Source organism: Nesoenas mayeri, assembly GCF_963082525.1.
Source record: "Nesoenas mayeri genome assembly, chromosome: Z".
Lineage (NCBI taxonomy): Eukaryota > Metazoa > Chordata > Aves > Columbiformes > Columbidae > Nesoenas > Nesoenas mayeri.
Window position 1 is genome coordinate 51,261,836 of NC_137542.1, and position 131,474 is coordinate 51,393,309.

At 40.1% G+C, this 131,474-nt stretch overlaps 3 protein-coding genes across 8 annotated transcripts; 1 reads left to right on the forward strand and 2 right to left on the reverse strand.

Moving 5' to 3' along the window:
• Positions 1 to 36,637: 36,637 nt before the first annotated feature.
• On the reverse strand, positions 36,638 to 72,671 carry GPBP1 (GC-rich promoter binding protein 1). Of its 5 annotated transcripts, none has more exons than XM_080362113.1 (13): positions 72,490 to 72,671; positions 70,594 to 71,641; positions 69,785 to 69,852; positions 54,567 to 54,686; positions 50,813 to 50,936; positions 50,107 to 50,330; positions 49,392 to 49,458; positions 47,648 to 47,832; positions 46,715 to 46,855; positions 46,076 to 46,240; positions 43,221 to 43,318; positions 40,651 to 40,753; positions 36,638 to 39,552 (listed from the first exon to the last, which is right to left on the reverse strand). In XM_080362113.1, the coding sequence occupies exons 4-13, from the start codon at positions 54,627 to 54,629 to the stop codon at positions 39,394 to 39,396; spliced, it is 1,329 nt and encodes a 442-aa protein (XP_080218239.1). In that variant the 5' UTR covers positions 54,630 to 54,686; positions 69,785 to 69,852; positions 70,594 to 71,641; positions 72,490 to 72,671; the 3' UTR covers positions 36,638 to 39,393. The 5 variants fall into 5 exon arrangements, with proteins under 5 accessions (XP_080218239.1, XP_080218236.1, XP_080218237.1 ...); XM_080362110.1 differs by having other exon boundaries at positions 43,221 to 43,405; positions 72,490 to 72,668; XM_080362111.1 differs by lacking the exon at positions 72,490 to 72,671 and adding an exon at positions 71,741 to 72,481 and having other exon boundaries at positions 43,221 to 43,405.
• A 14,263-nt stretch (positions 72,672 to 86,934) lies between these two features.
• Positions 86,935 to 112,255, forward strand: MIER3 (MIER family member 3). Of its 2 annotated transcripts, none has more exons than XM_080362481.1 (13): positions 86,935 to 87,072; positions 87,822 to 87,846; positions 90,001 to 90,146; positions 92,086 to 92,220; positions 93,673 to 93,793; positions 95,947 to 96,032; positions 96,233 to 96,305; positions 99,991 to 100,142; positions 100,597 to 100,678; positions 105,681 to 105,775; positions 107,664 to 107,791; positions 107,973 to 108,118; positions 108,201 to 112,255. In XM_080362481.1, exons 1-13 carry the CDS (start codon positions 87,064 to 87,066, stop codon positions 108,656 to 108,658), a joined length of 1,656 nt encoding a protein of 551 aa, XP_080218607.1. In that variant the 5' UTR covers positions 86,935 to 87,063; the 3' UTR covers positions 108,659 to 112,255. The 2 variants fall into 2 exon arrangements, with proteins under 2 accessions (XP_080218607.1, XP_080218608.1); XM_080362482.1 differs by having other exon boundaries at positions 105,684 to 105,775.
• Positions 112,256 to 118,755: 6,500 nt separating this feature from the next.
• Positions 118,756 to 127,167, reverse strand: SETD9 (SET domain containing 9; the record flags this gene model as incomplete). The annotated part of the gene is made up of 6 exons (XM_080362599.1): positions 127,080 to 127,167; positions 125,973 to 126,337; positions 124,092 to 124,215; positions 122,871 to 122,986; positions 121,550 to 121,655; positions 118,756 to 118,843 (listed from the first exon to the last, which is right to left on the reverse strand). The coding sequence occupies exons 1-6, from the start codon at positions 127,163 to 127,165 to the stop codon at positions 118,756 to 118,758; spliced, it is 885 nt and encodes a 294-aa protein (XP_080218725.1). The 5' UTR covers positions 127,166 to 127,167.
• Between the last annotated feature and the right edge of the window lie 4,307 nt (positions 127,168 to 131,474).

A 131,474-nucleotide genomic window follows, 5' to 3' on the forward strand; every position in this document is an offset into this window, starting at 1 on the left:
GGGCAAGTGCTAATGGTTTTAACTACAGGAGGGGAGATTCAGATTAGACATGAGGAAGAAATTGTTTACAATGAGGGTGGTGAAACACTGGCATAGGTTGCCCAGAGAGGTGGTAGATGCCCGATCCCTAGAGACATTGAGGCCAGGCTGGATGGGGCTCTGAGCAACCTCACAGTATCACAGTATGTTTGGGATTGGAAGGGACCTCAAAACATCATCTAGTCCAATCCCCCTGCTGGAGCAGGAACGCCTAGGTGAGGTCGCATAGGAACATGTCCAGCTGGGTCTTGAATGTCTCCAGAGAAGGAGAGTCCACAACCCCCCTGGGCAGCCTGTTCCAGTGTTCTGTCACCCTCACTGAGAAGAAGTTTTTTCTCAAATTTAAGTGGAACCTCTTGTGTTCCAGCTTGATCCCATTACCCCTTGTCCTATCATTGTTTGCCACCGAGAAGAGCCTGGCTCCATCCTCATGGCACTCACCCTTTATATATTTATAAACATTAATAAGGTCACCCCTCAGTCTCCTCTTCTCCAAACTAAAGAGACTCAGCTCCCTCAGCCTTTCCTCATAAGGGAGGTGCTCCACTCCCTTAATCATCTTTGTTGCCCTACGCTGGACCCTCTCCAGCAGTTCCCTGTCCTTCTTGAACTAAGGGGCCCAGAAGTAGACACAATATTCCAGATATGGTCTCACCAGGGCAGAGTAGAGGGGAAGGAGGACCTCTCTTGATCTACTAACCACCCCCCTTCTAATACACCCCAGGATGCCATTGGCTTTCCTGGCCACAAGGGCACAGTGCTGGCTCATGGTCATCCTGTTGTGCACCAGGACCCCCAGGTCCCTTTCCCCTACACTGCTCTCTAATATGTAATCTCCCAATCTATACTGCAACCTGAGGTTGTTCCTGCCCAGATGCAGGACTCTACACTTTCCCTTGTTAAATTTCATTAGGTTATTCCCCGCCCAACTCTCCAGTTTGTTGTTGAAGATGTCCTTGTTCATTGCATGGAGGTTGGACTAGATAAGCTTTGAAGATCCCTTCTACCCCAAACTATTATATGATGCTATGACTTCTGTATAGAGTGTTGACTAACCTATAACTGTAAGACCAGTAAGTTCATTTCTAAGGACAGCATGTCCTGGTACACTGGGTTTCATGCTGAGGTCTCTTCTACTGATTAGAGCATTATGCAGTAATATATTTTTCATATCTGCATTCAGTGGCCAAAATTTTGTCCCTATTTACACTTTGGGTTAAGTAAATCTTCCAAGTTGTAAGCATACAGCTATGTAATTTCCAGAATCAATTTGTATGCTACAGATCTTCTAAGTGCTGTATCTTCCATTTATTTAAAACACACTGTCCTTCTGACCAGCAGAATATGTATTTTGTAGATTTCAAAACAGCATTTTTCAAAATATGTTGAGGGAAAAACATACAGAAGATTTTTTTCACTAACATTTATTCACAGAAGTGTGATAGCAATGTGTTTATTCACAATGTATTACTGTGATTTAATAGTATTTCACAATTAAAAAGAAACCCAGCAAGAATTTATTTAATCTTTTCAGTTTGAAAATGTTCTGCTTTAATGAAGAGTTTTTTGGTATTTTAAAGATATAGTTTTGGACAGCTTTAGCTCTGTTCTCAAAGTTCATGTGAATCGACTGCTATTTTGCAGGAAATGATCTGCTGGGCCCTAGTTTGTCCTCCTTTTTTCTACTTAGAAATAAAGCCAGTTATTTCCAAGAACTATCCGGATTTGCTTCAGTGCTTACTATAATAGCTATCTCTAACCATGTTTAATGGTAGTTTTACCATAAAGCATTAGTAAGGGTAAGTTTATACTCCATAGTTATCAAGTGCAAATGGCACTGAGGCACTGGAGGTCCCCTAGATGCCAGCTCAGGGGAGGCTGTGTATTCTGTTCCTGGAGCAAACTGTGTGTTAGAGGGCATGCCACCAGACATAATTTTTATTGACACAGTCCAAGCCTCAGATCTTCTTTTAGCTGATTGTGAGAAAGCCAGTCTGCTCCCTGGAAGGGACTTCAGGGGTGAATATCAGAGGATAATTATCCTCACCAGCGGACACATAATAGCCTGGGCACAGCCAGGTTTTCCCCATTACTTCTGCATATTTGCTTCACACACAGTCTACACATGGAGAATTTAATCAAAACTTCCATGTAGATATAGCCTGAGAGGGAGCAACTGTTGAAAAATATCTGTACCTATTAAATAGGAGCTTTTGTTCAAAGCAGACTACTTTCATTTTTTGCAGATTAAATTATCTCAAAATCTATCACAAACCTTCTTGACCCTTTGCTTCCCACAGATGACAGCATATTATAGGACTTAAGTGAGAATGTATAGCTAATCTGCTTTGGAAAGATGTATGCAGTATTACCCTTAGAAATATGAGAGACATCTAGACCATTTGCTTCCTAGAATATTTAGGATAGATTATGAATAATACTTTTTGGTAGTCAGTTGAAATACATCAGCTATCATTCTGCTTTCTTAAAAGAGAAAACATATGAAACGTGTGTGGTTCAAAATTTTTTATGAAATCAATTTATCTGAAAACTACATATCTTGCTGAGCGAAAGCATAAAGAGGAAAATTTGGTACAGTTCCAATTATTGTCTATCAAACAGAGATGTCTTTTGCTCTTTGCTGTAGTCTAAGTACTGAAGAGATGGATAGTCATAGCTGTGGAGCGCTTTCTACATTATCATATCTATAGATATGTAAATACAAAAAATTGCAATTCAGTTACTGCTTTTCATGTATTATTAAAGACATAATAGGATGCAATAGAATGGAAGGTACTCAACTCCTCTATAGAAACAGAAATATAACAGGTATTCTGCCTGCTTAAATCAGTGTTTGTTTTTCAAAGGTACATAAAAAGAGCAGAATCGCTTGCCCTTCAAGTTGAATTACGTGGTAATCTGGCTGCATGGGTGAAAACTGTGGAGGAAACTCTGTGTCCGGTAACATTCATTTTGTCTACAGTCACCTAAAATGTAGATGTCCAGCCTAACAGGGTTAGCCAGGTTTCCTCCACAGTTAGTGAAAAGAGATATGGACCTCCAAATACTGGTTTCGTCTATGTATCTTAAGAGGAAATAATTAACTTAGAGAATTGGCTTTGTGTACTGGCAACAAAGTGAAGCTAAGATGATCTGCATAAGCTAAAATCCTCACTTTCAGTTGATTCCTGCTTGTTGTGCCATCATTTCTGTGATTTCCTCGCCTCTTGGTTCTTCCAGAATCACCAGGCACGCATGTCCTTTTGGAGTACTTAAAGCCTACCAGGCATCAGTTTAGGCTTTGTCAGCACATTCAGGTATGCTGTGCAGAGGACATGCATGCCGTATAAAAATCTCTCAGCTCTGTTATCTGCACAGAATGGCTTTCAGAGCTTTGTACCTTGTGCCACTCCTGTAGCAATGGAGAGACTTCCATTGGCTTCATCTGTTGAAAAACTATTCTGGATGAGAAGGAAAACCTGAGAGTTATCCTGTGCCCTAACAAAGGGGAACATCTGGCCTATAAACATATGCATTGCATTTTTATAACTACATTATCAAATTTACTTTAAAGTATAAGGATTATAAGGATACATTGAAAGCTTCTTCACCTGCCCATCACAATCCTTCTAAGTGTTATTACCTCACGTTCCAAGGACTGGAGGAGTACATATGATTTAGGGAAGGTTGGAAGTTTGAAAAACATCAAAGTGACAGAATCCTTTTCTTTTGCATAGAAACACTATTGATTCTGTAAGGGCAGGGGTCAGGGTGGGGGGAGAGGGGTGGAACACAAAGCATTAACATGACCAGTCAGCAGTTTAAAAGCTAAGTTCTGCTTTAGAAAGTTCAAAATGAAGAAGTGATTATTCAGACATCATCTTTAAATGAGATCTTAATCTATCCTAAAACAGATGGTCCACAGTTAATGTTTCTTGTATCTAAAATATTTCATTTAGTATCACAAAACAACTTTCAACAGCTGCTGAAAACAAATACTAATTATAGCAGGAAGATATAACCATTCACTGTGCCCCAAAATCATAAATAAGTCAACATTCACATTCAGAGATGACAGCAACAGTCACAATAAATGGTACCCTGTTTTGTGTGTGTGTGTGTGTTTTTAAACTGAACAGATTTCGCCATCTGTGCTTAATCATTCTGGGATCATTGCCATTATTTTATTCAAGATTTGCTGTCCGGTTTTAATAAATTAATGAGGTGTTAGGAAAATCCTTATGTGAATGGAAAGAATGCATCACCACTGTTTACAGAGCAATCCCAATATTCTATCAGCTGCCATTCTTCTCAGAAGACATCATAGATAACTACTATCACGCTGTGTGCATAATTACTTTACTAACCCTCCCCCAGAAAACCATACATGCTTGTGAGACTAAATCCTTACGCTCCTCATTTCAGCTTTCCCAGATTCCACTCTGACTGGAGTCCTCCATAGTGGATGTCTGTTTTAGACAGTCTTTCTTGAATTTTCGGGCAAAACCAGTTAAATTTGTTTGAGAATGAAATCAGGAAGGGAAAAGAAGATATCACTGGAAGTCTATGAATTCTTCTTAAAACACACCCAGGATCAGAGTCAATAATGAGACAGGGACAAGGAATGGAGGATTAACCTTAGTCGTTTCAAATGTCTTTGCCATTTCCATAAAAACCTGTCCAGATTAGGGCAGCTTAACACACCAGGGGCTTGCTGTGTATGCTTCGGCTGCCCAGAGCTCCAGCTGGTGTCCATGACCAGGTGACAGGTGAGCCTCTCTGCAGCCTTGGGCATCACCTGGGCTGGCTGGTGACTCAAGCTCTCCAGCATGGAGGGGCAGGTGCTAAGCACTACAGATGGCAGCCACCAATGGACCACCTTGCTCATCCTCCTGTGGCTTGGAAGAGGCAGGGTTTGGACCAGTCAGTAGAAGAAGTAGGAAGCCCATCAGATTAGAGGCAGGAGACCTGACCGGGACAGGGACTCTGTCCTAGCTTGCTTGTTAGGCGTATCCAAAACCAACATAAATAAGGCTGTCCTAGAAAAAGGAGTCTCATATGCTTTTCAGCATCAGTGAGGCTTCCAAGTAGCTCTGGTCTCAGTACCAGAGAAGGCAAAATGCTTGATTCAGAAGCAGAATACATTGTCTTGTTGTTAGAGACGATGTAATGCATATGCATTACAACATACAACGTACATAGGCTGCTCAAAACACTATCATTTTGGCATTCCTTACATAATAAATATTTGTCCTTGCAACCCGAATATCTCCTAATATCTCCATAGTTTTTGTGTCAGTGCACTATTATATATAAATAAACCAGAAAATCAGTCAGTCTGTGAATATTTAAGCAGTAATACATGAGGTCAGTTGCATTCCCTGGAGAATGGATGATGAGGTAAGAGAAGAGAAACTGGGAACTACTAGCAAATCATTAATTACCTGAGAAATACATTGGGATTATGTTGTCTTTTCTCTAGCAGGGTGCTTGTGAACATTAACTCTGGGGATTTGGTTGCAATTTGTAAAGCATGGACAGAGGAGAATGAGCCCTTGTCCTAAGCATGGTGCTACAAGAGCACAGGCACTTTCTCTATTAAGGAAAAGTAGCAAAAGGGATTAGACCTTCTTGTTTGAAAAATGTTGGTGTGTCATTCAGTCAGATCACCTATGAAAAGAACTGAACATCCCCACTGAAGGAGCAGTTTGAAAAGTTTTGCTGTGGCTGGCTTAATTTGATATAAACCCCTGAATCAACTAAATTAATATCATCTGTCAGACATTTGTCATTGTGTTCTGCTCTTTATTTGCTCTTTTTATGCCTGAGTCTAAATATTGTACCAGCTAGGGTATTCCTTATGTCAAACATCTTTGCTTTGCACCTTAATTTAGTCTGAGGTAAAAGATGTCAAATCAATATCTTGTTTAATGCCATGGGTTTGATTTGTGTAATCTGACAGGGAAAATAAAAGTCCTTTTTTTTTCAAGTTAGTGGTGCAGAGCCGTTAAACCAAATTCTTGGACTGTCCTAATGATTCATTATTGCAATGGTAATAAATGCATCATCTATGCTGGATCTAAAAGGAAATATATTTTATACAGTGCTCAAAATGATCCCATCTGGTCCAGTATGCCATAACAGGACTAGAAATTTATTTATACACATACATGCATAGAGAAAACAGATGTTATGCTATCATTTCTAGATTTCTAGCTATTCTGTACATAGCTATGATTTAGAACGAAATAAAAATAAGCAAATATCAAAAAAAAAAAAATCAAGAATATGAGTGGAAAGGGTATGCAATCCCAAAAAAATTTGCCAGTGTGATCCATGGTGGTAAAGCCTGGATGCTGCCAATGAGAGCTTTGCTTTTGCAGGAAAAGGATCCAGGTACCACTCAAGACAGGTGAAAGTCATGTGTGCCAGCAGAGGTATGTAACACTCCCCTCACCATGCTGCTGCATGGGCATGAAGCCCAAATTACTTTCTCACTGAAACAAGGCACGGCACATAGCTAAGTAGATCTTGTATTCTCTAGATAAAAACAACAATAATATATCTTTAGCCTTGAATAAGAGGAAATACAGCAATCTTATCTGATCCCCTGGCAGCCCTTATCTCAGAGACTGCCACACAACCCTATGATGCCTGCCCACTGCTGTAACAAGGGCTTTCTGCAGTAGGCTCCAACAACAGTGTTTTGCTTTGCTGCAAGGAAAGGCTGCAACCTTCCTTGGCTCATATCATGATGGAAAAGATAGTGCTGGTCGAAATGAAAGCTTTGCATGAGTCCCCGTGCTGATAGCAGGCAGCGCAGCTGTGTTTTACCCAAGCAGCTGAAGGAGCACTCCCATAGCAACCGTGTGTTCTCTCCATTTGTTACACACAGCAGAAACCACAGGCAGCTTTAGTGATAAGTTGTTCTCTGTTACTGCAACATCAGGTAACTGCTTCAATCAAAAGTAGGCAGACTTCCCTGCAGGTTTGATCATAACCAGATGAAAAAACAATAAGTAGTTTTAGCTCATATCCCGTAAGACATAGTCCTTTTAGAGGCAAGTGCAAATTCATGCGTTTTCTGTGTAATTTTGCTATCCACCAGAGCAACACATAGAGTTATGCTAAAGGGAAATATTTACATGCTCCAGAAGCTGAGTAAGTGTATTACTCAAGACTGACCTTCTACAAATTCACATGAAGCATGACAAAATACTGAACTCCGCAAAACTATTGCTGGACCAAGTTAACACATAGTAATTTACTGGGCAAGAGTCAGCATATACCCAAACACGCTCTTGTATTTACAAAATAATGAGTTATGTATCAATAGTTTCACAGTTAGTCAAAAAAGCTGGCAGGAAAAACGCTGAAGAGGAAGCAATATTTTAGGAGTAAAGAAGCATCATGATGACGTGAAAACTTTTGAGACCTGAGTGTGACTTTGTAGGGGAAATTAAACAATTAGCTACATTCAGCTACAGAAGTCAAAACAGCCCTAGTACTAGAAGGATAAATAGATAGAACCTAAAACTAATTGAAATCAGAAGTAAAATATAGATTAAGGAAAACTCTTATACAGGGAGCAAAAGGAAGACAGGGTTATGGGTATGAAACTCAAAATTGTCTCAAATAAAGTGGAAGCAGAACTCAAAGACTTTGTGCACTCTTGATTAAAGCAATCAAACAAACTCTATCTCAAAACTTCTAGACTTCTCCGCTACCAAATCTCAGATTTGGTAGCAAATATTTTCCATAAACTTAAATAATCAATGGAGGCACAATATAAGTGGATAACAGGAAATTAATGTCCTTATTTAAAGAATAGGGAGACAAAGTGAAATAGCGAAAATTACCTACGTTAGCCAAACCTCAATGATAGAGAAATTAGGAAAGGCATCTAAGGAAAGACAGAGTTAAACGGAAACTGGAGAACTCAAGTGTATCAAAGGCAAAGCCAGGCCAACTTATCATTTTTCCTTAGGAAGAAAAACAAACTTCTTAAAGTCAAGCAAAGGAAACAAACTTTGGTAAATACCAGCTAGCACCTCATGAAAGATTACTTGCTCAATCAGAGAAGGAATTATTGCAAGAACTGTTAAGAAGGCATGCAGACAGCTACCACAGAGCTGACAGTAAGCTGTGCTGTAAGGAGAACCATCCCTCTGGACTGACAGTCCACTCACATCTGTCTTAGGGCACCCATTCTATTCCTTATTCTCATTAATGGCCTTGGGGTAGAGATATAAGAGCCCACTGGCTAAATCTATCAATATGAACCTGAGGAGTAGGAAGAAAAAGCAGCAGAATAGACTTTGAGAAGTAGGAGGTCTCAAAGTGTGATTAACCAAAGCACTGAGCCTCCCACATCAAAACTGACCCATCAAGCTCAGCATTTTCTTGACCTCACAGCACTAGAATGCCTTCCTCTTTCATGAAGCAAGAAAATGCCCCAAAGATGGCTCCCAGCCAAACAACTGGAATCAAGGAATATGAGGATACATTACCAAACACAGGAAGAGAGGGGCAGACACAGAAAGTGTCAGCAAAGTGCTCAAAATTATCCCCACTTTGCAAAGGCAAGTCCCCTTCTGCAAACCAATTTGAGTTTTCTGGACTGATCAGTAAGTGTGTAGAAAAGGATGCATGGCTGACAGATAATCTCTCTGCATTTCTAACACTTTCACCAAGGTCATCCACCAAGGACTTCTAAGGAAACTCAGCAGCCGTAACATTGGAGGCAAACAGCTTATGCCATGGAGGGATGTAACATGCAGCATTCTTCAAGGGTATGCACTGGTATGCACTCAATAAATCCAGAGAGATTTGGAAACAGCAATGTGGTAGCAGAGTTTGCTGATGCTTATTTATTCAGGGTACTTAAAAAGAGCAATCTTCAACAATTTCAGGAGAACCTCATCAGACTGAATGACTGGATAATGACACACAGATTAAATTCAGGACAGATAATCATAAAGTCAGCCCCAAAGAAAAAAAAAAATTCCTAATTTCAGACATCAGATGGTGGTTTCCAAGTTGACCATTACCACTCGAGAGCAAAATTTTGAGGTTATGACCAATCGTTCCAAAATACATCTGCTTAGTGCTCAGTAGCACTCAAAAGAGCAAACTGTATATTAAGAATTATTGGAAAAGAAACAGAGAATAAAAGCAAGAATATCATTATGTTCCTGAACAAGTCCAGGCTTTATCCACAAATTGGATATTGCGTGCAGTTCCACTACTATCATCTTCAGCAGGAGATAACAGAACTGTGAAGCATTCAAAAAAGGAACAAAGGTGATCAAAGGTGTGGGTTGTTTCCCACAAAACCCAAAAATTTTGCTGGTTATTGTTTCAGATTCCTCAGTCTGAAAAAGAAACAACGGAGGAAGAAAATTATAGGGGTTCACAAAAGCATGACAGCCTACAGAGACAGAGGCACAACATCTGGCAAGCAACTCAGAAAAGGCCATGGGAGCTGGCTGTCCAGGAAGGGCATTGTAGCATCAATCATAGGAGGAGTAATTTAACCAAACAAGGTCTGCAGGGAAAGATAATGTCTCATTAAATCAAACATTACAGTTGGGAAAGAGATGACAAATTTTTGGGCATGCCCATGCTTCTTCAGGTTATTTGGTATCTACTAGACTATGCATCTGGCAACAAAATATCTCTTTCAACACTGGTATTGAAATGTGTTAAACATTTCCATTTTTGTAATGACTTGATCGCTTTTTGTTCACATAGCACAAGACATGTCAGTTGTTGCACTGTCCTCAAGTGTCTATGTGCTGGCTGAAGCCTCAACAATTTAGCTGAGGTGGGAATAGGAGCACTGAGAAAGATGCCTCTGCATACAGAGCATCAGTTCCTTAGAAAAGCTTCCTCTCCCATTCCCACAATGATTACTGTCTTTTCAGTGTGTTGATACATCACTCCATACACCACAACATGCAGAATCACAAAAAAGAAAAACACTGCAGTTGCTAACAGACAAAACCAAAGACATACATGTACATTTGTAGCACAGTTTATCCTTTTGTCTACTTTATATGCCTCATGCAAACACAAAAGCTACCTACTCCCGCATGTTCTGGGGCCTTATTCAAAAACACAGCTCCAGATATATGCAAGCTGCAAACATGCTGATCCCTCAACTTGAGACTCATTATGCTTTTAACAGCATGCTGTTATTTTTTCCTAGGGCACAACATACACATAGAAAGGATTCCCCTGCACAGCCCTCTCTAGCTGACTGCATAAGAAACTAAAGCCTATAGTTCAACATTTTATACCTCTACAGCACCCATCTTAGTGTGAGCACTGGTCAGCACAGGAAAACCTCAGCCACTTCTCACTGAGTTGTAGTTCATTATTTAGAGATTTTTTAATTATTTTATTTTTTCTAAAAAAAAAAAAAAAAAAAAGGAAGAGTGCTTCCCTCTGTGACAGGAGTGCTCAGTAGGATGAAGATAGCAGAGCAGCTGTACATTCTTGTTTTTTCTTGTGGATAACCTGTATGTGTAAGTCTATGTATCTGTTCATGCTGCTGTGTTACAGACTAATAAGGAAGCAACGCAGCAATCCATAAGAAAGTACTGCAGCTGAGCTCTCATCTGAATCATATGCTATGATGGTATCTTCTCTGATTTATAGTCCAGCACATTCAATTCTTATTATGCTCTGCATTTTCCCTCCTCTGTATTAGTCCAGTGGAACAAGAGCTTTTTATCTTACCATGTCTCCCCTAGCCCTTTCAGAAGAGAAATCTTTAACATAATAGAAAGACAGAGTACCTGTTAAATGTGAGGCTACTGAGTAGAAGTTGTTTGTTCTCATTATTATTATTTCATTATTGGAAATTATATACATTTGCCATCTATTACCTCAATGATCTATAGAGCATGTCAGTAGAGTTCTGCCCACATTGGCATCACCTGTGGTTGCCCTGGACGTCTTTTTCAGAGACAGCAGCAGCAAGACAAGGAAACAAGAACACCCTGATAGAATTAGTGAAATTGCCAGAAAGCACAGCCAGGGACACAGTCATTAAAATGCTGTAGAATTAATTTCAGTCTGGAAATTATCCATGACCTAAATGCCTTTTATAGATTACCAATGCTAATGAATTTTTGCCTAATGGTACATTAAAAGCAATTTTCCTTCATTTTTAATTAATTGTTGAAAGCAAACAAATATCCAAACATTTGATAGCATAGCCTCAGTTTTGTAAACCAAGGTGTACATTTAATTTTGCTCACATCAGTAGATCTTTTAACTTCATACACACAAAAAGCCCAGGAAACCAATTACATTCATCTGCACTTGCAAAATCACAGCCAAGGATCATCATCAACCTCTTCTCCTCACGAAGAGAAATGTGTCCTTTCTTTTTGTTCCAGAGGGCTTGTGGTGGAAACTACTTAATCTCTTTATTGTGAGGTCAAGGTGGGGGAATGGGGCTTAGGAAGGAATGTGTGGAAAGAAGGAGAAAAATAATAAAGTAAACATTTCACAACAATCTCCAATGAAAGTTACCACAAGACATGCCAGCACTGCCAGATGGATTGGGCAAGTATGAATTTCAACAGATTTTCCTCAAAGATGTGGTCCTAGCTTGAAAAGCTATTCCATAAAAGTTGATTGTTTATGGTTTGCATTTATTATATCTCAGCAGCTTCAGCCTAGATATGCTCAATGTAATAGAAAGACCACAATTACTTCCCAGGAGGCACAGGAATGACACAAGATACGAATTTATCATATCCTGCCTTAAAACAATTCCTGAACTTTTATTACTTTTCTTCCTTTCGCATGCTAATTAGAAATTCAGTTTTATTCTGTGAGGTTAAGCGGCTGTTGTGCACATGACTGCATATCAGCGAAGTGCAGGGGTTTTTATGCACATTATATACAAGCAGCTATACAGCCCTGGCCCAAGACATGAAACTTCAAACAATTAAAGAAAGAGTGTGTTGCAGTGAAGTAGAAATCAATCATTATATATAGAGATTTAGAAAATATACGCCTTGCCAAGGCTTCCTGGGACTGCAGCCCAGCAAATGAAAGCATATACAATAAAGTGTTATCTGAACCAGAATTAACCGCAGTAAGTTTCTGAGAGCAAATATTTACTAGTTGCATCTGAAGAGCTGATGCATCCTTGAGACTTGCAAGCCTTTATTCTGGCTTCTTACCACTAATTAAATATGTCAAAACCGAGTCCTTTCAGGAGAACAAATACAAACATAGGTCTATAAAAGAAGCCACAGGCCTGTTGCTTTAGACTTTAATAATGAAGGGGAATAGCTTGGCTGCCTGGGAACATATTTCATGACAATACCTAATGTAAGTTGAATGTTGGGCTGTGCGCAGTTATTGGCCTCTGCTCAGTTGAAACTGCTTTTGCTACCATTTATTACGATAAAGCAACAATCACAACACCAAAGTCCTCAGATATCCCTGAACACAGTTTCCCATCCATTCAGCTCAGGCTGCAAGTGCAGCACAGGAGTCTCACAGGTCCCTCTACCCCTTCTATGAGACGTTCATTAGCCAAGCATCAGGGCCAAGTCTTTTTTATGTACCATCTGCCCTGGACAAGAAGCTCCCACACAGTGTTTACCACCACTACTCCATGTTTCCATTCCATTTCTCTCTTCCACAGACAAAAGCAATATGCATGCCTTCAGCATGAAAAGCTCAAGGCAGCCAAGCATGGCAAGGCAGAGAGGAAAACAGAGCAAAACTCATGAGGAGATCCCTGCAATTTCAGCTTGGGCAGAATTACAGCCCCCGGGCCTCCACCTGAGCAGTGAACTTCCAAATCATGCTCAAACTGCCAGAGAAAACTATTAAGGCTGAAAAGTCAGTATATGCAAACTAGACATCACCAGAATTAGATTTGTATTTGCAGTAGAGGTGAGACATCGACATTTTTTCCTAGCCAAGACAAGTCTGATGCTTTGGAATTGCTTCTCAGCTTGATTTGAGGTAAAAAGCTGACATTCCAAAAATTACTATTGCCTTAGGAATTATTTTCTTTTAGTGTTTTCAGAACATTTTGTTTTGATTTTGCCCTTTTCATTTTACGAATTCTTTCATATAAACTAAATCTCTGGGGGAAAATATTGGTTTGCACGATAGATAGATAGATAGATAGATAGATAGATAGATAGATGAATAAATGAATAAATAGTGCAAGTTTTATTTTTAAATGAAAAGGAAAACAAAAGGACAAATCTGGACAAGTCTTTATCCAGCTCTATTTGATTGGATAGTGCTGTTAAAGCAGCTTTTTCCCTACAAATTGTTTTGCTCAGTTGGCATTTCTGATTCTCCTCATGGAGGACATACCTTCATGTCTTACCTAGAGCCCACTGTTCAAACTGCACTCAGACAACATAGTTGTTTTCATAATTATTGCTCTCCTGTTAAGCTTTACCATTGAGTTCCTCAGGCACACTGCCCCTTCCCAGGCTTCCCAGGAGTATCCTGGACCCTCTGCCTGACCTTGACACATTGTGACCCCATCTTCTCCATGACACTCAACATATTCTTGCTGCAGTTACATCTTTTCCTTTAGCACCATTTTGTAGCCGCTGCTTCGTTTCTCTTCGCTTATCACAAGGGTATTTTTATTTCCCATTCCACGCTAACCATCACTTGCTGCATTTGCTGTCCTCAACCACTCGTGCCTCTTCCCATCTGATATTCTCTGCCTGTGACTCACAAGCAGCTGTTGGCAAAACCTTCTTCATGCTACGCTGTCCCCCTTCAAGAATGCATACCCAGGTCAACTTGAGACAGTCTCCTGACACACATAATTTCAGTTCCTGTAGTTAAAGTTTGTCAAAATAATAATAAACTATAACATCTTCTAAAAGAAAGCATTAAGCAGCCTTAACAAACAATGTAATTTTTGCTGCCAAAGGAGGAGACAGGCTTTCTACAACATGAACCTGACTCCCCTTCTTAGAGGATGTTTTCTCATCTTTTACCTCTCTTCCCACACCTGCCTGTTGCGCTTCTTCCCATTCTTTTAGAGTCTCTTGTTCCTTCCCACAATTTAGGCAAATGCTACCAAGTCACCTAACGTCCTGTCACAGGGGTTAGGTGGTTTGTAGTATAGCGGTTGATGTCGGAAACATCCCAGAAGTAGCACATGCCGACCAAGGTGAATAGGAGCTGCAACTCACATCAGAGGCACTCAGTTTCCCATGGCTGATGCCACTCCAGCTTTAGCAATGCCCAAAGAAACTCTGAGGGTCCCTTTCTGCCAGGCAACAGAAGAGCCCAGAGCAAGAGGGAAGCCTGCCAATGTGATCTTTTTAGATTTCAATAGTCTTTGATACTGTCTCTCACGGTATTCTCCTGGACTAGATGTCCAGCATCCAACTGGGTAAAGACAGAGTACAGTGGGTGAGCAATTGGCTGATAGGCCAGGCTCAAAGGGCTCTAGTAAATGGAGTTGTGTCGGGCTGGCAACCAGTCACTGGCGGGGTTCCACAGGGATCCAACTCGGGGCCAGCACTCATCAATGTCTTTATAAATTACTTAGACTCAGGATTTGAGGGATTGTTTAGCAAGTTTGCTGATAACACAAAACTAGGGGGAACTGTTGACACTCTAGAGGGCAGAGAGGCCCTCCAGAAGGAACTGAACTAATCGGAGAAGTGGCTAATCACCAACCACGTGAACTTCAAAAAGAGCAAGTGCTGTATTTTGCACCTGGGACACAGCAACCTTGGCTGTACACACAGACTGGGGACAAGATGCTGGAAAGCAGCTCCGTGGAAAAGGATCTGGGGCTTCTGGTCAACAACAACTTGAACACAAGCCAACAGTGTGCCCTGGCAGCCAAGAGGACAACCATGTCCTGGGTGCATCAAGCGCAGCATTGCCAGCCAGGCGAGGGAGATGATTGTTCCACTCTGATCTGCACTGGTGCGGCCTCACCTGGAGCACTGTGTGCAGTGCTGGCTGCCACAGGATAGAAAAGATATTAAGCTGCTAGAGAATGTCCAGAAGAAGTCTACAAAGTTGGTGAAGGGTTTGGAGATGAAGCCATATGAGGAGTGGCTAAAGTCACTTGGTTCATCACGGTCTACAGCTTCCTCACAAGAGGAGGAGGAGGGACAGGCACTCCCTGGTGACCAATGACAGGACCCGAGGGAATGGCAGGAAGATGTGCCAGGGGAGGTTTAGGTTGGACATTAGGAAAAGGTTCTTCCCCCATGGGGTGATGGAGCACTGGAACAGACTCCCCAGGGAGGCAGACACAGATTCACGCCTGAGAGTGTTCAAGAAGAGACTGGACAACACCCTCAGACATATGGTGTGAACTGTGGAGTTGTCATATGCAGGGACAGGAGCTGGACTCAATGATCCTAGTGGGTCCCTTCTAACTCAGGACATTCTATGATTCTAAGAGGACATCCCTGCCAGTGGCTGAGATGGAGAAGCAGAAGCCTGGAGAAGCAGAACGACATCTGGTGGAGTGGGACACCAGCAGACTTGCAGCCTATCCATATCACAAGTCACTTGAGGAGTGGCTGACAGACACCTGCCAGAACATGATGACAGTACACAAGGATTAGTAGGAAGCTCTGCGATCTAACAAGGGCTAAGGCACTGTCAGTTGCCATTGTCTGGGAACACAGTAGCACACACAACTCCACGCAGTGGGTGACCTGACGCTAGCTAGGAGACAAGACTGCTCCGGCGGCTCTAAAACCTGCTCTTGTTATGTTCATTAAAACATGTCCTTCGGGGTGGTAGATAAGAAAAATTACTACTATGGGCTATTAGTTGCTATCTGATTTAATTAAAGAGCTACATAGTTGTGTGCTGATAAATATGCAGACAATGCTAAGCATCCACAGAAGTTGCTCATTCCCACAACTTTTTTCCACCTTAGATGGGTATTAGAAACACCTTTGAATCAAACAGTTCATCATCTCTAAACTTGGCGTCATGGACTGGGTCAACAATTGCAAAATAGAAGTGTGCCAAGTAATTTTGAGACCCTGATATATCTGCCAAAAACCTGGAACTTGGAAAGAGTCTGTTCACCTGGAGTCAGGTTTGAAAGCAATTTCCAGTGTACAGTTTTGCAGTAAGGGCCATCTAGTAGTGACAGAAGTTATTGTTGTGAAAGTAAGGAATCAGATATGGTGCATTAAGATGAAAATGTAAATAAGACAGCATAAGCAGTGTGTACAAGGAAAAAAAATAATGAGAGTAGAGGCTCGGGAGTGTGCAAGATTTAAAGCAGGATCGACACTCTGCATTAAGCCCAGTATGCACCTGAACAAGGACAAAATAGACAAGAGCACAGGTGGCATGTACAAAACAAGATAACTTTTTGTCATGATTTGACCCCCACTGGCAATTAGGACCATGCAGCCTCTTGTTAATCCCCACTCAAGTGGGATGGGGGATAGAATCAAAAGGAAAAAAACAAAAATGAAAACAAATGAACAAAAATTAAAACAAAACAAAAACAAACAAACAAACCCTAAGTCATGAGTTGAGAAAGAACAGTTTAAGAGGACAGTAAAGGAAGATAAAATAGTAGTAGTAGTAATAAAAATAATAGAATAATAGAATATACAAAACACGAAAAAGGTGGTGCACAATGTAATTGCTCACCAACCAAAGCACCAATAGCCTATCCATTCCTGAGCAGCAGTAGCTGATGTACTTCAGTTTATGTACTGAGCATGGTGACATGTGGTAAGGAATACCCTCTGGCCAGCCTGGGTTGGCTGTCCTGTCTTTGCTTCCTCCCAGCTTCTTGTGCACTCGGTAGAGCATGGAAAGCTGAAAAGACTTTGGCTACTCAGCAACAACAAACACAACCACTTTCTTCTCATAGTAAATCAAAACAACACCACTATACCAGCTTCTAGAAATAAAATTAACACTATCCCAGCTGAAACTAGGACACCATTTCCAGAGCTCGCAGGACAATGTTCTCCTTTATGGTACACTAGGCTCAAGAATAGCAGGACTCAGATTCTGCATCCATAAAAGAGCGTGTTGCTAGTACTGTGTCCTGCATGTTCTCCAACCTGCCAAGCACAGCACTAGGGTCAGTCATGGATGCTGGGAGGCTTGAGTAGGACAGGAGAGAGACAAACCGCCCCCTGGCACTCAGCAGCAGACTGAACTAGCAACTAACGAGGAAGCTATGGAAAACCAAAGGCTGAATAAAATCTAGCAAATATAGAAGTAGTCTGGATTCATTCCGCAGGCTGATAGCAAGTTCTCACCTGCATTTTCTCACTCTTCACAAACACAAGTGTTGCATTTAAGAAGTTGCTCTATGCTGTCCTTCTGTCCTCCACCTTCCTACTACTTACTTTTCCTAACCACCATATTTGCATGAATTGCAAGAGGCTCTGGCTGATTTAGAGTAAAAGCAGAACGTATCAAAATAGTCAAACTGTCTTTACTTTGTTTAATGTTTTTAACTACTTCATTGTGTAATATTAAAAATTCTGGGTTCAAGCCCATTAGCTTATAACAGCAGAAAACAAACAAGTAATGAACTTTATCAGGATCAGATGCATTTTAAAGACCATTTCATTTCCATCAAACATGCAGCTTCCAAACAACATGCTATTTGTACACACTTTGTGTGCTTCCTTGTGGCTCAGTCAGTTTCAGATCGTGTTGGTGTTGTATGAGATGTTACACTTACAGGTCATGGTAACATGAAAACACATGGACGAGCCTTAGCTGCAGAGCTACACCAACAATCTCTTTTCTTTTTTTAAAAAAAAAAAAAGGTCAGAGAGACATTTTACAAGGTGAGGCATGCAAATCAAATATGTTTGGGTTTGGTGTTGGTTTTGTTGTTGTTGTTGTTGTTGTTGTTTGGAGTTTTGTTTTTAGTGAGCTGAATCAGTTCACTGGGGGCTCAAAAAAATCTGAGCCAATTCAAGGGGATCTAGAGCAAGGATGACCACATAGCTAGCAGGCAACTGCCCAGAAGTAAAACCCTTTCCTGACAGCAATGACCTGGTGGATTGCTCAGCCAGTGCCGTGAAACTCCAGTTTGTATCTTAACACCAGATGAACAGAGATAAAGATCACCAGAGAATTGGTGAAAAACAAGTGGCTTTCTTCCTAACAGTGCTGTCTGGCTGATCCAGGAGAATGCTTAATCACACACCATCAGGAGTTGCCAGGCAGAAGGATCAGCACAAAGCTAGGATTTTCCTGAGCAGTATTTAGCACGGGTAACTTCACAACAACCACTATCACAAAACAGAGGCATGCAGCAATACGCTTGCCTCTCAGCAAAATATAATTTTTGGGAAATAATGATGAAAGGAAAAAAACAAATTGACAGTAAGTTTTTGAAGGTGTCTGTGATGTGCCTGATTATCAGCATCAGATTGCAAATCCTTCTGATATTTTTTAACACATTGTTTAAATTGGGGCTATTTTCCTGTTTTCTAGTATAAAAAGCTTGGTATAAAAACAACAGGAACCACGATGGCACAGCCAGTTTTAGATATGCACAACAGGATGTGTTTGTGGAAAAATTACACTATGAATTCTCAAATTAACAGAAAAAAAGGTCACTTTGTAACGGCAATTGAATTTACCTTTATAGTTTTATAAGGTGAAGTTCTCCTTCCCCAGCTCCTATTGCAGAAATTAGGACTCACTGAGTCTTTGAGAAGGATCTCATGATATGACATTAAACTTTTTTAATCCAAAATCTGAAAATTATCCTTTTATTGACATGTGAGACTTGACCTTAGCTCTTGACAGTCCAAGTGTGCTTTGCAACTGAACGTTATAAGTCACATAAAGAGCCTTTTTGGAACATCATTTTCCTCCTTGTGAACAGTAAAAGCATAATTTGGTAGCAAGAGTCTTACAGTATGTAAGTGTTCACACGAATGTGCAAGCTTGGAAAACGAATGTAGCAAAAACCCTACTTTGAGCAAAAACTCTTCAGAGTCATCCTGCAGATAGTATACAAGACTCAGCGTAGATAGTATTTTATAAAGAATCCAATGCACTTCTTAAAATTCACTTACATAAAAAAGAAAAACAAAATGAGCAGAGCTCTCCCCCATTCCCACCGTCCCAAGAAGGATGACAGAAAAAGAAAAGATAACATGAAGTTTCCTGTGGAGATTTGCTCATTTATATAAAGCTAATGGAGGGAGGATCCATTTCTCAGATCCTGCTCTCACATTCTCTAGCTCCTGCAGTAAGAACCAAACTGACATCCATAAATAAACAAATGCACACATGACCAGGCAGGACTAGAGAAGGACTAATCAGTACATGTCCCCGGCTCACATGAGCTGGCCTAATGCTGTCCTTCAAACCAAGCTTACTTTAGACTCCTGCTTCCAGTTCCTGCCATCCCTTCCAACTCTATGCCTGGGCTGGAAATTAGAGTAATTTTCCTTTGTAGCCAAATTTTTTTCAAGAAGGAAAGTAGCAGGGCAAGAATCAAACTTGAGCATCCTGAAGCACTATCTCCAGGATTATTTAATTTAAATTAAAACAAACAAACAAACAAACAAACAAAAAAAAACCTGGGCTGTATGGGTTGTTTGAATGCAGGAAGATTATTAATGATCTTTGAACTCCCAGGTTGTCTTGGGGAATGGGACCCCCAACCAGATTTCAATCTCCTTTCAATCATCTCCTCATCCCCCCTTAGGAAAACAGGTGTCATATGACACAAGACTGTCCAAAAGGAAGTAAACTGGGAGCAAAAGCTAAAGAGACTCACAGGAGTTACTACAGCTGAATTTGAGAATTCAGTTTTTACAAACACCAATATATCCTTGCACACTTTTACTCTTTGGTCCCTAAAGTATCTCCAAATAATTTTCATCACAGAATGCACTGCTGTCTCTCCTTTTTATTTGCCCTCACACTGTATTACAATATTGCTATGTACTAATAATGGCTTTCATATCAAGCAAACTATTTTAAGAATCTCAGACCTTGAAATAGTGGCAGGATGCCACGACCGTAAAAATCAGTCCCCTCCTTCCAAAAAGCAGTAATGTTAATTACAAGCATCACAGAGTCTAAAAATATCATTAAGTCAACTCGGCACAGAAAACTAAAGGTGTTGTTATGAATCCAAACCTCACCAAATCTACCCATAAGAACAACTTCACCCTTGGACTAGCTCCACCGGATTACCCTGCTTCACTCAGCAGTCAGGAAGAGAACTATGGATGCAAGAAAAATGGCACCATAGTGATAAATCCTTGGGACATTACCTCAGCTTCCAAAATTTTGTACCTAGAAGCTTTCCTGAATCTGAGTTTGTGTATCCAGTCTCTATCCATTAATTTGCCCAAGGCTCAGCTGTTACTTGCTTTGCTTCAATCCACCATTGGGTTTTCTGGTTGCTTTCCCATTGCTATCACAGAAGACAGAGGGCAAAGCTGGATTCTCATGGCTTCACAGAATAAAATGAAGCGTGGGTAAGCATAGTGGAGACACAGCTAACCTGCATGGATGTGAACGAAACCAGCAGAGTTATATTTGCTAGCTTGTTTCATGTTCTTTGAATATTTAGGACTTACTTTGGCATTTTGTTGCTTCACTTTCATGTGGGTAAGAAACCTGGCAGGAGAAGAAAGAGACAGCAACTCTCATCTTGCTCTGAGACTTGGTTGGGTTTTGTGGTTCCAGGTGAAGCTTGAACAAAGGGAAGAGAGCCCCAAATCATGCATTCCATGCACTTCAGACATCACTGCTCACTTTTATCCTTATCAGTCTTGAAACAAGATTATTCAGACCTGGTCAAAGAGGATGAGAACTCTTCTTCTTCAGTTTTTACTTGGAAGAAAGGGGTGGAGAAGGGGAGAAATACCCCCTCCCACAGTTCTGACCCTGGATCCCTGTGTTGCTACAAACTGCTGTTGTCACCTAATTTAATTGTATTGCAGTTAAAACGAGCACATGTTGGTAAACATAGCGGCAATGGAAAAGCAGCATCCTGTTTATATTTCATTGCAGGATGATTCATTTATGGTTCTTCAGCAAGGCAGAGGCTGTAATCATACAAAAGGTCAGCAGTTTCTGCTAGGGCTTTTGCATTTAGTCAGATAGTGTTTAGGTTTAAAAAAAATCCACTGTTGATATAATCCTGCTGAACAGTCTTCATCTTTCCTGGAAATCAAGAGTTTGACGTAGATGAAACTTCTTTAATTTAAGGTATGGAAAACACTCTCCATGTTGCAAAAGGAAGTTGATTGTCTTTGAGTACAACAAATGTAAACCGCCTGCAAAACACATCTTACAGTGGATGCTGGAAATGCAGCATCTCTCACAGATCCCCTAAACCAGCATTGCCAGACTTGCAAAGTGAAGCAACAAGAAATCACTTTGTTAAATGAGGCTGGGGGAAGCTGTGTTGTTATTTGAATAAATAATTACAGAAGAGAAAATAATCTAAAGTGCTTGCCCTTCTATTATACAGCAGAGGGCATGCAGGATCAGCCATTTAATGTCAGCATCAAGATACCAAACACGACATCCAGCACCATAGGAGCTAATCAGTTTCTGATGAGCCTAGAGTTTCTTCCTGACTAGAGTTTGTCTGAAATCTCATATTCCACCCAGTCACTGAGCTTTATCTTTCACTTGCATTGTTTACAGCTTCTCATGGCATGGTTTCTCTGAGAATCAAAGTCGCAGCCAACACCGCACGTGCAGGCAGTGCATATACCCAGTCTCCACAGGAACACACTTTATGAAAACTGTACACACACTTGCACATAAAGTATTGATTTAGAACTTGACATCAGCTCTTAAATATAGCAAATCACCCCAAGGTGTATCCTCTTCAAACACTAAACTTAGCTTGCCTATATCAGAATACACAGGAGGAACAACCTTTCCCAGCTGTTGGAAGAGTCTGACCTTACAGTGCTACGTGATTTATATTACAATCAAATAAACATGGCCTCTGAAGAAGGTTAGAGCTACTTACTGCTTTCCAAATACTCCTTCACATATGAACTTTCAAGCCAAAGATGTCCTTAAATCAGTAACTACTTCAACAAACCCTCGAGAAGCTGGGATGTAATTATTACAGCATTAGCTCCCGATTAAGGACTTGCTTGAAAAAGGTCTCATTAATTTGCATGCACATCTGACTGTGATGGAAGGGAGCCAGCAGAGAGGTACACAGGTCATTGGTTCCCCTACACAGTGCTCAGACCATCAACTACATGTCTAGTAGAAGAATTGCCACCTGTTTGTTTTTCAACTCTCTACGTTAACCCCTAAAAACTAAGATGTCTCCTTTTCTTGCTGATCTAATTGATACTAACAGTTCCATGCAAGTCTATCCAGATCGTGAAGACATTCACAGTGATTCAGAGAAGTCTGACCTTTTTCCAAAGAGTGCCTAACAGGAGACAGGGAGGCCAGCACAGCTGGGGAAATAATGTGCCACCTGTTTTCCACTCTGTTCCTCTGCTATATGAAATAAAGTGATGTTAGAGCACTATTAAAAGTAACAATGTACAATTGTTGGCATTAAGGACTACTTAGAAAAAGGGGAAAATAGCTCAATTTCATGAGTATATTTTAATAAGCAGAAAGATTTAATCACAGTTTTACCTGGACTGTGGGAAAGGAGGTTTTTTAGCTTTATAAGACAGGGGTATACAACCAAATTATCACAGGGCAGTTGGCCAGAATTACACTGGAAACCAGAAGGAAGGTAGCTAAAACCACCACACTGCTTAAGCAAGATGAAGGCCACTGGAACAGGAATGACGGAAATAATAAATACATAGGACTACACAGGCCAATTTACTTGGCAATGTTCCCCAGCATCAGGTCATGCTACCACCAGTTCACATTACAGATGGAGCCCTGCTTGCAGAGAGGCCCAGGGGCCAGCAAAATTCTCCCTCTCCAGTTCCACCGCCCACCCCAGCACACGTGTGAGCAGCCACTTCAGCTCCAGTTTTGCACTCCTACATACAGCTGGTGGGAAGTACCCACAACCCCACTTTGAAAACAGCACATACCCTGTAGCTGACTTGGTTTTGAAGGAGCATTCTATGGAAAACTGAAGTTGTATGGGGATGTTAGGAAGACCCGTTTTCTTCACACTGTGGCACAGCAGAAATGCAGAGCTGAAGTGTTTGTCCTCCCAGTTACTTTTGCACTTCCTTCATTTACATAAAATCCAGTGTTTTATGTCAGACACTGGTGCTGCTTTCAAGCGAGTAGCACATCTCACACACAAAATGCTTCATATTCTTAATCCCAGCGAGCTGTGCTCTGAGTACATGGTTGCAAGCTGCTCAGAGGCAGCAGCTCTCCACTCTCCCAAGAGTTTTTGACATTACCAGGTCTTTAGGCACTACCACTAGCACACAAGCTTTTCACCTGCTGCTGATTCCAAATATTCATAAGCTTTTTCTCAAAACCCAGGAGGTTTTTGTTTTGTCTTGCTTTCCTAAGTATCCATTTGCTTGTTTGTGTTAGCAAAAAATATTCATATGTTCGTAGTTAAACTTTCAAGAACCTGAAGGAATCCAGGAGACACACACCTTTTTTTTCATCATCTCAAAGTGGCCACGTCTGCAACAGTGGCCACTACAATTCTACAATTCTTCTGGACAGGAGTCACGCAGTGCTTTCTAAAGGCCATTTGTCCTCCTCACTAAGGATTAATTCTCACACTCCTAACAACACAGTACTATCTGATCTATTGGATCATACTGGAGTACTGTCTTTCTAGACCCTGGAGAGCAGTTTCATCTGCAAAAGGACCACCTCTGACATGGACAAACACCAGCTATTCAGGCCTTCTAAAACTTTTCCTATAAAACTCTCATAAAGACAAAGAAAAGTGTGTTCCTCTGCCTTCTTACCTATTCTGCTTCCAGTTTGTTTCTCTTGCTTTGTTCTGCGTGGTTTTCTGCTGGTGATAAACACAGAGAACTGACAGCAGGGAACACGGGCAGCTGGTTATTTAGCACCCAGCAAGAAGCAAAGGCTAGGCAGGGCAGTCCTGTTCCTACAAATTGATATTAGGGACAAACCTTCCCCAGCACTGCTGTGGTTCTAGCAGAGCAGCAGTCAACACCCTGCAATGTCCCAGGTGGCTTTGTGGGCTTCTGGGCATGCACATGCTTTCACACTGCCCCTGCTGCAGCACTAACAGGGAACATCTCCATGCAGTGGGTTGGGCTGGCAGCTCTGAACATCGCCTCCCTTCTGCAGGGATGCAGCTCTATGGAGCAGAGCTCGGTGCCAGCATGTGATGCCTTTCGGCACTCAATAACATGGGTCACACAGGATGTACAACAGCTCAGCACGGTGCTGCAGAGCTTGTGGGGCCACACACAGCCCCATCACAGCCTCTTAAATTGCCTGCACCCATGCTGCAGCAGCACACAGCCCCAAGTGCCTGGCACCACCACAGCCCTGGAGGTGGCTCCGCAGTAGAAGGTGGGAGCTGCAGGCAGCCCAGGGTCACGTTACCTCAGCAGGCAATAGTAATCTTGATGAATTTACTCCCACTGTCTATCCTTGGAAATACGCAAAAACTGTCTGGACAGGGTCATAGGCAATCTGCTCCAGGTAGTCCTGCTTCAGCAGTGAGGTTGGACAGATGAGCTGCAGAAGTCCCTGCCAGCCTCTACCATTCTGTGACTCTGTGAGATCTTAAGATCTGTAAGTTCCTACTGAACACAGTTGTACAACTCTGGTTCATCTATTTATAAAATTAACACAAATTAGAATGTGACCAACTCAATCTAGTGCTCTTGTTGAGGATTGTAGAACCAGAGTATGAGACTTTAAAACTCATAAAATGCAAATCAACATGTCTAGATGAACACTGCCAGCTGGTGTTAGGTCCAAGAAAATATTTACTTTGTATGTAAATACAGTTTTAGTAAGAGTCCAGTAGGAACAGAAGTATTTTCTTGAGGAATAGGAAAGAAAAATCATTTAATCAAGCTGTCTCTGCATGGCTGCAAGTCAAATATTATTCTGGTGCATGGAAGCTGTGCAGTTTACATAACCTGCCTGTAGAAATACTAAAGAGATCCAGAAAGAAAAGTGATAATTGCTCAAGTCAATGTGAACAGGAAATGCTCAAAAATCAATAAGACATGAAGTGAGTTACTCTCATTGCTTAATAAACAGGGAAGAAAATGAAGCTTTAACACCTTTAGGTAATAAGTTACAGCAATATTGGTTAAAAAAAAAAAAAAAATCCCCTACTCTTTTATTGATGTGAACAGCACTGATGGTTAGGAAAGATTAAAATACATAACATCAACACAAAGCTAAATATTACAAAAGCATATTTGCATTCCATTTAGGAAAGATCTGATACACGAAAGCCAAGAGCTGTGGATTGCTGCTTTTGTTTCCCAAATGTAAACCCATGCACATTGTAAGGTCTTTAAAACCAACAAACAAACATGATGAGTTCATTGAACTAAGTGTTCGCTTTAACCCCAGAATCTATTAATCTGTATATATAAACACTGTGTAAGAAGTTCTCTGTGTTTCTTAATTACACTGTGGGTTTTAGACATATGGTAAATAACTTTTGAAAAGACGGCCTCTGATTTCCCTGCACAGTAAGCCAATTCACTGCTCAAACATTAATATGAATCACGTACTTCAGGGAAAAAATTTAAAAGTTGGCTTTCTTGAAATGTACTGAAAAGTGGAATGATTTGTCCTGCATTTGATGGGTGCACTTGGCAGGCGTGACCCCAGAAGTGACTTCTGGCCACAGCCTTGTGCCCCGCGATGCTCCTCACACCTGGAGAGAGTGGGGCAGAGGGACATTCCGGTCCCCTCACTCTGCAGATAACCGCCTGAAATGTTAGAGAGTGACTATGTGGTTTAGTATTTCCACAAAAATTATAGCAGCCAACTCTAGAAGCATATACTGAAGAGACATTTTGCAGAAGACCTGTAGGTATTATGCTGGCACTGGTGCCATATGCAGGTTATTAAACAGGCAGTGCAGGAAGGAAACAGCACGACTACTCCTAATCCATTCTTCCAAGTCTTCACTGGGACTTACTCAGTCCCTACCTACCACCCTTAAAAATAACGTGTGAGCACTCAAGCCCCAGTGGAGAGTTTATGTTTTGCCTCACCACGGCAGGGTTTTAAGCAGTAACAAACATAGGCACGCACTTGTTATGACTCCACAGAGACAGCCCCAGCCTGGAGAGAGTGTAAGGGCATGTTCTGCTTACACAAGGCCGCACGTGCTACAGACATGTGCTCCACTAAACCTCTTCATGTTTCTTCAAACCAGGCCCCTTCAGCAAATGCTGCAACTCTGCACGCTGCAGCCACTTACGTATCTTTGGATACCTGGACCTTAGTGTCTACAACAACAGTTATAAACTTCTGAGTAGTGTGTCCTTTAACAGGGAAGAGAGAAACAACAAAACATCCCACAGAAACCTAGATGATTCATAAAGAAACTAAGGACTGAAGCAGGATTTGTTCTTGCAGTCCCCATGTGGCTTAAAAAAATTACATGTATATACATACACACACAGATGCATTGGTTTTAAAGAGTTTTCCCTGGAATAAGAATTACAAATCAGCAACCCTGCAATGCATATTTTTGGGTTTTTAATAGGTTTCCATCTCCAACAAAAAGTTACAAAAGATTCAACAAAAAGAAACCTAAAGTCTTCAGCTGAAGAAAAGTACATTTCCTACTTATAACTCTTATCTCCAGAATGTACTGCATCCTACATCACACCACACAGTGACATTTATGAGATGGTTGCTCAGTTTTCCTATATTTTACCTTGCTCTGTTGTCCAGTTCCTCTAGAAAACAGAGAGTGGTGAGCACACCCAGTGTCTTTACTCAAACACCCACTGCCCTGGTAGCCCGATTCTTCACATTTTGGTCTGATTTTTGTATTCTCTTTTTACCTGTAGAGTGAGAACAAAATGTTTTTTCCTAGAAAAATAAAAGATTTGGGCCTGTGTTACAGGCAATGAAAATAATTTTATGGGACTGGAGCTCTTAGACTTTCTGCTGCTGCCCAGCTCTGACTTGAGCACAGCTACACAGCGATGCCACCTGCTTACAGCAGCGTGATGCACCGTGCACGCCCCGACTTGTGCAGCATCACTGTAACCATCGTCTGAAAGATGTAATCTGCTCTGCCTCCGGCATAATCATGAGAAAAGCTTAGGTTTGAAACCCTGCACGATATTGCTGCTGAGCAAAGGCCAGAACAGAAAGGCCTAAGCTCTTCTTATGGGGAAAAAAACAAGCAGTTGAAGAACTAGTGGAAGATGAGGGCAGAGGGTTTCTTTTAAATGACTGTTGGCAGGGGCTGTTTAGTTTTTTGGGTTCTTTCACTTTTGGTTTGGTTCTAAAGGAATGAAAAATCTGAGCCCTGATTTAGATGTTGAAGAAAGGGTTCACATGAGAGGAGTATCTGGACTATCAGCTTAACTCAAGTGGAGGGGTGGGCAGATGGGGGAATAATTCCTCCATGACGAAAGTAACAAGAATGAGACCTGTGGCTTTACTTCTCTCTTGGATGGACACCTCCTGCTGTTTTCCAAGGAGCTGGAGGCAGCAGCATGCAGCTTTATTTCACTTGGACTGATCCCAGGATAAAAGGCAGCCTCTCCTCCTTCATTTGCGGGCTCCATGAATCCCCTAAATCTTATCATAAAAGAGCTTTGTGCTGTCTCAACTGCATGACCTCCATTACACTTGTAGCCTTCGACTTTTATTTATAAAAATCCTTAAGCAGCTTTCTAGCCCCACGCATCTCCGTTCCCCACAGCAGCAGGATGTGCCCACAACCACAAACATGGGACCAAAGAAAAAGAGGTCATATAACCCAGGATGCAAACACCTGCAACTTCTCTTACCCAGTTAGCGTAACAATAGAAGGAACTAGTGAGAAGCATTGCATTCCTCCCTGAGCAAAAGAGGTAGAGTAGCATTTCACATTCCAGAGGTAGGCTGGCACGTTAATACCTCTTATTCCCTAGCTCCATTAGGTTTGGAGAGTTAAAATAAAATTGCTTTTCATTAAAAGTCCAAAACTCAGTTGTGAGGTTTTGTTTTCAACAACAGCGACTATCTGTTACTCCCACTGATGAACAGGAACAGGGTTGCTCTCCATTTTTGAAAAATGAGGTAATTACATGTCAATAGAGGTGTTCTGTGCTGGCCACACAGATTTCAAGATTTTGTCCAAAAGCTACAAAAAATGGTTTCAAGTGCTCATGGCTCATTTCCAACAAGCATGCGTCAGCATTAGAACTGCAGTGCAGGGGAGAGATAAAAACTCCTCATAAAAATCCAGTGAAAAAGAAAAACACTTTAAGTGAGTTGTAAGTTACAGACTGTAAAAAGCCATCTCATCCCAACTCTGATGAGAATCAGTCTAGCTGCAAGCACATAAATGAGAGCACGTCTCAACTATTTCTTTGCTGTCCTCTAGTGTCAGCTTTTTGTAATGAACAGAATCAGAATGAGCCTTTTTCTGTTATCCATTCGAACTGCTCTTTTTAAAGCAAGTTAATACCTGCCTTATTGGGAACACTGAACACTGATATAAAGACACCTCTGAAAAGAGGCCAAGCTTTCACCGAAAACCATCAGCCTTCCCCAGACATAACTGCAAAGTTTGAGACAGCATCACTGCAGCACATGAATGCAATCTGCCATCTTCTAATGTGAGGCTTACTCCATGGGGGAATCATGGCAGGACAGAGAACACAACTTATTTCGCACCCAGCTTTTCTTTAAACAAAAGTTCACGTGCATGCAGCATTTGCATAGCCAAGTAGAATTGGTTTTCCCTCTTTGATTTACAATATATCTACACATGGAGGCTATCCTGCTTAAGAATATCTCTAGCAAAGTTCCAACCCACAATAAGCAGCTACTTCAGTGGTTTCACAAATAGAGTAATACATTTTACCAAAGTACAGCAGTTCTATGAACAATGCAATTATTTCTGCATTTATGGGCTGGTGCAGTAAAGTATAAAAGAAAAAACCCCAAAAAACTCCACAAACCTCTGGAATACTTACACTAGTTTAGAAAAACAAAACCAGTAAAAGATTAACTAATAATAGTTCCAGACAACGTGTGAGCAGAGCAGGACTGAAGGCCAGAGCCAGCTGAAGGTCTCCAGCACCCTCTTCTGGTTCCTGGAGCCACAGCTGAAAAACTCCCTTTTGCTGAAGTGGCAGTGACAGACCCAGATAACACACACTAGATGCGAGCTAATGGCATGCCAGTGGTCTCCGCAGAACTTGAGTGGACAATACAGGACATCCTTTTGTTTTGAAAAATTCGGGAAGAAATTTCAGTCTCAGCATCTATTATTTGTGTTACTGTACTTGTTAAATGCTGTAAACCCAGAGCCAGAATCTTAATGTACTGGACAAAGTACAAATACTGGAGAAACCTACTTAGGAGATAACAGTGGGAGAGCAGAGACAATTCATGCGCAATATGGGCCAAGAGCCAGGCAGAAATCAGAGCAGCCGAAGTTGTCAAGGTTCCTCATTTTGCTTCATTTTGTTTTGGAAGGTTGGGAGGTGGTGGGGAGGAGGGGATGGTGCCAAATACCATCTCTAGGAAGGAATATAAGAATGGAAGAGAATTAAACATCACTGACCTTCAGAGACAAAATGGAAGAAAGTATAAGGATGCCCTTTTCAAATCTGACTGCACAGGTAACACGATCTATGGCAGATGTCATCCATCCTCTTTTAGTCAAGGGAGAAGTGACATATTGAGTGGGAGCATCCACATCACAGGGGGCTCAAAAGTGTGTTTAATGTAATTAGAGGCAGGAGGTAGATGAAAGGAGCCAGAGATGATCAAATATGGGAAAAGAACCTGTGCAGCATCATCTCAGGACAGGTGGGACAGCATGGTGCTCAGGCCAGAGATGACACTGCCGACTTGAGAGCTGGGCAGATGAGTCCCAGTGAAGAATCTTGAGCTACATGGGCAGGATAGATTATACCTTAGAGGTGTTATACAGAGAAGATCTGCAACAGCTAGAGACAGTTATGAGAACCCACAGTCAGAGATGGAGAGAGATGCAAGACAAGAAGTCAATAATTCGGAATGGAAATGAAGAGTGAAATTGCCAGAAGATACTGTTTAAAAGTAAGAAAATAGAAACCAGACCACTGATTGGGAAGTTGGTTCTCTTGTCTAAGCAATACTGCTTCCACATCACATGGAGCCATTCACTGTCTGTCACACAGGTATTTTAGGTCATTTGGTGTCAACAGCTCCAAGGTCCAGGACACACAACATTAAGCAGTTTTTTCCTCCTTGAGGATCAGATACTTCAAAAACAATAATCAGCAGCTCACCTCTGTTCTCCCCAGTCACACCATGGTCTTTTCTGGAGTCATTCAGAGTTCTCCCAAAGCCCAGACTTTCATTACTTTGTGCAGAGCCAAGGCACAGAAAGCACCCTTTAAGGACAACCATGCAGAGACATGGCCAAGCAGCTGTAAGGGGAAGGTCACCTGGCCTAGCCAAGGACTGGTGTTACCCTATGATGTTTCCAAAGTAAGCGAAAAATCAAATGACCTTTTCTGTCCCTGAGTGGTCAAGCTTTCTTGCATGATGGGGAGGATAATACCATCCAGGTGCCAATCACAGAAAAGCTTTGCAGGAAGACCGGGCTCATATTGAATAAGTTCCTGGGAATAAAAACTTCCTCAAGAGCAGAGAGGACAGACAGATGCCCAGGCAGTGAGGCTCAGAGATCCCCTCCCTGTGCTCCAAGCCACGCTGCTATTCCCCACATCATTAGTGACCAGGAAAACCGGCCATAAACATAAGCATTTAACCCGCCCCTACATTGATACATGACAATGACAATAACCAGCATATTGCTGCTACTGGGCAAGGTGAGCAAACATGGAATACCCTTCTTGGGCTCCCCTGCAGAACCCCCTGCACACCCAGTGGAGCAAGAGCGCGCCCCGCTCACCATCCACCCCTGAACATGCGATCCTCCCCCTCACCTCCCGGCAATGCCAACAACACTGCCCCATCACCCTGCAGCTCTGCCAACATTAGCACTGTTTCAAGGGTAATCAAAAAGCTTTATTCTTTGCTGAGGCTTGCTGCATATTTATGAAGTCTGTCCATCCTGGTTTGGCAAATCATAACACAGTTACCTCACATAGCAGATACAGGTTTTTATCATCTTTTCGTAACAATTAAAAGTGAAACTACTGCAGAACAGGTCTCCTCTGCTCAGCTCCCATGCATCCCCTGTCCACAAACCTCCTTCAGAAACAGCCCAGCAACACACTGCTCAGTCAGAACTATTGTCCTCCACACTTCTTCAGCTTGGTTCCACACTTACTCTTTGACAGGGCTTATGCACCGTTAAAGCACTCAGACACCACCTTACCAGCTTGCAAGTCTTTGCTGACCACTCCAGGTCAACCTACAGCTGTAAGCCACTTTCCATCAGCCCTCCTCCCTGCAGCTTCTCCTCCCCCAGGCACATTTCTGAGCCCCCTGCCCACATGGCACCCACTGGTCCTGCAGTCAGTACAGCAACAAGACCTCACTGGCCGTCCCCAGGACTCTCCCCCACAGGCCAGTTCGCTCCCCCAATCCCACAAGGCAGCTCAGGCCCACCTGGGCGTAATGAGCAGCTCCTGATCCACAGCTGCAGCACTGCAGGAGCCCCTGTATTCAGCAGAGCCAAGCTGCCCGTCCTTCATTTTACACAGCTGTTTCTGCTGAACACAGAGCTCCTCCACCACCCAGCCCCACGAGCCATGCCTCTACAGTCCTCTTCACCCTTTGTTCTTACTATTTCTTTAGAAATTGTCTTCCACTTGGTATTTGAGCAGTTTCTGCTCCAGCCTTCTCTCTCCACCCTTGCTCCTTGAAACCAGCTCTAGCTGCGGATGTTACCTGCCACTGGGCATCCAGGGGGAGAAGACAGTGAGTAAGTCCTGTGGGCGAAGGTGTCTTGGTTTACGTCCTGCTTCCTCAGCCCAAGTAGGGCAGCCGCTGGGCCTGTCATTTCGTTACTGACTTGCTATTTCTGCACCACAAAATCTGCTAAAAATTCAAAGGTTAGGCTATCTGCACTTCTGAAGTCTTAATAGCAGCCGGATAAAAACAAACAAACAAATGTTGTTAAGAAATGCAGATTTAATCTGCACTGTAGATGCCCAGTGTTGACCAATACATTAGTTAAGCCAGGCTGTGCATTCTTCCTTTGATTTCATTCCAGTCAGGTACCAGCCTCACCTCCATGACCTTCCCCATTCCCGCCCCACTCAAGCTGTGATGCACCCTGTATGTAAGGGCACTTCTACACCCCAGGTTACCTGCAGGATTCCCCCATTTTCACCCACAGGACTGTGCCTGCTCGTAAAATCCCTGGAGGATCTTACACAAGCTCCATCTTTTTTTCCAATTGCCTTTTTAAACTTAATTTTCCCATTCATACAACAGGAACTTATCCTAGAATAACATCAGTACCACCTTTATTAAGTGGCAAAGTATTCAAAGAAAACTGAAGTCAAGCACCTGTAAGATGAAAAATACAGAACCTGACTCAAGGCCAGGAAGTACAAGCCTGTGCAATGTTCAAGCCCCTGCAGGCACACATTATTTTTGAGCCCTTAACTGTATAAACACACGGCATTCACCTGGCAGGACACTTGCCTTACTCAGTATTTTTTTACCTACTTAGCATGCCATCCACACCGTGCACAAAATACAGAACTATTCGCCTCAAGTGTTGTCTCTGGTGCTCTTGTACTAGGCCCTTCACCAACACTAACTTCATATCCTTTTGGTTAGCCCACAGTATGGTCCAATTTCTCCAAGTAAATAAACTACCAAGATTAAGATAAAAGTATTCAGAAACATCCACTAAAATGAACATCTTGCTTGCTGATTGTTAAACCTGGCAGATCCTGATCAGCTTTATGTTCTCTCAACATAAAGCAAAAACACATGAAAGAAAAAGGACAAGAAATATGAGAACTACATCAAACCTCTACATGAACCATCTAAGATTTCCATACATTGTAACTACATAATGCAAAATCATTACGTGCAGTAAACGTTGGCTGTAATCTTCCAACACAAGACTAGCCACAAAGAGTCATGGAGGAACACTTCATTGGCACCAGGAGACACACATCACACTTTCAGCTATGTGATCTGGATGGAAACATAATGCAGAACCTTCATGTCAAAGTTACGAGCTTCTGCCCCCTCCTGTTTGCTCCCGTTTATTCTTGCCACTGAAATTTCTCTTCCATCTTTTGCCATTGAGCTTTCCTCAGATGTAGCTGCGGTCAGCCTGGCTGCTGGGCTCTGCCACCTGCAGCTGCATCTCCGATGACCTATTCAGCCAGGGAAAAGTGGTCCCACAAAGTCAAGTATTTGGCAGTTAAGTGACTAAGAACAGATCCTTCCAGTGGAAGCGTAAGAGAACCGTAACCACAGCCAGCATCACCAGTTTTTCCTGCAACACTGTGTTCATTTTTCAGCAGTTACATAAAAGACAAGACTACAAATGAAAATATGTTAATTTGTAGTTTAACTGGAACATTAAGCTATTTCCACATTGCATTTTCAAAATAACTAATTCATTAACCGCAACTAAGAAAACGTTTTTATTTTGTGCAAAGATTACTTGTGCATGCGCACTTCAGAGGCGGACACTGAAAAAAATCAGAGCAAAGAAAAATGTTCATGCGAGGACTTCACAAAGTATCTGTGTACTTTACATTCATTTTTGAGCTTGTTTTTGAAAGACCTTTCCAATGCAGACAGCTTTTGGTCATGAAGTGTTTATGGCTTGGCATAAAAAATGGCTTGGATCAGTAGGCTCCTTACAGTACATGTCAATTCCTTACAAGCCAGCTCATTCCAAACATTTTCCTTTCAAACAGTATGCCTTGTTACCTACAGCAATGTTACAAGATTAAAAAGCATAGAAGCCCTTAAGCCAGGCTAAAATTGAAGTTCTGTATATCCTGGGCAGGAAAGAACATGCTACTCATGGCAAGAGCCACCAATAACACCAGCAAGTACAAATGGCAAACACAGAAAGTTACTGCTAACAATTCTACTACATAATGTCCCCTTGTATTACATTCAAACTGTGTGTATTCACACGTATGCCAGATGACTCAAAGCTCTATTGTTTTTCACCTGTCCGTGATGCAGACACTTGAGCTCAGATAGGATTCTCCAGAACTTGCTAAAGATGGTTCCCTTCAGCAGTCTTGCAACAGGAAGCAATGGGAAATGAAAGATGCAAAGGTTAGAATAGTACACAGTGCCCAGACATCAAGCTACCACACAGAAGGAATAGGAATTGAAAGGAAGCCACTGTACCAAAGCCACCGTATTAGAATAAGCAGGATCAAAACTGCACATCACATACTGCTGTTGGCTATACTGAGTAAGAGATTGGAGGAAAAGCTACATCACCTTCCTTGACCCAAGTGTGAGAACGCTGAAGCAACAATGGATATTGTCTAGCTTCAGAGGTCAAGAGATCTCTGTTGGCACCTGATACAGAGAGAGCCATTTCAGAATCTATAGGCTTAGAAGATGGTGACTCAATAGCAATATTGCTATATTAATATTAATTGCTATTTAATATTAAATAGCACACAGTCATTTTGATAATCTAGCAAAACACAATAGCTCGGGCCACCACAGTGCTCCAAGTTAATCTTTCAAGTATTTGGATTGTCTTGCATTAGTTCTCAAGCCTGACTGCTTCCTGGCAGAGTGGAAAGGAGTTTGCTTTCCTTTCCTTCCCAAGCCGAAACTCTGTAGTGCCTTGCTTAGCGCCACCAGAATCAGTTATCTCCCCACATTGCCTACAGGGAACTGAAGTTCTCTCATACCAACCCAGGCTCCATGACCCTGATGTGCGGATGCTTCTATGGACCATCAGCAATCATACCAGTTGCCAAAATACTCCCACTTCAAAGCTGTATCTTTGATGCAGGGAGGATAGGAAAGTAAATTAGCATTTACCCTGCATGTATGGAACATCGTTTCTCTACAACAATCATGCTACTGCCAGGGGAATAAATAACTGCATACTAAAAAGGATGTCAAAGATGTATAGAGAATGAAGCCTAAATAGCAAGCATGTTCTCAGGTATCTGTGTAGGGATTTAATAAACACATGCCACTATAGACCCTGGAAGACCTCACATCTCCATCAGATGACCAGATCCGCACAAGAGAGGGCGATGGACACAGGCTTTGGTAGGCGCTGAATTCAGGAACAGAGCAGTACACTCCACTGCCCAACTGCTCAAAAGCATTAATTTTTCTTTAGTCTGTCCAGAGGTCCTTCCTAGATAGAAACACTCTAAGAGATAGACCCCAGAAGTTGCTTACAAGTCTGTGAGGGAGAGCAAATGCAGAAGAAAGTTTTCAATACACACCTGTGCTTCACACAGAGAGACTGTCTCGCAAATCGCAGACAGTGCTGGGCTAGCAAATGCATTGCCAGCTATGCCTAGAGAAGGCTGAAGAGAGATCCAGGGTATAAAAAAAGCCTCATTCAGTTTGCAATAATGCTCATTGATGACTATGAATAACAGCAGGAGGAAAGCTGAGCAGCTAGGCAGCACATTCATCATCTAAAGAACCAATAATTCTCAGTGCACAACAGCAATAATCCTTAACCAGACTAAAAGCTCTCTGCAGCTGAGTAAACTGCCTCAGCCACCGCCTAGCAGCAAACAGGAATCAGGGAAAAACAAACACATCCTTCACTAAACTCTCCTTCCAGTTTATAGTAGCCAGAGGTTTAAATATTTACTGAAGAACAGGTATTCTTTAAAGAACTACTAAAGTTAAAGTCCTCATGATAAATAAAGAATGTTTTTTCCCCTCACAGGCAATTGCATAGCAGAACAAAAATGCATTCCTTCACACTAACATTTCTCAAAGACTGGGATAACATGGAAAAACAAATCTATTTCAGAATCTTGATTGGGTCCAATATCCATTAATGGTCAACTGTACTGTAATTAAGACTCTTTTCAAGAAAGGTAACTAGTTTCGTTTACCAGTTAAGAGAGAAAAAGTCCCTGTACAATCCAGTGAGGAAGGCCTCTGGTGATTCTAGATGCAGTAATGGAGCCCCACTGCCCTACCATAAACACGGATACCCTTCATCCCACCAGCAGACACCACCATCCCTCATCACCAATAGATCAGAAATTCATTGCTCTTCCTCCCTTTTGAAGGATGGAAAGGGGAACCAGGAAGATACAGTTCTCTGCCACTAAAGAAAGGATGAGGAAGAGAAATGGCAGTGACTGCAAAACAGAACACTGCCATGTCTGCCTGCAGCCACCAGTGAATGCTGTCACTCAAATTAAGATCTTTCAGCCCAGCACTGACAAACTATCTCCATCAGACATTTTTTTAATATCCAAAGCTTGCAAGAACTTAATAAGGGAATGCAAGCTTAGTCCAACAACTTCTTAAGCCTTTAAGGCTAAAGAACACCTTGCTGGTGTTCAATGTGCTCAAGCAGAAAAACAAGAAAGGAAGTATCCTGGGAACAGATCACGGTTCAGGTACGACAGAGGAGAAAGGCCAACCAACTACTAAAATCGCCCTGGGAAAAAAAACAAAGTTGAAGATGGAAAATGTTGTAGTCACATGCTAGACTTTGTTCTGTTTCACACCCTCAAGTACTGAGCAAAAGGGAGGCACACAGCATAAAGCAAGCTTTCATACATTTTTATGGAAGTAAAATATGAAAAACAAACTTTGTTTCAAGTGACAATTCCCAGTGACTACAGTGTTTCTTAAGGTTGCAAAAAAGAGGATCGACACTCTACTTAGTTTTACCATAAGTAAATATAACACAGTGCAATCCAGTTCCTCTGTGGAAACACCAAAGCTTCCCCACTTCCATATCATGACGAAGGGCAAACTGAAGTAGCCGAGCTGCAGATAACCATTTCAGCTAAGGGCTGTGCAGATCTCTGACACATCTCCCAACTAGCAGAACAGATGACTGTATAGGATGAGAACTCAGTTCACCAGTATCAGCTGGTTAAGGCTACACATGCCCACAACATCAAATCACCATATCAAACACACCAGACTTCAGAAATGCAAACAGTGTAGTAGAAGGACAGAGTAATTACGTTGTGTGTACACAGCCAGGAGGGGCAACACAGCAGACAGAAGAGAAGCCGCCACACACTTACAGAGGAGAAGTTACAAAGGCTGTAAAGGTGTTTCATTTTACAAAGCAAAACCCCTGCTCAGTTCTTGTCACCTCCTTTGCCCACAGCTCATCATAGCCACTGCTTTTGTTACCAGCTTCAGGATACAAAATAGGGAAAAAAGTACCAACCATTGTTTCTGCTTTCTCTAATTTTCTCCACTAGAACCTGTGTATTTCCCAAGTCTATACACTTAGTGTAACACAATCCTTCTATAATTATAGTATCTTCCCAAAGTGTTAATTACAGAGGAGACACTTGTCACTAAACTGAATAAAGAGGTGTCTGTGTCTCAGAGAAATACCAAGGCAAAAAAGTTTTCACTTACTAATACAAATAGCATATTCACATAACACTAATTAGGACAGGCAGAAGACTCCGTCACTAGGACGTGAAAACTAAAAAGGGAATAAACCACACCAAGGTGTCAAAGTTAGTAAAAATAAACTGCAGCAAAGGGGAAAGAGAAAGGTGTGTAAGGCATACAGGTAGGAAAGATTTCAGTACTGACACAGCCAATTGCTCTTTAAAAAAAGAAACATTTTTATCCCCTTAAATTTATACCAGAAAATGGCATTTTTCAATACATTGTGCAAAATTAACTGCATCAACAGTTGCATGCCTATTCCAAGACAAAACCTGGTCTCTTGAATAGAAATCCCCATTAAAAAACAAACAAGCAAAAAAACCACAACCAACACAAACCCACACACCACCTTCAGCCCAAAACTGACAGATGCCACCTTATAAAACATGTTTTTTCCTAAAGAAGTTAAATATGGACAAAATCTCAGCTTTATAAGTATTTTTGCTTTAGAGTTCTAAATAGCGAATTACTTACTATGAGAAACAGTACAATTAAAAAATATCTTGAAGGCAGAATGTCTATATATAAATTACATTACAAATTCATGGGACAACACCAAGAGCAGTTCCACTTATGGATTAATGCTACATAGTTTGTACAACCCTGTAGAAAATATTAAAAGAACTGAATTGAACCAAATAAAACTACAAATAATAAAATATTGTTTTTAAAACCTGTGATCATAAATAAAAAGTTTGACACAAAGTAAGAAAACAGGTTCTTATTGCATAGATATACTGCTGCTGCTGTAAAAGCAAGATGTGGTGATGCAAATATTTTTACCTCATTCTGAAATGCAGTCACTGCTGCCAGTGTACATTTAACATAAATGCAAACAAAACTTACCAGATTTAAAAACAATACCCTCTATGCTATGCACTGAGACAATACTCTGTAAATCAGTTTATTTTCCATGTTGTGGACAAATCCAGGCAGTGTAATTATTTTTCTGCATGTGATTAGTAGAATCAAAGTGCGTATTTTCCCACAAGAAATGTGTTGACTGTGAGAATACTGGGTCTTGCAATACCCTATAAAGCTTTCAATTTAAAGGTTAGTTCTGGAAATTTGGAACTGTAACATCAGGGTCTTTTTCCATTAATAACAATGACTACACTACAAATGGCTAAAGAGCAGTTACGGGTGGAAGAAGTAGAACAATACAATAGCTCAATTAAAGAAGAGTTTTAGTGCACTTTGCTCATTTTAGCCAACATGCTACATTGATTGCCCTTTCTGCATACAAAGTGGACTCCAGGGTTTCCATTGTAAGAAATAAATTACTTGGCAAGCAAAACACTGTGTCAAGCTGCCCTTTTTTTCCTTATAGACCTGGACATTTTAAGACAGAAGCTTTGCAAGACATTACACAATTCTTTGTTTTTATTATTAAATGAGAAAGTCTGATTTGTTACATTTTCACATTGCTAGTCAGAAATGCTTCAGTGATGAAGAAAGTCAATGCTGGGTCAACTCAAGTCCTCATTCTACCACATTCGTTTACAAAGAAATCATAGCAATGTTCAACACACCCAACACAACATTCCTTGGTTTCTTCAGAGAAAAGTCCCATCATTCTTCCTCTAGTGGGTATGTTACTATGTATATTAGAATTTTTTTTTTGGACAATACATCCCCAAATTTTCATGAGATCAAAACAGGCTTCTACAGATGTTACGGAAGTCTTCACACATCATCATCATCTGACGTATCAGTGCTGCTTGTCTCAGAATCCTCATTCTCCAGAGCAGGTTTGAAAGTGCTGTTTTTCCAGGGGCTAAACTTAAAATCACAAATGAGGCCATTTTTCAAAACGCCATTTTTCCGAAGGCCATTTTTTTGTAACTGAAATGAGAAAACAGGATGTATTTAGAGAAAGAAAAAGCTAAACACAACAATCTGTTGCTACATTAGATCTGAAAAACTACTTTTTACTATATACACACAAAGTAAAACTCTCCTGAGAGCCTTCACTTCTGGGTCAGCCACCTCCATCCAAGCCTCTCCAACCGTGCTGAGCTCCTGCAGCCAACAGAAGCCCAGCCTCTTCTCACCCACATCCTCAGATACCTTGCCCCAGTGATCCCTCCTCCCACATGGTCTCTCCTGTGATGCAGTCCCTTGGTTCCACAGTGCTTCGAAAACATCTAGGCAAGGTCTGCAATAATGAGGGAGTCTAAAAGAGGAGCAGGGAGGAATGGGTATCCCCATCTGTCTACCTGCTAGAGCTGGAAAGTCAATGACACTGGTGAGAAAGCAAACAACTGATTCTACAAGAAAGGAATTATCGCATTTCCGCATGTAGCGCAGAAGATGCGCAATAAGCCAAGCATTTAAGAGCTGAATATTCCAAACACTCTAATTAATATACGTGTGGCTAGACTTGTGGAAATATCCAATGTTCAAATTTAACAATGCACAAGATTCTCCCTTCCAGATCCTTCTCAGTGACCTTATCAGGTATATAAAACACTCCTAATGTTAAAAAAAAAAAAAAAATATCAAGTCTAGATCGCATTTTCTGACTTTGTTACTAGTGAATTAAATGTCTTTCCATTTCCAAAAGAGAAAATTCAGATTTTGTAGAATCAAGGAACCTGCATAAAAACCTTGAAAGAATATTGCCTCTCCTCAGGCTAAGCTGCAGAAGTGGAAAACCTGTGCCATTCTCCTACCAGAAACGCTGAAACTACTCAGAAGCACTCCCTTACCTTCCCCTTGATATTTTGAGAATAGACCTTACCTACAATAAGCACTGGTCCCCTTTCTTTTTGATGCAACCCTTCTTCCAAAAGCATAATACTGAAATGGTACTGAAATGGCAACATCCCTGACCGTCAGAATTACTGTCCCTTACCATCAAAAGTACTGCGGATCCTCCTCAATGGTACGCATTTAGGGTAGCCAATTACAAGTTGATAATGAACATTAACTTGCCATTACCTGTTCACTAATGACTCGGAACTCCCTCATCTCATCCTCTGTTAGTGGAGCACAGGTTTCATCATTTTCACTGTCTTCCTGCCAGCCCATCTCCTTTAACAACCTTTAAATTAAAAATGACATCATTAAGGAATTTGCTATGCACACTCAAACATCTCAAGCTCTGCCTGCATATATGTGTAAAGATCTGTAACAAATGGATTAGTCTATATTTTTTAAACAAACTCTTACATAAAAGTAGTTAAAAGCCTTACAAAAAGTTGTATAAAGCATAGAAGTTGCAAAGCTCTTAGGTCCTTCACAGATGACCCTGTTTTACCACTACATGTTGGAAAAATGGCACCTTCAAAGAACACTGGGCCAGGTGGAAAAGTAGGGTATGTATTTCCTTTGCGTAACTGCTCTGGTGGAGCAGCAGTGTACCCTCTTAAAAACACTATGAAGAGACAAAGACTCGTGTTGAGGAATTCTGCAGTTTTTCCTGGATAACAGAGCAGCCATGGGGAATACTGGTGGTCACCCTCCATAGAAACCAATCCATGATGCAATGGTGTCACATAATTTCTTTTTTTCTAGCACATGCAAATATCAGAGCTACGATAGGCTTCTTTGCAACCGAGTCTCACCCATCAGCAGATGCTGATACTCCAGCACACACAGGCTACAACTAGGAGTGAGTTTTGGGATGAGGGGAGAAAAAGAAACAAGAGCAGAAAGAAAGTGATCTGATATGTGAAGATGCTGTGAAAACTGGGGTTATCTGAGGGTGAAGACACTGTGACGTTTAACAATGAAGACAGTAAGTTCTCTTGCTGCAAAGATTTGCCAAAAGGATTAGCACCTTCTTCAGGACAAATCATGCATCTGTTGACCTTAAATGTTAAAGGAGATTAAAGCTATTTCACAAAAAATAACGAAGTTTCTAAATTATATGCCAAAACTGACATGAGAAACTGACACTGGGAGCTGAAGAACTGTGAATATATTATATTCAAACAAGGAATTAAGATGAACTCACAGTTTATGCCACATGAGGGATACTTCCTTCAGCCAGATACCAGCAAAAATTGCCCTTCAACATAACCCTCCCCACAAAGAACTCTAGGTCCCACTACAATGGCTGTGCACTGGGCCAACCAGCAGCTGACCAATGACTGTTGTTAAAACCTTAATAAAAGCCTGGAACTATAGAAGGAGAAGGGGAAAAGAACACTGCTCTGCTTATAAAAAGTTAACAGGACATCAACAGAAATGGTAATTACATCCTCTGTAGTAGCTGGACCAAACTGGACAATGCATCAGCCAGGACCAATTAAATCCTCAGGAAGCAGCAGAAATAAAAAAGCAAGTAATCCAAAATTATCTTTTAAGAGAGTATGTGCATTTCTATAGACATACAGAAAAAGCCTCACAATGCCCAATGCAGTTCAATTTTACTAATATTTTTGGCAAACGTAATTCGAGTTCAAAAGTTTTACTACAAGCAAGATGTTAACAATATTATGTACAATAAACAGTTACAGAGCTCCTGCTAATGTAAATAAAATTCAGGGCAACAGCTAATTAACTTTTAAGCAACATTGTGTCTAAAGTTAGCAGGACAGATGCCCCTTTAACGTGACAGCAGGGTTATGGAATAGCTAAAAGTGTGAAATACCTAAAAAAAAATTAAACATCAGATTAGCACACTTGACACCAACAGGACAGCTGCATGTTAGAAACCTACCCAGCAGAATGGAAGCCCAAGACATAGTTTGTCCAAGATACGCCTATACTCTTACTAGGTATGCATGAGTTAAGCTGGTCACTTCAAGTCCACTTTACCACAAGAAGACTTACCATGACATCTGTCTACATGCATGCAAAGGTCACAGCCAAAGGGCTGGGACAGTATGGAGACACAGCATCTCTAAGATGCCACGAAGGAAAGACACTTGCCCAGAAACCCTATGAAGGCTACTCACACACATCTAATCTATCACTGTAGTTCTGCAGTTGCCAGACACAGTAATAATCTGACAGAGCTCACAACAAGTTCATCTCCAGACTAAGTTGTGATTTCCCAGCAGCATCATTCTCACGGCTACCAGTTGCTACTTCAGTTACTTTTGTGAGATACTGGAACTGTTTCAATCCTTTTTTTGAAGTTACTTTCTCTGTTTCCAGAGATATCACTGAATGCATCAGCTAATCAGCTACAGAAATAGTTACTTTAACAATGAGGAAAAACTTGCTAGAGTTTTATATAAAATGTATCATTTAAAGCCTTATTAATACAAACAGCAAAGACATGCACTGCTCCTCCTAGACATGCAGGCCAAAATCAGAGGGATGAATTCACTACAGTTTGCTTTACTTCTTTATAAGGAAATAAAATAAATTTTTAGTGAAGCAAATCTAAGTATATTCCATGTTAGATTAGTACATGTCTAAAAGTTAAAGTTTAACAGTACTTATTAAATATTCTATGTGTTCTCAGTTTTCACATTCTGACTTCTGAAACTAGCAAGAATTTATTATATGCTCACATACCATGAAGGAACATTCCTTGTATTATATAAAGTACATACCTATGCTCTGCTTCAAGTGAGCTTGAAAGAACATCTGCCTGAGGGAAAGCTGAAGATCGAATGATCTGTTGAGATGTAACTGAAGCATTGCCGTTCTCCTGCGGAATTTCATTTTCAAAGTTTAGGTTTATGTCTCTCTCGTGATGAGGACTGTTGCTGTTATGCAAGTTAAAAGACCCATCATCCTGTTAAAAATAATTATGTATTACAAAGGTAAAAGTCACTTCCATTTACAAGTAAATGTCTGCAAGTGCTTGAATTCAGTGATCCTGTTTAATATAAATTAAGTTTAAATGAAGACACTATGCTGCTTCAGGGGTAATTCTGTTCATACTTCTACAGTTTGCAACATCTGGATACTACAGAAATCTTAAGTTATGCCACTGATTAAGTAATGTAGAAAGTACCTCCCATACTCTGCCTCAAACATATCTTAAAATTCAAATTTAATTAAGCTGCCTTTCATACTTAGAGAAATAACAGGTTATCTGCTGAACTTACAAACAATGTTCCTAATCAATTACCAGAGCTATGTGTGTCAGCAGAAGCCCGAAAGTGTAAGAGTTCTCAAGTTCACTCAGTTTAAGGGGCAGGTCACAGCACCTATACCTCAATCAGCAAATTAGGCTGCTGCAAGTTCAGAAAGACTGGATACTGCTCTTTAAATTCAGACAATAGTTTCCCCTGTACGCATGCACTCACCACAAGCTTCTCAGGTTGTCATTAACAGCCACTGCACCTTAAAGCCATGAAATAAGAACTAGGAAGAAAGTTTATTTAGAAAGCAGGCTGTTGAGGTTCACTCTAAATATTAAAAGCTCTGCAATCCTACAAACCAGAGATATTTCTTTTTATTCTACTCATTCAGCAACCCATAATTCTTATTTACTAATGAGCCAAATAAACTCACAAGTCTTACCAACTGTAAAAACAAATATTAGAGTATTATCATTAACTAGTTAACACCCTTTTGACAACAAAAGTCCCTAAACTGGGGATACAACAGCATTTTCCGTGGCAGGAGGCAATCGCTCTATCAGCCCTTCTGCACTTGTAGGAAGCCATTCTACAGAATCCAGGATCAAAACCATCATCATCATTTCCCTCTCACTCACAGTGCTATCCACTTCCAGAAATTTTTAAATCCTCAGCAAGAATTTCTTAAGAACAACTATGTCAGTAAACACATATTCAGCTGTTAAATCACAGGCTTGAAGAATGCATCTCAGATTATCAAACAAAATTCATAAAAATATTAAATAATTCTAATATGTAGGGCAAAATAGCTTCTTCCAAGCATGATTCATCTGATGACCTCATTTGCCTTGTTATTTCAGAGGTGAAATCTGTTACTGAAGGTCTTAAAATTCCATCAACAGGATCGTGTTATAAAAAACTGTTGTGCAGTTATTTCCCTATACACCCAGTTGCACACCATGTCTTCTACTGATGATCATCGAAACGAACACTGGAAGTAGGATAACCATTAGATACATGATTCATTGAACAACTTTTCACACTTGTTAGTGACACAGCAATTACAGGGAAAAGGAAGCACGCACTTATCGACACCTACTCCAGACTACATCTTACATACACCTGGCCAAGGACATTACAAGTTCCACTACTAAAAGCCTTTTATTTTTTACATACACTTGCTTCTTAAAACTCAGCTAAAGTACAATGGGACAAACAAATGCATTTGATGTATGTATCACAAAGACATCACGAACTCAAGACAATTTCAGGAACAGAAACCCCTCCACCAAATTTGTGTACTATTTTCAGAATTTTGAAGCTCAAGACAGTGTTTCCAAATATCTTTTTAATCTTAAATCAGAATCTTTGTGTATTTCTTAAACACACATGAACACCAACCCCCAACACCCATCTCAAGATGCTCAGCCACAGAACACCTAATGGAGAGATGCAGACCTTTCTTAACCCATACATAGAGCTAAGTTGTACAGTGTCATAACGGCCTGGAATAGGATCAGAAAAGTCATCTTACTTTTATGAGCAATGCACACAGGCACTGTTTCTTTTTCAAAGTCTCTGAATCCAAATAAACATTCATCAAGACATGTCATCTATCTGTCTGATTCATAATTTATGGTGGGTTTTGGTTTTGTTAAAACACTTCAAGCCACTCATTTACAGTAAACAGGATTGTAATCACCTCATCCTGAATAACACAATACTTATCATTTGGCCTATGCACAATAGCTACACTTATGACTTGTTGGTGGCTGGTAGCACTGAACCAAATATTCTTTGGTGCCAGCCAAGTACTGCACAAACAGACCCAGACTGAAAGAAACCTGACACATATTATGTACAGAGAGTATAGGCCTTCCGGTTCTCAATTAAAAAGTAAAATCAGGTTCTTTATATAAGCATAAATTGAACTACTGTTTCTATGACTAGACCGAGAACAGAGAATTTCTGGCTACCTAAACCAGGTAGTTTGAGGAAACAGAACAAAGTTTTTCCATTGTTTTATAGTATAACGAACAGCCAAAGTATGAAACACTGCCCTCCACAAAGATTAGATTAATGTAGTAAGCTTAATTTTTTGGTTGTTGTTGCTGAAGACGCGGAGGTACCTGAGTTATTAACATGTATGAACATATACTGCGCTAAGAAAACAAACAACTAAGAAGCACTGGAGAAAGAGCAGTACTTGGAATAACTGTTCCAAATTCATCAACATGTAATTCCCTTCCTTCATTAAGAGATCCAAGACCATTTAATCAAAATCATGTAAACAACTGTTTACCACCAAATAAGAAGTAGTTTATGGTCCACCTGAAAACTGCTATTGCTGGATCTACAACAGGAATGAACAAAACTACCTTCTCTTGGCCGGCATGATTCTCATCTTCATGTTCTTCTTCCACTCTGTCTCGTTTCAATGCTTTCAAAAATTCACTCTTCTTATCATTCCGCATTCTTGTTAATTTTGTTAAACGAGGCTGACCAACTTTGTCAACAGGGGATGAAGAATTTGACCGATTACACTAATGTAGGGAGTAAGAAAAGGAAATAATATTAGATGTTTATTCATTTAAGAAGACTCCAAGAAAAAGACAGAAGGACCCCTCGGCAGCTGTAGTTTCAGATTTCACCTACATCCACAGTCAAAAGCAGACAGAAGATGTTTATATTTCAGTATATACAGTTCTTACATGTAAACCCAGAGATGCAGGTTTATGGAGTACTGCTAAAGAACAGTGGACCTTTTGAAGTGTATCATACCATTAGCAGTTTCAAAGTTTAAACCTACCAGATTATACTTCCCAATGCACTATTTTTACTCCAAACCAAGCCTAAAAAGCAGCTATGCAGTACCTAAATGCCAGAGATATGCCTTCACACACATTAACATAAAGAGAAGTTGATTTAATACAATTCTGCATAAAATTTACTGATCCACTTATCAAACCAAATTACACATTTTAGAGATTTGATAAAAACTACAGACATGGCTTTACCTCTCTCACTGAATTCTGAGATACAGTAAATGCCTTGGCAGTTGATTTGAAAGGACTGAAATTGCCAACACCATACGCAGATTCATGAGAAAATGGATTTCCAAGTTTGTTTTCTTTTGCTTGGCATTTCCACTGTGTAGGCTAAAACAAAATGTAAAGAGTCATGAACAACAATAAGATTATTTTCAGAAATCTTTAGAAAAATGATTAAGCAAAAGCAAACTATAAGTACAACCATGATTTTGTTCAAACACCTGTTTCCTTGTGGATAAGAGACAGTTTATGAGCAATTCATCTGCTCACAAATACTGTTTACACTTTTTATACAAAGATGAAAATTTCAAAACAATTAAGACCCTCATATTTGAAGTATTAAGAATCAAAACAAGAAAGTACTCAACAGCTGAAAGAAGTGTTTTTAATGTAGAATGCTAAGAGAGTTAAGAACCACTCCATCAAGAGCACAGAATAATTCCTGAAACAAAATTCCAAAAATTAAAATGGAAAGTCACCCTTGGAAAGGAATCAGAATGACCCTAGTAAGTTGCAACATCATCTCTATCAATACTTGGGACAAATTCTGAAGTTATTTTTATGTCACCTGTATCTCTCTACTAGGTATCTATTTTTCTGTTAAAATATGAAAGGCACTGCTGTACCCTAAGTTAAAAAACTTCCTTTTTTCTCTCACTTGGACAGCTCTTGCACTTCTCACAAAATGTAAATGAAAAACAAAGAGAGATCCAATTACAGTATAGCTTAAAAAGAAAAATGAGAAAAAGTTGTTTTCACTTTCGGGGTGTACTGCACTGAGGAAGAGTAGAAAGCATAATACTCTAAGAACAGCACTCTCAGGGGTGAAATAAGCACATTCAGAATTACAGCACGATTTTTTTCAGCATATTGTTCTTATCACTGGTATCTAGGACTCACCTTTGCAGGTGGAGTGACAGGTTTAGGGACTAATCCTTTATAAACACTCGTGCCAGTTCCATTCCTTACTGGCTGCGAATGAAGACTTCCTACTACTGGGAATCCAGATATCTGCAGCTCTTTTGTACTGCCCTTTTTAATTACCAGCATTCTCGGAGATCTAGATTTAGGATTCAAAGGGTACTCTGGAAAAAAAAGAAGTGTACATATATAAATATATATATATATATGTATATATATACACACACGCACGCATACATATGTGTCTGTGTGTGTGTGTGCGTGTGTTTGTATATAATCTTAAGTTTCTTCTTCATAGGGTGCATGGTCCAGAGCAAGTTGGTATAAATCAGGAACTTACTCTAGTATTTGTTCCACAAATAACACACTGTACAAACCTGGATAAACACAAGTTCTGCTCCATTTTCTACAACCACCATTTGTAAAACATTTCACTTGGCAATGCAGGAATTTTTACTTTTGAAAAGTAAAGATATTCCTCAAATAAGCTAGCTACACAGCTTTTGTTTGCAAATCTAAAATCCAAATACTATTAGTTGTTGATAGTTACCTAATATTGAAAACAGATTATGGTTTTCATATTTCCCTTTGAGGTTACTAAAAGAATAATTACTGATATATTTATCAACAGGTCAGTTTAGAGCCAAATGCTGCAAACTGAGGCTCCATAAACACAAGACAACAGATGCGCACTACTCTAGGCCACAGCAATGACCAGTCTCTCTATGCCTCAGGTAGGCAAAAGAGAACAAATTAAGTTTACAACATTTTCATGTTCAAGAGAGCACTAATTAAGAGACATACAGTCAGCTGTCATGCTATGTAACTGACACTTAGCAGTTTTAAAGAACACCTATTGAAAATAGCTCTAAAATTCTCAAAAAGTAAAAATTACCACTTCAATTTTTTGCACATGCATTCCAATTCTGCATTAACAGCTTTCTCCAAAATAATCTCTCTTTGCAAGCATTTCTACTTCACAGGCAGAGTCATCACATCCTACATATTAAAAAAATCTACCTTAAAAGCATAAGTGGCTTTAGCTTTGTTTAGTCGGTAGATGTCACACAACACTTGTGATAAGTGTGTACTTAGTTCTCATTAAACTTTATGAAAAGACGTTTCGTATTACTCGCATGTTCCCATCACACATGCACAACATAAAAGAGAATAAAATAGAAGCATACATTTTAACAGATATATAAGGGGATGGTAACATTCCTCCTTTCCTGAATAATTGTTTCCTTTGTAAGTGAGTAAGAATAGACTTAATTTCAGTTTTTCTATTATGAAACAGAGTTTCCAATGGCAAAGAAAAACACTGATTCTGTCCTGGGGTGTTATCTTATCAAACTAAATCCAAACAATGCTACCCGCAAAAAAGAACAGTTGCTAACTGCATGAAGAAAATTAACTCCATTTTAGTTAAACCAGCTTGCTCTTGAAAATAAACATGAAGATAAATTCTTGATGTCTTTACAAAAAAGATATATATGTGTTCTGGGAAAAAATCCTAATTGTGGCTGCATCTACAGACCAACAGATTGATATTCAAATAGACACGTTACCTCTCTAACAAAAACATGTTTACATTGTAGTAATAATGAAGTTTCATCAATTTCAATCTATACCTTTATAATTCTAAATAAAATTCTGCGTTTCAAATAAAACAACTTCAGATCTCTGCTACATTTTTAGACTCAAAAACATCAAAAATACTCACCCCACACACCTGCAGCTAAAGATTTATTCTGGTTTGGTTCCCTCTCATATTCAGGGTTCAAAGATGGCTGAAAGCAAGTTTTATCATTATTAAAAAAACGAGTATTGAGTTCTGGGACCAATGAAATAGAGAATCACAATAATACTGGCAGTAGAACTCCTGCTGTCAAATAATTTTAAATGAAATCAGACTAGATATTTCCCCCTGTGACCCTAATAGATCAGTGCTGACTTGTTTCTCTCCTCCAATGAAACACCTCAAGCAGCAGTCAATACCATTACGTCAGCTGTCCAGAGAAAGCAAAAAACAATGATGTGTGGTCCTTCAAATAGGAAGATCACCCATCCTTTTATATGCTACAATTCCAGGTTGAAGCATGGGATCTCAAAGGGCCACTGGCGGGAAGATCACTTTGTTAGTAGATTTCCAGTAAGGTAATTGTGTAGAATTTAATACATACACATGCCACAGTAAACTGAAATTCAATTGTAGTTTTGCTTAAACATTTAAGTGACAATAATAAACATATAATGATAAAAACTGGATATAAAGGGAGAAACAAGTTAGTGGACAAATGACTAACACCCTCTTACCTATGGGAAGGGTGATCCCTTTTATGATGATCTGAAACTGCTGAAATCTCATGAAGTAGCTTGTAATGGACAGAATGGCAAAAACAATGAAACCTTGTTTATTATAATTACAATTAACTTACAAAATCCTCAGCCTCAAACTGTCTGGGAACTTCTTTGTCTTCCTTTTTCCCAGTTTCATTATCAGGTACATTGTTTTCATGCAGTCCTTGGCCTTTTCCAGAGTGGAAAGTGCTGGTACGAGCGCGGGAGCCTCCACCATGGTACCCTCCACGATGGTTTATATTTTCTGTACCATTTCTGCCATGTGAACGCCAACCATTCTTCTCTTTTCTCCCAAAATGCCCTTAGATTTGTAAATTTTGTAGAAATGTAATTGCAAATAGTTTTAAAATAATACTCTACTTTTGTAAAATTGTTACAGAAGTAAGCAACTCTCTACTCTGGGATGTGATAGCACAGTAAACTCTGGCTTTCTTTCACATAAGCAGCAGGGAAGAATCTTACAAACCAGTGCTAGAGAAAGAGCATAGCAGTCCAACATAAAGACAAGTCCATCTCCCTTTCTGGCTGTTAATTTATATGTCATTGGCCGGAATATGAACTCCACACTCTTAATCTTCTTAAGAGAGAAATACACCTGGAATCACACTACTTTAACCAACCATTAGTCATCGCATCCTCTCCCAGTCTACCTTTCTTTCCATCATCTCTATTTTACTACAGAATAAGAATTTGGCATGACAAAGTAACCTTTTTTTCTAGGCAGAGTGCCACAAAGCAATAATGTAAACGTATTCAAGATGTCCCATGAAAGCTAAATTATACCTCCATTAGGCCGTCCAATGTTCGGATCAAACCCATCTGAAGAGTTGTGTCTTCTGCGATTTGCTTCATAACGATTCTCTGTCCACGAAAAATTTTCAGAATGTTTCTCAAAGTTCAGTGATGACTGTAAAGGAGAACAAATGATAGACCTGACATATCTGATCAGTAACAAAACTAAATTATCAGAACTGTAACACGCATATTATTTGTGGTATATACAGTACATTTTTAAAAGGACTGAATGACAGATACTGCAGCAGTCCTCAAGTATGCACGCGTCCAGAGCTACATCACCAGCTCCCATGCCAACCAAGCGGAAGCTGTATGTTCCGTTCCAGGTGACTGAAACAGCACTGAGGAGGACCATGCTTGTGACACAGGGTAAAATACCCAAGGCCTGTTGTGTTTTGGCAGAAGAACAGAACACAAGTGACATGTATTGCAGCAGAGAAAAAACAACAAAAGTTAAGAAAGGGCAGGAGATCAGTTTGGAAGCCAGAAAAGAAGTACGGGATCTTAATTCAGGTGGTGAGGGACTGCACATGTGCATTCAGTAGAAAGCAAGGAGTCGGTTCCACCAGACGCAACTGTACCCAAAAAAGGCCCAGTTTATTAGCCTTGTGATTTTAACTTAATAAGGCAAATGCAAACAGTTACAAAATACAAACAAAACCTGGAGTCGAAAGTGTACTAATACATTTCAAATTATCACACCAACCATATGTAAGTCAAATGAAAAAGAATTTCTCTCTCAATTTGAGACTTCAGAAGTGAATTATTTCCTTGACACACTTGGAGAGAGAAAAAACAGAAAGCCACAAGAAACTATCAAATGACCTAACTAGTTAAAAATTACAATGAATCTCTTAAAATATAAGAAGAAATAAATTCTTACACAGAAATTCTGAATAAGCTGCCAAAAAATTCAGAAAGCTCCATATCTGTTGATTACAGATAAAATTTTAGAAGATAACTTCACATGCTAATTTACATATGACAACCCTCTAATAATGCCTTTGGAGTTTACCTTTTATATTTTGTATGAACTCTGAAGAAGAATCGCATTTTCACAAAGTATAACTGACAGCATTTTATACAAAGCGTTCCGAGTTGTACTTGATGTAATGAATCTAAAGTCTCTAAACTGTGTCCAAAGATCATGCAGTTTGCATTCTCTCCACATGATGGAGGTATCAATCTATCAAGCCTCTTGTGGCAGAGATAACAGTAAGCTCTGTAACCAACTGGAAGTCTACTGACAATTACTGGAAATGGAGAAATTATATGACTAGGTTCGGCCAGCCAAGAAAGCAAGCAACAGATTTTTTTTTTTTTAAGTATAATAAGTCTTATTAACATGAAGCAAAACTAAGCTTGCAAAAATTGAGTTTATCAGCCTGTCTGTAATCTTCTCATACACATTTTACAGCAATACTTTCTGAAAAGTTTCATCTGTATCCCAGGATGGCTTCACTATTCACAACACCTTCCCATTTCCATCTGCCCAACCACAATACTGCATTGACACAAATATAGTAGTTCCAGACCTGAACGAAAGCTACTGAGCAACAGATACCCAGCTATTTAGGTCAATTTTGCTATACAAGTGACAGGGAGATGACATAAAACTTTATTCTTAAGAGGAAATCACCAGCAACAGGGAGCTGGATTTCAGGCAAGCTATAACTTGTACCAGTGAATTAAAAAAGCCCATACAGAATCCCAGCTTCCTGGCATCAGGTATTTCTGATGCTAGCCTTTATTTATTTAAGGGAAAGCCTCAGCTACTCAGTACTGAGGTGGGAAACCAAGCTCCCAAAGATGAAATTCCTAGAAGTCCTACTTCGGAGAATTAATAACTGACTGGGCAGAGTTAGTTCTCTAAATGTTGTTGACACGATAGCCTCACCTCAGCAACATTCTGCATGAAACATGAGACACCCTGCCTTCTTCACCCCTTCCTTCCTCTTCAACTCTACCCTCTTATCTGCTCTTCTAGGAAATGGAGGGGACACGGGGCAACAACACTTAAGACCTGTCTTATAGAGGAATGGCAGGACAAGCCTTATTCTGTAAATTAATTATTACACATTGAATAGACCAAAAAGACTTTTCAAGTGTTTAATAACCAAGTGTGCTGTATATCACAGAATTATGACCATTGAGGGAGGAGGTAATACAAGGAAATGAGCTGAATTGGAAGCATAAAGACTACAATGGAGAAAGTATACAGAGTTTTTGGAAAAGATTAAAGAAAATCTGTCTAAACTCCTTGAGGAAAAAAATCATCGAAAAGAACAGCATCCACAATGTACCTCTGCAATGAAATTTCCCACAATTCAGGAATGAGGTGACAAATACAATTTACACCTCAGATATAGTCAAGTGGTACTGGAGCAGCTCTTGAACTTGCTTTCGTCCTGCTATATTGACATGTGAACCATACAGGTAAAGCTCTTCCAGCAGATTCTTGAAATATGTGGTGAATATTGTTTTGTAATTATGACAACATATTAAACTAAGCTCTGATTACCTTTCCAATTGAAAATGTATCAGATTGGAAAAAGCAGATCAAAATAACTGAATATACCAGAAATCATCTAGAACGAAAACAAACAGATTGTGGGAACCATCCTGGAACAGACAGGCGTGATGTTCCCAGAACAGAGAGTTGCTGATAGACTTTACTAAACAAAGAAACTAGCTAGGTCTGTGTAGAAGAAAGGTAAATATCACAATATGAAAAAGTACATTCAACAACCTGACTAAAAAAAAAAAAAGCACGCACGTATGTGTGTGTGTGTGTAGACATATAGAAGTAAAGCAACAGGAACACAACTAATACTGACAGCTGACTGTTCATCTCACAATGGCATAAGCTTATTTCTGTGAGTTTATAAAAGCTAAGTATTTTCCATGGACAGGAAAGACAGCGAGAAACTTACATAAATACATTAAAGTAAGGCAATGCCACTCTCATAGTTGCAGATATGGATATTGCATTCAAAATACTACAGTGAAGAAGACAGGTCTACCATTAGAGAAATAGGTGACAGGAGTTTGAAGAACGCAGTCCTGCCTCTACTTCTGCATTCACACAAATTAGGAAGGAGCAGAAGCACTGGCCAGGGGAAAAAAAAAAAAAAAAGAGACAGACATAGTCTTGACTTCCTAGAATATTTACAAATCCTAATGATTCAGAAACTGCTATTCTCCTGTTTCCAAGCTAACTGCCCCATTGTATAAAGGAAGACTAATCTAGATGAAACCACCAGACTGAAGATGCACAACCATTTCAACACAACACACTCCACCAGTTAAAAACAAGCAAATGAAGAGCCCTTTCAGAAGGTCTATTTTAATGGCATTTTTCTAATTACTTGGATGATAGAATAATACACAGAGAAACATCAGAGGGACATCAAGCACATGCTTCTGTCTTGGTAGTTCCAGCACAAAATACAATACATCATTTTAAACTCCTGATGAAGACAATCTCAATCCAAAACCAGCTCTGATAATGTGGTCACACTTCTGACCATTAACTCAGCTGCTCAAGCAAGAAAACCTAACCGAGGTATGAGCTCGACAACCAAGGTCCAACTACTTAAATCATGACAGCACGGTTTGCTAGATATCATCTGTTACCACCATATTCATAAAGACACTTGTCATTGTACTACGAATGAGGTTATGATATTTAGACTTTTCTAATAAAGAGAGTGTCTGTCCAAAACAACAACAAAGAACATACCTTTGTTGATGATGGTGGAGTAGGAAAACTAAGCCAGGCTGGAGCAAAGTCATGCTGCGCCATTTAGGTCCAGTCTCTCCAAATCAATGAAACAAGGCTTCAGCACCTCATGGCAAGTCCCTGTAATTCGAAAAAGTAAGAAATTAGTACTTTTCAGATGCTTGTATTACAAGAGGATTACACTTGGTGTTTGATCATTACTTACCCTCCATTTCCTGGTATTATTTTCTCAGGCAGATCTGGTTTAGAATCTAAATAACCTCATCTCGTTTATAGAATTGCAGTTGTGCTTTTATTAGCAAAGCGTCACACTAATCAAATATACTATAGGTATCACAAAAATACAACTGCAACATACCTCCCTCTATTTCCTCTTAAAAATGGGATGAAGCTTCTTGTGTAAGGTCTCATCCAGAAACCTGTTGCAAAATTAGCTTCTTGAAATACTTTCTGGTATTGTCTAGAATGGATTTCAGGAGCTACTTCATTAGCTTCCTAGAAGAAACTGATTCTTTTTTAGTTAGTCCCTAGAGGTTAATCTCAGAGGCTATATGAATGTTCCTTGTGAAACAGCTACATGCTCAGGGCCATCACAAACTCCATATTATCTCTAGAATCAATGGAAACAGAGTCTACATGTCCAGAAAGGGTCAAAATCCAGTAGAATTCTCTAGTTTGAAAATTGGTTCTCCCCACAGGTAGGAAAACACCTAGGAATGCAAGATAATATGAACTGTATTACTGAAAACTGACCTGTAGCACAGAAATAAATGGATGAAACACTACCTGAATTATAAGGGTATCTGAATCACACTCTGCAGCTAGACACTGCAAAACCATCAACAATTCCAAAATATTTTAAGTATGATACATACACTATTAGAAATTCAGCTTGTGAAAACATAATTAACACCTACATGCATTTTATAGAGAGACCAAAATCAATGGGTATTCCACACCTCTGTGCAACAGAATGCAGATCTGTTAGTCAGTGAGCACAGATATAGTTCACTTTCATCTAAGGCTGCTGTAACATGAACAACTATTAGTAAGAGCTGTGTACCTGAACTTGATAACTGATAATTATTGTTGTATTCTGGCCCGAACCAGGCTATTGCAGATCTTCAGTGCCAGAGGAGAATGTTCCAGCTTCTAAAAAGAGGTCTAACATATTTCTAAGCACTGAACTCCAGCTCTCAGTTGAGCTGCCAGTTCTTTTTTATGCCATGAGCTTATACTTAGGTTTTTACGTACCTCCAATACCACAGTTAAACTGTAAGTTAACATGCACAAAATGTACTATCATTCAATAGAGACAAGTTTAAGGTATGTCTCACTCAAATATCTTCATATAAACTACTGTGAAGTCATCCAATACTCTCTTCTGAATTAATCTCAACAGAAATTCCAGAAAAAATTTCTACAGAATCCAATTATGTCAGAGTAATAAAAAAAATAGCAAAAAGTCAGAAGTTAGAGAGTCACTGAACCACCACAAAAATGGCTTCTCTTTCTAACAGAAACCAAGTTAACTTTTACTGATTACTCATATTTGGCGATGGTAGAGAAACAGAGAAGAGTATTATGCTTACAGATGAACCAATGAACCAATACAAGAGATGTTAAATTAAGAAACATCAAACTAAAAGTGAGCAGACTGCAGCAAGAATTTTTTTTCTCCTTCCCTCAGATACAGTTCTCATGTCCAAGCAGGAAAACTACGAAATCTTCAGAAAGGACCAAAACAGGTATCAGTACTAGAAGACAGCACAACAACAAAAAATCTTCAGATCAAGGCACTTACAGTCCGAAAACCAAATTGAGAGATCAGGTTTGTATTGAATAAACACATAACAAAGAATCCAAAAAGTACTACCAAGCTATTGGTGAATAGGCTATTAGGTATGGGACAATAAGGGCACTAACAATGTGATTTCTTAATAAATTCATCTTACTGTTTTTTAGAAAACTTGTCAAGCTTACTAATACTTCTATTTATCAAACTGCCATGAAAAGAGCTCATTCTGAAGTCCCTAACATCCTTACCTTTCACTTTTTGCACACAAATCAAGGGCTGATGTGAGATGGGGTGATTACCAAGTATCTGAGGACTGGAAAGGTGTTTTTAACAGAGCTTTGTCCACAGCTCACTGATACTGGGTGTATCTTTCTTCCAGAAAAAATAATATTCTAAAAGCAGATTAAAGGCTTTCCCATGTTCTCAGTTCTCCAACGAAAAGCTCTAAAAAGGTTTTTGATACTGCTGCTTAAGTCAGATGAGTCAATTCCTTTCCTACAGAGCAGCAGTGAAGTGTTAAGAGACAGGGGCCTGGGACAAAACTACATGACACTCGGAGTACAAAGTCAGCAGCAGAACATCTGTAAATTTCAATAAACCCATTAAAGAGTAACTCTTTCAGACCTAATTCTTCCAGCTAGTTTTGATAAAAGAGCAGCAGTAACAAAAGCACAGATATGTTGTTAGAACACTACCTGACCAATTTCACAGGTTTACAGTTAAAGGCTACCACGAAAAGCAATTATTGACGATACTGACCTCCACACCAGCAACATGAAGAAAACCATTCTCTCATCCGATTGTACATATTATTGGTCTGGCAATTAGACATGGGAAAATCATGTATTTTCATTGTTAAACCTTACTCATTAACTTCTAATAGGCACAAATACCCTAGCCATAATTAAACTGGGAAACAAAAAGCAGACCAGAAAAGGACAAATATTAACATATTTTCTTTAAATTACATTTTAGAGTACATAGCCTACTCAGCTTTAAGTTGCCAATTCCATGTTTTATCAGGCTTCGTAAATACTCTTACAGATGCTATCTTTCTGGTGTGGCCAACAAGTTTATCCTATAATGTATTTTAATACAAAAACATTTTCATTACAAGCATGAATTCTGTTTTGATGATCTGGCAAATATTCCATAGCTCTAGGATACTTTTCATTCTCAGGAAGATATTTTTGGTAAATTGAAAATACATCACAAAAAGTGAGAACGGGACGTCAGCAAAACCACTCTGCTGCCAGAGGCAGGATTTATTCACTATGCTTAAAGCCCTCGTGATCAGTTGGACTGCCAAACATCAGTTCATTCCTTGCTTGCTTTCCAACTTAAGTCACACCAACAACTGAAATTACATTATTCTGCAACATTTCCTACCCCTAGAAAGGTTCCTTCTACCAGGTCTGACTGAAGTTGTTTAGTTTTTGGGTTTTTTCCTGCTATTCAGGTTCATTACCTAAGCTAAATCCAGCAGTGAGAGACATTTCTATATTGTGTCCCACAAAGCACTTGCAACCTCTATTCAGATTTGTACTATCTACAAATTTAATAAGCACACATCCCATTCCATCAAGTTACTAATAAAGATACTGAAGAGGCTTCTTGAGAAATTTATTTGATACATTCTTTCAGCTTGACACAAAACAAGAGCTGCCTTTACAAAGACTGAAGGAGCCTCTAAGGCAAATAGTTAACACTGATCGGCGATTTACTTTAGAACACTTCTCTCTTTTGGAAATATAGAGCTACCTTTAAACTAAAGCAAACAAAAAATTATTTGAATAGAATGAAAGTCAGTAGTATGCACCCATAAAAGCATTTGCAAGAAACTACTTCTATTTCACTGACAGACATGAGGAAGCCATTATTTCCTTGCTAGCAAGCCATCTCTTACGTGCACACCACACAAGGGAGCAACTGCTGTTCATTAACACTGATAAAACAGCTGTTGTACTACCAGCATTAACACAGCTACCAGAAGTAAACCTACTGACACAAGTGCCACAGAGCCAAACACGATTCCCCTGCTTTTAGAGGCTGTCTTGGTAACAAAAGACTAGGCCCCAAATTTATCACTGACTGTTTTAAGTTGTCGTTCCTCATCAGCACAAACTCAAAAAATATATCTGCCTTTCCCTAACCAAAGTGTCAAAAATGCTAACTTGGCTCAGGTTGCCTAATGAAGCAAAGCTGCACAACTCTAGGCAGCCAAGAAAAAGATGCTGAAATACTGCTATCCTGATACTATTAACACTCAAACGCATGTAAGTTTCTTTAATAAGACTGGTCAAAACATTCAGTTTCATCTCACAAATAGGTTCTGGTGTCTGATTCAAGTGCTGCAAAGTGACTTCAAAAAAAGAAGGTCTTTCATAGCCCATAAATTCAGACATTTCATGTTTTGCTGTGTTGTGGGTAGCAGAATAGTTTGCAGCAAAGAAAAAAAGCCTGTTCTTAAACTTTACTTATTTTAGGGATCTGACAGAAGCCTGTAAAGCATTTGTTTCAGATGGCATGCAATAATTATTCCAATATACAATTATATAAAATTCGATTCTATAGTTCTGTGAAGAGTGATCTTCAAAAATAAGGCAGTGAATACTAAAGAATAATGAACAGCTGGTTCCAAATTATGTACAGTGAAGAAATTTGTAATAAATGCACCTCGGTCATCCACTTTGAGCCACATTAGCAGCTGAAATAAGAACACTGCACCAAGTATGCTTAACCAACATCCAAAAAAGCTTGGGCCAGGTTTTTTTTTTTTTTTACGATTGAGTCAGTAAGGTCCTTTTGTGACAGAAACTATTTTTGACCAGTTTTAAAGCAACTGGAAATACTACTTGTTAAACTAGCTAACTTGTGTCATCTGAAATGCATTTGGGAAAATTTTATATATTGCCTCTGTTTTAGAAAAAGAACTAATATGCTGAGAAAACAGAAGCATAAAGCCACTGTGTGAATCAGCAGCCAAGACTTCTGCAAAAAGGCTAAGAAAAAATGTCTACAGACAACTCCAAAAACTTTAGGAAAAAAAAAAGGGAACTAAAACAACTACCATTAACTATCATTAGTCTAGCTTGTGCTTACCAAACTAAGAAACCAAATATTAAGGAGTATAGTCCATTTTCCCTGCCCTACTACATTTTTATTTTTTAAGTCATCACAGAAAAAGAGCCAAATAAAATCACTCTTAGAATAATAGAACAAACTTAAAACTTTACTGGGTGTAATAAAGGAACTATGTCAGTGATCAGGGGCAAGAAAAGTCTAACAAACCTACTTGGCTTTCTTTGCCCCCCAAAATGAGGATCAAAGAGGTATTTAAACAGTGGTTATAAACACCTGAATCAGTAAATTCCCCCAAGAAAAGAGATGTCTTAATCCAAAACACTGTAAGAATCACAAGAAGATACCAACCATACTATATTTAGGCTGGACATATAGTCCTGAAAATCAGAAGAAGAAGATTCTGGAACAACTTTGAGATCCAAGACAAATACTTCAATCTGTCAATTCCTATTATGCTTATAAGTCAGAAACTAGTAACTAACAGTTTAATGTATAACACAAAGCCTGTACACAAAATTAACATAATTAGTAGAAAGTAATAATTAATCCACCTTTTTCACATAGGAATAACATTCCCCAGCAAGTTTTTCCCCCCGCTTTAGCCCCCGCTACTTGCAATCAATATAGTCTTTAAAAACCATACTTTTTAAGCATAAAGACCATCCACTAAAATAAAAGTATAAATCAAGGTTTTTTTTTTTTCCTGTAGTATCACAGATAGAATTCAACATGGTACAAAAGCAGAAAACACCCAGTATTCATAAACTTTTGGATTTACTTATTTTCACATTAGTTCAGCAAAGTAATTCTTCAAGCTTCATCTTATATTACAATTTACATCCCATCCACAACCTTTCATTAATTATTGCTGGGAAAAAATACGCAACAGCCAAAATAACTCACATTAAAGTTCTGTCTGCAAATCTTATTTGTAAGCTAAAAACCTTCATGCATTTAGCTGACAAACAGGGCATGAAATACATAGACCAAGGAGATCCAATCGAACAAACTGTCAGAAACAGTGTTAAGGAATACATCTTGGGTTTAACAAATGCAATTGCTCACATTTTAGTAACACTTGTGTAATTTCTTGCAGTAAAGATATTAAAATATATATATACATATATATACACATATATATATATAAAACACACACAACAGAGGATGCTTGCTCATTCTCATACCATTTGTCCTAAAGTAGGGAGTCCTGCAACCACAACCATGTCAGTTACAGATTTCACCCTCCTTCACTCCAGAAATTCACCAAACAGGCAGACTGGCAGTATGTAGCCGTAGCTTCCAACCACTGGTGAAGCACTAGATCTTTACAGGCTAAGCACAGTGCAGAACCCTAGCAAGCATCTGTTAGTCCAGCCTGTATCTCTGCATAACACATAAAAAATGGGAATAGAGTGCGGTCACATACCAGGACTCATTACAGATGGGGTAACTGTAGAGTCACTACAAACAAAATCTGGTGCATTTATTAACCCACTCAGCTGCAGTGATAAACCAGGAAGCAGTTCTCCTGCTAAAAGTCACACAGCAAAAGGATGAGGCAAGAAGGCTCTCGTGGTTTAACCCAGCCAGCAGCTAAGTACCACACAGCTGCTCCCTCATCCACTCCACACTCCCTTCCCTTGCCGCATTTGGGATGAAGGAGAGAATCGGAAGAGTAAAAGTGAGGAAACTCATGGGTTGAGTCAAAGGCAGTTTAACAGGTAAAGCAAAAGCCGCGAGTACAAGGAAAGCAAAACAAGGAATTCATTCACCACTTCCCACGGGCAGGCAGGTGTTCAGCCATCGCCAGGCTCTCTCACGTGTAGCAGTTACTTGTGAAGACAAATGCCATCACTCCCAACATCCCCCCTTCCTTCTTCTTCCCAAAAAATACACACTGACCATAACGTCATATGATATCAAATAGCCCTTTGGCCAGCTTGGGTCAGCTGTTCCAGCTGTGTTCCCTCCCAACTTCTTGTGCACCTGCAAACTTCCTGCTGGAAAGTTCTTGACTTGATACAAACACTGCTTGGCAACAACCAAAATATCAGTGTATCATCAACATTCTTCTCATACTAAATCCAAAACACAGCCCTACACTAGCTACTAGGAAGAAACTAACTCTGTCCCAGATGAAACCAGGCCAAAGACAGACCTAGACTTTTTTTTCCTTTTTTTTTTTTTCCCCATGCCAGGCATTTATAATATCTTGGAAACAATTAGGCTGGAGAAAGCTTTAAAATAAAAATAAAACCCCAAGTCTCCAAATGAAACACTAGAACTTGTATGATCTAAACTGACTTCCTTCATATCTGTCGAGGGTTTAGATTGTGGAGTGACAATAAAACCTGGCAGATGTATCGTTAACCTCCTCTCCTCATCCCCTTCCCCTTTTTACTGCTCCCTCTCCCCCCTTCCCACTAAGGAGAGGAGATCGGGAGGAAAAGAAGGACAGAGAGAAGAGAGTTGGAAAAATTAAAAATGTTTTACTAATGCTACTGATAAGAATAGAGAAAATAATACAAAATATACAAAACCAATCTTGAAAGTCTCAGCAACCGCAGAGCCAGCACCCTAAGTCCTGGATTGGACTCTGCAGCCAACCGGTGCTGGATTCAGTCTCTCACTAGGCCTCAGTTCGCAGGGACGACTAGCAAGATCCTCTCCTAATGTCGGCCATAAGGAAAAAGGAAAAAAGGGGCGAGATCCTCATGATCTCCCACTTTTACATGAAGTATTCATGTGAATGGGATGTTATACACAGTTGGTCAGTTTCTTGGTTACCTGTTTCTCATTGCCCCTCTCGTGAGAGGTGTATCCATGCTTATCAATAACTTCTCATTCCATTGCTAGGTTTACCAAAACACGTGTCTGGTTCTCCAGGAAAATGCAGCTAATATGAAAGCTTTAGCTGACAGGCAAATTCACTAAAAGAGAAACTTGTTTTTTAACAAAACCAGGACAATATCCTAGAAATTCACATAATGTCTCATGCACTGCTCCTGCTAATGCAGTGGAACATTATAATTTCCTTCAAAAATGTCTTAAACCTGGCCTTGAACGTATCATCAAGAAAAAAACAAAGGCTCAAAGGCTGCTGATGTCTGGAATAAACTGGTTTAACAACAAAAAAAAAGCTTTTCACAAAAGATAATCTAAGTGATCACTCCTGCTCCTTCATAAAGGCAAACCTTTATCCAGAATTTCTTCTAGCTTCACTTCCATTCAACAACTCTTCCCAGTACTAGAAATCCTCTCTCCATTCCTCTATTACACAACACTAAAAATAGCCATACAGCATCTCTGGAATTGCATAATACTCTTCAAGAGTTGGAAAAGTGACTCCCATGAGAATTCATCTCAAGTGGGTCTCTGCACTGGCTGTGTAAGTGGACATGAGAGCCTGCAGACAAGGTGGGGAGAAATGATCTTGTGGTATAGGCCATGGGCAGACAGCAGGGAAAGCAGACATAACTGAAGCATTCTGAATTTTAGTTCCATGTTTTGTTTCCTACAAACAGGTCAAATAACAAAAAAATGAGCCTGACTAAAGTACAGAATCCTAAAAGGATTATGGCATGTAAGCTAACATGCACTGACATTTAACTGCTGTGATTTTTAAGACTATTTTCATTACTAAGTAGCTCTAAGTAGATGAAATGCATTTTGTATCACATTTGGTATGTAACTATAAACACTATTAAAGATTTTGCAACTTGTAAGAATCAACTGAAAAAACATGCAATCCTACCTTTTATTTTCCCAGGTTTACACCCATTACAGACAATAAAAGGAATATCTCAACAACAGCTCTTCACTTTATCACAGACAGCATCTCCTTCCAATGAAGCACTGTTACCTTGTAACATCCTTCTGAGGGCATACTGTCTACTCTTGTCCCAACGGTCTGTAGTCCCATCAAGAGTATTAACAACCAAGTCTCCTACATCATTTTCACCTTCATAAATTTTACATGAGAAAAATACAAGTTTGCTGGCTTACTAATTTTAAATCTGGAAGGTATCTTCTGAAAAATTAAAATATTCAGAGTGTTCTGAAAGACTGAGGACCAATTTGTACCCTGTTAAAAGATGAAAAAGAATATCAGCCTTTCCCCACAGGAAATATGCTCCAGTCCCTTAATCATCTTTGTGGTCCTTTGCTGAACTCACTCCACATCTTTCCATATATTTCTTGTATCAGAGAGTCTATAATGGGACACTGCACTCCACATGTGGCCTCACCAGGGCTGAGTAGAGAAGAAAGATGAATTCCCCTCAACATGCTGGCAACACTTGTAGCCCAGGAAGATGTCAACCTTCTTTGTTACAAGGATGCACTGCTGGCTCATAGGCAGCTCACTGCCCAACAGCACCCACAAGTCCCTCCCTGCAGAGCCGTTCACCAGCTAATCAGGCCCCAGCACGTACTGGCAGATGCTGAACTTCATAAGGACCTTCTGTTCAGGTTCCTCTAGATGGCAGCACAAACATCTAGTGTTTCAACCACTCATCTCCATGTTGCATCATGTGCAAACTTGCTGAGGGTAAACTCTGCCCCATTGTTCAGGGCTTTAATGAAGGTGTTGAATAGTATGGGCTCCAGTATTGAACTCTGCGGCATAACAGTAATGATTTCCACCAAACAGCCACTGATCACAACCCTCACAAGCTATGCCTGGCCATTCAGCCTGGTTTTGACATACCTCATCATTCACTTCTCTACACAAACTTTGCCAGGTGAAGGATGCCATGGAAGACAATGTCAAAAGTCTTACTGAAGTCAATCAAATCATCTTTTGTTGCTCTCCCTTCATCTACCAAGCAAGTCACTTCACTGTCGAGGGCCACTACTTTGGTTAAGCATGACTTCCCCTTCATAAAGCCATCATGACTGCTTTCACTCACCTTCCTGTCCTCCATGTGTTTGGAAATGGACTACCACCTTGCCATGGACTGAAGCAAGGCTGACCAGCCCGTAGTTCCTTGGATCCTCCTTCTTACCTTTCTCGATGACAGGATTGACATTTGCTCTCTCCTAGTACTCAAGAACCTCTCTCAATCATTGTGAGACCTCTCAAAGCTAATAAGGAATGACCAGCCAGCTTCCTATGCACTCATGGGAGCATCCTGTCAGGCTCCGTGGATTTAGGTCTATCTTATTTAAACATTCCCTAACATGATCCTTCCTCCAACAAGAGCAGAGAAGAAGACACAGCAGAACTTTAGGATGATGAGGACATGAGATCAGAGACCATCTCCACCCAGTTCCAAGAGCACGTTGTTCAACTTGTCTAACCAGTATTTAGCTGGCAGAGGAAAGACAGTCCCACTGGTATTGAAGAGATCCAACTTCAGGGAGGTCTCTTCAAGCATACAAAGTAAAAATCTTTCTCTAGCCCAGAAAGCTGTCTTGGATAACCAAGACATGCTTCACTACTGTCAGCAAGATGCAATTTGGTAACACTATTTGCCTGAACTACTACAATAAATAAAAACAGCTTTCCTTTTTCATAATGCCCTAGCATGAAGAAAGTGACAAAAATGGTAACACCACTATAATAAGAAAAAGGCTAGTCAGTGTAGTAGTAAAACAGCCAAAACATCTACAATCTAAAACCTTAATTTACTAAAAGACTATACACTTTTGCCCATCTTATGGAGTCACCATGGTAGTAAATACATCCAATTTAAATGGAGCCAGCCAAAATTTTATTGGAAAAAAGTTTTAAAATAATAAAATTTAGAAAAAAAAAAAGCCCTGACAGCTGAACTCATCTTACCAGAAGCTAGATACAAGGAAAAACAGTCCTGCATTTTCAGCTTCTATACTTCTCATGCTCTGTGGATAGCCTATATTATTTTACAGGAGGAAGTTCCAATGACACTGGGTATTTCAGAGATTGTTAGAAGACAATTAAAATAAAACGCAATATAAACTCAAATAGTGAGGAATATTTGAAGCCTGTGAGTGGAGTAGCAAAGTTACTAACAATGAGGGGGGGGAAAAAAAAAAAAAAGAAGCTTCCAGACATGAATTCCTGAAACTAGAAGAGATATATGAATTCAAATTTCGCGATGCTCCCTGAAGACCCATTTAGAAGTTCAGCCTATTGATTTGCATAGAGAAACCCATGAACAGAATACACGTTAAAAGCACATGGATAAACACACACACATAGTTTTCAGAAAAGCCTAAAATTAGCATGTATGCATATCTAAGTAGCACATACATATGATCTTTTACTTATTGCCTCACAGATTACTATTAACATCCATTAATTACATGTAGGAACTTTAACTCCACCCTCAGTTACACACTTGTTTGATAACCCACCCGCATCCTGTCACTGTAATTTTTCATATAATATTTATAAATGGGGTAAAGAAGGTTGTAAGCCATCAGAACTAAAATACACTAAAGTGTTGTTATGACACCACGAAAAATAAAAGGTTATATACTATTCAGTGTCTGAAGTTTGTTGCTACTGCTGCTGCCTTCCTTCCCTGGTAATGAGCTACAGGAAGTATATCAAAACCTTAATAAGTCAGGAAGACAAACAAAGTGTGTATATGAATTTCAGAAGCATCTAGTAAGCAAGTCTGTATGACATGTCAGTGATCATCTAACAAAAAAAGGAAAAGGAGGCACAAAATTTTGCAGGAGGTAAATAAAACTGAACATTTGCTACCAAAGATATGCTAAACACAAATTGTACTGCATTTCATGACAACAATAAGATATGCCTCTTTACCAAGGTCATTTTTTTTTCTTGAAGAAGCGGCAGCAGGCAAACTCACCAGAAACAGAACAACCCTGAGGAACTGAGCTGCAGAATAAATTTAGTCTTTAGTTCTCCCACCTTGGACCAGCTTCAAAAGTTTATTTCACCTGTTTAGCATCAGCCATAGACAAAAGACAAAGTTTTGCTCTAAATTAGGCAAAGAAACTATATGCACAAGTCCTACCCAGACTACACAGGCTCTCCTTCATAACAAGAAATGTTCAGGATTCTTCTCAAATGAACCAGGCCATTAAAATAAACCACTCCACGAAAAGTTTTCCCTTCTCCACAAACACAGGTTTTCTTTTAAACAGAAAATTTATTGTGATAGCAGATCCTTCCCTGTTATCTCCAGTCAAGAGCAGTGCTAATTTGAAGTAAAGCTGGTAGAGTGCAAGCTTTAAACAATACTTTTGTTTAAACCCTATACATCTCCATTTTCATTTCCCTTTTAGAGACACGGCTTATTAGAGGTCTTCCTTAGTCTGCGATTCATTTAGTTTCAACAAAGCAAAATAAGCTAATTTCAAGTTGCTTAGCTAACCAAAATTTGCAAGTTAATAAAACAGAATATTCAAACCCTAACACAACCTTTACTCAATTTTTGAAAGCTGAGGTGTTTCTACTGATCACAAATTGCTGCAAACACATGACAACTACTTAAACTAAAAAAATACTTATTTCCTTTCTTTTCTCTCCATATAAATGCACAGCCACAACATAAAAGGCTTAAATCTCTACAGCCAACCATGTAACACTTTGAAGGGAAAGTATGCATGTCACCCTCCAACTACACCTCAATGTAGAAGAAGGTTTACAGACATTTGGTTTACAAACAAGATGAAATTAGCACATGGCAATTCTCTCAAGTTCTTTGGTCCTCCAAAATTGTCAAAGACTTGCACCTCAAATAAGAGGAAAGGGAGCTGAACCTTTAAGGTCTTATCTCCCACTAGATTAACAGACATCAAAACACTCTGAACAATTCAGCTGAAGCCTCTTCTTTCTTAACTGTGCTACCACATAGCAAGTAAACTCTCTGGTTTTAGTCACCTCTTCTATACATATAGCTTACAAGCAACAGGAATAACATTGCTTCTGTGAATCAAATATTAATGTCACAATAATCAAAATATCTTCTAGGAAATGTTTAAGAAACAGCCAAATTCAATGAGAGAGCTTCAAATAACTTCATCACCACTTTTATGCAAAACAGTTTTTCCTTCTTACGCTATACTAAAACGTAATTTTTTTAAAAAGCAAGCTATTTTGTAATGCAGAACAACTTCGTATTTGAAGGTAAACTAGAACCAGGTTCCTTCTGCTTGAAACCCTACACAATTGCAGTATCATTTAGCAGAAAGCTAGATAAACGTTAATCTCTTGCCCTTTGCGAGGTTCGAAGTCCAAAAGCTGAAGTATTAGTGCAAAAATATCACTACTCTGTTCAGCATACATTATGTAACAAAATCACCAGGAATTCTTCTGCGCTTTGGAGTCTTTGCAAGGGTCTTAAGAAAAAGCTATTGAAAAAAGGTAGCAGTTTTGACATATGCTGAGCATGTAACATAGGAAAACAATTCCATGTATTTAATCTATATTTAATCAGACTATGTTTACCAAAAATACAAAAGGAGGTGATTGTGAAAGAGCTGACAGCACCACACAGGGCATCATCACCAGCTATTCGGCACTACTACTGCTCAAACACACAGTACCAAGAACCAAACCAAACAGCATGCCAAGTCTCATTCAAGTCCATTTATAATAAGGCCTGCATACAGTTCTCCTTGTAGGGCAGAATTTACTCCTAGTAGTAAAAAATAAAGAAACAAAATCAACTTCTCCAGAAGTTATTGATGAACTACCATTATTACAATGTTTTATCCACACAGTTTACACACAAAAATCTCACTAGAATGGAGGACAAAAAAAAAAGGACCATAAAGGACATTAAATTGTTAAGCTCTTCCAGCAAAGCTAAATATCTACACAGTTTCCCTTTATCATTTTACAGATGTAATACCACTTAATGTCTGGTACGGTTTTAAACTCTGTTTACTCTTAAAACTCTTAAAAGCTTCCATCAACATTTTTTTCACACAGCAGAGCAGCCTACACCATTCAAGACAATTCGTCAGTATGAATGTACCCATTTTAGGATTCTGCCAGATTAAATGAATTAATAAAAGAACCATGTTGCTGGTGGTTATTCCAGTACAAAAGTTACGTTTACATCAAGGGTTAAGGTATACGCTCTCAGGGGCAAGGACCTTACCTTCACAGCTGTCTGCAAAACACTTAACAGACTGTCAGCACTATACAAATAAAACCTAAAGAAGGAATTAAAGTGGACCAGCATGCTAGGCATTTTCTCCTCGATGGGCCTCACTCAAGTATGAATTTTGCTTAAGGTACAAGGGCAAAGCTGTTAAACATGCTTAAATCCTTGTGAAATACATTTGCATATGAACAAGAACAACTGCACTTCCCAAGTGCAAACACGGTGAAAAGAAAATAAGAATTATCCTATCAGCAAACAGAGAGACGTAAATATAGAGTTAATTTAATGAAGCTAACCAGAAAACTCTTCAAAATACCCAGAAGGGAAAGGGTGCAGATAAAGACGTCACCAAAAATAGTTAAGTGCGGGGATGTAATTCCTTGTTTCAGTGTGAGCCTCTTTTCAAGATACAGAAGTACCTCATAGCACTGAAAGTTAATAGGTTGGAAAAAAAAAAAAAGAGACATCATCTTTTCTGTGAGTTAAGGAGTACTTGTATTACTATTGTTTATGACCATGTAATAGACAAAAAACAAAGGAAATGGTTGCTCACACCTGAACTCTTTCCATTTACCAAATGCTTTCAAGCAGAATATGGATTAATCTAACTAAAGGAATGAGGAAGATCATTCTTCTCTGATGGTTTGATTCCTTCACATGTAGCCCAGTTCATTCAGTTAATCCTCAGACACAAGCCACAGCCACAAGACATTATAGAAACAGACTCCTATTCATGTTCCACCGTTTCCATGTTTTCAAAACAACAAAAATGAAACAGAAGTTAAAAAAAAAACCAAACAGCAAGGCCACACAAAGAAAGCAAAATACTGAAGCTAGACCAGCTTTCAGATACTCACAAGACATACACAGAACTATTTCAAGACTCTTAAAAAATTATTTAGATGCAAATCTTTCATTTGTGGTCGAAATACTTGTAACAAGATACAGGGGGAAGAAACGCTGTGGTAATCTTTAGATACAGTTTCATATGCTTGTTCTACAAGGCTTTAACAAAAGCCATCTTGCCAAACACCTTTGCATTGACCTTAAATAAAATCTTTTCTTTTTCATAAGCTCACTATTACTAATACTTCAGTACTACAGAAGCTCTGAACAATTTTTTAGAAAGCGGTGACTAAGGTAAATGTGACACCTTTACCAAACATTCAGTTTACAGGCTACCTAATAATGCTTTAATTATTTAAAGCTTTATGAATAATCAAGATGGGGTGAGGGCAGAGAATTACAGTAAAATTACCACTGACTTTTGAATTAAGTTGCTCTGTCCATCTTCATTTTCTTTGAGGCAGTAGCAATTCAGCTGAATGCAAACCTACAAAAGATATTGTAAATATATTGATTTCAACATTTAAACTATATCTTCAGAAACATTTAACGACTATGGGAGGATGGAGACAGCAATACATCTAAAAATAACATGGAAAATTAGTTAATACACCACTAGATTTTGTTTTGAATCCTTCCAAAAAGGTGGAGGTTTTTTGTAACATTACACTTGCAGACCAGACTCATTCATTCTCATTACAGAACAGGAAATACTCTGAAATCAACCTTACAACACCAACACATGAAAAAGCTAGTTTGCCTATGCAGTAAACTAATCTTTGGTAAAAAATATCACTTCCATATGTTACAAAAAAGGGCAGAACGAAATTTAAAAAAAAAAAAACCACACACACAAAACTATCAGTACCTTCATGCTGCAAAAACATCTAATACAAATGCAAAGATTGAGATGCGTAAGCCATCCAGCAGGCTTGTTCAATAAATATAACAGCTCATTGTTGAGATTACAATACTATTCTGAAGAACAGGATTCAACCTAGATGTTGAGATGTAGTCTTCCCCTAAAAATCACTCCCCTACCTACACATTTCTCCTTGTATATGTATTCTTCAAATTCTTAAATAATTTTTACTTGCTGTTTGTTCTGCAAGCTCATTTCAACATTCTCAAAAAAAAAAAAAAAACTAGGCAGTAAACATTACTGTTTTAACCATTCTACTGATAAAACGCTTATTCAAGTATAAATTCATTTATGAACACTACTTACCTAATCCAAAAGGACTGCAAAAGGTGTTAGTACTGCGTGACGGGTAGTTTTCCAGTTTTCCTTGAGATATATCCCGAGTTCTTGTTGATACTACATTCGTAGCTGTTTGACATAGATGTGACCTCACAGAAATCAGCTACCCATCCTTCTTGCTTACAGATTCCAGAAGGCTATTTCCAAAATTTGTAAACCGTCTTAGAAAGCTTCCTTTCTCTTTGACAGCTTCTTCTCTTGTCTATTCCATCTACCTATCACTATAAGAAGCATCAGCTCCAGATGAAATAAATACACTTTTTACACCAAAAACTGTGAAGCTGAAAATCCAGTTTTCACATCTGAATTGTAGAATTTTCCTAGCTTCGGGTAACAGACACATTTGTAAGCAAGAGCTATCTGGATACCTCCATACTGCTTATTGGCAACATGATTTTTCAACAAAAAAACAAAATTAAATAAAATATAAAAGAAAAAATGATAAACAAATGTCTATTAGATTCTTCATTTAGAAAATAGGTCTTACTGCAAAATGACAGAAGCTATGCCAGAAAATCTAAAAAATAAGATAATGGGGAAAATATCTGCCATTAAACTTTCCAGTAATGTCTACACAGTGACTCAGGCTGCATTTAACCTGGAGCCAGCTAAAAGCACTGGTTATATTTATGACTCGGACAGAATTCTGCCGAGAATAAAAAGGTATCTAAAAGCAAAAAAAGCACTTTCTTTTCGCAGCTGAAGTATTCAGAACTTGATAAATTTAGCCACGTATCCAAGCCATGAGGACAAAAACATCCAAGAATGAGGTGCTCGATATTGCTAGGAAAAAAAAAAAAACCCTCACGACTTCAAACTTCCACTTCACTTCTCAGACGCCTATTGGTTGTTTCAGAAGTCTCTTCAGGAGGAAGCACTTGGAAAAATAATGCCAGACAGCGTCTGATTTTCCCCCCTTTCGCAAGAAGCAGGTGCTGCAGGTCAGTCTCCACCTTCTCCCTACCAGCAGAAGCAGAAGGCTGCAAACGCCCAGGACTCCTGTAATCCACACTGCCTACGGTAAAAAGAACCAGAACAATCAGTATTCCCTTCTGAAATCCGAACTGGCGTCAGACGAACACACAGATCTGAATCTCAAAAACCAAACACGCACACAATCTGGGAGACGAACCCGAGTGCAGAAGTCTCGGTTAAATCTTTACTAATGTCCCAGAGAACGCAGCTTGTCAGTGACAGCGTTCTCCTACCTCTCACACCCGAGGGAAAGAAGAAAAAAATAAAAGAAAAAAAAGAAAAAATGAAAAGAAAGGGGCATTTCTCATTTTATTGGGGAGGACGAACAGGTCTGCAAGATCAGCCGGGGGGGAGACGCTGACCTGGGCCCAGGACTCGAGGCGGGAGCACAGGACGAGCCCGCAGAGCGGCGGCGGCACCTGGGGAAACCCCAGCGCCCGGGGAAAGCCCCGTCGCTCCGGGGCCCACGGTCCAACGAGGGCGCGGGCAGGGCCCCAGCTCCCCGGCCACCGCCGGCCTCTGTCGCGGCACCGGGCAGGAATCCGCCGGCCCGCGCTGCCGTCTGCCCTGCCAGCCCGGGGGGGCCGCGCCGCCCACGCGCAGCGCTCAGCGCCGCCGGGGTCCCGGAGGCGGCTCCCCCTTGCCCTCCCCGAGGGCGGGCCCGGCGGCGCGGCGGGGGAGGGACCGGGGCGGCCCGGCGCCCCGCACGCCAGTACCCGCCCCGGCCGCTCCGCGCCCCCTGCCCGCCCCCGCCGCCCCCGGCTGCGGACACACCGGCCCTGGGGGCTGCACCCCCTGCCCCCCGAGAGCCGCGCGCGCGAGAGTGGCGCGCACGCACACACACACACACACACACACACAAACGCACGCACACACGCACGCACACACCCCGCTCGCCTCGCTCCCAAAATGGCGCCGCTCCGAGTCGCAATGCTCCGCGCGAACAAGCCTCGCGAGAGCCGCCGCGCGACCCCGCGGGAGCCCGGGGCGGGGCTTCCCGGCTGCCGCCGAGGGTGCGACCCCGCCCCCGCCCGGCCGGAGGGAGCCCCCCTGCCCTGACGTCACGGAACAATCCCGAAAGTTCCGCGCCGGGCGGCGGGGGAATCCCCAGCGCGCCCCGCCCCCGCCCCGCCCGCGGGAGTCCCCGGCGCCGCCGTAATTAACCGTGCAGCGGCGCACCCCTCGGGCCGCGCGGCACCACCCCTACAACGCTGAGGTGCCGAACCGGGTCAGCGGAACCAAGGCGCGGGCTCAGGCCGCAGGCTGGTCGGACTAGCCCAGGCGGGTGCTGCGGGGCCGCGGCTGGCCGCCAGAAGGTCCGTGTGCCGCGTACACGGTGCGGAAGCGTTCGGCGAGCGCGGCCCGGTCGGTGTCTGGGAGATCCCGCTGCCGCCGTGACGAGGTGCGTGGGCGGCGAGGATGCAGCGGGCACCCGGGAGCGCCGGGGCACAGCTCGCACAGGCAGCGGACAGGGTGAAGCCACCAATAGCCGCCATTTAAGCAAACAACAAAAAAATTACCGTCTTCATTGAATTTGCACAAACGTCTTTAAAGTACGAGCTGGAGAGCGGAAAATACGTTTAACGTACACGCAGCCATTTCTGCGCGTTGCGTTTTTGAAAGAAACTCGATGAGTTTTTGTAGCCCGAGAACTAGATGTTTGGATTGTCGTTTTGAAAATTTTGAAATCTCATTTCCAACACAGGTCAAATTATCCTGCAATTATTTACGTGAAAAATTAAATATGCAGAATTATGTTTAAATGTCATTAGAAAGGGTACTGGCAAGTGCTTTTAGAGCCTGCATTTGATTCTGGATTTTCCTCTATGAGATTTAAATTATTGTAGGAACCGACATTATGCACTGATTTTTTACAAAAGTCTCAATGTCCAAGCGAACAGTAGGATTTTTAATGTATTTTGCAGGTATATACACGCTGTAGAAATAACCTGTTTTCATTTGGCAAAATTACTAGAAAACAACAAACACTAGAAAAATTACTAGAAATCAACAACCGAAAAAATTAGAAAAGCATGTGACAGTTTCATCTTAAAAAAAATAAGGAGGTTCTGTCAGGTTTGGTTTTTTTTTTTAATTGTTATGGTCTTATGTATCTTCAGCTCGGCTGGGAGCAGTCAACCCCAGTTACAATTTCTAAAAGCAGTGGTGTATTTTCTAGGCTTCCATCACAATCTCGGCTGTGTTGCAACCTCTTTTCTATACCTCATCCTTGAGATTGTTTGTCCTTTTATTTACCTTGACCTGTGCTGCAGAAATGAGGCTTCCCGAGCAGGGTGTCAGAGCATACCCCATGCCTCTCAGTTAATTTCGCCATCTGTTGCCAATCACGAAACTGTAAACAGGAAAGGCAAGGCAGAGCTTACCACCTGGTCTGACTGTGAACCATGGCACCAGCCAAGGACCCAAGTATGATGCATCCAGGTACAGCCACCAGGACTGTGGTACCAAAATGGCCCACACTCTCAAGTGCCATTATTAAAATCTTTGTCAAAATAGTAATTTATAACTTACCTATTGATCAATTTAACATCAGACACATGTTGCAGTAGTGTCTAGAAAGTAACAGGTTTGTTCAGTCAGGAGAAGTCACCAAAAACATCTCAGGACTCCACTGTGGTGTGTGCTTCAAACACATGTAATAACAAGAAAGCTCTGACCAAAGTAATCATATACAAGTCCCAAAGCAACATATAAAATCCAAAAATACGATGGGTAACAGTATCTAGGAAAACAAGATAAGATGTGAACCCAAAGCAACATGAAAACAAGGGTATAGAGTTAATGACACAACTTTAGGCCACCTTGACAACACACGCTTAAGGCTATATTAATTACCTGAAATTACTTTTCAATTTATTTGAGTGTGTTGTGGCAAAAGTCCCCACTCTGCACAGCTATTCTAAGCATTTTCTGGCTTTGTAATACATTAAGTACTGCAGGTGTCCAAAGAGGAACACAGTTAAGTGGCAGTGCATTATCAATTCATCCATATCTAGGTAAAGAACTGGCTGGATGGGCAGGCCCAAAGAGTTGTGGTGAATGGAGTCAAATCTATTAACAGTTGGTGGCTGGTCACAAGTGGTGTTCTCCAGGGCTCAGTATTGGGGCCAGTTCCGTTTAATCTCTTTATCAATGATCTGGATGAGGAGATTGAGCGCACCCTCAGTGAGTTTGCAGATAACACCAAATTGGGTGGGAGTGTTGATCAGTTGGAGGGTAGGAAGGCCATACAGAGGGATCTGGACCAGCTGGATCATTGGGCTGAGGCCAGTTGTATGAGATTTAACAAGGCCAAGTGCCAGGTCCTGCACTTACATCACAACAATCCCAGGCAGCACTACAGGTCTAAAGAAAACCAATGAGCTGGTGAAGGGACTGGAGCACAAGTCTTATGAGGAGCAGCTGAGGGAACTGGGTCTATTTAGCCTGGAGAAAAGGAGGCTGAGGGGAGACCTTATCACAGTCTACAACTACCTGAAAGGAGGATGTAGCGTGGAGGGTGTTTGTCTCTTCTCCCAAGTAGCAAGTGATAGGACAAAATGAAATGGCCTCAGCTTGAACCAGCAGACATTTAGGTTGGATATTAGGAAAAAGTTCTTTACTAAAAGGGTTGTAAAGCATTGGAACAGGCTGCCAAGGGAAGTGGTTGAATCACCATCCCCGGTGGTATATAAAAGATGTGTAAATGTAGCACTTAAGGACACGGTTTAGTTGTGGACTTGGCAATGTTAGGTTAACAGTTGGACTTCATGATCTTAAAGGTCTTTTCCAACCTAGATGATCAGTCCTCCTAATAGGTTTCTGTTTGTGTTGCTAAATATATGATCCATCTATTTCCTTCCGGTGACCATAACCAAACCAATTTTAGTAACCATAGGAAAAGCTGTGATAGTCCTTGGGGAAATTACTTTAAAGTACTAATAGGAAATGGGTTTGATGTATATCTCTAATTGTTTCTTAAAAGACAGTATAATGCCATTTCCACTTCATGAAAAGCAAGGGTTTGACCCAGCAAACAGCTGAGAGGATGTCCTTACCGTACAGAGGTCAGTGGCAAACCACTTTTCAAAATTCATATCAAGAGCTCTTCTCTTCTAACACACTATATTTTATAGGTCATGAGCATCGAAGCTGTTCCAGCAAAGTTAACAGGATCATTCTTAGCATGTGGTGATTAATTTAAAGGAATTTGCAAGCCCGCTGGCATGTGACTTTGGTTTGTGGTCAGGTTCCTGCCATGCACAGCCTAACTATACAAGCTGGTTCTCCTGGTGTAGACAGAGTTTATACCAGCAAAACAATGCCTCTACTAACACAGGTTGTTTTGCTTGTGTGGAGAATAATTAAACTATGCTGATAAAACCATATATATTCTATTACGGAGGAAGAAATCCTAGCATAAACATAGCCATTGTATGTCATGAAGAACAAGACAACAGAAGATTGCCAGAATTTCAAATTTGTGAAGCAATATTTATAGGGGGTTTTTTTTTTGGTTTTTTTTTTGGTTGTTTTTTTTTTTTTAAAACATGTCATTTGGTCTTCCAAACAGAAGCTGTATCTGCATCTTCAGAGGTATATAGAGCACAGAAGGGAGTGAGAGCATTAATGTGATTGATATTCATCATGGAGGCACCCCAAAAGTCAATTTAGGCAGGGAACAAGCTCCAAACAGACTTTATTCTAGCCAGAACCGTTCAGCAAAGAAAAACAACTAGAAACAGGATTTATCCAAAATTATTCAGCACTCTGACAACATTACAAAGCACAGGTTTGGACACCAGTTGAGGATATTATTACTATAAGACACATAAGAATAGTGAGGATTCACAGCATGCATGCACTCACAAAACAAGAGGCCACTTTCACTCAAGGGTACCCAGAAGAGGTAGTCACCTGCCCAGGGTAGGCAAGGACTCACTCAAGGATATAACACTGACCAGGAAGAAGGTGAGGGCTCTCAATCCCGGGAATTCTCCTTAGATAGTGTCTAATTCTAAGGGGAGAGCTCTGTTCAAAGTCCCTCTGCTCCAAGAGGACCACTCCAAGGGGGTCTTCAGCAGCACCCCCATTTTGTAGCCCAGTCATATCTGGCCATGGTCATTACAATCATGGTCCAGAAGCTTCCTCCTTGGCTGAGGATGTTGTGTGTTGACCAAGGGTCCCTTCCCTCCAACTCCCCCAGTAGAGGAAGGTGAATGTGAGGATTCACTGTGCCCAAGTAGGGGGGAGGATGTGACTGTCAGCACTCACCAATGGGTGTACATGGGGACAGGTACAGTGAGGCACAAAAGGTGCCCTATTGAAAGCTCCACATCTCATTGTGGGATGTGCAACTGCCACAATATTTAATAGAAACAGCTTCTGAAACAAGGAAGGCTGAGCTGAACATGTTCGTTTATGAAAACTGCTATAGGAGGTTACGATGAAATTTACATTGGAAATTACTATGGGGCGGAAGATATACCCATATGAACAGTTCTGTCTTGTTAAGCAAACTTACAAAAGTAGGTCAAGATTTTTGCCACAGGTGCTCACACATTTTTAAAAGTCCTTTCAATGAACCATGATATAAGCCAAGGGTGACTAATGTGGAATTTAGACAACATCTGAGATTTAAGAACAAGTCAAGAATTACTGGGTTTGAATGACTGTGGTAGTCTGATGAAGAAAGACACATTTAGCACTTTCACTGAAATGTAATATTCTGAATACTGTATGTAATTTAAGGTTCTGTTTGGTGTAGGTCAGACTACAAACTGTGAGATAACTAAAGAGAGATAGGTCATTCCATATTCAGGGACCGTCTACATCAGTAAATAAAAGAATTGAATAAAAACAGTGAAACCAAAATATGTGGGAAATGCTGGCATATAAGAAATTAAACCAGAAACATTTTAACTTCCACCAAATACTAACCATCCATATTTAAGTACAAGTCCTAGAACTAATTTTAATATGAAAAATGTATAATGAATTTTAATTATTTACTGCAAACTCGGATGATGGGATGAAGTACAAGACCAAAAGTTGAAAATGTATTTTGGCAGGCACTTGAAATACGCTGACTTTCATTTGTTCTAGGAGTAGAATGCAAGATACTTATGCAAGTGTATTACACACTCAGACTGTTAATTAAGAAAATATTAAATAAAAATATGGAAACATACTTAATTCCTTACTTTTACACATTTTTGTGTCACTCCATGAAGACATAGAAAACAATACTTTACTTTTTACTAAAAACCCACAATGCCAAATATGCAATGTGAACCACAGAACCAGGTAGAAGGCCAAAATCAAAATTTTCATGTAATGTGTTTAAAATTTGATTAATACTGATGTGATCCAGGAAGCTTGTGATGCAGTGAGCCAAATATTTTAAAAGCTAGAAAGAAAATGGTCACCAAGTAACAATTCTAAAGTGGGGCAAGTGTAGAGTCTTGCATCTGGGTAGGAACAACCATAGGTTCCAGTATAAGTTGGGGAATGACCTATTAGAGAGCAGTGTAGGGGAAAAGGACCTGGGGGTTCTGGTGGACAGCAGGATGACCATGAGCCAGCACTGTGCCCTTGTGGCCAGGAAGGCCAGTGGCATCCTGGGGTGTATTAGAAGCGGGGTGGTTAGTAGATCGAGAGAGGTTCTCCTTCCCCTCTACTCTTCCCTGGTGAGACCACACCTGGAATATTGCGTCCAGTTCTGGGCCCCTCAGTTCAAGAAGGACAGGGAACTGCTGGAGAGAGTCCAGCATAGGGCAACAAAGATGATGAAGGGAGTGGAGCACCTCCCTTATGAGTAAAGGCTGAGGGAGCTGAGTCTCTTTAGCTTGGAGAGGAGGAGACTGAGGGGTGACCTTATTAATGTTTATAAATATGTAAAGTGTGAGTGTCACAAGGATGGAGCCAGGCTCTTCTCGGTGACAACCAATGATAGGACAAGGGGTAATGGGTTCAAACTGGAACACAAGAGGTTCCACTTAAATATGAGAAGAAACTTCTTCTCAGTGAGGGTAACAGAGCACTGGAACAGGCTGCCCAGGGCGGTTGTGGAGTCTCCTTCTCTGGAGACATTCAAAACCCACCTGGACACATTTCTGTGTAACCTCATCTAGGTGTTCCTGCTCTGGAGGGGGGATTGGACTAGAAGATCTTTTGAGGTTACTTCCAATCCCTTACGTTCTGTGATTCTGTGATATTCTTCTGAACAGAGGAGTATTTGTATAATCAGATAGCAAACACAGTGAGAATTCCTCAGTACAAACACAGTTCTAATAAACATTCCTTGTCGCAAAGTTTTAAATATCTTTCAGCTCCATGTTCATTATGTGAAACATTTTAAGTAACAAAATTAGAAGAATGAAAGCATTATAGAAAAGTGCATAGCGACATCTATACATTATCATTTCCAGTAACATGATGAACACTACTAGTAAAAGGTATCTCCGCTCGTCTATTCATGTGTTGTCCCTTCTAGGAAAAGAAGGTAAGATGACTTTTCCAATTGCTTCAGAACTTCAGTGGGTCTGCCTACACAAATAAGACAATGGGATTTGACTGTATTAAAGAATTGACCATTATTATTTACATCGTAAGATGTATAACCTCTAGTTATTCCATTTTCCAAGAGTTCTGAGCATCTCCATGTCCAATGCACTTTAATACAATCAGTAAGTACTGACTTTGATGGGAGCAACATTGTCAGCAAAGACTTAATAAAGCTGTAGTTAACGGTTCATATTTTCAAGCAATACCTATGTATTAATTTTGAATGATACATAAGTATAAATTTGACCTATATTATTGAAATTAATAGGTCATTTTATCTCTTTAAAGATAATGACTGTTTCTACCTGAAAGAATCAATATCTTGGTGACACTAGTGAAAAGCCAGGATAAGAACTCAGAGGCTATTATTTTGTTATACTAATTGGAGGTAAAAAGATTGTTAAGAACCAAGCTTTTAAAAAACCAGTTTCTTCATTGAAGGGAAGTTATAGCCAGGTGGGGATTGGTCTCTTCTCCCAGGCAGTCAGCAATAGGACAAGGGGGCATGGGCTTAAACTCTGCCAGGGGAAATTTAGGCTGGATATTAGAAAGAAATTCTTTACAGAGAGAGTGGTCAGGCATTGGAACGGCCTGCCCAGGGAGGTGGTGGACTCGCCGTCCCTGGAGGTTTTTAAAGTGAAGTTGGACATGGCACTTAGTGCCATGATCTAGTAAACAGACTAGAGTTGGACCAAGGGTTGGACTCGATGATCTCTGAGGTCTTTTCCAACCCAGTCGATTCTGTGATTCTGTGATTTCAGCTTTTTCACCTGTATTGTAACTGAAAATAACCTCCCTAGTAGCTTTTTCCTCCTTAATAGTAAAAGCATCCATCTCCAAGAATGCATTTCAGAAACACCAGGCACGATTAAACTAAGGGTTATCTGAAACTGTTTTAATGGTTTATCTCCATTAAGTAGTATTCCTTGCATGTAAGTTATCCAGTTAATGAACTGAGGTTAAAAGAGTGCAACTGTTCATCACTTATGTGCTGGATGAATGCTGGCTACATTACATTTATTCTGTTGAAAGATGAAGTCATGCTATACACGTTCTCTAAAACAATAAACAAGTAAATCCTAAATGTACTCAACTTCTGCTCCATTCCACCCTGGAAAGCGAAATAACAGCAAGTGAATACTGACCTGAATTTCACAAAGAGCTCAAAATATTAACTGTTAATCACAAAAAACTCTTTAGATGACAAGGAACAAGGTGAAGGAATTATGAACTGAACATGCAATACCAAGTGACTAATTTTTCTTAAGATGCTTGTCTTTACCCTACCTTTTTCTCTATAAAGTGAAATTTCTGCATTTTCCCTAAAATGAACCTAGGTAACTTGTGAACTTAGAGCATGTTAATTTTGATATAAGGATACCACATGACCAGCATGATGATAGGATCTTGCACATAATTAAAAATGAGCAGATCTCATTTTAATACGTGTTCATTTCATAGCCAAATCTATTTTTTCTTTAAAAAAATCTGTATTGACACCAAGTTTACATTTTATTTCCCCCATTTTTTAACAACTAGGTTGATTTAGAAACTTTTCACATCCAATTAAAGTGAATTAAACCATTTTTGTAAGGATTTTCTGCAAGTTTTGCCCACCATCATGTTTTTTAAATGTGTGTTTACTAAAGAAGCTCACCTTAGGTAAGTGGCACAAGAGATGTGTTGTTTCTCTACACAGACAGACCTGATGAAGGAATTGCATGCAGAAAAATCTGTCAGCTATAGTAACTTACCTACTTAATAGAATAATCTTTCCCTACCCAACCCCCCACCGAAAAAAAAAAAAAAAAAGACATACTGCTTTTTACATCTGTTTGCTTGAACCACTAGAAGCCTAAATTTTGTCTTATATACTAACCACTGTGGGATTTAACTCACAGTTCAAAGATCTGAGTTTGGAGGCATGATCCCCTAACAGAATTACTATCAAGGTTGATAGATTTGACTCAGCTGTTTTAGTTCCTTACCTTTATTACCAATCAGCCTTTGAGAGAAAAAAATGCATCACATGACCAAAATAAGATTCACTTAATTTCAAGAAAGACTAAAAGTAAAAGTAGCTTTCTGACTACCAGTTTTCTTCTGTCTTTAAACCAGGATGAAATGCCCCAGCAAAGCTTTAATATTCTAACAAGTTTAAATGCAAAAGGTTAAAACGGGAAATCTCTTTCTCAGCTGCTCCTCGTTCTCTCTTTTGCCCTAAATGGACAAACACAGGCATCAGAACTTTCTACTATCTGCTGTATGGTTCTGTCAACTGAAACTTTGCAAAAAAAAACCCACAGAAACAAAAAACAAAAGAAAACACACAAAAAAACCAAACCAAAATAAACCAACAAAACCAAAATCAAACCAAACAACAACAAAAAAGCAAACAAATTGAAAAAAGAACACACCACCACCGTCTCCCCCCAAAACACACACACACACCCCCCCCAACAACAACAACAAAAGGAAATTAATGGTATGAAAGGCTGTGAATAGAGTCAAAAGCAATTCAAATATTTTCTCAGATTTCTCTTACTGGAGCTATGTTATGCTGTTTTCCAGATCCCTCCGAACACTTTTCAGAAGCTTTCACTTATTTGTTATTTAGAGATATGGTTCCTTCCTACTGGACACTCATCTAACATGAGTGATACTCGTACTCTTAAATAGTGGGATTTTTGTATGTTGCTATTGGAAACATCTGGTATTTGTAAATAAGTGGAAAATAACTCTAAATTTGAAATCCTTAAAATACAAGCTTTAATTTATGAAGATGAAGCAATAGCTTCTAGTCAGCTTTGTGTTGCTTTGATTTTCACTTCTGCCAGAGAACCTCAATTACATATTGACTGTGTTTTTTTACTTTTCTGTGCATTAGTCTTCACATCTGCAGAATATAAATGCTTGTGTATCTTCGTGAACTTTTTGAAAGACAATGATGATACTTTTCCTAAACTTACTAATTATTGTAAATTGGCTCAAAAGAAATAGGCAAAACATAAGTACAGTGTTTCCTGTTTAGGAAATATTCTTTCTCAGTTCTTCCAAAACAATGATATCCTATTACACTATACTAACTTTGCCAGAATGGCTAATAGCAGTACTTTGCTAAGTAAAAGCACGTTTCCTGCAAATATTTTTCAAATTATGATGGCTATTGTTTATGCATTTAAAATATGCAGAAAGACACCAAAAAGCACAATGTATTTTTCCTTCATTATAATTTGACACAGCTGCTGATGCCATAAAATGAAGATTAGCGAGGTGTAATACTAAGGAGAAATTCTTTCTTGTCATGCTGAAAATTGTTTATAATTTAATCACACACCTTCCCTTTCACTAAAATTCCTACATTCCCCCTCGCCTAACAGTAAGGCACATAGAGGAGGTACTGGGTCATCTGTTTTTCTATGCATAGCTAACAGTCGTTTTAATTTATATTGCAAGTTAAGCCCTGTGTCTGTATGAAGACAATCAGAAAGTCACTTTCTCCAAATGAGAAGCCCTTCTTAGGAAAGATGGGCCCTCAAGGGAGCATGGCGCTCATCCCCTTCACACCAGTATTGTCCCATCCCTTCAGTGGAAAAAGTGGGAGGGCTGTAGGGTGCAGCCAAAGGTGGTCCCGGATAACAAGCCTTCCTTAGCCCAGTTCTGTGAAATGCCCGAGGGTGCTGTGATGGGCAGGAGCTTTGTCGGTATGAGTCCCTGCCAAGGAACAGGCAGCCAGATGCTACCTGGGAAGTGAGAAAATGCATTACTGGCGCTCAGAAAAGATGGGGAAAACTCTGGAGCCTAGGAAGGGGGAGAAACTCACTACATGCTATCTGAGCAACAGGTAAAAGAGGCTGGAGGGCAAACCGACGAATATAACGGGCTAGATAGAAGCCCTTCAGCACTTTAAAGGGGATGACAAATAAACCTGAACAAAAAGAGTCATTCCAGTTATGGGTGATTCAGAAGGAACTGCTCATTGAGAAGCTGTTTCTCCTGGTAGAGGGGAACAGAGGGAGTGTCTTGGCCAGGACAGTCAGGCTGCCTAAGTTCCTGCTACAATAACTCATCTTTTGTTTACTACTGTTCATGATTATATACAAATGAAATTGCTTAAATTCACAAAAGAAACCATTGAAAAATCCCCTAAATTAAAATATTTGTTATGCTCACATTACACCATAGCTCATGTAATTACCAGTGATGTCATTACACGCATGTGCTATATCTGTGAGTCTGGGTAAAACATCTCCTTGCTGTAAATCTGCTGGCTGTTGGTAAGCGTCACCAAAAATAAGCTGGTTTGCCTATTACTAAAATTAAATTATCGGTAGACTGATACAGGTAGGGGATTTAAAAACTTATTTTGCACATTCATTCTCTATTGCAAATACGATCCTCAAAACCACAGTATCTGTACAACGAGCAATGTGATTAGGAGTAGTAAGTGATGCGCCCAAGCCACAGATGAGGTTCCTTTCTTCCTCCCTCCCATCTCCAAGCTCAAGGAAAATAAATTTGTGGGAGATGGTGACTTGTTACTTTACCATTTTATCTTTTCCAGCAAGTTAAATAGCACTAGCCCACAGCTATCTGTAACACCAAACTGTTGGATGGTGCCTCCATGCTTTGTGCCCTGCTCCCACCAGCCTACCTCCTCAGTACCCTTCAGGAGTTATTGTCTTCAATAGTCCACCTGCCACAGGCAGTCTCTGAAGGAAGCACAGACATAGGCAGTTTTGTGCTTTTTTGGTGGTTTTAATGTCTAGGAAAGATATGAAATTTAATAGTGAGCATATTTAATTTACTAGTAAGGATACAGCCGAAGGGTCTAAGACTGGCTTCATTTCCTGAACAAACAGGTGTTATTTTTTGTCATTATGCCTAGAGAAAGGGTGATTGAGGTGATTACTCGAAGGCTTTGAGCAACAGGTTTGCTGGAAGAGCACAGACTGAAGTGAAAAATTATCACAACATAGACACCACTCAGATAGAGACAGACTTCAAACATGGTTATAGTATTCTCTGATCACCATATATCTGTTGGATGTATCCATGATAGCGTACACCTACGCATGCAGAATGTAAAAGAATTAACAATTAATTTTATAATTCTTTAAGTGCAAAGGAGATTTTCTTCTAGAGCTTCTGCACTCTTTCTTTTACAACTCATCTGTAACGGTTCAGCTTCATTGCATTGGTTTTTTTGGGGGTTGTTTTGTTTTAAAGTCTAGATTCTTCTAATTCATTTCTCTTATTTCAATTTTTTTACCATTTCAATCAATTGAAACAACTCTTTTTATTATTTTTTTTTAAATCTGGGATTAACTTGAATGGTAAAATATAGTCTATATATGTGTGGGAAAGCAAGATGTGTGGTTCCAGCCACCTGGATGATAAAGGAAGATGAACAGTAACATAAGTACCCAGATGGTCAAAGAAGAAAACCCACCTGGACACATTCCTGTGTAACCTCATCTAGGTGTTCCTGCTCCAGCCGGGGGATTGGACTAGATGATCTTTCGAGGTCCCTTCCAATCCTTAACATTCTGTGATTACTAACATAATCAGATCACAGCAACTAGTCAAAATATAAAGGGCCTTGGACAGGTTGTACTGAAGTATGTTTTTCATAATTGTAAAGAGTGATAGCCCAGACTTGTGAGAACGGTATGTCGGGTCGCATAACCACCCCCAAGTACATGTGATGTGTGAATGTTGTTGGGCCTGGTCTATGAATGAGTGGAATGTAACTGAAACAGACATGAGTGTGGTGTGTTTTTAATAACAATTATTTATAAAACATCTTGTTTAACCTCTCACTCCAGGCCTGCATCAGTAACACCTATAAATTGTCGATGGCTAATAAAGAGAGCCTCTGCCCAGCTCTGCGCTCCTTCCTGAACATAATCTCCGCCTCTGTGTGCATCTCTGTCTGCATCTGTACGAATTGTTTCTCATCACCGCAATATGGACACAAAATGCGTCTTCCTCCATTATTTCAGAAATAACAGTTCAGGCAGATTTTTGTCCCTTCCTCTTGATTCCAATTCGAGAGAAAAGATACCTTGGAATACAGAATTCCACAGTCTTGTATGCCCAGCAGCTATGGAAATTCACTGTATATATGCAAACGTATATTTTATGCAGCCATCTCTCACTCTGCATCCCTGTAAAATGAAAAGAGCAACCTCATATTGGCTTTCTGCTCAGGGAGGAGAGGCAGAGAGCAGAATCACACCTGTGAAGTCACTGGGCTCTGCTGGAAGCTCCTTACCAACACCATACCAGGCTCCATAAAGGCACAAGGTCATCTGGTTTCCAAGCAACACTTCAAGAGCATAAGACATTGCCACACCTCTTTTTGGAGAAAACCACTAATTGAGAAAGAGGTGGTACAATCACCTCCTTGTTCCTTTCTATCCCCTTCAGACAAGCTTACTCCAGGAACTTCATCCTCACTCTTTACCTTTACTCTGTGAAAACCACTGCGAGGTTGTTGAAAGACTGTGAAGTAAACTACTTCAGAAGTTAAGGAATAGCTACTTGCACCCAAATCAGAGATAATTCTTATTAAGAAGTACAAATATGTACTTCCCTGAATTGGGGATTCTTCCTGCTGCTCTTTCTGTTGTATTCTGCTGAGACGGTGAACGGGTCTGTGCATGTGTTATACATGGTGTAAGAAGCTCTTTTGCCTTACCTGAGCTGAGGCTTCAAGGGAACAGTGATAGGAATGGGGTTTGGTGTTTCCAAAACGAAAAAAAAAAAAAAAAAACAAACCAGAAAAAGGCTAAGGAGCATTAGTGGGTTATAATGACATTCCAGACCAGGCAAAGGTGGAATTAAATCTCATGTCTTAATTTCTGAGTACATGCAGAGTGCTCTGATGTAGCCTGTTGCTGATCATTTTTACCAGGAAACTCCCAAATCTGTGTACATATCTTTGCAAAAAGGCAAACACTGATCAGAGATCAGGAGATGAGGTACTGCTAGAACTGCTTGTGACTGTGAAAAGCTTTCCTAAGAAATGCATTTCTGTGAAGTCTTGGGATTCTCGTGTTGTCAGCTTCTTACCCCAGGTATATCAAGAGCAGGTGTGTTTACATCTTAGGCTGCTGTGTAGTTTGGAGATGCACAGTTTATGTACTGGAATTAGAGTAGACTCGGCAGTGCAGCATGTGGCACAAGTTAATTTACTCTGATTCTCAGTGCACCAGGTCCCAGCAGAAAAAAAAAATTAAACAGTATAGTGCTCCACTGCTTAAGTACTTAAACTAGTTTGGGATCTCTGCACTGTCTGCAACCACAACTTAGGATGCATCCAAAGAAGCCATCTCCTGCGAGATACAGCCACGAGCCTCCTGGATTCTGCAGGTGAGACACCGTCTGGGGCACCCCCGGCCCCAGGACAGGGCCCCACGCCGCGGCCGCCAGAGACACGCTGACCTGGGTGGGAGGCGGCCGAACCGCCGGAGCTCCAGCCGGCCTCAGGACCCCCGAGGCAGCACGGCGAGGACCCCGTCCGCTTCCCTCGCCTCGCCGCGGGGCGACCAGCCTCTGCGTCCCCGGGAGGGGCGGGTGGAGGGCGGCGGCCGGGGCTCAGCGGCGGGCGCCGAGCGCCCTCTCCGGGCGGGGCAAGGCCCGGACGCGGCGGGCCTAGGCGGGCAGAGCGCCCCCGCCAGCCGGGGCAGGAGGCGGCGGAGCCGCTGGAGGTGGGGTCCCGGCGCTGCCTCCCTGCCCCGGCGGCGCCGCCTCCTCCGCCCCAGCCCGGTCCCGCTGGCCCCTCCGCTCCCTCCCCGGCCGGCTCCGGCTGGGGCTCGGCGGCTGCCATTGGCTTAGCGGCCCCATCCGGGCACTCGGCGCAGCGCTGTTCCTCAGCCCGGTCGTCCCAATATGGCGGAGGTGAGCGGGGAAAGCGGGCTGGGGCGCCGGGGTTCAGCCGGCTCCCCGCGGGGCCCCGCCACCGGCAGGCTCCCCTCGCCCGCCTCGACATCCCCGTAAGGGGCCTCCAGGGCGGCCCGGTGGCGCGGAGGGGCCGGTGGGGCGGCGGGGCGGCCGGCGGAGCCGCCGGCGCCGGGGCAGCGGGAGCCTGCGCGACTAGGCCGCACGGCGGGCGCCGCGCAGCGCGGGTGACGGGTTCGCAGCCCGCGGGCGGCCGACAGGCCCCGGCCGGGCGCAGAGGGGGGCGCGGTCGCCGCGCCGGGGCCCGGGGAGAGCGGGACGGGCCGGCGGCGACGCCGCCGCTAAGCGGGCGATGGAGTAACGCCCGGCGGGAGGGAGGAGGAGCGAGCTCCGGGCTTGGAGCGGGGAAGAGGCGGCGGCCGGTCCGGCTACCTCCGCCGCTGCTTGCCTCTGTCATGTCCCGCCCGGCCGGGGCCGGACGGAGCGGGAGCGCCGGCCGCGGCTCTTGGGGGGCTTCTACCGACGGAGGAGAAGGGGAGTGTCAGGCGGGGGGCGAGCGAAGGAAGGAGGGATGGGAGAGTGTGAACGGGCTGGAAGGGCCAGCAGGGCGGGACGCGGGAGCCGAGGCCGGCGGTGGGCGAAGGGGGCAGCTCTGAGGGCGGAGGGGCTAGAAGCATGAAACGAAGAGCCCCTGCGTGCTGCCGGGCTGGAGGGACCTGCCCTCACCTCGCTCTGTCTTTTCCCCGCAGGCTTCCTTTGGGAGTTCGAGCCCAGGTTCGTCCTCGACCACCTCCTGCTCCGGCACCCCGCCTGCCACCTGCACGCCGCTTTCTCCTTCCTGCTCCTTCCCAAATTTATCCCCTCGTAGCTTTCTTAACGCTTCATATGCACGAAATTCACCGCCTGCCAGATTTTTAAGAGAAGGAGATGTGCACTGTGGAGTCCTTCCCTTAACTCCGATTGCAGTTAGTAATTGGTTGCTTGGAACCCAAAATGAAAACAAAGTTTTGTAGCACTTTTAAGTCAGCCTCTCATTAAAACCATGTAGTCTGGAGAGAGCCTGCTTCTCTTTTTGCTGATAACTGCAGGCTTGTGTAAATTTTTGACTTCTTGGTAATAACAGAAAATGTTTAAAATCATAGTGATAAGTAATTTTTAAGGCTTTAACTGCTATTAAGGTTTTTTGGAATACTTTACACAAGCGAACATAGTTAACATCGGCAGGGCTACTTTCAGATAATTATTTGGGGAATATATTTGCTTCAGCTTAACTGCTTTCTGCTTTGCCTCTTTGATCTTTTTTAGCTATTTATGAAATTTAGTGAGCTTGTATTTTTAAATATGGTTTTAAATATTTTAAATGGGATATTGAGCATTCCGAGCTACTAGAGAAGTGGGACTTTTTAATCTAAAGTCTGTGATTGGAATGGAACTTCCACTTGATTTACTCAAACGTGAGTTAGAACAGCAATTAGACACAATAATCTTGAGCACACACTTATATAAATATATATTAAGGCAGTTGACGGTTCTTTAAAACTGGGTCAGGATATGATGGCCAACTGTAGGAAAATTCCACATGTAATGTCATTCTAATTGGAGTAGTTATCAGCTGTTCTATGAGACCATGATACGAATATCATGTGAATAAAAAACATTCTTGGCCTGAATGTTTCTTCACAGTATGATATAATGAACTTTCATAGTATTGTCTTAAGTGAGCTAAACAAAGTTTAATTATATAAGGAATGAACACTTAGCATAATTGCTGAAAAAATAATTAGATGCTTTACAACTCAGAAGTGGTATATACAACTGTATTTTTCAAGGCTGGAAGCACTGCAAAGAGGGATACTGCAAATGTGTAGCTATTTCCTTCAAAACTTCTAAATAAGTTCTTACATGGAAATCTTAAAACCCATTTTCTTTGCTGGTTTTAAGCCAAGGGTTGTGACAAAGCAGTAGTATCTAAGAACTAGAAGAGGAAACCAGAAGTGAAAGAGAAATGCCCTACTCAATTTCTTTCCTCCATCCTGGAAAGCTATAAGAAAGTGAATGTTAAAGAACGAAACAACCTTGTACTTAAGTGATTTTCATTGTGGAACACTGACGTTGCAGTGCAGAATATTTGCATCTTTAAATCTTGTTGCCTCTAATTATAACAATTTTTAACAATTGACGAAAATGTACTTAACAACAGTACTTTTTGCATGGCATATCTTGTAATGTAAAAGTGTCTCTTGGACCACAGAGCTGTCCCAATGGCATGTTAATTAATGTGATCCCTTAGAAGCATTTTGTCATTTCTATTATATTTTCCTCAATATTTCTTGAAACTGCTGTGTTTATTCTTTCTTTCTAATCAGTTGCTAAGAATTAAATTAGTTTTAAGAGAAGGTCCGTCTGTAAGGTTAAACTAATCTGAAGCTAATCTTACTGTTTTTTTGCGGTTAGTAAGAAGCTGATTCATAACCTAGTTTAACTGTTTACAAGATAAAAACTACATTAATTACCATCTAAAATACATGCATAGAATCAGAGTCTATAAATCAGGGTCTTGTAGCATCAGGAATTTTGTGATGTGTGTGCCTTGTACCTTAATGATGATTTCAAGGATGTTTTGAACAATCTTTTATTCAGTAAAATATTAATTTATGTATTTTCTGAAAGTTTGTTTCAGTAGTCTAGGTACTTCTCCCAAGTATTTTATACTGGAAGAAAGAAAACTGCATCTATTGTTTATGAACACAAAAAGGGAAGGCCAGCTAAAACAACTGAATTTGTCAAGTAGTTAGGAATTCATTCCAGTTACTCCATTAAGATTCCTAACACTTTATGTAAAAGAATACATACAACTGTATTTTTTTGTGTCATGTAATTTCATATGTTGGTATAGGAAAAAATACTCAAATTAGGTTTTTTTGATAGTCGGCTCTTTATCTTCTGAGGATCATGACTTTGACCCATCTGCTGAAATGCTGGTACATGATTATGATGATGAGCGAACTCTTGAAGAAGAGGAAATGATGGAAGAAAGCAAAAATTTCAGTTCTGAAATTGAAGATTTAGAAAAGGTAAGATAGTCTCACTCTGTTGTAAGTGTGTGTATGCGTTGTAACTTTTCTAGTGAAAAGAACACTCAACCTGTTCTTCAGTTTGTATTGTATAATGCAGTTTCCTGCAACATCCCTTTGCAACTTGTCTAAAAGAGAAAAGAAGGTCAGGTTTGGTTATGATATAACAGTTCATCCTCACAAAAAGGCTGCGCTTAGCTTCTCAAAGATATTAGTGTTATGTTAGTTCATCTTCTTTTTTATTTAGTTGTCCTTTTGCTTTGGTAGAGAAATTGCTGAAGCAGGTTTTGGAGTCGTATCATCTAATGTCACCTACCACTTCTAAGCTTTATAAATTTGGTACAAGTTTAAAGTGTACATTTAGCATACTGTTAAGTGACAGCTAGCTGTCACTTCATGCTGTTTTTCGTTTCGGTTTTGCTTTTCCAATGTGCAAACAAAGTCTTGCTTTAGTCATGATGGATCATGTTCATTTGCTACGTAAATGGTAGGTCTATGTCTTAGTTTCATCAGTTTGGCATTTGGCAGATGGACGAAATGACCAGCATGCTCCTTGGCTTTTTCTATTTCTGTTCCATTTTATACTCTTTAATTACATGTTTTTCGTAATTACACCTCTTATTCATCTGTGGAAGTGCATCACCCACCTGCTTTTAACACCTGCTGAATGCTGAACACCTGCAAATTAATGCTGCTTGCATTACTGTTCTGTGACCCACCATTCAGTATAACTGCAGATTTTGGTCAACAGAGTTCCAGGAAAGTGTAATTTCTAGCATCAAATATGAGGTTATGTTTTTGTAGTCCATGTAATAACAAATTTTCTGAATGTGGATTTGACAGTGTTTATATTTGTGACTGTTTTGGGTTTTTTTGTCCTGCTACCTTCACAATTACATTTTTGCTGATTATAAACTTGCAATTGTAATAGTGAAGCAGCTTGCCAAGTCTCATGTTTAAAATTGAGTTGTTACTCTATAAAATGGTACTATTGCTTCTACAATAGAAGGAAGAAAAACTGAGAGCCGCTCTTCTTAAACACTTCATTACATTAGGTCTCAATCCTGGCAAAACTTGGACATGAGTTTACGTTTACCTGTTGCAAAAAGTCTTTGCAGGACTAAGACCTTAGCTGACTAACAAAAACAAGTAATTTAATCAGTGTTATGAGTCCAACAAGTAATTTTTAAAATATATCAATATAACTTTTAAAGGTATACATTTTGGAAAATATTGTTAATATTTTGATGAGTTGAATCGGGTAACTAAAAAAATCTCCACTGTTTTATTAATTCTATTAGCATGCAAGTATTATGGTGTTTACTAAAATCACTTGATTAAAAGCTGTTAGGAAAAAAACCAAGTTATAAATGAAGCCTTTATCTTTTTTTGTCTTCTGTATCAGTAACTTTCTATTACCTTCTCAAAGGTCGTTATATGTTGTGCAAGAGATGGAAAGCAGGGCCTAAAAGCTTCTATATTGTTTTACTTTTGTGGGTTTTTGCACTCATGAAGCTGTAATTATGTAGGACTAAGGTCTTCAAGATTTTCTGCATTTCCCTCTTGTAGGCTGGTTGTTGGTTTTTCTAGGCTATCTTCTGTCTTGAAAAAATATAGGCAATTAGTGCTTTACAGTAGGAGTCAGGTAAGGAGCGAATTTCTAGTGATTACTCTTTAGTTTCATCCAGTGAACAGTTTTCTTCAGTAGCTTGATGGGACTTCACTATATGGCAGGAAGCATGGTTATGAATTATTTCAGTCCTGTGCCTGAGAATATTTCAAGTCCTTAACCAGGATTCCTGATTTCAATCAAGTTTTTCTTTGTTTGTTTTTTACTTTTGTTTTTTTTCTTTTTAGAACATGTCTTACACTTTTAGGGGTGAACTGTGTACAAGTATTTGGCAATGTGTTGAAATGTTTGTGAATCCTCTTGTATTAGGAAGGAAACATGCCATTGGAGGATTTACTGGCATTCTATGGCTATGAACCCACAATTCCAGTTATGGCAGGTTCCAGTGCGGATAGCTCCCCAAGTGAACTCGCGGATGAACTTCCAGATATGACTCTAGATAAAGTAAGTCAAAACTGTTTTCCCCTGTGTTATGGTTTAAAAGCAGAAATCCACATGACTTTAAATCATATTTCGCTGTCCCTTGGTGTTACAAAATATTTATCTTTGTTAATTGCAATATACTGTATTACTCTGAATTCATTCTTTTTCAAGGATATTGAGGATCTAATTATAATTATCACACTTAAAAATGCATAGCAACTTTAATGACACTCTATTACTACAAATGAGAAATCAATAAGTTAACAGTACTTCTAAAACACATCCAAAGAATTTTAAATAGGTGGGGTATTTTTAGTAGAAGTGGGATTTTCTTTTTATAATGTATGCAATGTCCAGGAATAATAATTCTGCCTTCCAGTGCACGTCAAGTATCAAAGCGCATATGTGGATAACTTGAAAATGCACTCCTGAATACTTCGGAGTCTTGTTTTCAAGTGCATATTATTTGAAAGTTCTCAATTTCTTTGGGGAATGAGAGATTGTTTTATGTGCAGTGACTGTATGTGTCACATAGCTGACGTAAAAGCCTGAAACTTCCGTTTTTGTGATTTGCAAGCTAACTTTGAATTCTGAGATTGTAATCTGATTTTTGACTGTAAAACATATACAGCTAGTAGTTTGGATTATTAAGTGTATAGGTAGTAAGTATATGTGGGTTTTTTTTAACTTTCTGTAAGTATGATGTAATGGTGAGCTCCACAGAAAGTAGGGTATAATGATGGCTCTGCACATCTGATTCTCATTAGGATTCACGATTGTGTTGAGGCTACAAAAATGTAGTCAGCTTGTTGTCTAATACAATTCTTTCCCTTCCAAACATCTATACAGAGGGGTTCAAACATGTCTGCTAGTGGAGGAAGTGTGCTTTTTATATCTTACCACCTTTTTTGAATTATTTTTTTTTTTAACATTCAGCACTGTGATTTTTTGTGCTTTCGGATAATAGCAGGTTATCTATTATCTGTGACTGTCCTGTCAGCAAAAGTCTACAGAAGTGCCTGGCTGTTTTGTTTGTTTTGTTTTTTGGTGTTTTTGTTTTTTTTTTTTTTCCCCAGAGTTTAAGGCTTTTAAAGCTTTGGTATAATGTGATGCAAAGAATTACAGAATCCTAAAGATGGAAGGCACTTTCCATTGGCATTTTTCATTGCAAGCAGTTGGAGAAACATCTGAGATTGGTGTTTGCAGAAGTTACTTCTTGTGCATTTATTTTAGTAGAAGACAAAGGGGAAATGAACCTCTGTGTTGAACTCTGAAATGAATGGTTATAGTTGTTCTTAAGATTTAGGAAGAGTGAACTAGCTTTTGAATTAAGGGATTATGGTCTGCTAAATTTACTTATGGTAAAATAATTCATTTTAATTAATGAGACTTACAGTTTGCTGAATATAAATGCTCACCAGTTTATACTTAATATTCAGTCTGAGGTTTTATTTTTTTATTTTAATTATACAGGAAGAAATTGCTAAAGACCTCTTGTCGGGTGATGATGAAGAAACACAGTCCTCTGCTGATGACTTGACACCATCGGTTACTTCACATGAGGCTACTGACTTCTTTCCTCGGCCATTACGATGTAGGAAACCTAATTTTATAATAGTACTAAAAAAGTCTTAGCATCATATGTAGCTTCCTAGCTTAAAATGTCAAAATTGCAGAGTAGCGTTGGCTTTACTGGGAATTGAGAAACAGCACTTTGCAGGATGTTATACTTGAATGTTGTCTTTGGTTTGTATTACTGATCACCTGAAAGACTTACATTTGGTACTGTGCTCAAAGCATAAGTAAAATTAATTTCTCTACAAATACAATAACTTCATAATTAATATGGTATTTGGGAACACCCATCATGACTTTCAATATGTTAGTGAATTACAGGAATATGTAACCCATTCTTTTAAATTAGTGTTTCTCTACCCAAATTTTAGCTGCCGCTTTTAAGCCAGTGATTCCTTCATGCAGCTTGTAAATATCAGCTGAGACATGGTTTCCTTGATTATTTCCCTTTACAGATATGGGACTTCGTGGGGTGAGCTAAGGTGCTTTTATGTGGGATGGGGCTTATAAACCCATGACTGGATGCTCCCATGGAGCTGTTATGGGAAGGATCTAAGAACCAGTGATTCAGGTGTCCAACCTGGACAAGATATTCCTCATTGCCTGTTGCAGCTCATTTGTTCACTGATGTTCTAGAGTTAGAGCAATGTGGAGGATTCTTGTCACAGTTTTAATTTGGTAAGTATCTTAAGCTATTGCCTCTAGAGAAGGTGGTTGATACAAGAGATGTGCTGCCTCAGTCATCAGCAATTGTAGCCCTTTGCATGGTGCTGATTGTGTAATCAATAGAAGATATTTTATTGAAGGAGAGTTACAAAAACCTTAAAAATTATAATGTCCTTTTTTCTTTTAAGCAAACCCCAGACTTGTTGGCACTTAACCATTGCTTATGAACTGTTAATGAATATAACACTGAAAGTGTGGTAGCTTTATAGAAAAGATTTTTAGCCTTTCATCTTACTGAGGATTAAGAAACTGTCATCTTTGTTTCCAGCTGTCATGGTTCTCTATCAGAATGTTACTTTCTCTGTTAGAACTTTTGGCTGGACATTTTAAAATTGAATGTCCACCATTTCGGGGAGGGAGGTGTCAGTTCTCTGTGCTCTTGGCAGTTTCATCCTTTTTCTAGTCTCTGTCCATTTCTCAGCTACTAAGATAACACTTAAGTTTTAGACAAACATGTCTTATACATAAATTAGGCTGTTTTATTAAATTTGCATTAATTTGGAAAAAATAATTATTATCTAGGCATATTGTTACTTCATGTGTTCATGTTAACTTCTTGCTTACTACTTCTAATAATAAAAACAGACTGGTAGTTGTAGTAATGATTACAGAAGGGGAGCTGCAGTCCATACAGTCTTGGATATTGTCTCTGATGTTGACAATTCTGTTTAGTTGTGATTAAGCTGAAATTGCAACCCTATTTATGACCATGTTATTTCTGAAGTTTGAGAGTACAAAATAGCTTTAATCGTATCAGAACTGTAGATTGCATTATGCCAGGGATTATACAGCTATAAAAATAGAATTACTTCAGAACCCAGTACCATGGCACTCCAGATTCTAAAATATGAATTCTTCTGTGGAGTGCTGTATTAGAACTACTTAATGTGCTCCGCTGTATTTCTTTCTAAGGCGGGGTTGGGGGTGAAGAGGAATAAGTGTCTTTTGCTGATTCCATTTTGTATATCTCTTCTGTATCTTCGTGCTGAGGCAGCCTTGTTTTGAGGAACGTTTTGAATGCCTATTAAAACTTCTGATGGAAGTTCTAGTAGGTAATAAAGACATGCCTTCAAGTTTACTTTCTTTGTGATTAATCTGAGGCTAAGTCATAGCTCCGGAAGTTTTCTGTTTCTCTTATGCCTTTTCTGTAAGGTATAAACCATTACTGGAGAAAACTGATGAAGAAAAATGATCTCATTTCCTTTTGACTGTTAGAAATATAGTAGATTCTCTCAGTTGCAGTCATGATAAATATTTCAGTTCTGTAGTATACAAGTGCCTTCTGATTTTATGCTAGTTTGATAGAAATGTAGATCAGCAGGTTCATGCTGAGTGTCTCCCAGAATAAAAGCAGGTGGGTTTTTTTAAAACTAAAGGGTATTTTGTAGTTCTGTATTTGAATTGAAAATGCTTCCTATCTAAACCCAAACTTCTTTGTGTCTGAAGCAAACACTACGTGTGATGGAGATAAGGAATCAGATGGTGAAGATGTAGAGGCAGACAATGGTAATTCATCTGAAGATTTGAGAAAGGTAATAATTATACCTTAAAAAAAAAAAAAGCTTAAAAAAACTTCACTGTTAAGAAAAATGCATGAAGATTTACAGTACATAAATAGTACCTTCATTCTGGAATTTTCTGCCCCATGCCAGGTAAATGGCATTTTTAATGCTACCATGCACAAAATATTAAGATAATTAATATCTTTTCTAATTTTTCTTAACATCTTCAGGAAATAATGGTTGGTTCACAGTACCAGGCTGAAATTCCACCTTATCTTGGCAGATACAGTGATGATGAGAAGGGTAAGTTCTTCTGACTGTTACAGTTTTTATTTGATGTTATAGAAGGTGATGGAAAAATGTTATCTAAATTTATAAGGTAAATGCGATGTCTTAGTTGAAGTCTCAGAGACCTTAAAAAAAGCATACTAGAAAACTAAAGTAACACAACCACATAATTATATCTCAGAAATGTGATTCTTCAACTTTGAGAGAACATTCGCAAAAAAACATCAGAGGATGGGTTACAGTGTTAATTCTGAAGTATCTAGTGATATCAGGAAGCAACAAACTATGATTCAAGAAGGAAATATTTTTATCAGAGTATCATAACTGATCTATGAGCATGTAACTTAGTTTATACTGAAGATTTTCAAAACCATATTTTTCTTTGCTTGTTTTTTGCCAAGCACAACAGTGCAGGTTACAGAATTGATAAGGAAGACAAAGCAATAAACTATTTTAAATCTCCATAGTGTCAGTAGAAGATGTAAGTCCTGATATATTGTCTTGTAAAAATATTTAAAGTATGATGGTATTCCAGTGTAAATTCAGGTTAAAACCAGCAACTGTGCTAGAGTAGAAAAAAGAGCTTATTTAGTAGAGTTTTATTTGGTATCTTTAGAAACCTTCACTATGGGAAAAGTATAGCACATAGAGATGTGGAAGTGAGAAAGCAAATAATGAAATAAGTTTGCTCATAGGTGGAACAGCTGTGAAATTAAGGAAGAGTTTGGAAGACATGTTAATAAATGAAGAGTGTTCTGTTTTTTCTGTAAATTTTCAATATACTGCAAGTTACTTGTGTTCAAACTATTGTTCCATGGGAATATTACTCTAGTGGAGTAAATCAGGTCTTCACCATTTTTTGAAGAATGATCTTTTGCAGTAGAGAAGAATAAATGTTTGGTATGGATGGAGCTGGGAGCATTAGGAAGGAAACATCTCTTGTGTTCCTTGAGAGAGCTGTGGAAGTCTCCTGTTTTCTAAAACTCAAGCATGATGCTTCTGGCTTGTAAGAAGTGGGGTAGTAAGAACTGGATTTATCTGGATCATCCTTTCACTGCTGACACATTGTGACTTCTCCTCAGTGAAGAACTAGATAGAGAAGGGCCAATAACCAGAGAATGACAGCTTTCTCTTTAATCATCTGGTGCTAGAGAGAACCAGTGAGAGTCTTGTTGGATGGCAAGGCCAAGAGCAAAAAGGAAGATCTCAGATGGGAGAACCAGAAGAGCTACTCTTGAGGTTATCAGTCAGACTCCAGCAAGAAGCGATAGTTTGTCTTGGTCACTAAACGAGGTTGAAGCTGAGCATCAACAGTGCTCAGAGAGGTTGGACCTGGCTGGTAGGGGTGGAGGATTCCGTAAAAGCCACTTCAGTAGAATCATAGGATAGGTTGGGTTGGAAGGGACCTTAAAAGCTCATCTAGTCCAATGCCCCTGCAATGGGCAGGGACACCTACAACTAGATCAGGTTGCTCAGAGCCCCATCCAGCGTGGCCTTGAATGTCGCCAGGGATGGGGCATCTACCACTTCTCTGGTCAACCTGTGTCACTATTTTACCACACTCATAGTAAAAAATTTCTTCCACATGTCTAGCTTGAATCTCCACTATTCCAGTTTAAAACCATTAACCTCTTGTACTTCTGGAAGAGCCTGCGATGGCAAACAGGGCTTAAATTTCTGTGGTGTAGTCCCAGCTACCAGAACTGTGCTAGAAGGCAGTTCTGCTCTTCTGTAAACCTTACACTCGTAACATGTCTGTTTGGAAGCTTTCTGCGTTCTTAAGTCAGAACAGAACTTTCAGAGGAGATGTAAATTGATTCCTCAGCTTAGCTTAATATGGTTTCCTGAAGTTTTATGAGAGATTTTAGGATCTTCATCTCTTCTGCTGTAACAGCCATTATACTTGTGTGTTTCAATTGAATGACATCTAGTTTTGTATTGCCAAGAGCATATGAAACATTATGTACAATGTTAATAATTTTTTTTATCAGAATAAAGGGTTTATAGTTTAATCTAGAATTGAAACGTGCACAGACTGACAAAGGTTCAGGTCAGCTCTTGCATATTTCCAATATGTGATCTTCCAAGTAATCTGCTTAAGAGGTGCATACCTTATTTCAGTGTACTGTGAAAGAGGACATCCTCATTGCTTGTGAAGTATGCAACTTACAAGTTCTTGACAGCATTCAGTAGTTAGTGAATAGAAAAACAAATTACCACATTGAGACTGAGATTTCTGTTCTGTTAAGTAATTTTTGGCAAATTTTAGTTGAAGATGACTAATTAGTTACCTTTTCTTTTTGGCATGTAATATTTGGAATATTAAAGAAATACCCTATACTCCTTTAAGCTGTAGTTTACTTGTTGAAAACAGCTGAATAAAACTGAATGGTCTTGCTAGTTTGTTTCTGTGAAGATGATGAATACACATGATGCATAATTTGACTAGATTCATCTAGCTGTCAATGAGAGCTGCTCCTCTGTAAAGGCTCTTACGCATACAGAAACTGAATCTCTTCACCATACCACATTGCAAATTCTGTTTCTTAACTGAGGCTTTTGGGGTAAGAGTGAGCTGCAGTTTAAAAGTAGCATGATGGTGCTTGATTTGATTATGTTGGGCTGACGACCTGTCACTAGCAGGGTTCCACAGGGATCCATCTTAGGCTAGTACTCTCTAATGTCTTCATAAATGACTTGGACACAGAACTCGAGGGAATAGTAAGTAAGTTCACTGATAACACAAAACTGGGGGGAGCTGTCAGCACTCTCAAGGACAGAGAGGCCCTGCAGAGGGATCTGGACAAATTGCAGAACTGGGCAATCACCAACTGCATGAAGTTTAACAAGAGCAAGTGCCAGATTTTGCACCTGGGACACGGCAACCCTGGACTGTACATACAGACTGGGGGACGAGAGGCTGGAAAGCAGCTCCACAGAGAAGGATCTGGGGGTTCTGGTTGATGGCAAGTTGAACATGAGCCAGCAGTGTGTCCTGGCAGCCAAGAGGCCACCCGTGTCCTGGGTGCATCAAGCACAACATTGCCAGCCAGGAGAAGGAGGTGATTGTCCCGCTCTGCTCCGCACTGGTGCAGCCTCACCTGGAGCACTGTGTGCAGTGCTGGGTGCCACAGGATAAAAAAGATTAAAAGCTACTGCAGAGTGTCCAGAAGAGGGCTATGAAGTTGGTGAGGGATTTGGAGAGGAAGCCTTATGGGGAGCAGCTAAAGTCAATTGGTGTATTCAGCCTGAAGGAGACTGAGAGGAAACCTCATCACAGTTACAGCTTCCTCACAAGGGGAGGAGGAGGGGCAGCTGCTGATCTCTCTGGTGACCAATGACAGGGCCCGAGGGAACGGCAGGAAGATGTGCCAGTGAGGTTTAGGTTGGACATTAGGAAAATGTTCTTCCCCCATAGGGTGGTGAAGCACTGAAACAGGCTCCCCAGGGAGGTGTCACAGCCCCATGCCTGACAGTGTTCAAGAAGAAACTGGACAATGCCGTCAGACACATGATGTGAATTTTCAGGTTGTCGTATGCAGGGGCAGGAGTTGGACTCAGTGATCTTTGTGGGTCCCTTCCAACTCAGGACATTCTATGATTGCTTTTGTATTCCTGTTCTTTGTCCTTCTGAAATAGCTTTTTATGTTACAGCCTTGAACATATCACACCTGGTGTTAACAGATTTCTCTTTTAACAGCCTATGAAAATGAAGACCATTTACTTTGGAAACCTGATGTGATCTCAGAAAGTAAAGTTAAAGAATACCTTTTTGAAACCTCCTTAAGAACAGGAAATGAAAAAACAATTGGCAGAATTCCTGAAGGACTACATACACGGGACAATGAACAAGTATGTTTTATATCATGTTCCATTTGTGACACATTGCTTTGTAATTAATATGTATTATCTTTCTCTGCCATGTATTATAAAGGCAGCAAACTAAATGTATTTTTTTAAATTAGATGTTAATGGGGTCAGGATCTTACTTGTAATTTTAAGCATATGCTTAAAATTACAGCAATTGGAATGTTGGCAGTGTTGTGATCTGTGATATTTCTGATTGCCATGCTGTTGACAAATCCAGCTTTTTTACTAATTGCATACAATGTTTTATATTTTCTTAATTAAACCTTACCTCAACTTTTGGATGGTTTTCTTTTGGTTATTACTTTAAAATTTTCACCATGTATAAAATAGGTCCTGTTTTTTACATTAGATATGCTCTCTGAAAGGCTAGTTTTAGAGGTCTATGTTGAATGTTTGAAAACTCTGACTGTCTCTAAAGACTTCTTGTATTTTATAGGCGCTGTATGAACTTCTTAAAAGTAGCCATAATGTTAAAGAAGCCATTGAGAAATACTGCTCGAATGGAAAGGCATCCCAGGGTAAGGGAGAATACCTGTTTTTTCAGAAATATATGTTTGACCAGAAAAAAAAATTGTGTAGAAAAACCTTGAGTAAGAATCAGATTGATGAGCACATCCCTTTCCATGATACCTTTAGTAAAGATTAGGTATTATCTGACTGCTGACCAGCTGGAAATTCCTACGAGAGAAGATTGTGACTTGCATAAAGGTTGCAGGATCAGCTTTTCACCTTCCCTGCTTTCCTCCTTTGCTGTTTTAAGAATGGCACAAACTGAGGAGAGGGCTGAGGGGAGCAGTAGTTTTTCTCCTGTAAGGTGGTTTTTACCCACATTACAGTATGTTTTTGAGATCATGATTGATTATAATCTGATTACGTTTATACCAGAATTGGGAAAACATAGCTGGCTATGTAAATAAGCCCCACTCTCTTCCTTGCTGTACTGACCTGCTATGCCAACACTAACTGGAACTACCATGTAGTTCTCTGGATCTTTGTTAGAGCATGGAGAGCTTTGCTCAAGTATACAGGGGAAAACGAGCTTCCATCTTGTTTGTCCATAACTTTACTACTCCCTTAAATGAAAATCAGAGTTTATAATTTAGCAAAGACAGTTCTTTGTCCTGTAGTTTAACATGTATGTTGCATAAAGCAGAAGTGGAGTATGAGCTCTGGTATAAATTGATATTCTGGCAGATATTCCATGCTCAGAACTGGATCCAGAGGGAACTTGAGTGTTTACAAGTGAGATGCTGTGTAAGCTAAGTATCTGAAGTAGAGCTGAAGGAGACAATAAAGAATGTCAGAGCAGTCATTCAGATGCAGGGTTATATCCTGAATACCACACCTTTCTAGGATTTAGATTCTTGTTTGGGGATTGAAAAATATCTCTCTGCAGTTGTGGTTCAGAGCCCAAAACTCTGTCTTAAGGACTAGCACTCGGACTCCCCCTCTCTGTCCCAAGTCAGATGGGACTTATTATAACCTCATTAAAAATGGTAAAGGATGACAACAGTGTCAGTGCCTGTTTGTTAGAGTAACCATTATGCTGTGATTTACTCTACCCGCTGAAGCTGACTGCTATTCTCAAGATGAGAATTAAAAATCCACCACTCCCAAGATGTTTTATCAGTGAGAATTTACATGGGGATCTTTTCTTCTCTTTAAAGCTTGAGAATTCTGTAGTAAGGTGTGCAAAATTAATGGGGTGAGAAGGAAAGAAAATGGCCTTGCGGTGGAAATGATTTTCAGTTTCATCTGTGAGCAGAAAGGTCTTGGTTTCAGTATCTGCTTCCGGAAGTGTTTTGAAATGTGATATTTGGTTTGATTTGTTTTTTTCCCTCATTGGCTTTGAATGTCAGCTGAACAGAAACTTTTTGTATCACCATTATGAATGTAACGTGCCTGAAATATCACTTCTTAATTATATATAGACTCAAATCCATCATCAAGATGGAAAACAACAATACTTGAGGGGAAAAAATTACTTATTCAAATAGTTTGAGCTATTTTTTGAGTTTTAAAAGTCATGCTCTTCTTCAGTGAATTTTGTTGTTGCTTGTAAAACTGAAATTTGATTTAAGAAACTGCAGGTTTTATCTTGAAGAGACAAACAAAAGATCTGCAGTTCATCCTTAAGAAGCCTGAAAAAGTGATTTGTGGGATCTTTAGGAGCAGATAGTTGTTTGGTTTGTTTCAGATTCCCTAATATCCTTTGTTTTTCAAAAGTCTGGATCAGACTAGGTATAGTCCCAGTTGGCTGGCACTGAATAGCTACCCAAGGCATGCCTAGTGCTAAGGTGTTCCTCTACAGTTAGTTTATTCCCCTTTTCCAGGGGTCCACTGCCTCACTGTGGGGTTTATGAGATCAGGGAAAGTGTCAGGAGTTTTGGGGAGTCTGTCTTACTTGCCAGACCCATCTACTATGTCAGCTCAGGCTTGCTCTGCTGTTTAAGTTCATGCCACCCGTTTCTCCACTATGATTTATAATGCCATGCATCAAGTCTGCTGAGGCCCGGATGAGTTAGAGGCAAGATTTGTGATCCTGACCCTCCCAAGACCTATGTTCTATGTTTTGTCTTATTTGATCCCTTTTCACAATGAGGCACAACTTTTGAATAACTGGGCTCTCCTTATGAGTGGTTGTATGCCCTTTGGGGGTCTACAGGGGCAGAGGTAGAGTAATTATCCTGTGCACCCCTGTTGTTCGTAGCCTGAAGGCAGGCTGCTTTTGTAATAGCTGTAAAAACTTAACGATCTCACTGGTAGAGCAGTGGGCTGCCCTCTATCCTGAGGGTCTGTGCTGCTTGCCCAGTATTCTCTTGTGGTGTGGTTCAGTGTTAGAGGCTGGTCCCTCATTCAGGAACACTCATGGTCCCCAAAAGCCACCCACTTCACCTTGATCTAACAAAATACAATCTCTTCCACTTCAGGAGAAATGCCACAGATACTCAGTCTCACTCTCGCTAGGCTTCTGCACTTATTTTTCTTGCAGATTGGTCAGCTGAAGGGGTCCCCGTTGAGTGATCCTTATTGTATTTTCCTGGTTGTCCCCTTGAGGTCTGGCACATAGCTCAGTTTTAACAAGAAGGGCTACCTTAAATACTGATTCATCTAATTGACTGTCATTGCTAAGTTCTTGATCGGGGTCCTCCCAAACGTCTCCATTCCAATCTTCCAGGGAAAGGATTAGCTTACAAATTTTTACAGGATAGAGGGGGATGGCAGCCTGAATTATGAGTTCTAGTTTATCCTCTACCTTTCTGTGTTTTCCTTTTTCTTCCCCAAGTTGTTTCAGCAACTGATCTATTCAGAGAGGTAGCAGCATTTCTTTTCACTTTTGTTTGTTCTCCTAACATTCTCATTTCTTCTTCTTTGCATTCCCTGTACTGATATGCAGCTCCTAAATACCTCTTCAACATCTTGTATATCATATATAATATAAATCATATGCCTTTTCTTTATCATCTCTCAGTTTCTTTGTTACAAGATTCAACCTTTTTTTTTATCTTATTCCAATCATTCTGCTTTTTATGTAGTTAATTACACAAAAATTTTAGTGTGGGGTTTATCTTCATGCCTCCATAAGTAGACAGTGATTGAATCCCTCATTCTGCTGACTACACCGATTTTTGTCGCAGGTGAATTGTTTAGAAAAGCCATCATTATGGGGTTAACTGAAAGGTTTTATTAATGATTAAAGAATGATCAAATGCTAATCAATGATTGAATGATAAATGGTAATTAAGCAGTGATTTAACAATGATTTAACAATAATTAATTGACAATTAGGTGGTGGCCAAACACTCTACTAACTACATGTCGAGGGTTAAGATTGTGGGGTGACAATAAAACCCTGGCAGATGTATTGTTAACCTCCTCTCCCCCTCCCAGTTCCCCCTTTTGCCCCTCCCTCTCCCCCCTTCCACTCAGGACAGGCGATCGGGAGGGAAAGAAGAACAGAGAGACGAGAGTTGGAAAAATTAGCAATGTTTTACTAATGCTACTAATAAGAATAGAGAAAATAATACAAAATATACAAAACCAATCTTGAAAGTCTCAGCAACTGCAGAACCGGCACCCAAAGTCCTGGATTGGACTCTGCAGCCAACCGGAGCTGATTCAGTCTCTCCCTAGGCCTCAGTTCGCAGGGACGACTAGCAAGGTCCTCTCCTAATGTCGGCCATAGGGAAAAGGGAAAAGGAAAAAGGGAACGAGATCCTCATGATCTCCCATTTTATATGAAGTATTCACATGAATGGAATGTTATACACAGTTGGTCAGTTTCTTGGTCACTTGTTTCTCTTCACCCCTCTCGCAAGATGTCCATCCATGCTTATCAATAACTTTGCATTCCATTGCTAGGTTTACCAAAACATGTGTCTGGTTCTCCAGGAAAATGCAGTTAATATGAAGGCTGTAGCTGACAGGCAAAATTCACTGAAAGATAAACTTATTTTTAACAAAACCAGGACACTACACTTCTAGTAATTAAGCTTAGTTTGATATACATGTTGCTAGCATACAATATACCTTTAGGCTTAATGTAAAATGTCACTTACTTTGTTTACAGATATCAGGTGCCAAGTAAGGCAGGGATGTCAAACTCATTTTCACTGGGGGCCACATCTGCCTTGCAGTTGCCTTCAAAGGGCTGAACGTAATTTTAGGACTATATAAATGTAGGAGTAGTTACATTTATACATTTATACAGTCCTAAAATGTAGTCCTGAAGTAAGGAATGTTTCAGCCCTGAAGAGTGACCTCGAGATGTCCCTCCTTTGCTCAAGGGGAGAGCACTTCTCTGCAGCCTGCTGTCATACAGGGGGGCTGCAGATATCTCTAGCGTAAAGTGACTGACTCATAAACAACCCCTGCTTTGGTGTATGTGTGGTTGTGCAGCTGTAGCAGTTTTATTTTGTCTGGTCCCAGCTCAGGCTAATACTGTTAGCTCCTGGTAGGACATGGCCTAGACTCCTTGGCTCCTGAGATGACACAGCCTAGTACAGTTCTCATGGTTTGCACAAGCAGCGCTGACTTCAGTCAGGCCATCTTGTTGGTGATGGCTGAATCAAAGTACTGCTCACTCAGAGTGGAACCATCCATCACAACAAGTTATTCCTTCACTCTTTTTTTCCAGCAGACACTGTTCTTTGAATCCTATGCGAAAAGAAATATTCAGAAAAATGATCTCACTCATATCTCGGTGATGTGATCAAACCTTGGGGTTTTTTGTTAGAAATTTACTGAGACGTAATAACTCTTTTGAACGTCCTTTGCCCTCCAGGGTAAAAAAAAATCGGAAATCAAACTTTTATGAGTCTTTATAAACAAGAATGTTAGATTTCAGCTAGGATATCTGTACAGTAGAGGAAGGAACATGGATTTAAATAACTCAACTGTTGGGTTTTTTTCCAAATGTATTTGGGTATTCATGCATTAGCAACAGAAATGTTTTATTCTCTGTAAAAGTTTTGTGAGTGAAAATAAGTTGTTTGTTGTGCTATTTTTGTAATTGTCTAGAAGAGATGACAGCATGGACAGAAGAAGAATGCAGAAGCTTTGAACATGCACTTCTGATTTATGGAAAAGACTTTCATCTCATACAGAAAAACAAGGTTAGTATTTTGTGGTTAAATGGAAGAATTGGTAGGTGATACAATGCTGCAAATCCGTAAAAGCAATACATTTGTCAGAAGCCATGCCGAAGAGTGAAATAAGAACCAATATATTAAAACCATTTTGGCATTTTTGTGCTAATTTTTGCTCAAATGTCATTGGAAAAGGTAGGTATTGCAAGATGAGTCAATATATTATCTCTGAAATCAACTTACGTTGACATTACTTCCATTTATGCATTTGTACTATAATTTAGTTTAAATGAGGGCCTCTCCTAGAAGTATAATATTTCCATACTGTGGCTATGGGAGGGGAAAATGCATCTTTTCTTGAGTAATTTTTGTGACCAGGAAGGTGTAATTTTACAGAAAGAGCCTTAGCTTTTCGTGTTTTCAGAAAGCATAGTCATCCATCAGTACTCTGGTTTCTTGCCAACGGAAGAATTCTAATATTGATTTGGATTGCTTCTGATTGACTTGTCTGTGCCTGAGGAATAGGGATTGGATTTTTTTTTTTTTTTTAATCAAAAATATGTATAATTTGGTACAGTTGACAGTATGGATGTTTCCAGGTGTTCTGTGTATCTCCTTCATGCTTTGATTCCACCGTGAGGGTTTTTTCATCAGGAGACTTGTTTTTAGGTTGTGTTTCTAGTAAGCTTTATAGGGCTGTGGTTGCTGCAGCTAGTCCTACTCAGTACCTGGTTTAACTTCTCCTGTGATAAATATTTTAAATTGACCTTACCAATAAATAGTAATTCATTAGAGATGCAAAAAAAAAATCTAAAAACATTCTTTCCAACATGCAACAAAGCACATGAATTGATGAATTTGTCACTATGGACCAGAATTTGTCTAAGAAATCCACTGTTTTGTTTTTTTTCCAAGTAGGTAAAATGCTGGAAAGTTTAGGCAGAGTTCTGGGACCAAGCATAATCTGGTGTCTCTTGTATATGGAAAGTATCAGATAAACGAGATTTAGTGCATGGAGAAATTTGACAAGAGATGTTTTCTTGTCACTGTACTTCAAAGCATTGTTAACTGGGTCTTTATATACCAGCATATGGACATTGTTCATTTCCTCCCCTGCGTGGTATGTTTGTGTCTGGACTTGGAAGGTGTACTGCTATACCCAAGGCATTTTGCATTTGAGTCTGATCTTTCTGTAAGTTTGATTAAGCACAAGTATTGTTTACTGCCAGATTATATCTGGATAGAGTTGTATATTCTAGTTGTAAAACTTCAACTGGAACTGTGGGCTCGTGATGATCTGAAGTGTTTCTGCATCTAAAAATTGATATAGTTTATAAGAATATTGATAGAAGTAATGACTTTTTCTCCAGCAATATGACTTCACATAGTAACTTCCATTTTGAGGAAAGATACAAACAGTTAAGTATAGATCAAAATGAGTCATTGGAGTCCTTTATACATTCTTAATCAGACTATAATTTTACTTTGTTGTTTAAGCATTTACCGTTTTGAATATCTGTTGTCAAAGCCTCCACAGTTCTGGACTTTCCAAAAATTACTAAGTACCCAAAGTCTTTTCTGTTTCACTTCTCTTAGTTCCTTGATTTGCTCAGCTTTTTCCATCTTGAGAAAGAGTCTGTCTTGTAGTTTAAAAAATTGTCATATACGTTATGAACTGAAATACCTCAGATGTAGATACAGTTTCTATCTAGTTTCTAAAAAGCCAATAATGCAGACAATAGAACAAATGTAATACTTTTCTGAAACTGTGGATCCCTTCGAAGTCTCTTAATCTAATTGTTTTTTTCCACATAGTAGAATAAAACTAACAATATTGCAGGAATATAGGAACTGGGGAGATGACAAAATACAAGTCTTTGCATTGAACTTTTCAGTTCTTCTTGCTTTGTTGTAGGTAAGAACCAGAACAGTTGCTGAGTGTGTGGCTTTCTATTACATGTGGAAAAAGTCAGAACGTTACGATTACTTTGCTCAGCAAACGAGATTTGGAAAGAAGAGATATAACCACCATCCAGGAGTTACGTAAGTAAAACGTTCTTGCAATATGTTTTCTGTTGCAAATCATATCTGTAGAATCTTTATTTCTCTCCTGTCATTGCAGTGTAATACTGCGGTGGCTATGGCAACTGAAAATCAATCCGTCATCATTCTTAGGCCTTGTTTTCCAGTTAAATAATACAATATGTATGCAATATTCTTTTAGGGACTATATGGATCGTTTGGTAGATGAAGCAGAAGCCCTTGGTGGAGCAGTGCATTCTTCAGCCTTAACATCTAATAGTCGAACAGAAACCATTCCTGATCAACAGCTAAGCATTCTGAACTCTATCACTGCCAATGAGTTGACAGGTAAATCAAAGGGAAGAAAGTCCTTTTGTTGTAACTACACAAACAACTATTTCATTTGCATTTGTGTTCATCTGTTTTCCAGCATTGACAAACAGCGTAGCTACAGTCTGCCACACTTCAGATGTGAACTGCCTGGATGACACTTTTCCTCCTATGGACAGCTTACCCCGAGCACCAGTTAATCACGTGCCTGTTGGAACAGAAGAATTGCTTAACTTGCCTAGCAATGGTGAAAGTGATTGTTTTAATTTATTTGAGACTGGCTTTTATCATTCAGAGCTAAACCCAATGAACATGTGCAGTGAGGAGACAGAGAGACCTGCAAAGAGATTGAAAATGGGAATTGCTGTCCCAGAGTCTTTCATGAGTGATGTCTCTGTAAATAACCTTGGTGTGGACTTCGAGAACCACACACACCATATTACCAGTGCCAAAATGGCTGTTTCAGTGGCTGACTTCAGCAGTCTATCTGCAAATGAGACGAATGGTTTTATCAACACCCACACACTTCACCAACATGCTGCCCTTCACTCAGAATGACTATGGGAAACTAAACAAACAGTGGGTACTTTATGCAGTAGTAGTAAACTTGATGGGAGCTATCAGGTTTGCTTAGTCTTTCACTGGAAGTTTGAACTTTATGACATCAGTGATGTCTTTGTATGTATAGAACTATATCTTGATTTATCAAGAGTAATTTCTTTTTTCAGTCCATAAATGTGGAGATGTGATACGATGTTCGGCAGAGTTTGGAACTAAGAGAACTCTGTGGTGCAGCTTTAAGCTCTGCTTCAATTTTTTTTTTTTGTAAAGCCTGTAGACAGAGGCCACCGTTCCAAAACCAGCACAGAAGTTCTGAACGGATTGGGGTGGCTTTTTTAGTCTAAGTTACTTTTGCCGTAACGGATGCAGTGGAATAACGATGTTTACAGGTACCAATCCTGATCCCTGCTCAATGTAGCATTTTTTTTTTTCTTATAAAGGCAGGGACGGGTTTCTTTAATTTAAACTGCACAAACATACAAGGATTTTTTTTTTTTTTTTTTTTTTAAATGGAACCTTCTCTCATGTGATACTAAACTAGAGCACTTCAGTTTACAAAAACAGCAAGTTCACCTTGGTGGAAGCTAGCACAAGGATCTTAGCATGAGTAAAGTGTGAAGACCTACACTTCGATGCTGTTGCAAAATTCTAGGCCATGGCTACCTTACACAGAAGTAATTATGCTGCCATAGGTGTCTGTGTACTTTAAACTTACTTACTGGCTTAAACAGATGCGTTTTATGCTAGATTGTATTTGGATGGGTTTTGTCCACAACTTTGAAGAGTAATTGTGTACGTTAACTTTCCTAAGGCAGCTGATGCATAAAGTTGCAGTCTGCAGAGCTTAGGATTTGCCACTAAACAGTCTATGTTTAGAAGATATCTTAAACTGCTTGGAGCACTGCAGTTCAAAAGTATTACAGTTTTGAGGGACTATCTAGTTTATATAGGAATAATAGAACCTTGAAGTATGTACTTGAAAGTTTTTCTTTAGCATGGATTTCATTTATTTGTTTTAGGAGGTCATTGGCTCAAAAATGGCACTTCACTACCTTGATTAAATAAGAAAAGATGAGTAAAAATGTTCCCCATAAATGCAACTATTTAACTTCAGTCTTTTTTTTTTTTTTATTTTGAACATAAAGTGCAATTTAACCATCCAGGAAGTTTGTGTTGCAAGCGTTTGTTCTAATTCCTGCGGGAGAGTCAAACCAAATACAGTGTTGGCTTATAATATGTTGCTGTAGCATGCAACTTGCAGGGTTTTTGAATGAGAATCTGAACTTTACTTCATTATCCCTTTCCCTCCATACTTTTTCTTTGCACTGTTTGTATTACAAACTTAATTGCCACTAATTTGTTTTCATTATTCAAGTGATAAAGTTTGCATTGTTGATATTTGTAATAGTTGCTTCAAGGCTATGCTGAGTAATTAGAAAGTAGTGGCTTTAATATTTGAAAGGGAAAAGGGTATTTATTATGCATACTGTGAACTGCATTGACATCCGGAGTTTTGGGTGCAGCATATGGAGTTTTCTTTACAGCGTTGTAACAAAATTGCTTTGAAGTGTTTACGCAATAGCACATTTTCCATATTAAAAATGAATTACTTTAGCACAGTGGACAAAAGCAGAGAAAATTTTGTAATCAGTTCTTAACTCACACATCTGAAATACACAGTTGTAGTAAGTACACAGTAAGTAACGGGTGGCCTTGGCCCTGTGTTGTACTCTGACATTTTTAGCCAAGTTGTCAGTTTCTTGTTGCTGTGTTTTGTGCTGAACTTTGTACCTTTTTTCTTCTGTTTATGAATCAACACATTTTATGTAATTTTGTAAAATACTGGCCATAATCCTCCATTGTTATACATTCAAGTTTATCTATGGGTTTACAGTGAGTGGCTGGTCTGTATAAAAATCATGCAAAGAAGACTGAATGCTTATACCAGTTGCACTTAAATGAACATGCCCATTTCATTAGCTGATGCAGTAATATATTCAGTTTATCTATGCATTGCTGGGCTCTTAATGTAGACAGAGACTTGTCTAAGGTTTGGGTTGTCAGCAAGTTGAATGGACACTTTAGTTATTTAATAAAGACTTTTGACCAAAATCCAGAAAATGATATGAGAGAAAAATTAATTCCGGCTAGTCTAATAGATTTTTAAATGCTGATCTTATTTACCCTGTTGGCTAGCTAGCTGGTATCGTTTACTTTTAATTCCTTGTTAAAATGAGGCAATAATTTGCAAGATTTTGTAAATATGTAAATTCTTCATATCTTTTTAGATATCTATTTCAATATTTTCTGACTACTTCTGTGTATAGTAACATTTTTGTGCATGCTTGATGTGACATTCATAAATTTGTACCACTATGACTTTACCCATGTAAAATAGCTATTTATTGAATTTTTCTTTTAAAAGCTGGACTTACTTATTTTTCTCTCAGTTTAAACATTTAAATGGAGAACTTGTTACTGTTTATTAAAAGAATTGCGTTTTGAAAGTCAGCATGAAGATAACTGAATCATAACCTTATGAAGAAATTACATTGCCTTGGTTCTTAGATGGTGAAGCACAATTCTTATAACAAACCGTGATAAATTCTTTGTCCTTTGCCACATTCTTTCGTCATACGAACAAACCAAAAAATCCATAATGGGCAACTGCAGTGTTGGTAAATGTATCCTTTTTATGTACAGGGAATCCGGAGAGGATAGCTGATTCATTTAGAAGTGTAACTGGTGCTGTGATAATAGCAATACTTTTGCTTTGGTTAGTCGTATGTCATTTTCTCATGCTAGGTTTCTAAATGTTTAGTTTTCCTCTTGTCATGGTCAAACTGCTGGAGTTACTTGAAAGTTGTACGATACTGTTTGAAGAATACTAAATTGTGTACAATTAGGTCAATGAATCGTGCAATTGTTTCCTGTTCGTAATTTTTAAAACTAAGGGTCAAAAATATCGGAAAACTTCAGATCAAGTAGGACATAGTGATAGTACTTAATTTAACCAAAGTCTCTAGTGAATATTTCAACTTTGAATGTAACTAATGAATAAACTGACCAACGGGGACACTATTTGCCCAGCATTACAAGCACATTGTCTACAGCCAGGGAAACTATATACAGTAATATATAAAATAATGACAAGGTTACTATTTTTTTTTACTCCTATTTTTCATTGAAAGGAGGAAGATGCTATCAATTGTAAAATAGAGTATGGATGGCTATAGTCCTCCTAATAAATCAGAGATTCCAGTTATTCTCGGTTCAAAGTACCCTGTGCATAACAACAAATCTAGTGACAATCGGAACACGTTCTAGTATCAGATGTTCAAGAGGAAGTCGCTGTTGTTGCATTGGTTTAATATTTGTACATAAACACTGATTTTTTTTTTTTTGAGCATTATTTTGTATTTGTTGTACTTTAATACCTGGTGTACAGTTCCAGAAATAAATGTCTGGAAACCTTTCTTTACTTGTAAAGCTTCTCATGCATCTGCACTATGTTTGCTACTTCATTTTAAAAAATGTTTAGCACTAAGTCTGAACACATTTTAACAACTCAGGTGCTGTTACAGTGCAGGCTACCACTCTACCTAATGTTACAGAGCGGAGAGTGAAAAATGCAGCATGCAGCCAGCAGGTAAAATAGTATGTAATGATTTCCCTTAAGCATTAGAATATTATGGCTTAAGTACAGCAAAGCTTCAGAGTAACTCATCACAGGGGTGTGTTCACAGCATTCAAACTACATGGTAAGCTGTGTGGCACACGTTCCTCTGGCATAAGAAAACTTGTCCAAATCCTTAAATCCACATCAAGCCAGGTTCCAGGTGTAAATACAAAAGTTCTGCTTAAGCTATTTGAAATGCTTTTTGTCTTGAGTTTCCTTCCCGTCAAGAGAATGAACACTAGTCCTGGACACTGAAAAGCACTTTTAAGATCTACATACTGATTCTGCCAAAGGCCAGAATTAGTGCTGTGATTTCCTAGACCCAGTATGCTTATTTTTGCATTGGCTGGTACAAGAAAGCATCAGGTAAATAAATTATTATTTTTTAATAAGCTAGGAGTACAAGCTGATAAACTTTTGTGAACAGCAAAAGCTGTAATTTCCCCAGTAGTGTAATGAACTTTGCTTCCCCTGAGGGAGATGCAGGTGTAATGGTGGCTGATACAAGATGCAAAATAAAATACCTGTTCAAAACTCTCTGGTAACAAGCCACACCTCACCTTTTCTAGTTGTTCAGCATAAAGATCAGTGTTGGAACAAATCATAATGACAGCCCCATCTTGTCCTTTCTTGTTTTCATGTAACTAATTGGTAGCCTTGTGATGCTGGAGCCTTAAACGAGTATATGTATATATAATGCAAACCTTTCCCCCCAGCCCAGTAGGTACTTTGACTACGTACATTTCCATTAATCTCGGGCCACATCCGCTTCTGCCACTAAAAAGATGAGCAGCCCCTGAAGTCCTTACGGTGCTTGGCTATGTGGTGCCCAAGTCCTTGTTTTGTCCACAAAATGCAAGACAGCAAAGACTAGAAGCATAAAAGCCAGAAATCCATTTGCTAAAACTCTTTTTACTAGTTCTTATATTTGTCTGTAGGGAAAAGTAATTTAGATCTCCCAGCAAATCTTGGCCCTCTGAGACAGGACGGCTCAGCAGGAACGTCTCTGGCTGCTTTCACGCCATGCTCACAGCAGGGTCTGCTGAGAGGTGCTTCTGAGAGCTTGAGAGCAAGGTGTGAGCAGCAGCCTTTACACACATGTACACCTTTCCTGCTCTCCACCTGTCAGAGTGTGACACAATTTAACCCCAGCGAGCAATCAAAACTATGACAGCTGCTTGCTCACTCCCCCTATCCCACTCCCGACTAGGCATGAGCATTGAAAAGGGAGAAACTGTGGATTGAGATAAAAGTAGTTTAATAAAATAACAAAATAATAGTGATTTACTAGTAACATATATAAAATGAGAATAAAATATAAGTGATAAGCAAAGCAATTCCTCACAAACTCCAGTCCTGGAAAGAGAGAGTGCTCTGGTCCTGAACAGCTGATTCTCAGGTAAGAGAAATGGCCAAAAAGGCAGAAAAGGCCCAGAGGCCAAGTGCAAAATGGCAGAACAGCTTAAGGCTGGCCTAAAGGAACTCCTGAACCAAACCCAACCAAAATGGAGCAGAACTTGAATGGTTCTCCCCAGCTGGAAACCCTGACTCATGGCATGGAATATTGTCATTGATCAGCCGGGATGTCAGCCCAGGTCTGTCACATCCATGCCCCGCTTCCTTGCTGCCTCACACCCGCAGATAGAGCCCAGAAAGACCTTGGTCTCCCAGACAGCAGACAAAGATAACAGTAAGTTCTTACATTGTCACTGTTCCAACTCAAAACCACTAGAAAGTCACTTGAAGGAAAGCATTAATTCTGTCCCAGGGTGTTATTTTGTTCTCAAGCTAAATCCAACTGATAGTGGTAACTGCAAAAAAAAGAAGAAAAATTTCTAATTGCATGAAGAAAATTAACTCAATTTCACTTAAACCAGTACAGAGTGTCATGAGAGTTGCCTGGGGAATTGTAGCCCCCACACACACACCAGTCCTGCTTAGATATATGTATACTTGTACAGAAAGACACCTGTGTGTATGTGTGACTACACACACATCTGAACACATATACACGTGTATACATATCCTTCAGTAGTTAGATTATATTTATTTACTTTTTTTAGTGCTTGACAAACTCATTCTCCATCCTTCCCGCTGTGGGCCAGCTGAGAGTTAGCAGCACCTCTCTGCAAAGGTTATTACCTCATCATGATCTTCCAAGCACCTCTGTTTTCCTGCCAACCAGAATCAACAGATCCCCATTAACACCGTAACCTCCAAGAGAATTATGGTCAACTGTTACCACTAACTTTTCCTGTTGACCTAAGAAGCCAAATGTCAGAGCCTGTCAGACCAGTTTTCTTCAGGAAAGCCTGCTGAGACCAGCTCAGTGTCTCTTGATGCAATCATCTAATTCATTCCAAAATCTGAATTTACCATCTGAACAGCAGCAGCTGGCCCTCAGCATTTCCACATCGACACTGCAGTGACAAGGGTTCCGTCCTCCTGCTCCTGCTGAGGAGGCACATGGATTCAGCCCAACCTTGCCGAGCTGCCCAGCCTCTCAGCCCTGCTCAATCTGGTGCCTGCTACGAGGAGACTCCGCCACTGGCAGTGTCAGGACTACCAGGACACCTACCAGAGGGACAGGGAGTTCAGACAAATCCAGGAAAAACAAGCCTAAAACCCTCTAGTGCAGTGGTGAGCCATTCCATGTCGCTGGGGAGGAAATAAGATGAACTCATGGGTTGAGATAAAGACACTTTAATAAAGGAAAAGCAAAGGCTGCATGTGGAAGCAAAGTAAACAAAAATATTTATTCTCCACTCCTTACCAAGCAGGTAATGTCCAGTCCCTGCCTAGGAAAGGGGGGCCTGTGCAGTGGCTGGTTGGATAGACAAATGCCATAATAACAAATACCCCCTTCCCCTCCTCCTTTCTCACAGCTTTTATTGCTGAGCATGACGTTGTGCAGTACGGAACATCTCTTTGGTCAGCCTGTGTGTCGAGGGTTTAGATTGCGGGGTGACGATAAAACCCTGGCAAATGTATTGTTAACCTCCTCTTTCCCCCAGTTCCCCCTTTTGCCCCTCCCTCTCCCCCCTTCCCACTCAGGACAGGTGATCGGGAGGGAAAGAAGGACAGAGAGAAGAGAGTTGGAAAAGTTGAAAATGTTTTACTAATGCTACTAATAAGAATAGAGAAAATAATACAAAATATACAAAACCAATCTTGAAAGTCTCAGCAACTGCAGAGCCAGTATCCGAAGTCCTGGACTGGACTCTGCAGCCAGCTGGAGCTGGATTCAGTCTCTCACTAGGCCTCAGTTCGCAGGGATGACTAACTAGCAAGGTCCTCGCCTAATGTCGGCCATAAGCAGAAGGGAAAAAGCAAAGGCAAAAGGGACGAGATCCTCATGATCTCCCATTTTATATGAAGTATTCACGTGAATGGGATGTTATACTCAGTTGGTCAGTTTCTTGGTCACTTGTTTCTCTTCACCCCTCTCGTGAGATGTACATCCATGCTTATCAATAACTTTGCATTCCATTGCTAGGTTTACCAAAACATGTGTCTGGTTCTCCAGGAAAATGCAGTTAATATGAAAGCTTTAGCTGACAGGCAGATTCACTAAAAAAGAAACTTGTTTTTAACAAAACCAGGACACAGTGACAGCTCTTGCGGCTGTGCCCGCTCCCAGCCTCTTGCCCAACCCCAGCCTGTCAGCCTTTGGGCAGGGCAGGTTTGGCCACACAGCCCTGATGCTGCGGGAGCACTGCCGGGCAGCAGCCACCACAGGGCTGTGGTACCCGCACCCCAACAACTACCGGTACCTGGCACAGCGCTGCCAGTTCCCCCCAGCCAGGCTGGTACCGTCACTGGTCCTCAGTGAGCATCCCCAGCCCGCGCGTCACAGCTGGCAATGGATTTAAACACACAAATTAGCTCTTCGATTAGCACAGTATTTTCACACCTGTGGACTACGGGTCTGCATCTGGGAGAAGGACTTTACAGATCTTGCCTACCAGTAATTGAAACCTTAAATTTTGATTTTCCTTTCCTTCTTCTACCACTAAGCATATAGCCACATAAAGGCAGAGTTAGCCAGGTAAGTTCCTGTTTTCAGGAAATTCCAATGAAAATTACTCAGGCAAATCACCTTACAAGATAGAGATTGTATGTGCTGTGAAAAATAGTTTATTAACAAACAAAAAACAGATTGCGTGGAGTGTTATACTGGGTTACTATCAGACTGCACATTACATCTGAAACGCCACCACAATGCGTCCTCCTCTCAGGCACCGGTGATGTCAGTTTGGTGGTAATGAACAAGCAGACAGGGAATTGGGACTTTCACTTATAATGAAGTGACAGGAATCTAAAGACAAGGAAAAGTCTGATACACCTGAAGCCCTTTCACAGGCTGTAGCACTTTACCAGACCACTATTTCTGCTCTTTGATTCTCCTTCCTCTCGCTCAGTCCCCATGTCATTCTGCTTCTTACTCAGAAGTACCACCTGACTGCACCTCCTCCTGCTGCTTTTTGGCTTTCTACAGGCACCAACTGACAGAAATCACTTGCTACTGCCAGTTGCAGGTGAGGTCTTGCTTTCCCTGGTGCATGAGGAGTCCCTGACACAGGCTGTCAGGTTTCAGTATTTATTTCAGTGAGGAGACACCCATCCCATGCACCCTGTGACAGGCACCCTGCACGTCAGCACTGCAGTAATCCTCCACTACCCTGCAACATTCCCATCCAGGAGGCCCCAAGTGCTGTGAAGTAAAACCACTCTCAACAAAATCTGTTGTAAACCTCAGTTTCATAGCTGTCACACAGGAATACACTTTCAAATCTGGTCATTTATGAAGTATTAACATGCATAATGAGACAGCTGAAGTAATCTGTGCTCTCGCATGACAGCATCTCAGCCTGGAGAACATCAACAGCATCTGCCTTCCCTGATGTGCTGAGACCAGTATTCCCCACCGACCATAAAACGTGACCCGCTGAGCTGAGCAACGCTGCAGGCACCCTGACAATCAGTCTCCTCTTTAGACTAAGAGATGCCCAGTAACCTCCTCCCAGGTGGAGAAGGGGAGAAGGACCAGCTCAGGAGAGAAGGATTTTCGGAGAGATGGAGGACGAGCATCCTCTTCAGCAGACTAGAGATCACCACCTGCTGTGATCTGTTACCACACAGTGAAGGCACAGGGACTGTCACTGGAAGCTGTGCCCAGTGTATTCATATAACTTGTGTTCAGCCACATGCCACCATCCCATAGGTCTATTTAAATAATCCTGAAAAAGCCAGCCCTCTCTGGCTGAGAAGGATTCAAATGAATACGAAAGACTTGGAAGGTGACAACGTAACACACACACTGAAAAGCTCTGCATTCTGAAAAGGGGACTAAGAAGCTTCTGCAGCCAAGCAGGACAACACCCTGTTTCCCCCAACACTACCAGATTCCTTACAGCACACCACCTCCCAGCTCCTCCATTATGTCAACCACAAATTCATCAGGAGGCTTGCTTAGACTTTTGCAGTAAATACTGGGATTTTTCTTTCCCAAGCTGTTTAGCGAGACCCAAATACTGACAAGCTGTCTCCCATTTACTTTCTGAAGGCAGTTTGCAGACAGCAGCAAGACTTAATGTGGGAATGGCTGGCTCTGTTTAATGCCAGTAACTAATTTAAAAAAAATAGAGAGCACACTCAGCTGGCATTATTTCCTCCAGCTATGCTACAATATTAAGTTCTCTCTCTTTGAGAATAAAAGCTATGAAAGTTGCCACATCCCAGGAAACTTTCACTGAATCACTGAAACTAGGATTGGACAGCACTTTAAGATCCAGACTGTCTTCCCTTCTACCCCAAGACAGGCACAGCTGAAGCAAGTGGCTCAGGGCGGCCTCTTGATGGCAGTGCATCATCCAGGCACATCCGAAACAGACATTAACTCTGTTCCAAAAGGCTTCATGAAAGATCTGGACAACTGGCTACACTGAAATACTCTCTAAAAGCAAGCAAGTACCAAAGCGACCAACTCCAGGAAAACCAGAACAAGAACTAGCAACTACTGCCAACTATGAGGATCACCTGAGGAATAGTTCATGAGAGGGAAGTCATTCTTACAGGGTCCATGAGAACTGAAATGGCAAAATACTAAAACTGAGCCACAGCTACAGACAACTATGCAAACTAGAAGAATAAATGACATGTCCAGAACTTTGCTTTTTATTTTATGAGCTACTGTATGTCTACAACAGTAGACAGCAGAGAACCTAGGGATGTAAGCAGTTAAATCTCCATCCCTGCAATCACACGTGCAGCACTTTCAGGGAAATACTAGCCTCCAGCTTCCTTTCTAGATAGTAAAGCTGCAGTCCTCTATTATGTAAAAACGCTCATGAAGCTTGATGTACACACGTAGTGTTTTATTAACACAAGATTTTTCAGTCTTGAATCTGTTAATTCAGTTGACAATAGTATAATAATTAGAAAAAAGTTCTTCTCCTTGCTTGATGTCTCTGAGAGTGACAAGCACTACACACCTCAGGTGGCTGTAAAAGAAGGAAAAACAAAAAATGTGAAAGCGAAAATTACATTTCTCTTTTAACTTTTTAAATTCTTCATGGCAAGGTGCTAAACAATGGCTCTATCTAGATTACTTTTGGGAGTAATATGCATAATGCAGGCAAGGGAGCCTGGAAAACCAACACTGAAATACAGATAGCAACTACAAGCAAACCCAATATAATTACCCAAAACCACACAGCCTATGTAAATAATGCAAATAATGTTTCCACTCATACAATTATTCAGAAATGAAAATAATTAGTCAAGACAGAGTGTCCTGGTTTTGTTAAAAACAAGTTTCTCTTTCAGTGAATTTTGCCTGTCAGCTACAGCCTTCGTATTAACTGCATTTTCCTGGAGAACCAGACACATGTTTTGGTAAAACCTAGCAATGGAATGCAAACTTATTGATAAGCATGGATGGACATCTCGCAAGAGGGGCGACGAGGAACAACTGACCAACTGTGTATAACATTCCATTCACGTGAATACTTCATATAAAATGGGAGATCACGAGGATCTCGTCCCTTTCTTTCCCTTTTTCCCTATGGCCGACATTAGGAGAGGACCTTGCTAGTCGTCCCTGCGAACTGAGGCCTAGTGAGAGACTGAATCCAGCTCTGGTTGGCTGTGGAGTCTAATCCAGGACTTTGGGTGCCGGCTCTGCGGTTGCTGAGACTTTCAAGATTGGTTTTGTATATTTTGTATTATTTTCTCTATTCTTATTATTAGCATTAGTAAAACATCTTTAATTTTTTCCAACTCTCTTCTCTCTGCCCTTCTTTTTTCCTCCCAATCGCCTCTCCTGAGTGGAAAGGGGGGAGAGGGAGGGGCAAAAAGGGGGAAGTGGGGGGGAAGAGGGGGTTAACAATACATCTGCCAGGGTTTTATTGTCACCCCGCAATCTTAACCCTCGACACAGAGAAAAACACACTTATACAGACAGGAGGAGAAGCTACAGCAAAGTTTGTGGAGCAGAAATTACTCCTCTAGAGATGTCTACTCACAGGTGTTACTGGCTAAACCCACTCTCAGACAGCTCTGAACTGCAGCAAGAGACCTGCTGGAATGTTTGCTGATGAATGAATCCTCCCACAAACCCCAAGCTGAAGTCAGTGGCTAGCAAACAGTTTTCTTATAGAGATATTTAGGAACTCATTCCCCCAAATCTCCTTTGAGTAAATCACAACGCCCTAAAGCTCAAGTATCTCTTGTAGGAAGAAGAGCATATTCTTCTCATGCTGATGGACGGGAAAGTGAAGAACAGCATCAACCCAAACACTCCTCACTACTAAGAAATGTAGTGTGAGGCCATTTTGAAACAAATCAAACAAAAATATTAGAAATTACTAAGAAGTCTTTTACGAGATATAAAAAGATTTAGAAGCCAGACTACCTATGCTGTTAGCACTGTAAACACCAAAAAAAAACCAGCTAGAAGCAGATGGGATCTTTTGTCTAGTGGATGTACCCTGGCAAAACTTACAACTGAAAAACTGTATTTTCTTGGATAGACTCCAAGGAAGAGAGAGTTCCTGAAACAGACCCATGGCTTAGCTCTGCTTACTGCACTTTCACACTTCAAGTACAGTATCCAGGCTTCCTTAAAGTTCAGTCTTGCCTCTTCTTTTATTAGCATTTATTTATTTATCTGCAGATTACAAGTGCATTTTTAACCCTGCCTCGACAAAAGTCTAAGTTTAAGCAGAAAATCTCCCTTTCACATATGCACCATAACTTTCTCCAATTAAATCTCAGAGTTTTAAAATAGTTCCAAAATTACATTAGAAGTCAAGATGAGCTGCTCTAAAATCCTTACACATCCACTAGACAAATAGGATTATTTGGCTCCTGAAGGTAGCACCTGGATCAGAAGTGCAGCTTCTTCAGTGTGTTAAATTCAGGACCAACATTACAACTTACTTTATAACAGCTTGACGGTTATTCTTGACTACGTCCTAGTACAGGACACTCACTTCCAGACATACTGCCTGACCTTGTTGTCCATATTGGTCCTTGTCCATATTCATTCGATTGTCACATTTCACACATTTCCAAACAAAAATCTGAGAAAGTTTTCTAAGTATTTTAATTTCTATAAGAAGTGGATTTTCAGGTCCTAAGGAAGATGTTGTAATTGCATAGTGTAACTAAAGGTCATGTGCCTTTATGTTGCATAGTACTTCATTTGTCTCAATACAAATTAATGTTAGGTTTCTCTTTGCAAATTCATCTGCTTATTCCTCACATAAACAGAAGACATGGAAAACAGAGGAGTAAGAAGCCTAAATCTCAGCTACCTTGGAAGGGCTTTAACTGGTTAAGGGTTACAAACTACCTTTGAAATACATACTGAAAAACCTCAGTACTGTAATACGAGCAAAACACAACTAATGCTTTATGTGATTCAGAAGAAGTAAACTACAGTGTAACCACTGCTTGTGAAACTGCATCTTCAGAACTATGCTGATCTCACTTTCAAAGATGTGGAAAAAGGAACAAAAAAACATAGGCACGTAAAACATTTAAAATTTGTCTATTCAAAGAGTTACCTCTTTCATACAGATGCAGACTTTTGTGTAACTCATCTTCATATGCAACTGTATTATTCTTCAACTATGTTTTGGTTTTTATGTACACAGTATGGTTTGTATCATATAAATCTATGAGCTCTTTGATTTGCTGCTAACCTCTCTATGTCATGGCTGTAGACGATGTTTGGAAGATACTGCTTCAGCTCTCCTGGAAAATACCCCGGCACATCAAACTCCTGATAGCACACGTTGGCTGCTCTATCTAGAAATAAGAGAAAAAAAAAAGATTCTATGATACTGAGAAAATCTTAGATTGCATTTAGAAATGTGTAAAAATATCAAATGTATAGCTACAAAAGCACCAGATGTCTCATCAGGCCTGAAGGACATGCCTGTTAGAAGCTACTACACTCCTCTAAAGTCCTACCTTGAATTTACACACAGGATGCACAACCAGCTTTAATTCATCCTTATTGCATGAAACTGCATGACTTGATTATCAACATGTATATGAAGGGGAACAACAACTTGCATAGTGCCAGGGGTAGATTACAGCATTGCTAAATGCTTTTAAGACACAACATTAGCCTTTGCACTAAAAAAGGAAAAAAAAAAAAGGAAAAAAAAAAGAAAAAATGAAATGAAATAACTTTTCCTGGTGGCAAAATATGTCATAAATACAGCCAGGGAGGAAATCACCATCTGTCTAGCAGGAAGAACTGAATTTTCTTTACAGTGACATTAGACCTGGAAGAAACAGTTTGTGCTTGTCAATACCTGGTTTGCTACTCAGCAACCTTTCCGGATGCTACTTGGATGCTGGGTGTCTCTAGTGCTCTGAAAGCCACTTAGTGGTTGGGTATGGTAGCAACTGAGCTTTCTGTATCTCACCACCATTCCCATGAGTTCTTTACTCCCCCAAAACTTTAGACGAACACACACTAAACATATAAACAGTTCCCCTCCTCATGTCCAACAGCTATATCATACCAACGGTTTTGTAGATTTTGCATATAAACCTATGGAAGTCAAAGTAATATAACCCAAACTTATCAGTGATAGAATCTTACTGTACATGTCACTGTGTATATGGTTTTCTCATGAAGACTGCTGGAACCATACTGGGGAACTTGATCTGCAACTCTGTATACTGCCTCAGGTCCTCTGCTAGATATCCTTTCCCAACACCTCACATTTTGGGATGTGCGCATTTCATTCTACATAACAGGAGGCAGACTGAGGAATCTGCAGGAGTCAGTGAGAAAAGCACAAGAATATTTGAAGTGTTGCTGTGCTGGAGGATTTTTGCACCCAGCTATCACAAAAGGTCTGAGAAACTCTTAATCCCATAAGTGCTTATCTTGTTTTAAACAGCATTATTGTCCCCCAATATCACTTTCTGATTCTCTGTGTCACCTCCAAAATAAGTTACATTCATAAAGACAAACTCAAGTCTGAAAATTTACCTGGAACTTACCATGTGAGCAGTTGTTGACGTACTGACCCACCGCCAGTGGGTTTTGCAGGGCAGCTGTGAGCCAACTCTCATCACTCATTTGAAATGGGCCAAGCTGATCTCTTCTGCTGCAAGACCTGAAATGACCAACAGCGTTAACATGAATCACAGCTCTTTCACTTGACAAGTTATCTGTACTTCCTCCTGTAGAAATGGCCACAGTCCCTGGGTAAAGTTCCAGTTGCCCAACTTACCTGGGAGATGCGACAACATTGGGGCGGGGTGGGGTGTGCAGACCAACACCCTGGTGATACTTTTAAAAGTACATTTAAACTTCCCACCAGAATGCGGTGTCTTTCAGACTCTGGTGGTAGAAACTGCACAAACCCACCACATACAATTCCAGAAATGAACATCGAAGTTTACCATTACAGAAGTATCAACACATCTCATTGAGCTCTAAAGATATGAAGGCTCATTATAAGCGTCACAAACATAGCAACTTCAAATTCAATCCTGGAATTAAAATCTGGTATTAGTACGTACTAACACTCAAATTAGGTATTTGGATAATTTTGCTTATTTTCTTTTCATGTCACGTTTAAACACAATTTGCTAAAAATAATATTTTATGATAAGCTAAACCAGTCCAGGCCAGCTGTGTCAGAATAAGTTCAGACTGGACATTAGGAAAAGGTTCTTCACTGAGAGGGTGGTCAGTCACTAGAACGGCCTCTCAGGGAAGTCATGGCACAAAGCCTGTCAGAGTTGAAGGAGTGTCTGCATCATGCTCTTGATCATATGGCCTAGTTTCGGGTAGTCCTGCAAGGAATAGGGAGTTGGACTTGCTGATCCTTACACGTGCCTTCTAACTCCAGCTATTAACAACTATTATTGCTGTTATTATTATTAAGAGAGTTACTGCTCCCTTCTTCTAAAGTGCTGCTCATCTGTAGACCAGAAGCAGAGTTACCACATTCACCTTTTTACTATTAGCAAGTTCAGGAAACAGCCTCTGTACATCAAAACGCATCTCACTGGTGTTACAGATGAAGACACAAGTATATAACAGATCACATCCAGCAGCTCTTACCCTTGTATTGTTTGCGTTATGACATAGACATAGGTGAAAAATATTCAAATAAAACTCAATTTAGGGTAAGACAACTGGGAACTGAGACTGTTAGTATCACCATTTTAAATCAGTTGAGTGACACTCCCCTGTTTCTTTTGACTGCTTACCTGTACACTGACCTTGATAGCCCTTTATCATTTCCATCAATAAGGATGCCATCTATGCACCTAAAAATAAAGGGATTGCCAAGGGACTGGAAAAAGATGGGCTCATGCTTTCTGTATACCGTACCTGTTGCAAGACAAATATGATTATTTCAGAAGAAAATCAGTTAACTGCCAGAACAAGTTTATGATATCATGCAGTTCCCTCCACATAGAAACTCAAGAAAGACAAAGAGAGTAGCAGAGAACTGCTCTCTCAGTTAATGTCATTAACACTTGTAAACCTACAAGCTTTTAGACACATCTTTGTGTGATGCAAAAAAAAGTAACATAAGCTGAGATATTCCAAAGAGATGAGACATTGAAGGAAATAATTAGAGAAGGCCTGTGTTCAGTATCCATGTGAGAGGGAAATAAAGCCTCACAACCAAGTGACCTGCTTCAGAGAGGAAAATGCCAAGTGATGTTTGTCCAGGAAAGCTGTTTTGTTACTATGTCAGGACACTTTGAAAACCACACAGAGACAACAAGGAACCTGAAACAAGCACTTCACCACTCTGATCAGAAGTTTTGCTTGATACAGGTAAGAAAAAGTGCTAAGCCAAGAACAGACGAATCATTTCAGCAGACTGTTTCCCAAACCTGACAAGGATTTAAATCAAGACAGGATCTAACCTGCCCTGTGTTTCAAGCACAGAAAAGCGACAGCAGACTGACTGGCTTGCAATTTATTATGACATTGCAGTCCCACATCTCTCACACCCACTACACCTTTGGCAACCCTCTGCAGAAATCCTTCATCACAATTTCATGAGCAAGCAGGTGAAGGCCCCACTGACAGGCTGCTCTCAGTGCCGAATAGGCAGGAGAACAATGACCTACCCTCTGCAGCCACCAGGCCCGTGGTTGTCTTTGTATCATTGAAAAAGAAAGGCATTTCAACAGCTCATCCTCTTGTTTTCCCAGATGAGCTGCTAGAAGAGGCTCTCAACAAGCCTACACTCACATTTAGTTATGTGCCTGAAATTTGAAGAGACCTGCAAGGCTCATTCTCCGTCATTGTTATTTGACAATTACTCTGTTTACCAGTCAACAGTAATGGCCAGACACGCCTGCCTTGACATAGCAAAACATGCTCCACTGCCCCAGCACTAGGCCTGATCCTGCAATGCTGGTCCTGTAAACTAGAGGCCACATTCAGGGAATGATTCTGGGGACAGATGAAACAGGAACAAACCCAAAGCATTTCAGCAACACTGTCCTAGCCTGGCCATACTAACAAAATCACAAATCTTTTCAAGAAATAAGCAAATACAGTTCCAAGAAATGCAGAGGAACAGGGAAGGGTTGATTTTCCAAACATTCTTTATGGAAGAGAGTTCTGCTATATAAGTGGCTTATTTTCATTCTCCAGTTTGTACTTTTACGCTCTGAAAAAGTTCATAGTCTTGTCCGCTGACCTGTGTGGAGATCTCAAAACCCTACTTTTCAGATCCTAATCCAAAACAGAAACGCCAAAGAACTGAATTGCGTTGTTCATCTACTTGAAACTGCTCACATTCATCTGTGTTTAAAGAATCTGGCACGAGTTTTCTAACAGCTGAAAACTCAGACTTTTGAGTACTGACAGGGTTTTCTTTTTATATATATATATACAAAACTACCTCATCAATATATCTTTGCTTATTTCCAAAAGAACACTAGCCAGTTTACACTGAAATATTCCCGTTCACTCTAATTTGTGATTTTGTGAAGGAATGACAAAAATAAAACCCATGAAATAAAAATTAGTGTGAAACTTTGGTATTCTATAATTATAGGGTTAGAAATAACATCTAACTATATCAGGAAGAAAAAAAAAAAAAAAAAAGAACATTTCATTACCAGGATACATAGATACAACTCTCCCTTTTGGTACAAAACCTTTGGTAACAAAAACTCCAGTTCCAGCAGACACCAGAGAACTTCGGTCTCGAGTAATACTGAACCCTAATGTATTAAACAGAACTTCCTCTGGACTAAACACATGTTGTCTCTGATGATTACACGAATTTATTTTTGATCTCTTCTGCTCAACAGTCAGTAACTCCAGATATTTACATCTGACGTCTGGAAGTAAGGCCAAAATATGTGCTTGTCTACTGAAGTCATTTATGAACAGGGCTTTGAATATTTTCACTAGTGTTTCAAAGACATCTTCATCAGAGATAATTTTGTCTTGCGAACTTTCGGGAACATATCGGAGGGTCCTGTAAAGAAAAAAAAAATATTTTAAGATTATATTTCTCCTAAATAAAATACAGAAGAGAAATTTTACAACAGCAAGTTATATGCACTGTTGTTTCAAACAAACTTTAAAGAACAACCTTTCATACCTGTCTTACTATAAAACCATTACATGGTGTATTTACATCAAGGCAAATAGGTTAGACTCCACTAAGCTCTTGGCAACAAACATATTAAGAGTCAAATATATGGGACTATGGAAGTTTATAAGAAAATCTATAGTTCATTACACTTTGAAAGGGGTGAGGATAAATACTATGATGACTAGGGAGATTTAAATTTATGCTACTTAAAACGTCAGATTTAAATTCAAGCACCACTTTTACCTTTAAAAAGAGCAAAGGCATCTTGCAAAAAGCAAACAAACACAAACGAACCTATCTAACTAGTTTTAACGCTACACACCACTTCAGAGTATCAAGGTATTTTGAGTTTTCCACCAACGAAGTGACACACGAGGCTGAAACACGACAACCCCGGGCCAGCCCCTGCGGCGCCGCGGCCGCTCCCGAGCCGGGGTCTCGGCCCTGGAGAGCAGCTCTCGAGCCCCGCCAGCAGCTGCTCCAGGCCGGAAAACCCTGCGGGAAACCCGTCAGGAGGCACTGGCTGCCGACGCCTCACTGCGCCGGAGGGCAGAAAGGACGGTGCGGCGGACCCCTCCCCAGGCAGCCTCGCCGCTGCCCAGGGCCTGCCCCTCCGCCTCACCTGCGCTTGCGGCGGAGGTTGAGGGCCAGCCAGGGCACGAAGCGGTACTTGTACGCGTCCCACCGCCGCCGCAAGGCGCCCAACATGGCGGCGGCCGCCCGGCCCCCCTTCCTCACCACCGCCCTCTCTCCAGCGGCGCCCGCGCCACCGGTCCAGCCAATCCCCGCTCCGGACGCGCGGCCGTATTTGCGTACGGAGCTGCCATTGGCCGGTGGAGGAGGAGAGCAGAGCCCTGGGCGCGGAGGGCCGGCTGGGCTCGGGTTCCCGCCACTACGGGCGGCGCTTCAGCCTGCGGTTCGCGGCCCGGCTGCGCGCGGTGCGCTTCACCGCACTCGTGAGGTTAAACATCACCTGAAAATGTACATTATTCGTGTTCCTGAGTAGCAGACGCCAACTTAACGTACCATTGCCGTGCACTTAACATGCATAAAGGTATAATCACCATCCAGTTTTTCCAACGTATCTTCTTAATTTTTAAAAAATGGATTTTAAAAATTACAATTGTCATCAGTAAAAGTTGAAGGAAAAGTGTATGTATATTAAACCAAAATAAACCAAAGCACGTGTGAGCCCCCAGACCTGACAGCACTGAGGGGGCTTCCTCAGGCTCAGCAGATGCCTCAGGCAACATTTTGTCCCTCTGGGGAAACACAGATGGACAGACAGACAGATGGACCAGTCCTGCATGACCTGCAGTTGGGCGGAGGAGAGAAGGCAGCTTGCAAGTGACAGGAGATGTTCATCAATGAAATCAGACTGAAGTGGAGCTGGAACTTCTTGTTGTTCGGTGTCTGACAGCACATGAAGGGTAAAAGCAGGGTGTGTTTGCAACAAAAGAGAGAGCTGCAGGCACTGGAAAACTCATGTCCCCTTGGTGACTACTTATATATGTAAATACACACGTAACTCTCTAAATAATGTTGCATGCCCCTTCTGCGTCTGTTAAACACTCTTTAATGGCAAGATCTGAGACCAGAAGGAGACTAAAAAATTATCTAGAAGCAGCAGTTGAACTCAATCTCCTTGACAATTCTCCATCAAGGAGCAATCCCAGCACTATCAGATCACCTTTTAAAAACTATCCCTTGCCAGCCTCTACTGGGGCTGAATACTGTTAGTGCCTCAGATGATCCACCTCAAAGGAACAGATGAATAGCCCTGAGCTGATACCACTTACATTTCTGTCCACACTTCTGACTAGTGCTTGGCCCTGGTGACCAGGAGACGTGAGTTGTGCTTTCTATTAATGTAAGTGACTGAAGCTTGCAAGATGCAGCCCGCTCAGTTTGCAGCACTTAGAGCAAACCTAACAAGCCAGGGGAGGGATATATTACAAATGGTGAGCATTTATGACTTGAGTGCATGTGGGGTGATGGGCATGGGGCTCTTTTGGTGCCACATTCTGCCAGTCTGTAAAATGAACAACAACAATCTGGTGAACAATAGCTCAGCAATTGATCTTCAAAAATTAACAAAGGCTCCCAAATAATTCTTTACAAGTCACTCAGTTAAGAGATACCAAGACAAGGGTAATTTTATTTCCTTTCCCACTGCTCTCCCTTCTCTGCTTGGGTGGGTATCTGCTTCTGTAAAACCTGTTTCTTTGGAGGCTGCTCCTTATCTGCAGTTTTAGTTAAAATAGCTAAAATCTGTCAATCCAAAAGTTATTGGGAAAATAAGACAGCACAGCATATATATTTCTCAGGAAACCAAAAAATAATCATTTTTCTGCCAGCTGGTGAGGACAGGTGATCTCTGCTATCCTTTGTTCCTAAAAAGGAACTACCACACAGTAAGACTCCAGAGTTCTAGAGTAAATAAAATAATGGAAGATACATTACACTCAATTTATCTTTTGTTTAATCCTTGTAATGTATTTTCCTTTTTGCCATTTCAGTTAGTACATTTTTCTGATTTTAAAAATCAAATATTAGAATTTATTGTAAGACTTCTGCTACCAATTTTTGCTACTGATTTTTGTGTTCATCTCTATTTGCAGAAAGTCACATAAGTAATGGAAACTACAAGGAAAGCAATCCTTCAAAATGTACAATTTAGTGGTCACAAAAAAGGCTACGGGGCACTTGAATTTTCAGATGTCTAAAAACTGATTAATTTTAAAAATATCAAAAAAGTCAGGAGAGGGACAAGCAACTGTGACAAGCCCTAGCTTTGTAATGCATGTTCAGATTGCCTGAATAAGGAAAGGCTTGTGCTGTCTGCTTAAATCACAAGCAACAGAATAAGCAACAGAATAGCAGATTTAACTTCCAAGACAGACCTCAATGGCTGCAGAACCAATCTAACCCTATTAACTTGCCTGCCTTGGTAATTAATAGTTACATTTGCAGCAATGCACAATTTAGACATTTAATGTTTGATCTAAGGGCATAAGGCAAGTGCAATTCATAGACACTGTGCTGTTGTAAGGAAAGTTCCCACTGTTATAAGAGATTAAAAGAAAGTGTTTGGTGCTGTTTTTCATCTAGGCATTCTTCATGGATGCACCTAAGATACACATACACCGGCCGATACTCATTCTTATGTGTCATTTAATACTAGAAACTAAGTCTTGATCTATAAAGTGTTACATATGAAATTGTGTGTAAACAGTGTGGTGTACCTGAAATATTTTATTCGCATCAGTAAACTGAACATATTTACGTTACAATAAGCAGAGGACAGCATTTGTTCAAAAGCTTTTATTTACTATAAAGACAAAACCCACCAAAATAGGTACAAATTATACTATATAAAATTGGTTCAATGGGGTAAAAACTTTTAATTAAAATATCTTGATATATTTAAAATAACAAAGGATACAATGAAGCCAAATTTCTTAACCCAGAGATTTCTGCAAAATTTGCTTGCACAGTAAGGTGCTAATAGAAGTTAGCCCTTAAGCCCTGGAAGTCTTAGGAATCAATCACATAGCAAATATAATTTCATTGTGAAAGTGAACTTTGGTAGAAGAAACTCTATAGGACACCTGAGGTAGTAGAAACTGGAATAAACAGCAGTAGACGTTATTTACAACTTAAGTACCAAATAACATTAAGAACACAAAAAAATAATTACACAATACAATTTTCAGTCCAGCTTTGATCCAAAGAAAATAAGAATATTACATCACATCTGCATTTTAAAAACACCACAATTACCAGCAAGCCGAGGGAAATGCAAACAAACTCAAACAAATGCATTTGGACACCTAGAGGCAGTTTGAGTTTGAAATGTGGTAGGCATGGTGATCTACAAAGTAATACTGATTAGCTGAGGTTCATCAGTTTATACAGTTTACATTACTGCCAGAAATAGTGTTTATCTGACAAGTGATCTTCCAGTACACGAATTGGCAAGAGTGCATCCTTTAAAGCTTGCACATAGAAAGACTTGGAAACAATCTTATTAGAATGAGAAATTCTAAAGTGGTCAAAAAAAAAAAAAAAGTCAAGTACAAAACAGTTAGAGCTACCAAACTTCACATTTCGGTATTATTTTTTTAACTCTTCAAAATCTGCCAGTCTTCCAAAACAAAGGAATGTAAAATTTCCAAAAGAAACATATTCACAACTAATGACACTGCTTTTTTTTTTTTTTTTTAATTAGTATGAGCAATATCATTCCTGTAAACTTATCTTTAAAATGTTTCATTTCCAATTTATATTGTACATTTTTAATGTACTATAGCTTATTTGGTTTCTCCTGAGTCTTTGCAAATAACCAATTCTATTTCAGACCAACAATCCAACTGGCTTCTGAAGAGTTAAAACATGAACAGTATTTTTTTTTCCAAATGGATTAAACACAATCAGTATTTGATTTAAAAAGATCCCCATTTTTAAAAAAGCAAAAGAAAAGCTGCCATTTTCCTTCAGAATTACATGCATCAGCATCTAAAAACCTGCCTTTAAAATAATTTTAAAAACCTGTTTAAAAAAAAAAAACAAAACACACCTGCTAAAAACACAAGTTTTGCACTAAAGGTGAAGCTTTACTTCACATTTTATTTTATCTTGCTTTTCAAGTCCAAGTTTGTCTCTTATTAAAATAAATACCTTTCTTATGGTAATATTTTTAAAATTTTCAAATTAAATTATCACTAATGGCTACAGTAAATAGATGATGTATGGCAGAAGGAAAACAGCAGGTAAAACTTGTTATCAGTAGAGATTGTGACCTCAGTTTTGTTACACAAACAATGAGATTTGCTTATAGGTGGCACCTGCTCCCACTGACAAAGTCTCCCATAAAGTTTAATGGGAGCTGGGTTTAGGGCCTTTCACATGAAACTTCTCTACATGATTTGCCAGAAGAAATTGCTATATGAAAAGAAGGCTCAACAACTTTTAGCATGATTCAGACTAAGTTGTTTTATGCAGAACAATATATTTT

What these genes read in the sequence shown, in the direction of transcription:
- MIER3 (XM_080362481.1), top strand. An exon ending in CTTTCCTCGGCCATTACGAT is followed by an intron (nt 93,794 to 95,946) that starts GTAGGAAACCTA and finishes TTGTGTCTGAAG; the next exon opens with CAAACACTACGTGTGATGGA. An exon ending in CACTGCCAATGAGTTGACAG is followed by an intron (nt 108,119 to 108,200) that starts GTAAATCAAAGG and finishes TCTGTTTTCCAG; the next exon opens with CATTGACAAACAGCGTAGCT.
- GPBP1 (XM_080362110.1), bottom strand. Translation starts at nt 54,629, where the DNA reads ATGGCGCAGCATGACTTTGCTCCAGCCTGGCTTAGTTTTCCTACTCCA. An exon ending in CTGTCACTCCACCTGCAAAG is followed by an intron (nt 46,856 to 47,647) that starts GTGAGTCCTAGA and finishes ATTTTGTTTTAG; the next exon opens with CCTACACAGTGGAAATGCCA. An exon ending in CTCAGAATTCAGTGAGAGAG is followed by an intron (nt 46,241 to 46,714) that starts GTAAAGCCATGT and finishes TCCCTACATTAG; the next exon opens with TGTAATCGGTCAAATTCTTC.